The 144179-nt window shown below is 46.0% G+C and overlaps 2 long non-coding RNA genes across 2 annotated transcripts; one reads left to right on the top strand and one right to left on the bottom strand.

Annotated features, from left to right (window-relative positions):
* Nucleotides 1-30013: 30013 nt before the first annotated feature.
* Nucleotides 30014-121991, top strand: LOC135904837 (uncharacterized). Its single transcript, XR_010565226.1, has 3 exons — nucleotides 30014-30616; nucleotides 66707-66767; nucleotides 121789-121991. It is a non-coding gene; the product is annotated as an uncharacterized lncRNA (long non-coding RNA).
* Nucleotides 74872-81832, bottom strand: LOC135904836 (uncharacterized). The gene is made up of 4 exons (XR_010565225.2): nucleotides 81599-81832; nucleotides 79188-79273; nucleotides 78353-78572; nucleotides 74872-74965 (listed from the first exon to the last, which is right to left on the bottom strand). It is a non-coding gene; the product is annotated as an uncharacterized lncRNA (long non-coding RNA).
* Nucleotides 121992-144179: the final 22188 nt, after the last annotated feature.

Genomic DNA, 144179 nt, shown 5'->3' with positions numbered 1-144179 from the left:
CGGAGATGGCAGGGTGCCGCGGAGATGGCTGGGAATTCCTTGAAGTCGCCTCCCGTGTCGAGTTCTTGATTCGTCGCGAAGTGGGAGCTCTCGTAGGCTTGTGGTAGCCAGGTGGTGCATGTAGTATGGCAACTCTCGTCGCCTCGTGGTCGCCACGTGGTGCTCGTTTTATGGTACAACAGTACCTGTTCGAGACTGGGCAGGATATTGCTGCAGAACCACTACAAGACACTTAGAAACAATGGGGTGCAGCTCATACATGAATAACTTTATGTGAAATAAAAGCAAAGCTAGCTAGACCTGCGGCCTCACATGAGAATATAAACACATTTCTAAATGCACTGTGCTCTCAGTCAGCAACGCTGTACAAGACGTTATCAAATGAGCTGCTGTCTTACAATATGGCGTACAAAAAGAAGCTCCTTGCTGAATTTATCTACATTACCAGCCCCATGCTTAGCTGCTCGTTTGGTAACGTCTGCCATATAACTGCACGCGTTTTGTGCCAGAAATGCATTTGCTGGCCAGTAATGTGATGCATATTTCTCTTCGATCATGGTGTCAATGCTTTGTGAGTTTGCACACGTTTGTTCTATGTTGAAGTTTCCATTGTATACTTTATTTGTGAAAAGAAAGAGCCAATTGAAATTAAAGGATATTTCTACACTGTAATACTGATGAAACTTTAAAGAATATACTTATGTTTTGTTACACGATGTGTTCTAAAGTTCATGGGTATCATTGTATACTAATTTTATGTGTTTGTCAATATGTTTCTCAAATTATTATACAGTTTGTCTTTTGACTGATCAATAAAGATTTTGACCGTTTAAGAGAAAATGTTTCGAATCACTCGGCGACTACACAATACATCTCGTTCACCAAGCATATGTGCAAGAGTTGCTTTTGAAGAAATCAAATATTCCCCTCAAGTAAGTATTGCGAATCCCTTCAAACGTGACCATGGATCTACGTCGTGCTTTCACACTATTGAGACGCGTACTGGCGCTCTGTTCTGAAGGAGGACAAGCACTCTGCTTGGGGGAGTAGAAACACTCGGCTTGGAGGAGTAGAAGTACTCGATTTAGAGAAGTAGAAGCACTCGGTCTGGGGCAGTACCATTACCTCTGTGGGGAGAGTATTAACACTCTGCGGAAGAGTACTATCACGCCCTGTGGGGAGAGTATTAGCACTCTGCAGAAGAATACTAGCACTCCATTGCGGTGGAGTAACAAAACTCTGTCAGATGGAGTTGAGCTACTCTCTCTTAAAGAGAGTCGATCTACTTTCGAAAAGAGAGTGAAATATGGGAGAAGCACATAGTCTCTCAAAGAGAGTGCCCGGAACTCTTTGTTTTTAGAATGTGCCAACGCCTTGTATATGTTGACGTACGGACTTCTATCTCTCACCCTCGGCTTCGGCATTCGCAGCACTTTTCGATGAGTCTTCGTCATCGCAGACGTGGTTCACCCTATCATCGGCTTGGACTTTCTCTCATACTTTGACTTGCACGCCAGCGTGCAGCATCGTTGCATCAAAGACAATCTGAATCGTCTCCTCTGGAGTCTTGTCTGACCTTGCTCCTATGGACATCCGCATGCTGATACCTTCCACTCCATTCGAAAAAATCTTGGAGGATTTTCCAGAGCGAACAAAGGCAACCACCATCACTCAGCCGCCTAAACATGAAGTGACACGCTAAATCGTCGCCTGTGGTCTACCAGCAGCCGCTCGACCACGCTGCTTGTTTGGGAACCGTCTACTAGAGCTGTAGCCAAACGGGTGTTCAACCACATGCTGTAGCTCAGCATTATATGCCCGTCGTCCAGTGCGTGGGCTTCTCCGCTGCATTTAGTGCCCAAGCGTGATCGCAGTGACTGGCATCCTTGTGGAGACTATCGAGCATTGAAAACTAAGACTGTCCATGACAGCTATCCGCTCCCTTGCATCAAAGACTTTACATCGCGCCTCGACGGCTGCGCCATTTTTAGCAAAGTGGACCTGGTTAAGGCGTACCACCGATTTCCCAGTGAACCCGCTGACATACTGAAGGTCACCATCACGATGCCCTTTGATTTGTTTGAGTACGTGCAGATGCCGTTTGGACTCCGCAACCTCCAGCAGTTCATCGCAGAGGCCATGCGAGGCCTTCCTACTCTGTTGGCGTACCTTGATTATGTCATCATCGCCAGCGCTACGCCTGAAGATCATGAGCACCATGTATGTGATTCGTTTCAACGTCTACAGCAGTACGGCCTGGTTGTGAACGCCTCCAAGTGTGTTTTCGGTGCATCTGAGCTCGAGTTTTTGGGCCATCACATGTCATCCGAGCGTATGCACCCACTCCCGACCCACGTCAAGACCAATCAGGATTCCCCCCAGCCTACAACACTGCGCCAGTTACGCCAATTCGCGGGGCTTGTGAATTTTAAGAGTGGAGCTGTTTAAGCTTTCGGTCTGCCGTGGAGTGTTACCAGAAAACTCAGCCCAAGTGCACGGCGCTTCGCGTTGCCTAGCAACCACCTGCGAGAACACGGAGTCGCGTAACCTCCTCGCACCCCACGCGCGTAAGGCGGAGTCATGACGTCACAGGCTTGGGGCGTCGCGGCGGCACGCCTCTCAACTTCCAGCGTCAATCCCGCCGAGACACGGGGGGTGCGAACAGCCGATTCCAGCGCGAATTTCTGTACATAGAGTTTGGGCACAGCTGTCGTGTCTGTGACGTACAAGGAAGCTCGGCGCGCGGCTCAGCGGGACTGCGTTCGACGAAGGAGAGTCGATCCTGCCCATAGCGCCGATGCCGCCACCGACAAACGCCGTCGCCGCGCCGGGGATTCATAGTTTCGGGCCAGAGACAACGAATGCTGGCGACTGATTGCTCGGCGCAGCCGGGAATGGGTTCCGGGACTGCGCGTCACCGAGAGCTGCTGACGCCAAGGCCGCAACTGCATGGGAGGTGCGAACGGCTGCTTCCAGCGCAAATTCGGCATAGAGTTTGGACACAACTGCCGCGTCTGTGACCGTGTCTGGTTCGACGTGAATGTCTCTACGGTGAGCTTGGTGCGGATCTTTGAACCGAAGAACTATGCTTTGCAAGTGCTTCGCGAAGCCTGCCCCGACGCCACCGACCATGACAATGACCACGACGACGGTCAGACGACGAGGAAGAGGACAGGATCGACGAGGAAGATGACTGGTACTGAAGAACTGTACATAAAGAAGTGTGACGCACCTACTGTGGCTTGTAGGCATGTGACTTGCTGGGGCTTGTGTGGCTTACCGGCCTGGTCGTGCATGACCTCGCAAAAACTTGGCGCAACTTGGGAAATTTTGGCGACACTTGGTATGAGCATAGTTAAGCGATGTATAACCTCGTAAGACTTCTTAAAACCTAGCAACGATTGGTATCAGCCTAGCCAAGCTATGCATAACATCGCAAAACTTAGCAAAACGAAGCAATACTTAGCACTAGCTCCGCTGTGACCCAGCCTTGCAGCACTAGTGCGAAATGCCCACATTTTTTTCCAAGAGCTTTATACCGCACTGTGCAGAGCTGCTTCGCCGGCTCACCGACCTCCTTCGGTCAACAGCCGGCCGTTCTCTGTCATTTCTTGGTCATTAGAAGCCCAGGCCATCTTTACTGCTGCCAAGCAAACAGTCGCGATCGCCGTGCTTCTTATTCATCCGCGCAGCAACGCCCCTACTCGGTTGATTGTGGATGCCTCCAGCGTGGCCGTCGGTGCCGTCTTACAGTAGTGCATTAACTCCTAGTGGAGACCTTTGTGTTTTTACTCTCCGAAGCTACTTCCTGCTGAGACCCGCTACAGTGTCTTCGGCTGAGAGCTACTAGCCATCTACAGTATGATACAGCACTTTCGGCGTAATGCGGAAGGATCCCAGTTTTACGTGCTGACAGATCATAAACTACTGGCGTATGTTTTCGGCACCAACTTATTGAAGTACGTGTCCCGCGAACTCCGCCATCTCGCTTATATTTCGGAATTTACAACCGACATCCGTCACGTAAAAGGTGCCGACAACACCGCATCTCACGCCCTTTCTCGGATAGCTGGGGTTGACTCTCCATCTCCAATCGTCGACTGGGCCGCATTCTTTTCCGCACAGCAGAATAAGAGAAAGCTCGCTGCTTTTCGGGAGAACCCCCTTCTCTCCGACTACGGCTTGTGCCCCATCCATGCTCACCTGAGTACTTCCGCTCCCTTTTTTTCGAGCTTCACTATGTCGCACTGTTTTCCACTCTCTACACGACATATGTCATCCAGGTATTCGGGCTACTCAGAGCCTTCTCACCCAGCACACTGTATCGCCAGGAATTAAAGGTGACGTGCACGCTTGGACGCACCCTTGTCTGCCCTACCAGACGGCGAAGGTATCCCGTCATACCAAGTTGCCTCCCCAAGCCTTCCTTCCACCCGGTCTTCGTTTCGACCATGTTCATTTAGACATCGTGGGCCTTCTAGCCGTGTCTCAAGGTTATCGTTATATAATACTCACCATGGCCGACCGTTTCACAGGATGGCCGGAGCCTGTTCCCATTCATGACACCACCGCTGAGACTGTTTCCCGCGCTTTCATTTCTGCGTGGGCATCTCGCTTTGGTTGTCCTGGCACCGTGACCACAGACCGTGCATGCCAGTTTGAGCCCTCCATGTTTGCGTTCCTTAATCGCATTCTCGGCGCCATTGTCGGCGCAATTGTCGTACCACTGCGTATCACCCTTGTGCCAACGGCACGTTGTAACATCTTCCCTCACAACTGAAGGCCGCCCTGGCTACCCGCATCAGTTGCGCGCCTTGGATTGACGCCTTACCCCTTGTGCTCCTGGGTTTACGGGCCGTCCTACTGCGCTCAGCAGCATAGCTGATGTATGGTAGTTCTCTGTGTCTCCCCGGAGACTTCTTCATATCAACACAGCTACCAGCCCAGACACAAGAATTCCTACAGCGCTTCTTGGACTGTGTTAAAGACCTCCGGCCCACTGCACCCCATCCTTCCCTCCACAATACAATCTTCGTGCACCACTACTAGGCCGCTTCAACAGACGTTTTAGTGCGCCGCGACGCTGTCCACCCGCCGCTAACCCCGGTCTACGAAGGACCATCCCGCGTCCTCCACCGCACCCTTAAAACCGCCACCCTACTACAGAACGGCCGTAAAGAGGCAGTCAGCTTACACCACCTTAAGGCGGCTTACGTGGACACCGTGATGAAAAGCTTCGCATCGCCGCATGACCTCGTGCTAGAGTGTCATAGCCGGCCCTCACTCGGGTTTCGACTTCCAGTATAAGCGGGGTGGCCCTGTAGCGCCCTCCCTTGGGCAGCTCCTGGAACTCGAATAGCGCACGTTCCGCGCGGCAAACTATACCTCCATCGCCACGTATGGTCTACGGTCCTCATTCTCGACTTTGGCCTGAGACGCATGTTCCGGTGCCTCTTCAGCGTTGCCAACGTCCATCAGCTTATCTGGCTTATCTTAGGCTCTGACTTACTGACACATTTCGACCTCGACGTCAGCATGCGCCGCCATCTCCTGACTGACAGCAATACGCTAATCTCTATACCTGGAGTTCTGTCAGCTTTCGCTCCCATGTCACTCTCACGGGCGTAGCGGCGTCGGGGGGCGCTACGGGGCCCCCCGCCCAGACAGAATGGGGTAATGCACTCGTCGACGAAGTGGAGACGGTGCTGTCTTGGATGCAGATCGGTGGATACGCTGGCGTCATCCGCGCGTAGCGGCGTCGGTGGACGCTACTATCTGTTACAACCGCTTCGCAGCATTTCAGTTTTTCGTATGCCCTCAAAGCTGCAGGCATGCGGGGAGTAAAATTTACTTGCACAATGGAGTGAATCGGTTAAAAATTTTTTTCTGTAAGATAGCGATGAGAGCCAACAACACATTATGCTAGTGAAACCGCACCGCAGTAAAAATAAAAAGAGAGACATAAAACCGAAGACAGAATGTGTATATATATATATATATATATATATATATATATATATATATATATATATATATATATATACATATATATATATATATATATATATATATATATATATATATATATATATATATATATACATATATATATATATATATATGTATATATATATATACATATATATATGTATATATATATGTATATATATACACACACACATATATGTATATATATACACACACACACGAACACACACACACACACATATATATATATATATATATATATATATATATATATATATATATATATATGATTTGCTTTCCGCATATGCAATGGCACAATTACCATATAAAGTAGGTCGCACTCCGCCTCAATGGGTTGCGGTTTCTTGCGTTGACGACGTCGGTGTGATTAGAGAAACGATGGCAACCACTCTTTCCTGTGCGATGCGATGTAGAACTCCGTTTTATTCAGTTGGACTTTACAGGGAAGCACGTTGAAAGTGTAGGATCTAACGCGGGCCCGCAGGCATAGGATTCATGGGCGCCACCATCTTGGGCTCTGACACAAAAAGTTTCTAGGTTTTATCAGACGTAAAATGCCCTAACATGGTCGTGAAACACAGAGCGGCGCATTTATACAACTATTTCTTCGCTTTGGAATGACTGTATAGTAACGCACACTTCGTCGTTAACGGCAGAAAACAGCAGCGTTAACAGCCCAAGATGGCGGCACCTAAATGCTTCCTTAAAATAGTCTTATACAGGTGAAGCAAAGTTCATACCCAGCTTTTCTGGACACGTACCAACTAGCGCCCCAAGCGGGCCCGGCACGAAGTTAGCGCGTTTTCAATGGAACGAGCGGGTTTTTCGGGAATAACAAAAGCTGCAGGTCGAATATTGAAGAAGGCACGTGACAGACGTGTTCTGGAAGACAATCCACATGAGCCAAATGTAGTGATCACGCTATGGCAATTTTGTTCCCACAGCGGTTAAAAATTTAGCAGTGGAAGCCTATGGAAACGACGAAAATTTGTACTCGATTTTCGAGGCAAGAACGATGCCTGTGATAAAACTACGGCGTCTATCGTAATACCCAGTGCAGAGTATGTAGCCCGGAGACTCAGCTTTCCATTGATGCCTATCTCGCCTCTCGAAACATGGCATAACACTGTTCCCAAAAGCAATTTTCGTAACATTGTCATGAAAATTCCCGTGGTATCTATAACAACATAAGCGTACCGCTTGGCGAAGGCTCGGAAGCCGGGGCCGGGTTAGAATCGCGCGCACCTACACTCACACGTCACGGTGGCCGGGGTTCGATTCCCGCTTCGCAGTTTTTTTAAGCCGCATAGGACCTAGTTTTGTAGTCTCTCACTAGATGGCAGAAACACAAAACTAAAGATTTGCTTTCGGTTCTGGTTTTCCAGTGGTGGTCTTGAAATATTATCTTTTCTATATTTCCTTCCTAAAACGTAGCAGTGTCGTGTTCATTTGTTAAGTCATCGCTTTCATGAAGATTTTATTCATTGGACATCATAACTAGAAGCTTGCGCATAGCTTTGTGTTATGCGAAATAATAACTTTCGTGCTTTGTAGCGTGGAACCTGGGAGAACAAAATGGCTATTCTTATTGAGCTCTTCTGGAAGGTCCGTTTTCTTCGGCTTTCGACTGTCCTTAATGGCACACACTCCGAGCGAATCAGGTCCACCTGCACCGCAGTGCCACCCGGTGGCCAGTGCAATTCCTATGCAGCATTCGTGTGAAACAAAAGGTCTGCTAGGCTGAGCCGCTGCCCGAACGTTAATTATTTCTAAAGATTAAGCCAAATAAGAAATGCACCAACTAGGAGAACATGTGCAGCGTCCGGATTAATAGCTACTGTTAATGTGTTCCCTACAGCCAAGTGGTATGAATCCATAGGTGTGGCCGTAAAAAAACCATTTGAATAAATGTCCCGTGCTGTGTCTGCCCTGGTCGCTCTACAGAGTAGCTAGCTTGGCTAGCCCTCAGTACTTAGGATCAACATATGGCGTCCCCCGTTTGGTGCATTTGCTTTTAATGCGCAACCATCTTTGGCGAGTACGCCAGCAATTTGTTAGCAAAATCATGTCTGTAACACCAAAAAACTTGACATAGTTCCCATATAAATACATAGGTCTTCATAAAAAGGGTTGGGGTGGCCAACTTGAAATTGTAAATGGCATCAGCATAAATTTGGGCGTGATACAGGGATGGGGCAAGCTGAATTTGGTAGTAATATGGGAATGGCCCAACCTAAATTTGGGGTGCAATGGTAGTGAGCCAAGCTGAATTTGAGGCTGATATGGGGGTGGCCCAACCTATATTTGAGGTGATATAGGGGTGCATAAACCTAAGTTTGGGGGAATATGGGGGGTGGGCCAGCCTGGATATGGGGATAATATGGGGGTGAGAGAACCTAAATTTGGGGGTGACATGGGGGGTGGGCCACCCTAACCATGGGGGTGATATGGGGCTGGGCCAAGCTGAATCGGGGGTGATATAAGGGTGGGCTAACCTAAATTTGGGAGTGATTTGGGGTGGGCCATCCTAAATTTGAGGTGATAGAGGAGTGGGCGAGGCTAAGTTTGGGGCTGATATGGGTGTGCGCCAACCTGAATTTGAGGATGATATGGGGTTGGGCCAACCTAAATTTGGGGGTGACATGGGGACGGGCTAACCTAACCATGGGGGTGATGTTCGGCTGGGCCAAGCTGAATTGGGGGTGATATATGGGTGGACTAACCTTAATTGGGGGTGATTTGCGGTGGGCCATCCTAAATTTGAGGTGATAGAGAGGTGGGCCAGCGTTAGTTTTGGGCATATATGGAGGTGGGCCAACCTAGATTTGCAGGTGGTATTGGAGTGGGCCAATCTAAATTTGGTGGTTTGTGTGGGCAGGCCACTCTGTATTTGGGGGTGATATGGGGTTGGTCCTACCTAAATGTTGGGTCAATCTCAGGGTCGGCCAATCTGAATTTGAGGGCGATATGGGGGTGGGCCAACCTAAATTGTGGGGTGCGTCGACTCGAAATTTGGGGGCGATTTATTGAAATTCGTGGGTGGACCAACTCCAAAATGAGGGGTGGCCCAATTAAAATTTGGGATTCTGCCAACTTGAAGTTTAAGGCTGAGAGAAATGAAAATCGGGCGTGGCCGACTTTAAAGTTGGGGGTGGGTTAATTGAAACTTCAGGGTGTGCCTACTTGAAATTGGGGGGTGGGCCTAATTAGTGTTTGGGGGTGGGCTAATTGAAGTTTGGGGGCCTGCTTACGAATAGTTAGACAACACCAGTGGTGTTTCTGCATCTTTTTCATCATCGCAAAGTACGTATATTAATAACTGTTAGCCAATACACCACAAGGTGAGCTACCACTCGAGCCTTTCCAACCCACTGGGCTAACGTCACAGGAGTGCTCTCATCGTGACGACTGCGACGTTCAATGTGGAGATCCACGAGAACTTATCGCAGACCGAGCGGACCATTTTCACACCAATGTCATCGCTAACACTACTCGCTCGTGCTAGGCGCAACACAAGCTTACAACGATCATAATTCAGCTTTCAATCGCCCGCTAGTCGACACGCTCTCAGTGCACAATTTCGACAATCATCTGGATAGGAACCTTGCTGGATGTTACGTCGTTTTTCACGAAGGCCTTCTCCCGCAAAGAGAATACATTTTTGAGATTGACGAGGCAAGCTACTATATAACTCATACGAAGCAAATGTATACACGGTTATAGTGATCTTTCAAAAAATATATAAGTAAATAAGATTTCAGATGGTATTGTTTCGACCGGGCATGATAACGATTTCATCCCGCTTGTCACAGTGCTTTGACCAAAAACGTAATAATGTTGTGCAAACGTGTTGCCCTAATACTACATGGGCTAAATGTACAAAAGTGCGGTGCGCGGTCCCAGCTTCAAAGCCAGTCTATTTTGTGCACTCTTGTTGATATTGTAGTAATGTGGAGTTTTCCTCTTTATAAGAGCGCAGAAAGAAAAATATTACAGTTGGTAGCTAAGCGCAAAGTACATTGGAAGATCTGAAACAAGCGATTGTTTTAATTTGCGAGTTGGTCTTCTCGGCTGGTAGATCGCTGTCCGATCACTTCAACGAATTTTCTTTGTGTGCAACTCCAGCAAAAACATTGATACTACCATTTCGTTGCCAGGACCTTTGTGCCCTCCCCACACACAAGAAGGACACCAGATAATTGGCACACGCACTTTTATAAACTGATATTGTTTTGCTAATTTCAGTGTAGCGAGGTGTCTGCGAACGGAGCAATTTCGTAGTATCAATCCATTGTTAGCAGTGAGAAGCAGTTCGTTCGAACGTACCCATAAGGGCATAATGTCAATTGTAGCACTTTACTGTAGGACAAGTGAAGTGCTAAAAACTTGGCGTGCCTTGCCCTTTCCGCAGGTAGTTCATCCATTATGTTATGGTGACGATCAACGTTATGTCCGTCAGGCCTCCTCCCCATTTTTAGCTTCACCATCGCGAGAGCGGACAGAGAAAGGAAGCTTTCTTCACAATCAGCCCGAGCGGGATTCCACCACTCGTAACTGCTGCAATTTGCATTCAGTGGCTGGGCATGCTAACCGCATCCTTAGCTTCACAATCGCTGGAGCACGCAGAAAAAGACGAGCCTTTGTCGCTATCACTACCACGAACCCATGTCAATGCAGATATAATTAGGTGCAGGGGCTGCGCATGCTAACTTCTGTGCTACCACCTGCCGCCGCCTCCTTACATTTTCCATGCATACCTGCTTCTTGTTTTCAGCGTTTACGCATGCAGGACAAACGCGGATAAGAAAAAAATCTCAGTGCCCTTCCACTATGTGAAGAAGGATGACCAGGAAAGCTGTGTATGTGGGCCCCTTAGGGCCGATTTACGCTCGATACGCCCATGGCCGCACGCCGCACCGCAAGCGAGCGGTCCGCCAGTAATGGGCGTAGTGACGTCACGAGAGGCGGTCGTGAACTTTTGCCTCCGTGTGGCGACCGCACAAACATGGCACTGGTTCGAAGCGAAGTGGAGCGCGAGGCTCCACTTCGCTTCGAACTCCGCTGCAGCCTAGACCCCTAAGCTGCAGCGGCAGTTTGTTTTTGTGTGGTTTAATGTGATCATTGCAAGAGCTTTTCAGCACCTGCGAGGCTATTTGTCTTACGCAGCAAGCAGCTGCCGCTGCTTGCTGCGAAGAGGTCGTAGAAGAGTACATGTACTCGTACTGAAGAGGTCAGGAAGAGTACATGCACTCTTCCTGACCTCTTCAGTACGTGCTATCGCCAGAGGAAACAGACGGATGCGTGTTGTGTTTACGCGAGGGTCGGAAGGAATGAAGCCGTCGATTTCGTGTGTTTTAGGCGGTTTTTTGCATGTGCATTACAAACGGAAGGCCGTCGCATACACCTGCATTCTAAGCATGACAGTACGGTTCGGTACGCGCCAAAATGAAGATTGCGATCGCCCACCTCAGCATATGGTGTCGTAGGTGTTGTGTGTGCGCGCTTCATCGATACGACGATTGTAAATTTGTGTAGTGTTCAGAAGTGATGACACGATGTGTAGCGATGAGCTTCATTGTCGTGTCATCGTAGTCATTCGTAATGTGCTGTTTGTGTCTTGCTTCGTGTGAGCTGTTTTGCGGGCTGCGATGCGCATTGATGACCGCGAACACGTACAGAACGTTCGAGCGCTAGGGTTCTTACTTTTACGAAGCGTAAGTGTACTGTGAGGTGTACGTGCAATATGTCACAGTGGTGCTAGGCGTATAAGTGTTCGTTTTATGCAATATGCATTTGTTCTGAAGTGAACCGTGCATAAGCGTTTCGGGCGAGTTTTGGTTCCGGCCCTTTCTGCCTCGTTCACGTATCTTGTGTGTTTTTCAGAAGTTGTTTCTGAGCTATGAAGGTGTTTATAATCGATGAGGGCAATATAAGGAACAGCTTAAAAGTTACATGAGTACATGCGCACTGTCGTGAAATGTGGACGCGCTTATGCACTGTTCTCATGAACGCAAATTTCGGGCTCTCTTCATTTTTGTCATGTGGACATCGGTGTGAACAGTAGAAATCCTGAGGCGTATTTCTAGATTAAGCAAAGTATACAGTCTTATACTGAGGGATGTGAGCGCCTTGCATGTGCAAGAAATTCAGCTGTCTTGTTATTAGTGTCCGAGTACACACTGTTTGTGCAAACACCAGTGGCACGGCATAATGAGCATATAATGTGTGAAAACTAGATACGTCCTTTTGATTCTTGACAAACTTGCATTTTTTTGATAAAAAGCCATATTCACGTCACAAAGTATGAAGAAGACAAAACAAGTGGTACGGTCAATACATGATTCGAGGATTGTAGCAGCAGAGCTTAAGGAACACGGACACAGAATGGATTACTAGATGAGGACGCAGCTGCACTGTCAACTGATTTCTTAATTGAAATTCCCACTCTTATTTATTTCATCGCCATATCTCTTCTCTTATCTATCTGAGGCTGTCTCAAAAAGGTGACTTCCTTGTCAAGGTGACTGATGGTGTGCTTACACATTGCGCTCCTGTTTCACTTATCTCAAATGCCTCAAGAATCTCCCGAGTTAGCCTATTGTTGTTCCTTTTCAAGACTTGCACTGCAAGACTTGCACTTGATGAAATTTGGAGGTGCATGTGCTTACTTAGCTATCTTGCCATTTCTTGTTCATTTCGCAACGTTCGCAGTGCAACCCAAGATTGCTGCCAGGAGTCCGTGAAAGTGATGATGCGTGCTCTCTTGTTCGATCATTAACGTGTCAACCTGTTTGCCCTATGTATTGTTTTCTACAGGACAGGGGGATGGTGTACACTACTCCTTTGACGCAATCGCAGTATCTGCTCTGGTGCGTGATCTGACATTGTGGTTCCTTTTTTTCCTGGTTCACTCGTGCGCACATACTTTTTCCCTTGTTTGGTGCTGAGCACACTACTCGGACACTGTGACTTTTACCAATCTTGATGAGGTTGTGGGTCAATCCAGGCACATATGGAATATTTACAGAATTATTTTTGGCATCTGCAACTTCAGGTCCGCTTTTGCTTTCTTATTTTCTTTTAACCTTCTCTATAATGCCTTCAGCTATGCTGCATAGCATTGACGCGGGGTACCCTGCATTTTTCCGCCTACTTAACTGCCGTTAAAAACTTTGTTCAGTTTGACGCTGGCATGATTTCTTTAGTGCTGAACTAAACCCTGCACTCGCTGTTGCCTTTTTGATAGTCTTGGACTGGCTTGACGTGAAGGGAAGAAATTGTTTCCGTGCTCTGGGCTCGTACCCCCAGCATAAATGTCCCGGTTGGAATTCTAGTAAAATTTCGAGGAACTGCAGGGAACTGTGGTTTGGACGCTCATAAGTAAAGTTTAGCTCTGGGCACGTTGATCGAAAGGACTCCAGTACGGTGTACTTAAGTTGTTGGTAATCTGTTGCATTCTCTGTTTGGCACAGTGTCGAGAAGTTGTCCACATATCGATAGATCCGTGTGACGTGCCTTTCCTTGATGAATCCTTCAATTTGCTTGTCGCATGCGGCCAAGTACAAGTCACTCAGGATTGGTGCTATTTTTGATCCAATGCAGACCCCTCTTTTTTGGACAAACAAGGTACCATCATGTACAGCTATTGTGACAGCGAGATAGGCGCTCAACAGCTCCAAGAAGGTTTCCACAGACATTCCTACCGAGTTTTGAAATGGAATGGCTCCTTCCTCCTCGATGGCCATTCTCAGTACATTTCGCGTACGGTGTTGAATAATACCTGTCTTCGATGTCAATCGAGAACCCGTACCAATCATTGATTTCATACATTATTATCTCGGAGGTTAGTTCTTCAGAGTTCCTAATCATGAATGGATCTTCTACCCTAACTTACGAAAGTTGCCTGAAAAGGTGTGCTGAAAGCAGCGATTGCCACGTGTCTGCTTCCGATAAAATGGCGTGGAAGGGGGTACAAATTTTCTGGCTTTTTCCACTGAAGAACACCGACAGCGTGGTAGTTTTTGCTGCTTTAACCTTGTTGCACAGCTAGCTACCATTATTTCTTTCTCCTAGAAGCATCTTCACCTTTCTTTTCGCTTCCTTTAGGTCTTTATTTTCTACCTTGCGAAAGTTCTTGTTGTTGGCTTCTAATGCTTTTGTATTGTAGCTGCCGGTATCGAATGCTACAAATCCCCCTTCTTTGTGTGAAAGGCACAATATCAAGTTTTCTTTTTTCAATTCCTTTGCAGTTTTAACGAAACTGTGCACATGACGTTTGCATTCTTTTGAACGAGCCAGTGTATTTACTCCTTCAGCAACAAGTCTGCTAGCATCCTCTTTATTGGCTTTTGCTGCGGCTCGTCTGATAATGGCAAGCTTCCCTGCTGCATCTAGTCTCAGGGGAAGCGCAAATTTTGGACCAAGTTCCAATACTTCCATAGAAGGTTGTGAGAGCTGCACCTGTCCTACTGTGACCACTGGGTTCTTGCTTATGTTGTGACTTCGAGGTGGAGGACAAAAGACGGACTCCTTCCGTAGACGAAGAAGAAACGAAAAACTTTGTACAATATTTACAGATAGTGGATGATAGCGCGCAGGTAGCAGTAGGAGCGCATCAGACCGACTGGGAGGCTGCAAGCGGCTCTAGCTCTCTTCTCACAATAGGCAGGTTCTCCCTTAAATCCCTTCGGTGACCCCTCATGGGCAGGAACCGGTTCAGGCGAGTTCTCGTTAGCAGGAACCAGGTGGGGCAGGGTGATGACCTCACCCGCTTCGCATTTTCGATTCGTCGCGGAGATGGCTGCGCGCCGCGGAAATGGCTCGGCGCTTCTTGAAGTCGCCTCCCATGTCGAATTCTTGATTCATCGCGGAGAAGCTGGGGCTCTCGTCGCCTCGTGGTAGCCATGTTGTGCGTGTAGTATGGCAGGTTCCGTCGCCACGTGGTCGCCACGTGGTGCTCGTACTATGGCAGCTCCCGTGGTATCGTGGTCGCCACGTGGTGCTCGTAGTACGGCGCAACACTTATCTTCTCGTACACTTTTTGACCTTGTTGACTTCAAAATTGGCAGGAACCACTTATTCCACATGTGTTCAGCGCTAAAGCTGCCGCTAGCCAAGTGAAGACGATAGGACTTTTTGCCAGAGGATCTCACGTTAAGGAAGTCGGTCAGTAGGCGAATCTGTTTCCACATTTCAGCCCGCAGTATATTCATAATTCTTCTATCATGTCTTTGGGAAGGCGACAACATCCCGAGTAGCAACCTAAAGTCTTCCACCAAAACATTCTTTTTGATGCAACATGAGAATAAGCAGGCCCGGCAAGTGAAGAAGGCAATATGAAGACATATTTGTCGTGAGTCAAGCAGATGCAGGAAACAAGTAGGAACGCTCAGAGTGCTGAAAATGAATGTCAAAAGCGTGTTTAACTGGGCTAGTTTCATTCTTCGAGGATAGTAGCAGCAGAACTTGAGGAACATAGACACAGAAAGAACGACTGGATGAGGACGCAGCTGTACTGTCAACTGATTTCTTTATTGAAATTCCCTCTTTTATATGTTTCATCGCCATATCTCTTCTCATATATCTGAGGCTGTCTCAAAAAGGCTATTTCCTTTCTTGTCAAGGCCACTGATGGTGTGTTTACACATTACGCTCCTGTTTCATTATCTCAAATGCCTGAAGAATTTCCCGAGCTAGCCTTTCGTCATTCATTTTCAGGACTTGAATTTCACGAAATTAGGGTGTGCACATGCTTACTTGGCTATCTTGTGTTCATTTCGATCTGACTGCGATTGCGTCAAAGGAGTAGTATACGCCATCCCCCTGTCCTGTGGAAAACAATACTTAGGGCGAACAGGAAGATGCCTTAATTCTCGAACAAGAAAGCACGAATCTTCACTTTCAGGGACTCCTGGCAGCAATCTGGCCTTGCACTGCAAACGTTACGAAATGAACAAGAAGGGACAAGATAGCTAAGTAAGCACGTGGGCCCCCTAATTTCATGAAGTGCAAGTCCTGAAAAGGAACAACGATAGGCTAACTCGGGAGCTTCTTGAGACATTTGAGATAAGTAAAACAGGAGTGCAATGTGTAAGCACACCGTCAGTCGCCTTGACAAGAAAGGAAGTCACCTTTTTCAGACAGCCTCAGATAAGAGGAGGGATATGGCGACGAAATAAATAACAGAGGGAAATTCAATTAAGAAATCAGTTGACAGTGCAGCGGCGTACTTGCCTAGTCATTCCTTCTGTGTCCGTGTTCCTTAAGTTCTGCTGCTACAATCCTCGAAGAATGAACCAACTAGCACAATTAAACACCCTTTTGTCAATATATGATATTCTGTTGGGTGCTGGAGCATGTAGTGTGTATGTAAGTGTCGAAATCATTATTTGTAGTTCTTGATATTGCATAGGGAGGTGCGAATGTTTGCAACCTTGTAGTTATGCACCGAATAGTGCCCTATGCGATTCGGTGGTCACTTTTTGTAAGTGTGAATATTATTTTCGTACCTTTAAGGTATTTCAAAATGCCAACCGCACCCACATAAACGTTAAATTAGTAAAAAGTATGGTAAATTTTTACCACGACAGGCAACTATAGCCATAAAACATGAGAACTTGCGTCGTGGAGCAGGCTAGGTGACTGACGTAGCCACACTATACAGGCTTTACAGTGATGATTTGCATCCTCTGAAGAGCCCTGTGCATGCGAATAAAGTACTTGTTTGCTTGTAATGCTGAGTTTGTGTTTTTCAAATACAATACTTAATAAGGTATTATACGATCACAGAAACTTGCTAACTTCAAAAATACTGGGATGTAAACGTAAGTTTGTATTAAATATGATAATGGCTATTAATTTTTGGAAACATATTCCATTCAATTTGTTTCTGGAACTATTCTATTCGGTTCCAAAAATCCCTATTTGCTCACCTCTAATATTGCATCTTTTTTTCTGCTGTCTTTCACATGTGCATTGCAAACAAGACACATAAATGTTCACTCAGAGCATATTACATATAATTAAAGAAAATTTTCCAGTGGGCTAGTTGGTTCGACATAACACTGTTGCGCAAAGTGATGAAGGGACAGAACTTAAGAGAGAAAAACAATGCAAGACACCCGAGTGCAAATTAACAACTGTTTTATTTTTTGGAAAATGAGACCTTCATATATCCTACTCGCATGTGCAGCGATGCTCTTCCCAGTCGACCCATGCCATCTATTGTCAGTCATTAAGCTAACCTCTTTGCTAAGTGATATAGATGGCATATGGGGTCATTTTGATGTTGTAGGCTCCCACAATTTCTTTTTCTTTAGTTACTACTTTTCAGCAAGAACAGATCCCAATCCTGTGGAAGATACGGCATGAAGCGCAATATACGGCAAGGTCTCTAGGAGGTTGTATCAGACTGCAGTTGTATCGATGTTGGCACAGTCAATCATTTACGCACCTGTCTGTTTGACCCTCGTAATCAGACCCATGCGTCAAAAGATATCTTGTAGACCACACCTATCGTGCATTCAATCAATCCTTTAACGTGGTTTATAGTGCATGTATTCAGGGTATCCTCTTGCTGGTCATTCCGTTTACTTTTGAGCACATTCCCTTTAGCTTTTGTCGTTCTGCGAGGGCCACTCTTTCGCTCATTTAACCGAGCTAGCGAGTTCAGCAAAAGATGAGAGCGAACGCAGCATGCAGTGGGAGATAAAAAAAGCGGCAATTGAGAAGAGGCACGAGGAGGAGCGAGGAGAGGAAAGTGTAGCAGAACCACGAGGCAGTAAGCAGAGGAGTGTATGTCGAAAGCGTGCGAATAAAAGCGAAGTGCAGTGACGGTAGCTACGAGATGGTGCCAGAGTAGCACGCAATGTCTGATGTCTGGGAGGTTTATTGGTGGTGGCTTTTGTGAATCACGCCCACGCGTCACCCATGCGCTGGCTCACGCGATCTGCAGATTAGCAAGGCAGTGGCGCCACACTTTGCTCCGTTTGCAACATGCCACACGAGACCGATTGTCCACACCAGCGCAATGACAACACGTGTAGAGCTGCACTCAAATTTCGTATTAGTGAGTATCGTAATCATCTGTGATTTTTTTCTGTCAGTTGCTTGTGCTCTGAAGTAATAAACATTGCAGAAGCATCGCTGGCCGCTCATACTCTTGTGCATCTCAATATAGGTATTGTATCAAAGCAGATTCCTTGCTTTGTACACGTTTTTTTCCAGAGCTGTCTCTGCACATTTTACACTTTATGAAGAGGGGAGGCTAGGGAACAGCTTAGAAGTTGTATCACTGCAGACACCGAGTGGACAGCGCAGCGCGATGAACACATCTTGCGGGGCATTCAGCCTTCCTATTAGCTAAGGAGCCCAGCAGCTTCTCCAGTGCTGCAAGGAACTACTGAGATGGAGTACAGCTCACAGAACACATTGTATTGCAATGATTTATTTTGTGTTTGGTGGTATCTACTGTAATGTAAGCTATGCAAATGCTCCTTTGTAATGTTTTGCACGTGTGACGACACAGCAAAGCATGTTCTCAGCCACTGTCCATCTGTCGCATATCTGTACACGTGTACAACTGTGATAGCGTTTCCCTTTCTGTTATGCGGGCCATATTACAATCACATCACCCTCGCCCACTATGTGTATATAATCGCTGGCCGCCAAGCTGTGGTGTGCTTTTTGCCCTTATATTTCTTGGCTGTCATCCTGCCACGTTAAGTTGCTGCCATGCAATAAAACATGTTACAAGTACAGTCTGCCTCTTGGTCCATGGAAGCCCTGGAACACGACGCCAACCTTTCACGCTAACAATGTGTTCTGTTAGCTGTACTCCATCTCAGTAGTTCCTTGCAGCACTGGAGAAGCTGCTGCGCTCCTTAGCTAATAGGAAGGCTGAATGCCCCTCAAGATGTGTCCATCGTGCTGTTCCGTCTTCTCGGTATCTGCTTTCCATCCTGTCAGTACCTGCTCCATGGTTGGAGGATTGACGCAAAAAATGTTTTGACGCCATAACCGTAAGCTTTGTTCACGTGCATGCGGCAGTGGAGCTTCGCGTCACCTGTACAGTCGCCCAAATTTTAGCTGGTGTGCGGGAGCGACGACTTTTCCGTGCGTCAGCGCCGTTTGACGGGGCGAGGCTGGAAACAGTCTGAAGCTAAGCGCATGCGGACAAAGCGCGCTCAGCTGGCCCATCGTCTACTAGGCTGTTTCCAGCCTCGCCGCGTCATACGGCGCTGACGCCCGGAAAAGTCGCCGCTCCCGCACACCAGTTAAAGATTTGGGCGCCTGTACACTTTCCCTCCATTTGCGTTGCAGCCACCTTAATGAACAGCAAGGATGTATGCCCTCATAAATGTTCACTTGTGGCCAGTGGCGTAGCCAGAAATTTTGTTCGGGAGGGGGGGGGGGAGGGGGTGGCTCACATTGCAGCTCGGCCTCCTCCTAAGAGGAAAAATTAGGTCGGATGCTCCTATCTATATACACGTAGAAGGAAAATTCCCTTTTCTCGGCAACCACTGCACCAAATTTGATTATATTTGTTGCATTTAAAAGCAAAACTTAAATTCTAGTGCCTGTATGTTTCGAATTTTCGATTTATGTCGTCAATATTTTATTGAAAAGTGGCACAAATCGAAAAGTTTCAGAAAACTAAACAATTAAGTTTATAAATCTGTAAATCAGCAATGAAAATTGATATCACAATTCCGTGAGTTGCACATAATAGTACGTCTACAGCGGACAAAATTGATATGTTACACATGAGTCTCAAAAAATTAAGTATTATGGAAATATGGCTCTAGGTTATGTTATGTACCCTTGTACATAACATAACCAATTCATGTAAGATACAAATAGACATATCATATTTGTCCGCTTTGAATGGTGTAGTGGGTGCCGTGTACAGAACCGCGATATCTGTTCTTGATGCAGAGCTCTTAATTCGTAAACTTCGCCCTATTTTTTTCGCAGTTTCGAATTTTTCAAAATATTTTAAACAAAGTTCCGGCCCTAAATCGAAATTCCGCTTCCAACAGACACTAGAATTTAACTTACTCTCTCAAATGCAACAAATTTCATTAAAAGCGATTCAGGAGTTATCTCAGAAAAGCGTTTCTGCGTTTTACATGTATCTGAATAGGCGGCGTCGGAATTGCGCCCAAGCTAAGCTTCCTCTTAAATAATTTGCCTAGGGATCAAACACATGAATAATAACCTCATTGCCATTGCCAAAGATGTTGCAAACGAATTCTTGAACGCTACGAACTGTCAATACAAGTAAAATTTTTCATAAAATATTATATTCGTATGTGCCAAAAATCCTGCCCAACGTAACTGATGTCAATGCTTCCATGTTTTTGTCTATTTAATAATAAAGAAAATATCACATGAACTTTAGAACTACATCAGTTCGAAATAAGCAAAGCAGTACATGTCGCTGATATAAAAAAATGTAAAGGCCATGAAACGAACAAGTTGAGGACAAATATGTTAATGAAACTTTGTCATTCAAGGTCCTTGTTTACATTCTTGTACATATGCAGCGGCCAGTAAAAAATCTCAATGACGCTGTCATTTGTTCCAATGTATTACGCAGAAACATCTATCACCGGTCGTGTATCGTGAGTAATTGCACCGAAATTATACTGGCAGCAGAGAGCACGTATCAGAAGCAGGAGTTCTGCAGAGTATACGAGGGCGAGTCAAATGAAAGTGAGCCAATGCAAATATATGACAAATGGGGTACTTTATTTAAAGTAGCCTCCATGAGCATTTAGACATTTAGACATTTATCTCATTGACTAACGAGTCGCGTAATTCCCGTCTCATAAAGCTCCTTGGGTTGCTGCTTCAAAACGTCTGCAACTGACTTTCACGTCATCGTCCGAGACGAATCTGGTTCCCATGAGCTGTTTTTTCGGTTGCCCCAAAATGTGGAAGTCGCAAGGCGACAGATCTGAGTTGTATGGCGGATCTTGCAGCATTTCCCACTTGAACTTCGCCAGTTTTATATTAACCACATCAGCGACTTGGAGATGGGCGTTGTCGTGGAACAAGATGAACCCATTCGTCAATTTTTCACGTAGTTTGTTCTTGACAGCGACACGCAGGCGATGCGGCGTTTAACAATATCGTAAACAAGTGATAGTCTCTCAAGATTCTGTAGATTCTATCAGTAATGGCCCCTGACGATCGAAAAATAAAAGTCAACAACACCTTTCTGGCGGAAATGGTGGCCTTTGCTTTCTTTGGGGGGGGGGTGGTGAATTCAAGTGCTTCCATTGTAAGCTTTGCCGTCGCGTTTCAGGCTCGTAGTAGTGGCACCATGGTTCGTCCTCGATCACACTTGCAGACAAGAAATCGTCACCCTTATTGTAATACCAGATCAGATGAGTAAAGGCAGCGCCGAACTTCTCCGCATTCTGGCGGAGATTCAAAATCTTGGGCATCCATTGCGCACACAAGAGCCGATTACCGAGATGTTCATGAATTATGGCGTCAACGGTGACGGTGAACCGAACCGTGACTGATGTTCACACGCTCTGCCAGTTCATCGATGCTTATCCTCCGTTCTTGTGTCATCAGCTCATTAACCTTTGAAATTTTGTTAGGGGTGATTGCACGATGGCTTTGTCCCAGTCTGGGATCGTCTTTGCAACTTTCACGTCCTTCATTGAACCGTTTGTTCTAACGCTCCACAGTGGCCAATGAAAGGCAATGTTCAATCTACACGGCAGCCATACGATGAGTAATTTCTTTTCGGGAAACACTTCCAGCTGTCAAAAAGCTCACGGCATCACGCTGCTCAACTTCTGGAGCGTCCATTACGTCACGCAACCATGTTCAACCAAGTTTATGAGCGCATTAAAGAACATTTACGCTCACACCTGCGTGCCACTTTTGTAAATGAGAGATGCCTGCGTGCTACGCGCAGGCTTTGCAGATAACGAACAGAACCATCATTGCGAGGGGTGGGTAGGCTCACTTTCATTTGACTCGCCCTCGTACATTAGAAATGCGAAGATACAATGGAACATACAAATGCTAAGATACAGCTTGATAAAGGGCAAAAAACTGCCACTGGAAACAAAGTTCACTGCACCTATACACAAAACCTCGCAACAAGATATCTAAACATACGTATAAGTTTCCAATAAATCCACGTATCTAAGAAAAAGTCATGGTATATGATGGGTCACACAAGGCAAATAAACATGTTGCGCAATCACAGATTCACAGAATCCTAGATTCCGCCCCAATTCCATCCACTCCCCCCGATGTATCACGCGCGACGGAAGGGGCGGCGCGCTTGCTCCCCGCTTTTCTTCTTTGCGCACACAAGACTGAGCCACCATCATCGGCTCACCCATCCCCCCCCCCCCCTCCCACACACACACGCTTTCACTCGCACATACAGCATGCGGCGCGCGGTCACGATGTTATCGCCCTTAAAGGGCCGTTTATAGTCCGACGTAACGCACGCGCGCACGCGCGCGCGCGCACGCTACGTCACGTCGCCGAAAACGAGACCTCTATAGTCGGGCGCACCGACGCAGCTAACGTAACCGGCGGCTTCCAACGCGCCCCGACGGGCCCGGCGCCGATTTGGCTCCGGAGCCATTCGCGCGTCGAAGTCGGCGGAATTCTCGCACCACAATGCATTGCGCGCGAAGAAAAAGGCGCCAACACAACTCCGCAGACGGCTTTTGCGGACGGCGCGCGACTTGGGGAGCCTTCTGCGCATGCTCTGAAGATAGCAGCCTACGGCGCGCGCGTTGAAGTATAGAGGGGATGGCATCTCGGCTGGCGCAGCGCAACGAACGCAGCGTGACTGACCGCGAACGACACTCGCCCGCGCGCCGATAACGTTGGACTATAAACGAGCCTTAAGGGCCGTTTATAGTCCGACGTAACGCACGCGCGCGCGCGCGCGCGCGCACGCTACGTCACGTCGGCGAAAACGACACCTCTATAGTCGGGCGCACCGGCGCAGCTAACGTAACCGGCGGCTTCCAACGCGCCCCGACGGGCCCGGCGCCGATTTGGCTCCGGAGCCATTCGCGCGTCGAAGTCGGCGGAACTCTCGCACCACAATGCATTGCGCGCGAAGAAAAAGGCGCCAACACAACTCCGCAGACGGCTTTTGCGGACGGCGCGCGACTTGGCGAACCTTCTGCGCATGCTCCGAAGATAGCAGCCTACGGCGCGCGCGTTGAAGTATAGAGGGGATGGCATCTCGGCTGGCGCAGCGCAACTGACGTAGCGTGACTGACCGCGAACGACGCTCGCCCGCGCGCCGATAACGTCGGACTATAAACGGCCCTTTAGACTTTATGCGGAATATGAGGGCGACGGCAGGAATGCGCCTAGAGTCTCCATATAATTGCTATCGCAATAATATAATGAGCATCCGGCAGCTGAAGCGTCCCATGGTCCATTACTTTCCGCAAAAGAAGTAACAAAATATAACTTTCACCATGTGACAAGTCGCTGCGCCGCAACATTTTTTTTCCTTTTGTGGGGCGGGGGAACCATAACGAAAAAAATACGAAAAGGAAAGTATGTTGGTGACAATCGAATGCCTACTTTGGGCAACTAATGTGGCTGTTAATGGAATATCGAAGAAAACATGAGGCGCTTGGTTCACCAAGAACCATGTGAATACTGCTCGGTATCCTACACTGGCGAGACAAGACTTTCTGGAGAGGTTGCGCTTAAGCGAACGCGGTGCAATCCGTGATGGCGGCGAGCGACCATTGTGTCTTTTTCTCGTCTGCTGGCTAGAAAGCGTCCAAAACTCTGCCAGGCGAAAATGCACTCGGCCAGAGAAAACCGAACGCGCAACGAAGTGCGCCGCGCGGTGTTCGGGGCAACACGAGAAAAAGGCATGCGCTTTGGCTGGCTCTGGCAGCCCGCGGGTAGGAGAGCGAGAACAACAAAATTGAAGAGGCTCAACGTGGTCTTCGCGATTAAAAGTCAAAGTAGAAAAAATATATAGGAACGTAGTTACCATGTCTGGCTTTAGTGTCTTCACTGGATGCTTTGTCGCAGGTGAAAAAAAAATTGATATTTTTTATGTGACATGACGGCACGAATGAACCACCACAACGCTTCGTCTCATCGGGCCTCGCTGCGGGCTTTGTCAAATTGTCTGATAGTGCGTTGATTTGGCTAGCCTCGTTGTATGGCCCGATGTGCGACTTTGGAAAAGTTAATGCACCTTTGGCGTCAAATATTTATGGGAACATTAAACTTACAAAGTTACGCAATTGAAAATCTAAAGCACACGTTTGGAAATGTCAATGCACCTTTCAGATCAAAAGTTTATGAGAACTTTATAACCATAAAGTTTCCGAATTGACATCCACGCGCTCCGTAGATTCCATGATAGAGTGTAGATTCCGCAGCCTCCGCAAGATGCCGCGGCGAGCCCGTTCGCCATGAAAACGTCCTTGAAACTTAGTGCTCGGATGGGGCTGCTGGCGTTATGTGACTCCCGGTGCATGGGCGTTGCCGCGAAATCCAGCCCGAGTTCGCAATTTTTGCGGTGAGATGGCTTTTCGAGCATGAAAAATACGTTCTAGACAAAATCCAGAATGATTTTCTGCGCCGGGGGTTGCTTTGGTCGGCGGTGCATGGACAGCGCGACAAAATTTCGGGGCGGGGGGGGGGGCGGAAGCCTCATGAGCCCCCCCCCCCCCCCTGGCTACGCCCCTGCTTGTGGCACAGCGTCTGCTCGGCGTCTACTTGCTGGAATGAAAGCAGTTTAGGAAATAAGCTAAAGCTCTATTTTACGGACTGCAGCATTTATCATGGGCGCGAAGAGGGCGTTGCCACAGAAAGCCTGTGTGCAAATACAAGGAAATGTACTACGATGCTGATCAAAAGATTCATAGGTGTATTGTGTAAAACCACAATTACATACAGGAATGACATGACATTGGTGATAACTTAAAGCAATAGTTCATGGAGTACACATACATGGGCACATATACATGATGCTCAACGCAAGTTTGCCAGTTGCAAGTTTGACTTGAAATGATAGCCGCTTTTCAGATAGAAGCGACATGATGACATACTGGCAATCAATGCCTGTTATTTCTTTATTCCCACAGTGATCAGTTGTATAATACTTGTACCCCGATACAATAATTCATCTCCGGATCGCAGATGTCACATCCCATCTGCCCTATGCAGCTTTGCCACATGAAATGGGAAACTCACTGACACAATCAGTTACAGATTATGCCAAATTGTTATGCTGTTTCTTGCAGTTTTGTCTTTCATGAGTGTAATGTGAAAAATAGTACCTTGCTGTTCTAAATGTTATGTATAATGCATGACTGTTTTATTATTTTTCCGTGATCAGAGGAGGCTTATGCGTCAATATATATATTGGAAGCTTTTTAACAACAAATATGTGACAAGTACTTGCATGTGAACAAGCGTATGTGGCCTCCCAAAGGCTAGCACAGTGATGAAAGTATCTTTTGGTCATATATGCACAAAACCTGCCCTTAGGCTTTTTTCGCGTAAAAGCCAACCACGCATCTTTTGATCTAGCAGATTTATCTTTTATGCGACAAGACTGTGCTGTTTTTCTTGCAACAAGTCCTTTTACGTGTGTCCGCAAAACATTGGTCCTTCATTAGGTTTATTTTTTCTACAACTTTCATTTTTTTTCGTAACAATTTATTGTGCATTTTTGGAAGCTCTTCATACAGTAGCCATTATTTCTTAGAAAGCTTCTTTGCAACGACGCTCTAAAGTTGTTGATTGACTATTCAAGTAGTTCTTTTTAATAGAACAATTAGTAGCCTCGCATTTAATACTTATCCTTTGTCCCCAATAGTTAGTTCTCTTTTGCACTACTTCGTTAAGATGTACCTAAATATATGGAATTAAATATTGCTACTACAATACCTTACGTCGTCGTGTCAGTATTCAATATTTGATACTTGGTATTTTTGTTCCATTTGTGTTTGAAAAAATTAACATTTGCCCACCTCTACTTCTTATACAATGCACAAAGATGCACCCAAACCATATTTGTGCTTTCTGAAGTCTTACTTTACTGCATATAATAGTGGCAAAAAGCAGCTTTCAAACAGAACTTGATTTTGTTGATTTGTGTATTCTGTTCTTCTGCCATAAGTATAGTGAATTGATAACTATATCGCACACAAATACACAGCCGCTCCATGGAACAGACATTTATTTGATACACATGAATTCGCACCGTGTTCATCTAGATTTCAAAATTATGCTGATTGTGGCCAGCCTCTAGTATCTATAGAAGCATGTCTATGATGCGGTCTGAGGGTACATGTGCAGTGCTAGTGTGAAGCTAGTTGTAGTTCTCACAGCAATGCACCAAGTAAGGGTGTTGCTTAATTGTTATAAAGAAAGGCAGCATCAGATAGGCTGTACGGGCGACAAAAATTATTTTTGCAATTCACCAAACATACAAACAAAATATAATGACTACATGCCATGTATTTCAAGTGATTAAGAGAATGATATAAGGGCTGTTAGGTTAATCTGGTTTATTTTTCATGTTGAAAAACAGGCTGTGAAGTTAACTTCAACATGTCTACGTTGTCAACACCTCTAAGTATTTACGAAATTGGGGAAGTGGCAGTGAGACTCCCTGGGGAAGCAATACCTCAGTTGTACAAATGGTATGGCTTGACTATATAATTTCATCATTGCTTGTTTAGAAACATGACAGTAGGTTAGAACCTATGAAATGCCACAACAGGTAGGCTAAAAATCCATCCTTACTTCTCAGAGGCTTAAAGAATGATAAAGAGTTATGCTTTAGAGCATATTTTGGTAACAAATATATGCCATCGTCATTTAAGTGGAATGGAAAGAGGTGATTGAGCACAGCCCTGCTATTGTAGCATGCGTGAAGGGATACAGGAGAGCCTGGGGGCTAATATATGCTAATAGAGTGAACAAGTAGCTGTGACTTGCTATATTATATTGCTCCACAGGATGCTGCAGTAAAGTTCGTGCAACTGTAAGCAATACTAGAATGGGTGAAAGAATACTTGTAATATATGAATTTGTACGACAGGTGAGAATGTGCACTGTAATTACCACTATGCATTTTTTCTATATTATGTTCAGCACAGAGTGTGAGTCACTATGGCTTCCTAACTGCAAATTTCTGTGTTCCGTTTCACAGTGCTTATGGGTCTATATGCATTCATTTGACTACTTATTAAGTGATTGGATAAAGGTCATGCCCGCATTGGAGATTTACACAGAACATATTATGGATATGTCACAAAGCTCCACCCAAGAAACTGTCTGTTGGTTATGAAAATAAAAAATGGCAACAAACATTCCCTTACTTTATTGTGCTGCCCCGCACACGGTGCTAATGAACTAATGTCTACAATGCAGGCATTTCCGTTCTTTCATTAGAGGTAGGTGCAAGTTGCACTGACACAATGAACATGCATTCATTGTCTACAAGCTACTGCATGTTGGAATTGGTGTTACAGCAGGCATGGCAAATGTTCTCCCTTACTTGTGTCTTGTGCACCATATGAGCTAGCATTTCATTTCGTTATCGTGTACCTATTTAAGCAGGTACTGATTAAGAAGGGCAAATTGAAAACGACTTACTACGTCAACCATTTCGCATGCAAGATAACTGTACTCTTTGCAAAGCTTATTAGAGAGTTTTATATCAAGGGGATGCAATCGTCGCGGCCCCAAGTACTAGGGAGCCTCAACACTTGCGTCCCCTTAATCTAGACCTCTATTGTTGCTTGATAATCTTGGTTTGCCTTGAGATGAAATACAGGTACTGTGCACCTGTTTGTTAGCCTATGAACTTATCTTTCTTTTTAATGTGGCTGTGCATTAGCTAGCTAGGTTGTCACTACATGAATGACATTTGGGCAATGCCCAACGCAATCAAATAACATTACTTTGCTATAGCTCACTAACTTCATGCATCCTGTGCAAGCTTCTTCTTTATCTAGGCAAAAGAATAAAAAGAGAATGCATGCATAAATGATGTTGACAGCAGCAAACGGTCTCAAGGCAATGATCCTTGATCGTCGCCATTGCTGAGAGAGTAAGCATGCCTGCATTCACTTTGACCACAGGCTGTACATTGTTTAAATGCTTATAGAGGTATGGATCAATAGTGAAGGGGCAGCACATTGGCCACCCAGGTCTTTATGCACGGGCATTGCTGCCTTGTGTGCCCCCGTAAATCTCTGCCATCTCTTAAGTCATGAATGACATAACACTACTTCTATTTGCAGGGACATTTTTAGCACCAACAAGAAATGGAAACATTACGTGAATTCACGCATATATGGGGTGTCTTTTCAGCAATATGAATTATATTTCTTTTCATGCAAACATTCTTCTCTTGAATACATATCTGACAAGCATCTCTTCCTGAAGAAGTAACTATGATATGTACTTATCACTTTTATGCTTTTCATAATTGTAATCATTTGCTTAAGACGTACTGGTGGGCTAGTTGGTTAGACATGACGTAATATGGCAGTACACTTTTAAACAATTACGTAACATAGCATGAACAAATACTAGCTCTGTGTATGTGTGTCGCACAGCGCTCCTCTATGTTCTTTGTTCCGAAGTGCGATGCCATATTACATCATATAATCAATTGTAGGCTCACTATTAACTTGACAGCTACTAAAGAGACCTCAGCAGCAAAGTGCAACTAAATCAACAAGCCATTGTTGAAGATTCACACGCGTGCTCGGTGATGAAGTGACTTGTGAATTAACAAAGCTGTATTCCGTGATAATAGAACCATCTGTATAGGAGTATGTTAATAGACAACGCTGCGGCGCTTCAGCGTGCTACGCTGTTGCTGCGACAGATCCCTTGCTCATTAGCTTAGATACACCTGTATGTTCGTATATGCGTGTTCCTGCAAGCTGTTACATACAGGGTCTGGTCCCATCCGTGAAAGGAATGCACATCGGTTGGTGGCAGAAAATAGACCGAGTTTATTTCTACAAAAGACGCAGACGAGGGCCGCTAGTGTTCGACGGGGCAAACTCTCAGTCCCTGTCCGGTGGTCGAGACGCTGGGGGTGATGGAGAATTCTTGGAACTCGACTCGGGGTGGGATCACTTCCTGTTTCGTCCGCACTGGTGCTTTGTCTAGCCGAGGAGCGGTGGTGCGTCGCTTGTACACAACACTTTCCTCTCTTCTCAGATGGACTCGCCGTAGTGATCCGGAGGGCGTCGTCCCCGCTGCGGACAGGACTCTGCAGTCATGTTTGGCATGGTCTCAGGGGCAGTGCCAATCTCTGTTTTGGTCACCAATGATTGCGTAGGCTCTAGCGTTCCTGAGAGAGTGGTCTCTGAGGACGCGGAGTTATCTGCTTTTATCCCAAGCATAAATGGGAGCGGAACACTGCTTGCGGTTAGCGTACAGCCCTTATCCTGTGTCGCCGAATCTTCTGTGGGTGTCTTAAAGCGTCGGGCTTGATGTGGTCACATTTTCATCGCACTAACCTGTTAGGGCCTTTAATGAGCCACGATCTGTGGCCAAGCTTTTCCAAAATCATTCCCTCCGTCCAGATTGGGTTCCCTCCGAAGTTTAGAAAGAAAACTGCTTGTCTGACAGCGAGTACTATCGACTTTGTGTCCCTGTTGCAGTTGGTATGGATTTTGTTCGCTTTTGCTTGGGGCTGAATGCATGTTAGAGCTGTATCTAGCTCACGCCCAAACACAAGTTCAGCTGGCTTTTCGCCCGTTGATGTGCAGATAGTGGCGTGTTGCTTTAGCAAAAACAGGGCCAGCCTACACGCGAATGTTCTCTCCTTGTTTTCGGCTAATGCTCGTTTTGTTTCAAAAACCATCCTTTCTGCTTGGTCATTCATTGTAGGATGATATATTGCGCTTGTTCCCTATTCCTATTCCGCTTGTTCTCTATTGTACCCTATTCTTCTTTAGGAAGCGCTCAACATCTACTGAGTGGGCTTGGCAGCACCGTGCTCGGACGGATGCTCATGCATTTCTGCTTTTTCGTCCAGATTGCCCTTTTGCGGGCGGATGCCATGGCGGGACCGACGGAGGTTCTTTCACTGCAACACAGATTTGTTGCGCCTGCGCCGGAATGTCCCCTCGATGGAGCACCGTCATGGAAAGCCGCGCCTCAAGTGCTGTTCCGACACGATCTCGTCAGTAGTGTGACGTCAACGGACACTTCCCAGCTTGAGCATAAAAGCCGCAGCCATCTCCAACAGCCTTTCAGTGGGCTTGGCAGCACCGTGCTCGGACGGATGCTCATGCATTTCTGCTTTTTCGTCCAGATTGCCCTTTTGCGGGCGGATGCCATGGCGGGACCGACGGAGGTTCTTTCACTGCAACACAGATTTGTTGCGCCTGCGCCGGAATGTCCCCTCGATGGAGCACCGTCATGGAAAGCCGCGCCTCAAGTGCTGTTCCGACACGATCTCGTCAGTAGTGTGACGTCAACGGACACTTCCCAGCTCGAGCATAAAAGCCGCAGCCATCTCCAACAGCCTTTCAGTGGGCTTGGCAGCACCGTGCTCGGACGGATGCTCATGCATTTCTGCCTTTTCGTCCAGGTTGGTGACAAGTATTTTGTCTATTCTATTCGGGACGATTCACTTACATTGACAGTGCTGCCAAGCCCACAGTGCCTGCTTGTTTCTCTGTGCGATTGTTTGCATGTTATTAGACTGCTCTTGTTGACATCAGGGGATGTGGAGCCTAACCCTGGACCGTCCTCAGAGTCAGAATCCGAGGCGACTCTAAATAGCCAGCTTCTCAGGCAAATCCTAAAAGAGCAAACAAAGACTAATAAGACGCTCAACATACTCTCCGCCAACATGAAGCAACTGGAATTAACGGTAGGCAACGTTCAAGAAAGGCTATCTTCAATGGAGAAAGAGCTTGGGCGATTAGAAAAATGTGAAAAGAAGCTGGCTGAGTACGAAGTAAACTACAAAGAGACGAGGGAGCTAGTGAATGAGTTATCGAATAAGGTTGATGATCTTGAAAACCGTAGTCGAAGAAATAATGTGATAATTTATGGATTAAGTGAAGAAACAAAAGAGGATAATAAATCCTTGCAAGATAGAGTCAAACAAGATATATTTAAGGAGTTGCTTGACACCGAAGTGAATTCAATTGAGCGCATTCACAGGGTTGGTTATAAACATGCTGGGAAATGCCGACCAGTTATGCTGAGGCTCTTTGATTTTTCTGAGAAAGCTAGAATAATGTCATCATGCTATAAGCTAAAAGGAACGCAGATTTCAATATCAGAGGACTTTTCTAAAAGAATTCGAGACTTGCGCGGTAGACTGTGGCGTTCTGCAACTGTGGAAAAGGCCAATGGAGCAAAGGTTTCACTTGTTTTTGATAAATTGAAAATAGATGATAAAGTTTATATCTGGGATCAGCTTCGAAACCGCCGAGTGGAAATCACACGATCTGATGCGCAGACGCAGAGTGATTCCGATCACCCTGCTTCTGCCCGTGTGACCACACGAAGTCGCGATAAAAAATGACAATCTTCAAGCAAAGTTCTCCGAGTTGTGTCGCTTAATGCGCGCAGCGTCGTAAATAAATCCGGTTCCCTCGAAGATGTAATCTCCTGTTATCATCCGCATGTCTTGGTAATTACTGAAACGTGGTTACATGCTCATGTACAGGATTCGGAAGTCGTACCTTCTACTTATAGGCTTATCCGTAAAGACAGAGAGTCACGAGGTGGTGGAGTAGCTATCGCGATTAAAAATAATATTGCATTCACACTAATGGATGGGATTGATAACCATGAAAGCATATGGTGCAAACTTAAATTCCGGGGCAAAAGTATACTCCTAGGTGGTGTGTACCGACCCCCAAATGCTTCACCGGAATATGTGGAAGCCATGCACGACTACCTTGCGGATAACACGAATTCCCGGTCGAACATTATAATAACGGGAGACTTTAATCTGCCGGGAATAGACTGGTCTAATTTTTCTCACGACGGCAAAGATTCTAAAAGTGCTCATGCATTGCTCACGACTACATTCAACTTTTGTTTGCACCAACTAGTTTCCGACAATACCAGCGTCAATAATTCATCATCTTCACTCCTTGACTTAGCACTTGTTAGCAGCTCACTTCAAGGCTGTACGGTTAGTGTTGAAGACGGCATATCTGACCATAAGTTGCTTGCTCTGTCATGTCCGGTTGTGGGAGGGCGTTCTTCTACTAAGCCTTCAGATACTTTCGTCAGAGATTACACACACGCCGACGATATCGCGGTTTTAAACTATTTGGAATCACGCTTTGCTGACTTCAAGAATATCAGTGACGTTAACAAAATGTGGTCATACTTTAGAGAAACTCTTCTTTTCTGCGAGCAAGAATATGTCCCGTTAAAAAAGAAACGCACTAATAGGGAATACCCATGGTTCACGCGAGAAATGATTCATTTAAAACGTAAAATTAAGCGACGACGTAAACGCGGTAATACAAAAGACCTTTCAAGCCTTATTTTTAATCTGCGGGAGCAAACAAGGTTGGCGAAAGAACGTTTTTTTTCAGTCACTTTGCAATCATTTATGAACAAAGAACCCCAGAAGTTCTGGCGCTATCTATCAAAGGATAAACGGGGTATATCAGAGATAAAAGTTTCAGGTGAAAGTATTGTTGACGCGACTGTCATTTCTAACAAATTTAATGCATTTTTCCAATCCGTGTTCACGCGTACAGTTTCGCATGCACCGTTACCATCATATGGCTATGATTGTCCTATGCCCGAGGTAGAGATAACAGAGGACGGTGTTCTGGGCCTCTTGCATAGGCTAGATGTGAAGAAGTCACCTGGTCTTGACCAACTCTCCAATACCTTTTTGAGCAGATATGCTGTATGGGTGGCCAAATATTTACATCCTATTTTCGTTATATCTTTAAGCACTGCAGTAATTCCTGATGATTGGCGCTCGGCAAAAATCATTCCGGTGCATAAATCTGGCTCTACTCTTGAAATTAACAACTACAGGCCCGTCTCTTTAACTAGCACCTGTTGTAAAATGTTCGAACACATTATCTTTAAGGCCATTGTTAATTACTTAGAAAATAACAATCTGCTTTATCCGCAACAGCATGGCTTTAGATCTGGTTTATCTACTGTAACCCAACTTGCTGAAATAACTGATGAATTAATTAGTACACTCAATATAAAAGGCCAAACGGACGCTATTTTCTTGGATTTTTCAAAGGCGTTTGATGTTGTTCCTCATAAAGATTTATTAACAAAACTTAAGGCAATTGGCATTGAACAGAAAGTAGTGGCATGGATTGAATCCTACCTAAGAGATAGAAAGCAGTGTGTTGCCATAAATGGTAGTGTCTCCGAAGATTTGGATGTGTACTCTGGTGTTCCGGAGGGCTCGGTCCTCGGGCCTCTCCTTTTCTTGGTATACATTAACGATATTCATCATTGCGTCGAACCACCAATCCAGATTAAACTATTTGCAGACGACTGTGTTGTATACACAGCCATAAATAACAGAGATGACCAAATTAAAATGAACAATTCTTTACACTCCATTGATGCATGGTGCGCAAGGTGGGGATTGAGAATAAACACTTCCAAAACAGCTTACATTACGTTTAGCAACAAAAAGAAGCCCCTTGACTTTACTTACTCTTTAGGTAACGTTACCATCACAAGAACTGACAAAGTTAAATATTTAGGCATCACACTTACCAGTAACTTCAATTGGGAGCCGCATGTTGAAAATGTCTGTCGGGGTGCACTACAGAAATTGTCGTTTTTGAAAAGGAAACTGCGAAATACCCCTCCTGCAGTAAAACTAAACGCATACAAAGCGCTAATACGACCAAAACTGGAGTATGCATCGGTTATTTGGAGCCCTTGCCAACAATACTTGATTGATAAAATTGAAAGAGTACAAAATTTAGCTTTGCGGTTTATTTATTCTGTTTACTCCCGTCACTCGAGTGTCAGCAACTTACGTAATAGAGCCAACTTAGAAAAACTTGAGCAGCGCAGGATAATATCTAGATTAACATTTATTTACCAACTTTATCATGAGAACTTTAAGCTATCACGGGAACGATATCTTCAGGATCCTTTCAAACGATCAGAGCGAACGCACCACAGTAAAACTATTAGACAGCCAGTCAGCCACATCAATGTTCACAAGTTCTCTTTATTTCCTCGCGCAATTTATTATTGGAATACGTTATCTGAGGAAGCAGTGAACTCCGCTTCGCTGGAATCATTTGTTGAATCTATTAGTAATGTCAACTTTTGTTGAAATTCGAGTCCAAGTGGTGTAAACACTGAGTTGATAATATTGCCTTGTCCGCGTATTCATTTGTCATCTATGTCCAGTGTATAGCCATGTTTTTTGTTTTTTGTTTTTCACTTCTGTATGTATTATATCTTTGCAATTATGTCAAGTAATTAGTTTAAATTTACTTCTCTTGTTTGTATTCTCAGTATCCACTCCTGCATGGGCCCGAGAAGGGCCTGCAGTATCTGTAAATAAATAAATAGAATAAAAATAAACGAAGGATGGTCCGTTATCAGTCACAAGCTTTTTGGAGAGCCCGAAAGCTGTGAAAAGGTTCCAGAGTTCCTCAATCAATGTGGCAGACTATGTATTGCGCATGGAGCACACTTCGAACCATTTGCTGCATGCGTCCACAACAATTAGCAGCATTCTACCTTCTACAGGACCAACAAAGTCTGCGAGAACTGTGTCCCAAGGCGTACTTGTGTGTTCCCATTTGGGCACTGGTGCCCTGGCTGGGACCATTTGTTGTTGACAACAAGTGGCACAGTTTCTAGGGAGCAGTTCGATGTCTGCGTCAATGCCTGGCCACCAAAAGTACCTTCATGGGCATGCCTTCATGTTCACAATTACGCGGGGGTTTGCAGGTGCGAATTGAAGAAGGTAATTTCTCTCCTTTGAGTTACCATCCGGGAGCCTCTAACAAGGCACCCTTGCTGCGCTGAAGTCTCCGTCTCCAGTTTCCGGCACCATGAAAACTGTTCTTTTGGCAGTTTATGAGCTTCGCCGTTTGAGAGAGCTTCCAGCACTTGGCACAAAACGGAGTCCTTTCTAATCATTCGTGCTAGTTGACATGGCGAAAGCTCGAAGCTGGGCATGGCAGCCAACATGAGCACGTCTCCCGGGGATAAGGCTCATCAACTTGTGCCGGTAGTGGAATTCCGCTTATAGTGTCCGCATTTTGGTGCAGTAGGCCTGGCCTATACATCAACTTCTAGTCATACGTGGCTAGTTTAAGGCACCATCTCATCCCCCTTGATGAATGAATCCGGGGTACTTGCTTTGTTTCACCCACGATTCCAATCCATGGCTGGTGATCTGTTATTAAGGTCCCATGCCAGCCAGCTATGTACTTAAGAAATAAGCCCCAGAAAAGCCCTTAGGGATGTCTTGTCAGATGGTTTGGGTGCTGTTGCGAACACAACTTGGCTGCTGTTGCGAACACAACTGGCATCAATTCGATGTCCCAGAAACTCAACTGACGTAATCCCGAACCTGCACTTTTCTTTCTTGAGCCGTAGGCCTTCCTAAGTTAGCCTCGACAGAACCTGATTCAGATGCTGTGCATGGGTCATTTGCACCAGTCTTGTTGACAATGATGTAGTAAGCGTGAACACTCAACCCTGGAATTCCAGGTAATATTCTCTCCATCATGCACTGTAATATAGCTGATGCAGCAGAAATTCAGAACGGGAGGCATTCCGCCCTGAATAGTCGTTTTGTGGTGTTGACTATGAGCAGTGCTGCTGTTTCTTCGTGAACTTTCAATTGATGATATGCTTGATAAAGATCCGACATCGAGAAGAGGGTTCCACCACGTTGGTTTGCGAACACTTCATTTGTAGTTGGTAGCGGGTACAATGCCTTCTTCGCTGCTGCATTTAGACTACTCCTGTAGTCACCACAGACACAGAGTGTACTGTCGGTCTTCTGAACAAGTACCAATGGGGTTGCCCATTTGGTATGCCGCGTTCGTTTTAGGATGCCTTGCCGCTGTAGACAATCGAGTTCATTTCCATAAGCGCTTGCAGTGCCACTGAAGTCGGACGAGCCTTAAAAAAACTTCGCTGTCACACCATCTTCGAGTTCCAGGTGAACTAAAGGACCCGTATAGCTGCCTATGTCTTCCTTGAAGACATCTGGGTGTCATCCCAGGACCTCTGTAATTTCTGGTGCTGATTCTCCAACCTGCTTGATCCGGTTCACCTGAATGGGAAGTGACAAAAACCAATATCTTCCCAGGACGTCGCACCCGGTACCCTTCATAACCAACAACGGCAGCAGATGGTCCTTTGATCTCAACCTCACACGAACGTGTGCGGAGCCCAGGACGTGTAATTCTTTACCTGACCATGTGCGCAAATCGAGCAGCTAGCTTGAAAGCAACGAAGTATTTTTCTTCCACATTCTGTAGTCTGTGTCCTCGGTTATCAGGGAGCATGCCGTACCTGTGTTCACCTCAAACTGGACTGCCTTTCCCTGCACTCTCAAGTCCACGAGGAACTTGGGGCAGTGTCTAAGCCCACTCACAGTGCGCAGCTTGCAGCAGGACTCACTGACAGGTAGTGGGCCGACACTGTGTGCCCGTTGCTGCTTGTTGTCGGAACATGGTTCAGAAACGGCACTCGGCTGTCTGGAATTTGCATGTCTCAGGGTCATGCAAGCCGTCGCATCGATAGCAATGTCGTGCTGACGTATGCTTGCCTCCTGGCTTGATTTGCAACATCCTGTTAATTTCCCCTGAGTTTGCCACTCCCTTTATTCTTCGCTGATGCCTTGACGCACTTTCCGCTGACAAGGCTAAGTCCACAGCCCGTTGAAATGTCAGGCTTTTTCTGCGAACAGTCTCCGCGGAAGATGTTTGTCCCAGACGCCACGGACGAACCTGTCCCGGAGCATAACATCTTGGGACGGCATAGTCGGGTTCGCTGCTGAAGCGGTTGTTTGGGTGTCAGGTGAATGTCGTCGTTATTGTAACGAAAGGCAGCGCTCCGAAGTTGCAGTCGGCTGTCAAGGTTTCGAGGGCTGCAGCGTAGCTGCTGATCGACTCGTCTGGCCGTTGGTCGGGTCTTTGAAACACGTACCGGCTGTAAAGCTCGGATGTCCTGGTGTCGAAGTGCTGCCTGAGGACTGTCACTAAATCATTGAAGTTGACTTCTCTCGGGATCTTCGGCGCTATCAGCGCGCACACAGTGTTCGAAAGTGTCGGCTCCACAAAGCGTGAGAAGTGCCCGCTTTTTCGCTTCGTCGCTGACGTCGCTCGCCACGAAGTAAAAGTCGAGGCGCTGATCCACGATTCCCAAGATTTGCCCGAGAAAGGCTCGACAGCGCAGTGCATTCGTCGTGTAGCCATTGCCTTCGAAAACTTATCCGCTTCGCAACTCCTGCATGCCTTGTCGCCAGTGTTACGTACGGGGTCTGGCCTTGTCCGTGAACGAAGTGCGCATTGGTTGGTGGCAGAAAACAGACTGCGTTTATTTTTTACAAAAGACGCAGGCGAGAGCTGCATGTGTTCGAGGTGGCAAACTATCGGACCCTGTCCGTTAGCCGAGACGCTGAGGGCTCCGGGGGATTCTCGGAACTCGACTCGGGATGGGGTCGCTTCCCGTTTCTTCCGCGCTGGTGCTTCGTCCAGCCGAGGAGCAGTGGTGCGTCGCTTGTCTACAGCACAATCTTTCGCTAGCATAGCCACAAAAAGTGTGCCATCGCGCCATACACAACCGAGCACATAGTGACGTATGTTGTCGCAGCATTATGCGGTAGCAATAAACAAAAAAAGCAGAACAGGTAAAACTGCACAGTGCTCCAAAAGAGGGTCACCGCGTCAACGCCACACATGCAGCAGAGAATGTGACGGTACAAGAGTCGCGTTTTCACCAGGACGCGGAAGCTTCAACTTACATCGATAAGAATATGCCAGTGTCGTCTGCTATTGGCGATTGTTGCCGACATCGAACAGCGTTGCTCTGCGCTCTGCCGAATGTCTTCCAGCTTTCAGGAGACGTCGCGTCCCCAAACCGAAGTGCGGATGCCGGCGCATGCGAACCACTCGAGCTATATAATAAAAAATAACTAATAATAGAGCCAACGTAATAACAAAATCCTGGCACGGCGCTAAATTTAGCTGGTCGCTAGCCCAGGAGGCTGCCAACTCGCTTGATGCATGTAGCCAGTTGCTGGTTATCTATTTGGACAACCAGAGGGCGCATGCGTACTGCACCACACCATGCGGTTTCAGCGTCAATGCAATTTTGTCACCGATCACGACGACCACCCGGTTTTCGCAAACCGCCTGCGTGCGGTGCGGCGTACGGCGATGGGTGGTTCGAACATAAATCGGCCGCGGGTCGGCCCGCCATTGCTCTATCTTCGGGATCGGCCCACGTATGGGGAGTGCTTAACGCCTGCTTCACCGCCGCCGCGGGTCGGGTTGGTTTTGCACTATCTTTGGGATCGGCACACGTACGGGGAGCGCTTAACGCCTGCTTCACCACCGCCACCGCGAGTCGGGTCGGTATTGCACTATCTTCGGGATTTTGTTCTACACGCGGACGCGATAGTGGAGAAACTAGCCGTTAAGAGGAAGCTTTAGCTCGGGTGATTTTATCTAAATATGTGTAAAAGGAGAATTCGTTTTTCTCGGCAACCACTGCACCAAATTTGACAAGGTTTGTTGCACTTTAAAGAAAAACGTAAAATCTAGTGACTGTTGGTTTCAAATTTTTGAATTAGGGCATGATTTGTTTATTGAAAATTGGCAAAAATCGCAAATTTTCGGAAAACGAAACCATCATGTATACAACTCTGTCTTTCGGCAATGAAAAATTATTTCACAATTCTGTGCATTGCATACTACAGCATAACTGCGAGTCGGCCTAGTTGGAACATATTCATATTGATACTTTTTGTGCGCAAACAAACAGGGACGAAGAATAGGGGCAACACAAGGACGAGCGCTTTCTAACAACTGGTACATCTACAGCACTACAGCACTACTGCAGCACTACAGCACTACTGGACTACTGGTAATACAGCACTACAGCACTACTGGTACATCTACAGCACTACAGCACATCTAAAGCGGACAAAATTAATATATTACACATGAATCTCAAAAGAAAATTAGTAATATGGAAAGAAAGCTTTTGCAGAAGCCTTGTACACAACACAACGAATTTACATAAGATATAAACCGACATATCGAATTTGTCCGCTTTGAACGATCTAATGGATGCCATTTAGAGAACCGTGATATCTATTCTTGATGCGGAGCTATTCATTTGTAAACTTTGCGCTTCTATCTTTTTCGCACTTTCGGATATCTAAAATTCTTCTAACAACATTCAAGCCTTAATTAAATGGAAAGTCCGCTTCCAAAAGTCACTGGAATTTACCTTTCTCTCTCGAATCCAACAAATTTCAATAAAATCGGTCCGGGGGTTATCTGAGAAAAGCGTTTCGGCGTTTTACATCTATCTGAATAGGCTTTGGCGGAGTTGTGTCCAAGTTAGAACTTCCTCTTAATGGCTTCGCTATATATAAAAAAAAGAAATAAAGAAAATAAATGCCTCAGCAATCAATACCGCCGCCCCAGATTTTGTCACGATGGCACCGTCACCATCGGCAAAGCTCCGTGAGCAGCTACCAAGCTGTTCACTTTTGTTATCTTCCTTTCCTCGGCGGCAGCGCATTGTCTTGATGCCAGCGACGCGCTATATCTGCACGATCATTGCGTCATGCATCGCTTCTGCGATCAAGCAAGCTTTCGGCGGCGCACATTCGCTGCTATATTGACAATAAGAATTTAAACTGCTTACCTTCGAAACAACAGCGCGAATAAAAATCGAAAGCGGACTCGCCGGCCACAAAGAACATGCTCACGGGGCCATACTATTGGTGACAGCATCACAAAAGGCTAGGTGCGGTCAGGTTGACTTTACAGGTTTGCAAGTAATGACTGACCTGCTAGTTGCTTCATTATCACAGAAAGAACAGCACTTCAAGTTATTAGCGTAGTTTGTGTGTGGTTCCTCCTTTGTGTCCCGTCTTGAAGAGCTGTTCTGTGACTTCACTTATGTTCTTTTTTCTGCGTCAGTTACGCCTTCCAAGAGCGTTCACTTAGAATTTTTTTTTCGCATGCCTTTTACAAAGCGTGTTTAATGGAAATTTCTTCGCTTGGCTGCATAATCTCGAGGACGGGCTCCAAGCTGCTCATTTCATTTAGCCATGTGAGGTCAAATACTGAAAAGTTAATTAACTTAGCGTTATTAATTATGCACACAATTTCTCAACTTACTACGCATCCAAAGGTTACAAATCTCAACACTCGCATGATAAAATGATGTCACTATTGCTTGTATTGGTTAAATAGTTTTGTTTGGGGCAGTCAGAAGCAGCCGGCATATTGGTGGTGCGGTAGGCTTCTTATAAAGGAAGTATGGAAGTATGAACAGGTTATCTTGGCGCGAATAAACCATATGAGCTTAAAAGGAAGCTTTAGCTCGGGCCCAACTTTGACGTGGCCTATTCATATACATGTAAAACGCAAAAACATTTTGCTATTACCACTGGACCTATTATAATGAAATTTGTTGTATTTGAGATAGTGAATTCAATTCTAGGGACTGTTGGAAGCGGAAGTTTGATTTAGGGTCTGAATTTCGTGAAAAGAATTTAAAAAATTGGAAATTTCGGTAATAATAGGCACACGAAGTTTATAAATTCATAGCTATGCATCAAGAACAGATATCGCGGTTCCGTAAACAGCATCCATTAGATCATTAAAAGCGCACAAGTTCTCTATGTGAATTTGTTCTTGCGCGAATTTGTTATGTTGCGTATGAGGGCTCTGCAAGATCTGTATTTCCACATTACTGAATTTTTTTGAGATTCATGTGTAACACATCAATTTTCTCCGCTTTAGGTCTACTATTAGATTCAGTCCACAGAATTGTGATATCGTGTTTCATTACTGAGTTACGGAGTTGTAAATTGATAGCCTCGTTTTCTGAAAATTCTCGATTTTAGCCAATTTTTAATAAATAATGGGCGACCTCAACAAAAAGTTTGAAACCACCAGTCACTAGATATTAAGTCTTTCTTTTAAATGCATTAGATCTTGTCAAATTTGGCGCACTGGTTGCTGATAAAAACGAATTCTGCTTTTACATGTATTTAGATAGGAGCATCCGAGCTAAAGCTTCCTCTTAAGCACATGTGCCCAACCATGCACTGCTGCCTTTACAATGGACTATTCTAAGCGCTACGGTACATCACACAGGGTGTGCGAGAACATTGTCCATGCTCCTGTTTAGATTTCTGAGTGCTGGTGGCATCAGGCTCGGTTTCGTGCCATCATCAGGAGTAAAAACAGCTGCCTGGGAGAAAGCATTGGAAACATTGTCAGTACTTTGTAACATGCGGACATGTACGTTAGAACGAAAAGTACTGAAGCGTTAGGATGACGGTTTCGCTGCATGTATTTTGGCTGTCTAATGTTACAACCTCAAGAAAAAATACTGTGATTTTGTGAGAATTAATGCTGACATGAAATATTAGCTGCGACACAGTACCTGTGGTGGAACTAGCCCCCGGACCACAGGGCTACATTGAACCCCGAAATGCTGGTTTGATAAATACCAGTAATTGGAAAATGTTTAGCGCTTGAATTTTCTGCATGTCGGCGCCGCTGTGCAGTCCTTGGGGGCCGTTTTTACCACGAACACTATGTTTCAGCTAATATTAAATGCAACTCTATTCTCTTCTTTTTTGGGGGGGGGGGGGCGGGGGGGGCGGAGAGCACTTTTTAGCGTCTAATCACTGTTCCAAAGTTATAGGTTAGCTCAAGACGCACCTGCATGTGTTTGTAATATCTAGTATGTTGTCACGGATTCAATAGCGAAAGAGCGTTATCTTATCAGATTGCGCACGTGAAGCGAATACTGGCGCACATTCTCCATCACATTTGAGGACCCGAGATTGCACTGCAATGTACGGACATTCCAATCTGATGAACCGATGTCTCGATCCGTAGATCAGGTCCAGAGGTTCACTATGCGCACAGGTCCACTATCAGGTCCACTATGCGCACAGCCATCGTTGTGCTTTGAGTGTTTTTCAGCGTAAGCTTACCTTTTATAATATGTTATATTCGTGGCTCACTCTTTTGGAAGTGCTTGTTCTTCGCATCACTATAACGGGTGAGAGTATAGACGTTCCCCATCTTCACTGAGTGAATACTGGGAAACGGACTAGGACTCTTCTTGGCGTCTGCGTTTAAACATTTACCGTAACAATTCGTTATTCATAACTCACTTTTTAATTTAGGAGGCTGTAAAAGACAGCTACCTTATATTAAGGTGAGGTCTTCATAACACAGAAAATTTAAATTATTATTAGTCGGCTTTCACCTCATGTTAAGGAATTTCAATAAAGATATCCTTACGATAATTAAAAGCCTATCCGCTTGACAACGTTTCATCTGAGTTCCCCTTTGCAAGCTGATAACCGACTTGCAGGTGGTTCATATCGGGGGCCCTTGACATATGTCCAACCGTCCAACAAAGAGTTATTCCGAATGTTTCATTTCAGGAAGCCGTGTTACCCTCCTGACTTTCATTCCCGTTCGACAACAGGCGTAAGACGAAAGAGCTGCATTAAGAGCGTCGTTAGTCCAAACCAACGAGCTACCGTAACTCACATCGCCTATGTTGCTGTCTTTTAGGCTTAGAGAAGAAATATATATTTTAAACCGACGCATCATGAATCCGAAATGAGCTGCCCCCGACCAGCCCAGTTAGGTTTCTTTCATTTCGTACGGTGTGCTAGCAGCTAATAGTAGCTCACGGAGTAGAGCGCTAAGTGTGGATGTGGCAGAGAAGGCGCTTTATATACTGTCTTGACACCCACCGAAAATTGCACGCCGCGCTGCTGGCCATTTCTAGAAAATTATATATGTGACGCCCAGCCATTTGCAACACAGCAACATTGCTTTGCGATGGGAGAGTCCAGGTGAGAGACAGGGTAGTTATGGAGATGGAGACACGCTATTTTCTGCAGCAACTTAAGAATGAATTAATGAATGCCTTCATTTATTGAGAAAAAGGAGTAGCAAGCATCAGTGAAAGCACGTCTCGTCACATTGGGAAGGAAGCGAGGCACAAAGAGTGGAAAAGCTGGAGCCCGTGTGGCAGGCGAAGTCGCAGCTTAGGGTCGAGAGAATATAAACGAGAGTTGGTGAAACCAGTTGAATTCCAGTGTAGATGTGTGATGTGGCGAGTAAATGATTGGAGTCACCGCCCAGCATCCGTCCTTCGCGGTAGTATGAGCACCTGCTGTTCTTGGTAACAAACGTTTACTGAAAACCAATCTTAGCAATTACTCATTCATCAGCCATGCTTCACCGCTGATTCCTTACTGGCAGGGTCTGTTGATTACAACTACGCTGTCGCTTGAAGTTACGACTATAACTTGACGCTTGCGGTTACGCTTGCTATACTCGGGACTCTTGCTATTGCGGGAACACTATAAACACGGGTTTGCTGCACAAGTTAGAGAACAACCATTTTAGAACAGCGTTTGTCACCTTACATACGCTCAACATAAGCATCATTGCAGCATGTTACGGCGCGCGTCCCTTCAAGACAGAGACCGGAACGCAAACATAAGAACGCGTTAGAAGACAGGGTGCCGTCTTGGGCCTCGTGCCAAAGATATCCAAGCCAATAATATATTAGCAATCACGCTGTCGTTTCTATGCAAAAAGGTTATATATTTAAACTTCTGGAGTGACAGTCCGATTCGCCGCCTACGGGAGCGTGTGAAGCCGCTGGCGGCCATATTGTAAGAGGAAAAGGAGGGCGGCTAGAGTACGTAGCCGCGGTAGACGGCGCGGCGCTCCCCGCGCTTGCGGTTCTGCGAGGAAAAATAAAATTAGACCCCTTCAAGAAGTATATCAGTCGCCGTTGTGTGTCGCTGTTGTAAAAAAAATGTCATGGTGGTGGGCGCCTGGTGTTCTGTGTCTAATAAGTTGTATTAACTGAAAAGCAGTCGTGTTTCCTGTTTTCACCATTCAGTAGCCTGCCGCATGCATCGGCAGCGTGATACCCTTTCGTCGATACGTGGTGCTGGCCCGTATTGGCAGCGACATGGCCTCGAAATATATAATCCTTATGCCATTTCTTAAAAAAAATCTGTTTGTGCGAATGAATGTTTTTATTTTAAACTGAGAAAACAAGAACAAAAAATGTAACGGTAGGTCTCATTTTTGTCCGGCGTTTCAGTTTCATCCGAAAAGAGTCGGTGAAAGCAAAGTTACAATACAGCTAAGGCGACCCACGACCTGCACTTAGCCGCAAGCACATGGGCTACAATGAGAGTAACCTGCCAAGGTTAAGGTCATGTGTCAGCTGGCGGCTCAAGCAATCTGTACTTTTTTTTTCGTTTGTGCCTCCGTTCTGCCTGCGCCTGCGGCGAAAACGAGAAGTGGAAAGGCAGATAAACAAAACATTGTGGAGGGAGGTAGTAGCGTAATGGTTAGCGCGCCCAGCTCCAAAATGGAGGATGCTGCGAATACATGGGCTCGAATCCCGGTGGTTTGTTTGTGAAAACAACTTTCTGTGCTCTCTGGTGAGGGCGAAGCTCAGAATGAGGCAGCAGCCTGACGAGAATGGTCACCGTCAACGTAATAGAACAAGCGGGTGTGCAAGGTCACACCTAAAGCCGAAAGTATATTCAGAGGAAATACAGAATGCTGCTGTCGACAAAAAAAGGGATGAGTAACGAGCAGTGTTGTTGAGCGAGGCTGAAGATCAATAATGTCCCCATAGACAGGACCACGCTCCAATCCCGGTGCTCAGTGGAAAGGTTCATCGACAGCATGTCAGCTAGCGTGTAATTGATACTTCATTACGGTCGTTGCGTGTTTGTGCTGGCTCTAGCAGGAGCGAGTAGTGTAAGAGATGACACTGGACAGACGGCGGTGATCGAAATCCGCGAAAAGTGCCTGAGGCTAGCCATATTGAACGTCGACGCCGGTAGCCTGGGACTTCAGTTGCTTGGGTCGCCAGAAACGCTTGAGTAATAGCATACCATTGGGCATATTTGGTAACCACAGTGATAGATGCACACTTTGCGGAAGTAAACAGAGGAAAGGGCCCTAGTGAGATGGTCGGTCTTTTCGATCTCTGGCATAGTTTGAAAAATGAATGTGGTGAAGTAAAACGCATAAAATAGTATATGAACCCAAATGAAGAAGCGTGGTCATATTTGCGCGACACGCCATGGTGGCCTGCCACCAGGACATCTTGAGTTGCAGTTGTGACTGTTTTCATTGGGTGCTTGAGAAATAAAACGAGCACATTAGAGACGTCCGAGGGACGTTTCTATGGTACAAGAGCACATAGCCCCCCCCCCCCCCCCCAAAAAAAGAACACACACGAAAATAACCTTACCAATAGGGGCATCATAAGATCTAGCCCTACGGCGCTTGATGATCTTGTTCGGGATCACGTCTTGTTTCATTCACCGTTTATTCCCGTTTCATTCACCGTTTATGGCTGCTATTCACGAGGTCTCGGGATCGAATCCCTGCCACGGCAGCCGTATTTCGTATAGTGTGAAATGCGAAAACACCTGTGTACTTAGGCTTAGGCGCATGTTAAAGAACCCCAAGTGGTCTAAATTATTCCCGAATTCCCCACTACGGCGTGCCTCATAATGAGATCGTAATTTTGGCACGTAAAATCCCATAATGTGTTATGTAACATTCGTCAAGGTTGCCCTTGGCAGTCGCACAACTCTTGAATACAAGTAATTGTCAGGAGCTGTACGCGAGGTCTTTGACTATGTCGGTAGCCTTTATGGCGTTCGATAAATGCTAGTCTACATTGTGGCTGTATTATAAAGGCGGAACGGCAACATCCTAGACAATACGGATGGCATACAAATCCCGCATATATTACTGCACAATAATTTTAAATAGCGGTCTTCCTTCACGCACGCGGATAACCGTCATAGAAGACTACCTTGGAAACTGACTGCAAGTACTGTATATGTTATACCAAAGGGTGTAGCTGGCCTGATGGCCAGTAAATGTGACGTAATATGGCGAGCAGCTTCGGACATTGCATGCATACAGACGACGATACAGAGACAGTTTGCTCAATTCTTGTGTCGTGACTTTTGCGTCAAGGTGCAAAACCAACATATCCATGTATATGTCCTAATACTTAAGCACATCTCGATTTGCAGCTGTGCCGGTAGCCTGTGAGTGCGGATAGCAAAGTCGCTAGCGAAATAATTGGGGGCACCTTAACAAAATCGATAGGTCTAAATCAAAAGCCATCCACGACGGCGTCTCTCGTAGACGCTGTGTGATGTTCGGACATTAACAATGTGTGCCTACTGAAGAAAGGCTGCCAGGGAATGCTTCTGACGGTTAGCTTAGCTTGTTTACTCCGTAGTGTCAAAAAGAAAAAAAGAACCGTATCAAAAACCGAGAATCCATCATCGCTCGTCGCGACTAAACGCTCTTAGGATGATAAATAATTGCCAGATGACGAGCGGCTACGCTTTATCAAGAACACTGATAACACCGGCGGGACAAGCATTGTGGCAAAGTTCAATGCACAGGGATAGCTTTTAATTATTTTATTTTCCTTGTTGACGTCATCACGCGTCTCCGCGGGAAGTTTGAAATGTTTAAGGTCAGTACGCCATGTGGTGGCACTCACGCGAACTATCCCCTCGTGTCCAGAAAAGCTGGATATGTTACGAAGTAACAGTTTTGTTCTTACGCACATATTCTAGCATAGAAAAAACTTGACTATACTTCTGGACAACTTTCTGTGGCAATGAAGGAAAGCTACGGGAGCGTGGCTGCTGCACATATGTTACGGCGCCAAGTAGTCCGCCAGTGTTTGACAGTGCTTTGGTTGCTCGGAGCAGACGCTGAATCGACACAGCTTCACGTGCGACGGTTTCGCGTTTGCCCCGACACGAAAGGAAAAAGCCACAAAATAAGTAAACGTTTACATTCAGTTGTGTGTTTTACCTTATTTAACTGTTGTTAATGAGGTGTTTATGGTTCCTCTTCTCCAGCTTAAACTAATGTGGATGAAAACATGGGACTCTTTTCAGAAGAGCTCTCATTTGTGCGCGCTTTGCCTCTGTAGCTTTCCCTTCATTGCCACAGAAAGTTGTCCGCGATTATAGGCAAGTTACGCGCTTCCCTGGTAAGATATGGGGTAGCAGTTATGCCCTTACGGCGCCATATTTAAGCAAGGCAAATTTAGATTTTAATATACCAGTTGTGCGTTTAGCAGGTGTTTTAAGGCAAGTTCGCGCCCTTTTGAAATGACAAAGGGGATTGATTCGAATGACAAAAATTTGTGCAGAGTAGTAGCTTGTATGTTCGGCTCATTAACAATGCAGCGTTGTAGGTGGAGGTCGTGAAGCATTTCCGAGATCGGCTGCGCAACGTGCGAGCAAATTGGTCTGAAAGGAAGGCCGCTGCATTCCGCACCACGATAATGCTTCCGCGCACACTGCATTGATAGTGCATGAGTTTCCCGCACGGGAGTTCTATCACTGGGCTGAAACACACTCCTGCGACATTTTTTTGGTCCCCCAAGTCCAAACTCGTGCTTTTGGGGGCTGCATTTCAGTGACGTGACGACAATGCTAAAGGAAACGACCCCGCTGCTGAAGCGCTTAACAGCAGAGGACTATTAAGAGTGCCTCCCACAATGTAGGAAGAAGTTGAACCAGTGTATTGTGCCTAATAGGCAGTACTTTCAAGGTGACCCCATTGATGTATCGGAAAGTTAGTAACATGAATTTTTTTAAACGCAGTGCATGAACTTTTGGGAGAGATCTCGTATATAGCCATTATTTTACAGACTTAGCTCATATTCCTGAGACATAGAATGACGGAAGCGACTGCGGCACCTTACTTCTGCTTTTTTACACACTTTCATTAATTGTTTCATCCCATATGAAGTAAAACTATCCCTGTTCTTCTCATTTCCATGGGCGTAGCCCTTTAACGGATGATTTATTCCTTTTTGCACGCGGCCAGTATTTCGAGCTCACTTGACCAGTCCTCGTTTACGAACTATATCCAGCTTTTCTGGACACAAGGGTTCAGTTCGCGTGAGTGCCACCACGTGGTGTACTGACCTTAAGCTTTTCAAACTTCCCGCGGTGACGCGTTGATGACGTCAACAAAAGGAAAATAAAATAATTAAAAGCTATCCCTGCGCATTGAACTTCGCCACAACGCTTGTTCTGCTGGCGTTATCAGTATTCTTGATAAAGCGTAGCCGCTCGTCGCCTGGAAATGACTTATCATCCTAAGTGCGTTTAGTCGCGACGAGCGATGATTGATTCTGGACTTCTGATACGTTTTTTTTTCTTTTTTGTCTTTTCCTCTTCTTTCTTCTTTTTGATGCTACGGAGTAAAAAAGTTAGGGTAACCATCAGAAGCACTCCATGAGCACTCCGTGGCAGCCTTTCTTGAGTTGCAAAATTCTTAACGTCCGAACATCGCCCAACGTCTACGAGAGACGCCGTCGTGGACGGCTTTTGCTTTTGACCTATCAATTTCGTTAAGGTGCCCCCAATTATTTCCCTACCGACTTTGCTATCCACACTCACGGGCTACCACAGCAGCTGCAAATCGAGATGTTCTTAAATATTCAGATATATAGTGGATATGTTGGTTTTGCATCTTGAGGCAGAAGTCACGACACAAGTATTGAGAAAACTGTCTCTGTGTCATCGTCTGTTCGCATGCTATGGACGAAGCGTCTCGCAATGTTACGTCACATTTACTGGCCACTGGGCCAGGTACACCTTTGGGTATGACATATACAGGGTGGCCCACGTTACTTCAGCGAAGAATTTAAAGAATGTAAAGAGCGTCGGAAGCGAATTGAATCGAACGCATACTATTCGCAATAGCCTATAGTAACTCAGACAATTTTCGCTTTCCCCATAACTCACTAATTAACTTTAATTACCCAACTTTTTAATTATTGGCTGAGCACTCCAAGCACTCCGGACAGGCCGCCATTGGAATCTGAACCTGGCAACGTTTACCGCTAGAACGTTATCTAGTGAGGCGAGTCTAGCAGTGTTATTGAAAGAATTAGAGGGTACTAAATGGGATATAATAGGGCTCAGTGAGGTTAGGAGGACAAAAGAAGCATATACAGTGCTAAAAAACGGGCACGTACTGTGCTACCGGGCCTTCGCAGAGAGACGAGAACTAGGAGTCGGATTCCTGATTAATAAGGAAATAGCTGGTAACATACAGGAATTCTATAGCATTAACGAGAGGGTGGCAGGTCTTGTTGTGAAACTTAATAAGAGGTACAAATTGAGGGTGGTACAAGTCTATGCCCCTACATGCAGTAATGATGACCAGGAAGTCGAAAGCTTTTATGAAGACGTGGAATCGGCGATGGGTAAAGTCAAAACAAAGTACACTATACTGATGGGCGACTTCAATGCCAAGGTAGGCAAGAAGCAGGCTGGCGACAAGTCAGTGGGGGAATATTGCATAGGCTCTAGGAATAGCAGAGGAGAGTTATTAGTAGAGTTTGCCGAACAGAATAATATGCGGATAATAATTACCTTTTTCCGCAAGCGGGTTAGCCGAAAGTGGACGTGGAGGAGCCCGAATGGTGAGACTAGAAATGACATAGACTTCATACTCTGGCATCATACAAGATGTAGACGTGCTCGGCAAGGTACGCTGCAGTGACCATAGGATGGTAAGAACTCGAATTACCCTAGACTTGAGGAGGGAACGGAAGAAACTGGTACACAAGAAGCCAATCAACGAGTTAGCGGTAAGAGGGAAACTAGAGGAATTCCGGATCAAGCTACAGAACATGTATTCGGCTTTAACTCAGGAAGAGGACCTTAGTATTGAAGCAATGAACGACAATCTCATGGGCATCATTAAGGAGTGCGCAATAGAAGTCGGTGGTAACGCCGTTAGACAGGAAACCAGTAAGCTATCGCAGGAGACGAAAGATCTGATCAAGAAACGCCAATGTATGAAAGTCTCTAACCCTACAGCTAGAATAGAACTGGTAGAAATTTCTAAGTTAATCAACTAGCGTAAGGCAGCGGACATCAGGAACTATAATATGGATAGAATTGAACAGGCTCTCAGGAACGGAGGAAGCCTAAAAACAGTGAAGAAGAAACTAGGAATAGGCAAGAATTAGATGTGTGCGTTAAGAGACAAAGCCGGCAATATCGTTACTAATATGGATGAGGTAGTTCAAGTGGCTGAGGAGTTCTATAGAGATTTATACAGTACCAGTGGCACCCACGACGATAGTGGAAGAGAGAATAGCCTAGAGGAATTCGAAATCCCACAGGTAACACCAGAAGAAGTAAAGAAAACCTTAGGAGCTATGCAAAGGGGGAAGGCAGCTGGGGAGGATCAGGTAACAACAGATTTGTTGAAGGATGGTGGTCAGATTGTTCTAGAGAAACTGGCCACCCTGTATACGCAATGCCTCATAACCTCGAGCGTACCGGAATCTTGGAAGAACGCTAACATAATCCTAATCCATAAGAAAGGGGACGCCAAAGACTTGAAAAATTATAGACCGATCAGCTTACTGTCCGTTGCCTACAAAGTATTTACTAAGGTAATCGCAAATAGAATCAGGAACACCTTAGACTTCTGTGAACCAAGGGGCCAGGCAGGATTCCGTAAAGGCTACTCAACAATAGACCATATTCACACTATCAATCAAGTGATAGAGAAATGTGCAGAATATAACCAACCCTTATATATAGCTTTCATTGATTACGAGAAACCATTTGATGCAGTCGAAACCTCAGCAGTCATGGAGCCATTGCGGAATCAGGGTGTAGATGAGCCATATGTAAAAATACTGGAAGATATCTATAGCGGCTCCACAGCCACCGTAGTCCTCCACAAAGAAAGCAGCAAAATCCCAATAAAGAAAGGCGTCAGACAGGGAGATACGATCTCTCCAATGCTATTCACAGCATGTTTACAGGAGGTATTCAGGGACCTGGAGTGGGAAGAATTGGGGATAAAAGTTGATGGAGAATACCTTAGCAAGTTGCGATTCGCTGATGATATTGCCTTGCTTAGTAACTCAGGAGACCAATTGCAATGCATGCTCACTGACCTGGAGAGGCAAAGCAGAAGGGTGGGTCTGAAAATTAATCTGCAGATTACTAAATTACTGTTTAGCAGTCTCGGAAGAGAACAGCCGTTTACGATAGGTAGCGAGGCACTGGAAGTGGTAAGGGAATACATCTACTTAGGGCAGGTAGTGACCATGGATCCGGATCATGGGACTGAAATAACCAGAAGAATAAGAATGGGCTGGGGTGCGTTTGGCAGGTATTCTCAAATCATGAACAGCAGGTTGTCACTGCCCCTCAAAAGGAAAGTGTATAACAGCTGTGTGTTACCGGTACTCACATATGGGGCAGAAACCTGGAGGCTTACGAAAAGGGTTCTGCTGAAATTGAGGACGATGCAACGAGCTATGGAAAGAAGAATAATGGGTGTAACGTTAAGGGATAAGAAAAGAGGAGATTGGGTGAGGGAACAAACGTGAGTTAATGACATCTTAGTTGAAATCAAGACAAAGAAATGGGCATGGGCAGGACATGTAATGAGGAGGGAAGATAACCGATGGTCATTAAGGGTTACGGACTGGATTCCAAGGGAAGGGAAGCGTAGCAGGGGGCGGCAGAAAGTTAGGTGGGCGGATGACATTAAGACGTTTGCAGGGACAACATGGCCACAATTAGTACATGACCGGGGTAGTTGGAGAAGTATGGGAGAGGCCTTTGCCCTGCAGTGGGCGTAACTAGGCTGATGATGATGATGGCTCCAAGTATGATGCGCAGATTTGTAGCGCACCTTCAGAAACTACCGATCGAGTAGTTTCCTTTACGATACATCTCACGTAGTCCTTTTTTCCGGTCTGCAAAGAAAGGCCGCGAAATATTTAAAAAGTCCACGTGACGGAGTATTTGCACAGTGGTATTGTGCTGTTCTCAAGCGTGCGTTCGGTGAACAAGGTCGGCTGCATCGTGAGTTGCGACGAGGAAGCGGCAGGGCATTCTTGATCTTATCGGCAGCGCTGGGCAGCATCATGCATTTTCGCCATCATCCGACAGGAGCCGACCCTGTTCAGCGAACGCACGCTTGAGAGCAACCTGATACAACTGAGCAAGCGCACCGTCACGCGACGTTCTTCATATTTCGTGGGCTTTCTTTTGCAACCCGGAAAAAAGGACTACATGAGACGTATCGTAAAGGAAACAACTTGATCGGTGGTTTCTTAAGGTGCTCTACAAATCTGCACATCATACTTGGGGTCCTCAGCCAATAATTAAAAAGTTGGTTAATTAAACTTAATCAATCAGTAAGTTATGGGGAAATAATTGTCTGAGTTGCTGTAGGCTATTGCGACTAGTATGCGTTCGCATCAATTCGCTGTCGACGCTCCTTTCATTTTTAAATACTTGGCTCAAGTTATGTGGGACACCCTGTATAGTACTTGCAGTTAGTTCCCGAAGTAGTTTCCTGTCGCGGTTATCCACGTGCGTGAAGGAAGACCGCTATTTTAAACTATTGTGCAGTAATATATGCGGGATTTGCCTTTTCTCCACATTGTCTACCATTGTGCGTTCAGCCTTTATAATATAGCCGCTATCTAGACCAGCAGGTATCGAACGCGATAAAGGCTACCCACATACTTAAAGACTTCGCTCACAACTCCTGAAACTTACTTGTATTCAAGAGTTTTGCGACTGCCAAGCGCATCATTAACGAATGCTACATATTATATTATGGAATTTTACTTGCCAATAACCACGATATCATTGTGAGGTATACCGTAGTGGGGGACTCCGGAGTAATTTCGACTATTTCGGGTTCTTTAACGTGCGCCTAACCCTAAGTACACGGATGTTTTCGCATTTCACACCCATCGAAATACGGCTGCCGCGGCTAGAATTCGATCCCGCAACCTCATTATTAGCAGCCGAATCCCATAAAAACTAAGCACCGACGGCGTGTATAAGGAATGTTGGCAGTTCGAGGAAGGTGGCAGTCGGCACGTGAGACAGTTTGTTCCCATCCTCAGTGCCCAACAGACGGTACCAGCGGTCGAAGAATGACGCCGTAGAGTGCACTGTGTTTAATGTGATGGAGACCACGTTCAATATTTCAGGACCGAATTACCCTATAATGAGTGACGACCAGCCATCTCGCTTATACGTGCTGTCGCCTGACAGCTGCTAGGCGCTGGCGTCGGCCACAGGACCTATGTACTTGACCTCATTTCAACACTTGCCTACATTCTCGCCTTATTTCGCACCATCTGGTCTTGGCTGAACTGCTTCAACGGAAGAAGAAGCTTTATTAACGAATGGTCCGGCAGTTTTGCTGTGGGGGCCTCAGGCGATGGCTAGAAGTCCGTGGACTCGGGCTGCATCTTCGGCTTGCCGGACGGCCTTGAGCTCGTCTGCCAACTCTGAACTTTTGAGAGCCGCCTCACAGCGGCGGCGACGCCGATGGGACAATTTATTTATGCCAAAATTTGACCACCCTGTTAACGCTATGGTTTTTTATTTTCAGGTCATCTTTTATATTTAAGGTAATGCTGTGTTGAGATTCCCAGTGGTTTCACTTTTCCTAAAGTGCCCGCATTTCTGTCGGCCTCTGTTAATGCATTGCGGGATTTTTATTAGACGTTGAAACCATGGCATGGCCCCCTGACCACGCTGCTCAAAAAGACGTTTTATTTTCCTGAGGTTTGTGCAAGCTTCAGCCTTCTGGCCGTTCATCAATCTCCTGATTTCCCTGTCACTTGTATCCCATTTCGATGACTACGATCCTACGGAAGTTGGCAATGATGTAATGGCCATGGAATCGAAGCCGTTTAACTTAATTCTACCGTGCACACGACCGCCGCTTTTGTTCACTGCGAATGAAAATATCGCATCAAGAGGAAGCTTTAGCTCTGATGCTCCGATCTAAATATATGTAAAAGGAGAATTCGTTTTTCTCGGCAACCACTGCACCAAATGGGGCAAGGATTGTTGCATTTTAAGGAAAAGCTTAAAATCTAGTGACAGTTGGTTTAGAATTTTTGATTTAAATTGTAATTTTTTTCTTAAAAATAGGTAAAAATAGAAAAGTTTTCAGAACACGAACCTATGAAGTTTTCGCCTCTATAACTAAGCAAGGAAAAGTAATATCTTCTCACGTCGCCTTTTCCCTGTCCTGTCCTTCCCCCCTGTATGAGAACTGCGAGCGAAAAATGGCAAGGTTGTTATTCACTCGTTTCGCGAGTACCCCGTTTCTACCCCTTCTCCGCCTCTTCTCCCTGCTCCCTGTCTACAATTCTACCTACCTTTCTTCAGGACTTGCATGCTAGGATAAGGGTAAGCGCTGCACTTTCTGTAATGCCTTTTGCGGGGGGTCACGGATAATTACAGCTTTCAAGAAGCTAATGTGACAACGTACAGGAAGCTCCACAGGGCACTATGCACATGTGACACGATGGAAAGTTGGAAACGAGTTTCCTGCGCCGCCTTTCCTCTTTTTCACACTACTTCCATGTATGTGCACGCTCTGAGCCCCCCTCCGACACGGCGTGCAAGAGAACAACAGCACCAGTGGAAAAGTCGAAGGAAGGAGCAAAGCCAGCTTCACTTTCAAACACTTGCCTTTATTTTTGGCGTACAGTGGCGTGTCGTCGCGTCGTCAACGCGTCCTCGGTGGGATTTTCAAGCAGCGAGAGCCAACTGGCCGACTTAATTGCCTACTAGACTTTCTGCCTTCAGGAGCAAACTTATCCTGTTGCCAAGGCGGGAACGTTCTATCCAGTTTACTACAGACCTAAATGACAGTTTCTTTTAGCCTGTTCATTATTTACGCCCTCTGCAGCTATACTGTGGAGGTACTTCCTTCTTACTACTGTGCATTAATAAGTGAACTTGTTTTAGAATTATATTCTTTAATAATGTTGTATTCTTGCTATCATTGTCGTACGTAATTTACACAGAGTACTCAGGCACCTTCTAATGAAATGCTCACAATTTTTGCCTGATTACGCCAGCCATTGTGATGCAAATAAACGCAACTTGAACTCATTTTTTTTTCAGAAATAAACGCTGAATGAAACGCTGACGTCATTCTGAATAAGATCAACAAGCGCCGTAGTACTCGATCTTATGATGGCGCTATTCGCAAGCTTATTTTTGTAAGCAGGTCATGTAAACTATCATCACCGCAACTCCATGATGTCCTGGTGGCAGGCCACCATGGCGTGTCGCGCAAGTATAACCACACTGATTCATTTGGGTTGGCATATACTATTTTGTGCGTCATACTTCGCCTAATTCATTTTTCAAACTGTGCCACAGCTTGAAAAGGCAGTCCAACTCGCTGGCCCCCTTTCCTCTGTTTATATCCGCAAAGTGTGTGTCTATCGCTGCGGTTACCAAATACGCCCAGTGGTATGCCTCCACTCAAGCCTTTCTGGCGATCTGAGCAACTGAAGTCCCAGGCTTTCTTTAACAAGGCGTTGACGTTCCATTTGGCTATCCTGAAGTACTTTTCGCGGTCTTCGCTCACCGCTTTTTCTCCAATGTCATCTCTTACACTACTCGCTTCTGCTAGACACAACACAAACACGAAACGACCTTAATGAAGTGTCAATTACACGCTAGTTCGCTTGCTGTCTATGTAGATTTCCGCTTATCACTGCGATAGGAGCGTGGTCCTGTCTTTATGATGTTATCGGTCTACAGCCATCCTCAATAACACTGCTCGTTACTCATCATATTTTTTGTCGACAGGAGCATACTGTATTTCTTCTGAATATACTTTCGGCTTAAGGTGTGACCTTGCACGCATGCTTATTCTGTTACGCTGACGGCGACCGTTGTCGTCAGGCTGCCACCTCATTCTGAGCTTCGCCGTCACCAGAGAGCACAGAAAGCTGTCTTCACAAACAAACCACTGGGATTCGAGGCCATGCATTCGCAGCATTCTGCATTTTCGAGCTCGATGTGCTAACCATTACGCTACTACCGCGACACCCAACGGCGGACTGATATATTTCTTAAAGGGGTTTAATTTTATATTTCATCTCAGAACCGCAAGCGCATGGAGCGCCGCGCGGATACCGCGGCCACCTACTGTAGCCGCTGTTATGGAATTCCAAGCGGTGCCACCAGTGTTACGACATCCAACCGGTGCCGCCAGTGTTACGAACTTGCACCGCTGCACCACGAATACGGCTTTGTGGTCCCGTAGCGCTCGTCACCCGTTTCGTGACAGAGCTTTGGTAGCGAAGACTCCGAGCCTGGCGTCGATGAGAATAACAAAAGGGACTTTATACATTATATACAGGTTATCATACAGGACATGAACGGATCGGCACTGGGGCCGAGAGCTCACACAAACGCGACTGTTCTCGCACGACGGCGTCCGGCGAAAACGCGTGACACATCTCACCCCAGTCGGGAGCGACCCTCTCTCCAGGTGGGGTCGGCAGATCCTGTTTTCGAGCGGCGTGTTGCTGCTTTTATAATCCCCGAGGCCCATTGTCACTCAAACGGCCCAATACAAAGTCAGCACACGACGGTCGTCCGAGGGGTCCAACCAGCGACCGCGCTGGCCACCCGGTTCAAAGTTCGCGCGCGCGGTGACCTCCAGGCAAGGGAGGTGCGGCGCCGGGCTGTCGGGCACACGCGGGCACGTCTAAACACGCTGCTTCGCCGAGGCTTCTCCCGCACGAAGGCGCAGCCTCTTGACTGGTGAAGGGAGAATTATGGCGCTCGCAGGATAGATTCTGCATCTTGCAGATTCGGGATCCGGGCTTGTGGTAATGGCACAACAGCATCCCCGCCCTCAGATAAGGCGCCGGGAAGACGAGCTGCCTCCACGTGGCTCGGATGCCAGGCGCGCACGTTCGTCAGGCTCGTCCAAGTTCACATCCAGTGTCGGGACGCCAGGTAACCTCACGTGCCCAGGTCCGACTCGCCAGGACAGGAGCTCTGCTCACCACGTCGTCGCCAAGGCACCTTGACCAGCTCCGCTCGGGTCGTTCCTAAGACCTTGCTTCTCGCCACTGGTCCCGCTTGGTCGTTCTGCAGCTTGCAAAACCGACCGGCAAAAGGCAACACCCAACACGAACAAGTGCCCTCTGTCTCCCGTCAAACACCAGACAAGGCCATAATTCAAATCAACCTAACTAAATTGTTTTCCCCTTTTTTCTCCCGCTGCAACAGGAGGCAGGTGTACGATCCAGTACACAAGGCTCAAACAACCAGTTTTCAAATTATCAACGCAACAAAATAGAAACAATTATTAATCATCAATAATAATGACAAATAGAATGGTCCCCTTGAAATCGCTTGGACCGAAAACATACTTCTGAGGAAGCAAATGAGGCCATTCATTTTTCCCGGCGATATTTTCGCGGAATCCGAAGCTGCTTATATTTGCGACCCTGCTTATCCGTGTAGCGGCGGTACAATAAGCCAGATTCCTTGCCAAATGAAACCTCCTTTTTTTTCACTCCCCGTTTGACGCTCTTCCTCAGATCGGCTAGTGAACAATCTTCCTGTTGTTCGCGAATCCGAGTTTCCCTTTCAACTGCAGCCTGCTCCTGCCAGCTGGCGGAAACCGGAGCGAGTGTGGAGCCCGCGTCGCCTAATTGCGGCGTCGCGTCTCTATCGCGGCTAGCACTGCACGCGTCACTCCCACTCACCTCCAGGACCCGCTCGTCTAGGCCAGCCTCCGAGCTCTGCCTCTCCCGTGACCGCTCGCCACTCAAGTTACCGTGATCGGTCCGTGTGCCGCACCGCCTTTCGCTCACCGACGCTAAGTCAAGTTCCCTCGACAGCGGGCGCGCTTTGGATCGCGTGGGGGCCATGTACGCCACGTCGGCAAAGAATGATTTGCCCTGATCCCTCAGCAGCTGCTCCGAGCTATTTGAGAAGAGGTAGGAAAATTGCTCCGGGAGGGCGGCTGACACAGCGGCTTCGGTGTTAAGTTTCCCAAACTCTCCTTCAATGATAACCGTTGCGATCGGTAAACAGACACTCTCCTTCTCGGCCACTTGCCGTATCCTAACGCACTCTCCCGTAAAATCACTCGAGGAGACGAAAGACGGGTGAACAACGTCCATAGTTGCTGCAGAGTCCCGCAGTGCTCGGCACTTCTTGCCGTTTACCTTAATTTCCTGCACATAGGGCTCCAATAGACGTATGTTCTTGTGAGTTTCCTGTATCGTTGCAAAAGCAATTCTCTCTGGGCAGCTTGCAGCGATGTGCCCTTGCTTTTTGCAATTGTAGCAGGTTAACGGTTTCCGTTTTTCAAAAGAACGCGTCATTTCGTTTCGCTGTTTCGGACCATCGTCATCATTCTGAGATGTATTCTGCCCTTCCCTTACAGTTTCTTTGGTAAGGGATTCGTCGTCCCGAAACTCGCGACGCGTGATTTGCTTCCGTTCGTCGGGCTTCCCGGAAAACCAATCTCTCCTATCAGCTTTTTCTACGCGCACTGCCTTGCTGTGCAAGCTGCGGCGTGTGTAATACTCTTCCGCTAACTCTGCTGCCTTGTTTAGCTTAACCTCCTTTAGCCTATCTTGCAGCCAGAGCCGGACATCCTCATCAATGCAACGGTAGAACTGCTCCAACGCGATGCATTCGACGATTTTGTCGCGGTCGTCGTAAACCTCTTCGCCCTTCAGCCATTCCACCAAGTCGGCTTTTAGACGAAACGCGAAGTCAACATTCGACTCCTTACCCTTTTTTGCGTACCGGAACCTCTGCCGGAAAGCTTCGGGCGACAATTTGTACTTCCGCAGTAGCGCTTCCTTCACATCACTGTAGCTCTCAAACGCCTCTTTCGATAAGCAAGTTATTACGTCTGATGCCTCCCCAGGAAGCAACGCTAACAGATTCTGTGCCCAGAGGGATCGCTCAATGCTATTCCGTTCGCACACGTGCTCAAATTTCACGAGGTATTTGGCCATATCCTCTCCGACGACAAAGGGTGGAAGTTGATCGCGTATTCTTGGAACGTTAGAAGTGAGACTAGGCGCTGGCGAGCTATTTCGAGTCTCCAACTCTTTCATTTTAAGCTCGTGCTCACGAATCTCTCTCCTTTCCTCCATGCAACGTTCCTTCTCCCTCTTTTCCTCCTGTTGCTGTTCTCTCCTTTCCTCCTCTTCGCGACGTTCCTGTTCTCTCCTTTCCTCCCTTTCCCGTCGTTCATTGATATCCGCCCAGGCCTCAGCGGCCTCCTCAGCCGTTACGTCCCCAGTCCTCATGACCTCAAGGATCGCATTCTTTCTTTTGGTTGAGCCCAACTCAATGCCCAACTCCTCACAAATTTCGAGAAGTTCCTTCACCTTGTACTTCTCCATCGTTCACACTGTCCTCCTGCTGTTTACCCTTTTTGAATATACCTGCCGTACGCTACTATAACACTACTAGTAAGACATATGCAAGTATATCACACACTGCCCTGTTTACCCCCTCAGCATCCCCTGGTTTTCAAAACACTCTTACTAGGCTTGAAACACACAAGGTTATCACAATGCAACACCAAATCCTTCCCTAAGCTACTATAACCTGTGTCAGAGAAAGTCTGGTGTTTGAGGTAAACTTCAGGCACTCACCGCGCCGAGGTAGCTGATGCCGGTCAATCCCGTAGCTGCCATCCAGTGTTATGGAATTCCAAGCGGTGCCACCAGTGTTACGACATCCAACCGGTGCCGCCAGTGTTACGAACTTGCACCGCTGCACCACGAATACGGCTTTGTGGTCCCGTAGCGCTCGTCACCCGTTTCGTGACAGAGCTTTGGTAGCGAAGACTCCGAGCCTGGCGTCGATGAGAATAACAAAAGGGACTTTATACATTATATACAGGTTATCATACAGGACATGAACGGATCGGCACTGGGGCCGAGAGCTCACACAAACGCGACTGTTCTCGCACGACGGCGTCCGGCGAAAACGCGTGACACATCTCACCCCAGTCGGGAGCGACCCTCTCTCCAGGTGGGGTCGGCAGATCCTGTTTTCGAGCGGCGTGTTGCTGCTTTTATAATCCCCGAGGCCCATTGTCACTCAAACGGCCCAATACAAAGTCAGCACACGACGGTCGTCCGAGGGGTCCAACCAGCGACCGCGCTGGCCACCCGGTTCAAAGTTCGCGCGCGCGGTGACCTCCAGGCAAGGGAGGTGCGGCGCCGGGCTGTCGGGCACACGCGGGCACGTCTAAACACGCTGCTTCGCCGAGGCTTCTCCCGCACGAAGGCGCAGCCTCTTGACTGGTGAAGGGAGAATTATGGCGCTCGCAGGATAGATTCTGCATCTTGCAGATTCGGGATCCGGGCTTGTGGTAATGGCACAACACCGCGCTCCTTTTTCTCTAGCAACATGGCTGCCGGCGGCTTCACGCGCTCCCGTTGGCGGCGGCTGGGGCTGGCACTCGAGAAGCTTTTACATAGAAATGACAGCATGATTGGTAATATATTATTGGCTTGGATATGCTTGGCACGAGGCCCAGGGCGACAGAGTGTTTTCTAACGCGTTCTTATGTTTGCGTTCGCGAATCTGTCTTAAAGGGACGCGCACCGTAACATGCTGCAATAGTGTTTGTGTTGAGCGTCTGCAAGGCGAGGAACGCTGTTCTAAACTGTCTGTTCCCTAACTCGTGTAGTAAACGCATAAATCGCAAGTCAAGAGTATGGGTACTGTAACCGCAAGCGTCATGGTATGGTCGTAACTTGTCGCGACAACACAGTTGTAATCCACAGGCCCTGCCACTAAAGAATACGCGACAAGGTATGGCGTATGAATAAGTAATTGCGAAGATTGCTTTTCAGTAAACGTTTATTACCAAGAACGGCGGGTGCTTATACTACCACAAAGGACGGATGCTGGGTGGTGACTCCAATCATTTACTCGCCACACCCCACATCTACACTAGAATTCAACCGGTTTCACCAACCCTCGCTTATATTATCTGGACCCTAATGGTGACTTCGCCTGCCACTCGGACTCCAGCTTTTCCTCTTGTTGTCCCCCGCTCCTTTCCCAATGTGCTGAGTGGTGCTTCCACTGATGTTTGCTACTCCTTTTTCTCAATAAATGAAGGCATTCATTCATTCATACCCAAATCGCTGAAGAAAATTGCGTGTCTTCATTTCCATAACCACTGTGTCTCTCACCTGGACTCTCCCACCACAAAACAACGTTGCTGTGTTGCAAATTGCTGGGCGTTGCATATACAATTTTCTAGGAATGGCCAGCAGTGCAGTCCACAATTTTCGGTCGGTGACGAGACAGTGTAGAGCAATTTTTCCGCCACTTCCACACTCGGTGCTCTGATCCGTGAGCTGCTATTTAGCCGCTCGGACGAAGGACAATCTAGGACAATCTTCCCAAATACAATGAACCAACTTGCCCAACAACGCATTCTGCTAAATAAAGCCGTGACCATGTGCCGCCGAAAGCTTGCTTGGTCGCAGAAGCGATGCATGACGCAATGATGCTGCAGATTTAGCGCGTAGTTGGCATCGTAAAAATGCGCTGCCGCCGAGACAGGGACGGTAATAAGGTCAACAGCGAGGTAACTGTTCACGGAGCCGTGCCGATGGTGACGGTGGCACCGTGACGAAATCTGGGGCGGCGATATTGACGGCTAAGCCGTTCTTTGTTCTTCTTTTAGCTTCTGCTTAAGCTTTAATAATAATAATATATGGGGTTTTACGTGCCAAAACCACTTTCTGATTATGAGGCACGCCGTAGTGGGGGACTCCGGAAATTTTGACCACCTGGGGTTTGTTTGTTTGTTTGTTTGTTTATTGGTTTCTTTCCAATACAAGGAAAAAGCGAAGGGAGAGCTAAAGGCTACTAGCCTGACGAGGCCCTCCCTCCGCATACAGTTTCGACAACATTACAAAAGAGATTTGAGAAAAACAGCACACACATTTGTAGTTACACTCTACACAGTTCTATGTCATAGAGGATCTAGTTCATATCACTGCACACAAATATATAAAACAGATTTCTTGTCATAGATGTGACAGAACGGGAAAAAAAACATATGAACGCAAATGCAAAATGTCAATCATCGTAGCGAACATATGAAAAAAGAGAAAAAAGGCGACATCCAACACACAGTAAAAGAGCACTGTTTTACAGACAAACGCTACATATGGTTTTAAATGAGATGTCACTGGTAGCGAATTTCTTTCTCGATAACCATAGTTTTGAATGTTTTTTTCTTAATCGATTTGTTGAGGTCATCTGGAAGTTTATTTAGAAGCACCGGAATTTGGTAATTTAAATGTTGTTTTCCATAATTCGTGCGTGTTCGAGGCTTTCTGCGCTCTTGCCTTCGAAGGGCGAGCGTGTGTGTTTCAGCGGGATTGCTAAATGCGTGTAGTTTATGTTTTTGTACATACTGCAATAACTTGAAGCAATAACTTGAAGGTGGGTTCTTTAACGTGCACCTAAATCTAAGTACACGGGTGTTTTCGCATTTCGCCCCCATCGAAATGCGGCCGCCGTGGCCGGGATTCGATCCCATGACCTCGTGCTCAGCAGCCTAACACCATAGCCACTGAGCAACCACGGCGGGTCCGCTTAAGCTTTAGCTCGGGTCCAACTCCGACGTGGCCTATTCAAACACACGTACAACACAGAAACGCTTTTCTGAGGTAATCCATGAATCGATTTTAATGAAATTTGTTGCATTTGAGAGAGAAGGGTAAGTTATAGTGACTATTGGATGCGGAAGTTTTATTTAGGGCCTGAATTTTCTTACATAAGTTTTCAAACATCCGAATATCCGAAAAAAGTAGAAGCACGAAGTTTACAAATTAATAGCTCTGCATCAAGAACAGATACCGCGGTGGTGTAAATAGCATACATAAGATCATTCAAAGCGTAATAATTCAATTTGTCAATTCGTTACGTTATGTGCAAGGGTTCTGAAAAAGCGGTATTTCCATATTACTAATTTTTGTTGAGATTCATGTGTACTATATCAATTTTGTCTGCTCTAGATGCACTGTTAGATGCAATGCACAGAATTGTGGTGCCATTTTTCATTGCCGAAAGACAGACATATACACTTGATAGTTTGGTTTTCTGAAGATTCGCAAATTTCGCCGATTTTTAATAAAGAACTACGACTTAAATCAGAAATTCGATACAAACAGTCACTAAATTTGAAGTTTTTTTTTTTAAATGCAACAAACCTCGGCGAATTTGGTGCAGTGGTTGCCGAGAAAAAGCAATTGTCCTTTTAGATGTATTTATATAGGAGCACCCGAGCTTAAGGGCTACTTTCCCCACTATCGTGTCCGGGTGTAGAACGAAATCCCGAAGATAGTGCAACGCCGGGCCGACCCGCGGTGGAGGTGACGCGGGCGTCAATACGTGGGCCGATGCCCAAGGTAGTGCAATAGCGGTCCGACCCGCAGTGGAGGCGCAGTTCGCCATTAAGAGGCCCACATACACAGCTTCGCTGGTCATCTTGACAGAGTGGAAGGGAACTGCGTTTTCTTTTTTTGGATGGATTTCGCTTTTAGAAAGAGATAATACTATATATGGAATGTCATTCGGTCTTGTCTCGTAGATTTAAATATCGGTTTAAATAACCAAGAGTAGGTGCTCCCATACACAAACACACAGACACACACACACACACACACACACACGCGCGCACACAGAGATACGAGACATGCTCGCCCGCATTCACATTTACACTCGCCCACGCATGCACGCACGCAGTAACACACGCACTTGTGCGCACGCATATTGAAATAATGACACAAACACGCGCGCTCACGCGACTACACGTACACAGGCACGCGCGCTGAAGGTGTGCTCACCCATATACACTCGCTCCCCTTCCCTGTTGCGTCACAAAAACATGCACGTGCTGACTGAATGAAACTCGCTCTGCAATTACCGTTGAAAAGTCCAGCTGTAATTAATCGCCTTACGGTTTAAATTTCGCGCTTATTCAAGTCAGTGTGCTCTCTGCTGAGAGGGTGCAAAACCATTTGCTCCTGTCGATCGACATAGCCGCCCATCCCCGACCAAAACGCTTCTTTAAAGGTCCACCAATGTTCCGACTAAGTGCCACAAATGCATAAATACATATGTTGCTACAAAGGACTACCCTCTTAGTGCAGACAGTTGAATCTTGTTGATACTAGGCTACTATATAGAAGTAACATTGTTTAAAATTTTGCCCATTCATTTACGCACGTGCATCGCCATGAAGTTCCGCAGGATGTTGAAGGTGCAAAGTCCAGAATACCTGAGTATGTCCATGCTACAAGGCACGATAACATTTTTTTTAACCTAACACAAAGACATGCGCATGTTTGTTATTATGTTGTCCAAGAAATACAATCTAATATTAAAAGCCATGACATAACGAATACAATATTTGAAAAGCACTCCTGAAAAAAAACTGAAAACAAATCTTCAGTTTTGTGTTTCGGCCACCTGGTGGGAGACTGTCGAACTCAGTCCTACGTGGCGTTAAAAAGAGGTATCATGCCGCACGGTCTCAAAGCGCTGCCAGCGTGACGCCGAACGATAGGCGCGGGTGATTAAATGGCTCGTCCAGGGCTTCTAACGTTTCCGCAAGTGATACGCTCGGGTTTTTATAGATAACACGAGAACTGTCATGACTGTTTCAAAAATCGCTTTTGTGAACAGTGTTACCCCATGTGTAGAGAGGCCAGATAGACATCAATCGAAAGCAGAGCCTCCCCACTACATATGCTGCAGCGGCTTTTACGATATACGCCGTAGTTTTATCACATCTACCGTTTTTGTCTCCAAAATTCAGCACAAATTTTCGTCGTTTCCATAGGCTTCCATTGCTGAATATTTGCTGAATAGGCTTCCATTGCTGAATCTGGAAACAAAGTTCTTGCTTGCCACAGCGTGATCACTGCATTTGGCTCGTGTGGATTGTTTTCGAGAACATGTCTGTCATCTGACTTTTTCAATAATCGACCTGCAACTTTTGTTATTCGCGCAAAACCCGCTTGTTCCATTGAGAACGTGCTAGCTTCGTGCCTGGGTCGCTGGGGTGCTAGTTGGTACGTGTCCAGAAAAACTGGATATGCGTGGAAACAATAGTTTTCCAATATGGGCCTCTGCCTTTGCGACCCGAAAGAGCTTTGCGCGCGCGGCCTTTGCTCCACGCGAGAGCAACAATGTTATAGAATAGGGTTTAGCGCTCGCTCTTTTTGTTGTGCGCTTGAAGCACTTCGACGAGCGAAAACGGAACCTCCATAAAAAATAAGCTAATGCATAGCAAAATAATCGCTCTTTCAATACGTCATCATCATCAGCATCATCATCAGCCTGGTTACGCCCACTGCAGGGCAAAGGCCTCTCCCATAATTCTCCAACTACCCCGGTCATGTACTAATTGTGGCCATGTTGTCCCTCCAAACTTCCTAATCTCATCTGCCCACCTAACTTTCTGTCGCTCCCTGCTACGCTTCCCTTCCCTTGGAATCCAGTCCGTAACCCTTAATGACCATCGGTTATCTTCCCTCCTCATTACATGTCCTGCCCATGCCCATTTATTTTTCTTGATTTCAACTAAGATGTCTTTAACGCACGTTTGTTCCCTCACCCAATCTGCTCTTTTCTTATCCCTCAATGTTACACCTATCATTCTTCTTTCCATAGCTCGTTGCGTCGTCCTCAATTTAAGTACAACCCTTTTCGTAAGCCTCCAGGTTTCTGCCCCGTACGTGAGTACTGGTAAGACACAGCTGTTGTACACTTTTCTCTTGAGGGATAATGGCAACCTGCTGTTCATGATCTGAGAATGCCTGCCAAACGCACCCCAGCCCATTCTTATTCTGATTATTTCACTCTCATGATCCTGTCAGCAGTCACTATCTGTCCTAAGTAGATGTATTCCCTTACCACTTCCAGTGCCACGCTACCTATCATAAACTGCTGTTCCCTTCCGAGACTGTTAAACATTACTTTAGTTTTCTGCAGATTGATTTTTAGTCCCACCCTTCTGCTTTGCCTCTCCAGGTCAGTGAGCATGCATTGCAGTTGGTCCCCTGAGTTACTAAGCAAGGCAATATCATCAGCGAAGCGCAAGTTACTAAGGTATTCTCCATTTACTCTTATCCCCAATTCTTCCCAATCCAGGTCTCTGAATACCTCCTGTAAACACGCTGTGAATAGCATTGGAGAGATCGTATCTCCCTGCCTGACGCCGTTTGATAATGAACATGATAATAAAACGTGACGTGTTTGATAATAAAAACTTGTCTGAGTTCTACTGTACATTGTGTACACTAAGTTGTGTCATGTTAGGTTCTGAATTGAATACCGGCCTGTTGCTATAGCAATGGGATGCGTTTGTGTTGTGCCGGGTGGCCATCAAGTTTGGCTACCGATCTAATCAAAAACAATGATTTCTCGCTTGGCCGATGTTTTTTACATGAAATGAGTGCAGCGACAGCTCACGATATCGTTCATTTCTTTTGATGGTTGCAGGTTATCGAAGGCTGGGGTCGAATATGGTACAAGGCGAGACCAGTCGCTTCGATGGATGCCGGTATTTTCGTTGAAGCAAAACTTTTACGTCGAGTTGGAGTCGGAGTGCTATTTCCGTGAAATAGAGTCGCCGATGCAAACACTAAACTCTCCCTGCGTCTCGTGCAGGCGCAGTGGCGCTGACAGGGGTCGCAAAACCTTTGGGGCCCCTATTCTAAATCTCTCTAATTATTTTAGTGAGCCATCGTTCCTCAGCAGTCAGCTTGCTCGTAATTCCTTGGAAAGAGAAGCTCTGGAAAACGAGACGTAAGGGCAGCTCTGCGAGCAGCTCCTCCGATGTGCCCTATGAAAGTATCCTCGTTTGCAGGCCAAAAGCATTCGCTGACCTCCGTCCGTGTTGTTGTGCCTCATGAAGTATAAACAGCATTCGGAAGTAGGCGTCGTCGACTCAGGACGCGTGTGGGGGCGTAAGACAGCTAGCTCGCTTCTAGCCATTGCTGCCCGCGCCCAAATCGAGAACCAATTAATTTCTTCTTACCGCCATTCGCCAGATCTGTTTTTCTTAATGGGACCCACGGCGTACAACCAGAGCGTTTTCCACTGCGTAAACACGGTGCGACGTTAGTGACCCCAAGTACAAGCGCTGGTGAGACTAGCTGTCTTGTCTGTTGCACGCTTTTTCTAAGAGTTTGGAAGCAGTGACAGACGTTCAATTGAACAACCACGCAGGGGTGTTTTTTTCTTTAATTTTGTATTTATCTAACGTGCTGTGAGCAGCCCGTATGAGTGTGAGCTCGCCTAAAAACGCATTGCGTTTCCTTGTTCAACACTTACAGAAGTCATGACTGCTAGTTTGCGCTGCCAAAACTAGGTCGACCTTTTGAAGATAATTTCCTGTGAATGCGAGAGCTGACATTCACAAATGAATTTTTCTTTGGTTGCTTGATTCATTTGTCACAACGAGCACCTGTAAATTATATTTTACATATTAGACAACAATAGCTATTCTGCGGAAATGCACTTTGGCAACTAATCCATCATCGGTGAACTACCCAGCAGCGCTGCCCACGACTCCCCGCAAGTTGCCGCTCCTGCTATTCCCAAAGTTCCTGACACATGGAGAGCACCTCCTGGCGCGCCGCTACTCCGGTGGGATATATTTCGCCGGAGCCATCGCGGAGAAAGACATTCCACCAAAAGCGCGACGAGTTTTACACCGAAGCCTCACCTCATGCATTACGCTACTACCCGCGCAACCGGCCACGGCGGCCGCATTTCGATGGGGGCGAAATGCGAAAACACCCGTGTGCTTAGATTTAGGTGCACGTTAAAGAACCCCAGGTGGTCTAAATTTCCGGAGTCCTCCACTACGGCGTGCCTCATAATCAGAAAGTGGTTTTGGCACGTAAAACCCCAAATATTATTACCCGCGCAACCCTATTTTCCGACATGATGTAAGGCAAGGCCCCCCTCTCCAACTGCTACTAGGCACTGCGCTACACTCCACTGGTGGCGGCCAGCTACGGCGCTCTTGAAAGCCTACATTTTCGATAAAAATGTTATCTTTGGCGTCACATGCAAAGAAAAGGTTGTTTATTAGAAAACTCGGTCGCTCTTTCTAGCTTACGAGGCTCTTTATTCTAGAGCACCTTTATTCGCGCTCGCGATACGCCCTCCCTAGCAAATATTTGCGTTTTCGGTCGCAGTAGGTTCAATAACAAAGTACTGAAAGAAGTGCACATGGCATAAAACATGACAACGTTCACCCGAGCTCTGTATACGATGGTTTCTTACTGAATATATCAGATAAAAATGATTACTTGCATTGTCGAATGGCGTTGCCTTGTGTTTCTGTAAAATGCATGCGGTGTGCATGATTCTGTGGAAGAATGCCAAGCAGATGTGCCTGTAGAAAGCGCAATTCCAGATAAATTTTATGCTATCTTCGGCTGGTCGCTTCCATCCCCCGAAGCAGAGTCGGGCTGATCCGGCGTTCCCCGAGCTCAGAGGTAGAGGACGAGCGCGCAAGCCAAACGTGCGAGTCGCTCTCGGAGGAGGCAATGGCAGATGCTAAACCACGTGACTACTACCAACGTCCGATGTTTCGCTTATCGAAAGCTCCCGGCGCTGCCGGGAAAACCGGCGGACGCGCCGGCGGGACGAGCGTTCGTCGCTGTGGCCTAGGTTGCCTAGGTTACGGTGGGCCGTCGCCAACAGCAGCGACGCGGCTCTGCGATGACGTTTCAATTTCGACGACTGCTCCGATGACAGGGCTCGGAGCGCCTCAGAGCGCTCGAAGGTGGAGGAGAGCAATCGAGAAGAACCAGCCGAACGCAGGGCGGGCACCCTCTTTCAACCAGCCGAAGACAACGCCGCTCGTGAGAGCGCTCCAGAGCGCTCAGAAACGACCAGTCGAAGATGGCATTAGTATCATTCAGCCTTTCGTGCGCGTCAAGTGATTTGTCAGCAGAATCATTCTTCCGCTTCACCAAGTGGGCCGCTATCCTCCCGATTTTATCTCCGCCGCTTCTTTTGTGTTGAACCCGATGATAATACGCCAAGTGATAGCACACCTTTCGCAATGGCAGTATACTAACCCAGTACACTTATTTTGTGACGTAGCAGTACTGGCAACATGTGCGCATGAGCGATCGCTACACCGATGGAAACAAACTCGACGGAACAGCTTTCGCCGTCCTCCTCACTTTGACACGCTTGGCTGCGCTTCTGTGCTTCTGCTAGAGATCTCGAGCCCGTATCGTTTCCCAGTTCTTCTGCAGCCAGCAATGGGTAGGAACCTGGTTGCGAGGAGCTCGCACTGTGTGAGTCAGTTGTTTAATTATATGCTGACAGCGCCATATCATTTATTGATAGCTTGGTCCTACATTTACGTTCACTCGCATGATGCCACACAAAGTTAACTTTAGATCAGGCTTTACAATGTCCGCTCGTGGTGTACAGAAAAAAACTCTGCCTTAATCCATTGAAGACAGCCCTCGTGCTATTTGACAATACACGCACACTAATTATGTGTTCTATCATTCTTTTGCTAAACAAATACGGAGTTTTAGAATAGGGGCCCCGAAAATTTGCCGCCCTAGAGAGCTTCGTGGGCGTTAGTGTTGGGGCACATAGAAATGAAGAGTTTTAGAATAGGACTTTGCGCTTGGAGCGCCACTACGGTGTCAAAGAAAGCCTATTATAAATAATAAAATAAAATATACCATTTTATCATAAGAAGAGTAATTTTTACATTCGGGTTTCCGCACTTATTACAATTTTCAGGTGATTATACTACCAGCAAGCGCTTAGTTTCGAGTAACCAACTTTGCGTACCTTCACCAGCCAAGTTAAGCCGTGTGAGGCCTACGAGCCATGCAATCAACAGTCGAATTCCGAATCATCAGCGTCTAATGAATCAATCTTCATAACACATGCTAGTAGAGAGAAAATGATAACGGCAGTCACTTCTCCTAGCTTGCAAACTTCACGCGTTACCACGAATCGAGCTCAGTTTGGTGTTACGTTAGAGCCGTCGCTTCGATAGATACCGCCATGTTTGTTGGTTCAAAGCCTTTGGGGCGGCTTTTGGGGTTTCCGCTAAATCAGTGAAATAGCGTGCCCGACGCATGCAAAGCCCAAAAGCAGTTTGTGTCTCGCGCATGCGCAGAGGCTTCGACGCTATTTCTTTGGGGCTCCAGACGTTTGGGGCCCCTATTCTAAATCTCTCTAATATGTATACCGATATCCGATAATGTGAAATTTCCAGCCCTTATTTTTGATAAGCATTTAAAGTGTCGCTGTCCTGGCAATTCATTTACGCGATAGCTGCCATTTAGTATCCGTGTCATCAACAAGGCGGGTGCATTTCCTCTTTCCACTTCACCTTATTCGGTCGTTGACTCACGCGTACTTCGATAGTGGGGCGTCCGAATAGTGATTTTCGAGACCGAATTGAATATGAATTCAATACGAATCGAATAGTGCCAGAAACGAGTCAAATCTAACCAAATATTGAATACTTTCAAACAGTTTTCGAACAGTGAACAGCCGTTATCGTAGTTTATATAGAACGATGTTCAAATCCCCGTATTCTGAATGTTAGCAAGTTTCTGTCATTATATGGTACGTTCTGAAGCGTTCTTTATTAAAAGCACAAAGTGAGCATTAGAAGCAAAGTAGTAGTTTCTTCACATGCGCTAGGCTCTTCAAAGGGTCGCTGTACAGCCTGTAAAGCATGGCTACCCAAGTGACGTAGCCTGCTCCACTACCCAAGTTCTCATGTTTTATGTCTATGCCTACGGGAGGGAGAAGTTACCCCACTTTTTCTACAATTATATGGTTTTTGGGTGCAGCTGACGTTCTCAAATATTGACAAAGTATTCGAAAAATATTCTCATTTACGAATAGTGAATATCCTATTCGTTATTCCAAAGTTTAGTATATTCTCAGAGTCCAATTTGAGAACAGCTTAGTACACTTTAATCTTCATGAGTCAACACATATTTTACGCATTTAGAGCATCTTGAACACCTTCAAGCTCAAGAGAATGAAATCCAGGACCTTCAGTTCATGCCACTGCAATCACTAACGCCTCTAAGTCCCATTTCTTCTTAAGTTATTTCGTGAAAAAGTTTTGAATCATCGCATTTCTATGGGCTTGCTTTGTTTAGATAGCATCATCAATACAAACAATTCTAGGGGCGGAATTCGTAAAGTTTTTCGTTCGTAAGGTCTGTTTGCCACCGGCCAGGTGCCTTCGCTAATAGTATTTGCGGCATCACATTTGGCTGGCATGTATTCTTACGAACAGTTTTGCGTAAGAATTTCTTTGTGAATCGGGTCCCAGGTTACCTAGGCATCATAGGCTCATTTTATTCAAAAGCAGAAAAAGCGTACGGAAATTTACAGACAGTTTCGGTGGCATAGAGCTATATGAACCACTTTACTAAGAATTACTAAGTCATGTACGTTTTCTTGCTTTCAATTAAGCACAAGTTGAAAACCTATTTATTACGAAAGTTACTCTTCATAACTGCAAAACTGACGTTTTTTCACTTAATTTCTTTACGGCTGTTTTGACCTGTAGCAGAGATTACTGTGTACTTTCTGCATCGGCCACGTTTTCAGTTTGCGCAGGTAATTACTCAGCTATTGTTTAGAGACTGCAACCCACGCACGAAGAAAGGACATATTTGCTATGTATTCATGCCTTGTGTGATTGTTCTAAATTTGTGGATAAAATGTGACTCTCTTTGTTCCCGCTCACGAGCAGACTGGAAGCCTGACTGGCGATGATTGACACATATTTTGTCATATGAATGCTCTGGCAGACTGAGGTGCTTTGAAAATGTAGAATTTGTTAGCGCGCGGGCGTGAGCTCTGTTTTTATTGGGACGGAGTCTGAACCCGATCCCAGTCTGGCCTATATACTGTTGGTCGCAGACATTACAATTGCACATATAGCCCACATTAAGACTGTCACAATTTAGAGGTTACTTAATTTTCAACATAAAATCAGAGAAAGTAGCCTTAGTAATGCAGGTTCAAGCAGGCCGCAGGCGGTCACGCTCAGATTCTTGCAAACGAACTCCTACCCAAATCCGGCGTCCCTTAGCCGCATATATCCCAAGATTTATCCGAATTGTTCCTGCGTGGCCGGTGGTGAGGTTACTACTTTGCCTCACATGCTCTGGGAGTGTGGGTCGCTGGACCCGAAGTTCACCAAGGAAGAGTGGGACGCGCTCCTGCGAAGTCCCGTCTTTGAGGACCAAATCCTCGCCGCCCAGCGCGCCCGCGATCGGGCTGGCAAACTAGACCTGTCAGTCCCGCCGTGGAATTAGGCGGGTGCGCGTTTTATGGCGTTTTGCTGGATACAATAAAAGCTTATTCACTCACACTCACTCACACTCAAGTCATGTGCTTACAGACTTTGCAATGTTCTTTACCACACGCTGTGCAACCCGTTTCCGTGATTTGCTATGACGAGGATATCTCTCAGGTTCGTTTCCCGTCGATAGGCGACTTGGGGTGGTTCTGTGAAAATTGAAGACAATGTGTACTCTGCTGAGTAATATTAGAGTGCTTGGTTAGGATGTTGACGTGCGGTAGTGTAGACGAGCAAGTGAGGAGAAGGTTGATTTAATTTTTAGAACGGCTCCACTTTGAGCCTGACAAAACGTAATTTCCACCCGCCGTGGTTGCTCAGTGGCTATGGTGTTGGGCTGCTGAGCCCGAGGTCGTGGGATCAAATCCCGGCCATGGCGGCCGCAGTTCGATGGGGGCGAAATGCGAAAACATCCGTGTGCTTAGATTTAGGTGCACGTTAAAGAACCCCAGGTGGTCGAAATTTCCGGAGTCCTCCACTAAGGCGTGCCTCATAATCAGAAAGTTGTTTTGGCATGTAAAACCCCATAAATGAAAATTTAATTTGTGTCTAATGCTTGTGCTCGGCTTATAGCATCATCAACAATACTTTCTGGCCAGTCCTTCGCACACAAAGGCCGTTTTCAATTACATTGCGTGACTTTCGAAATCTATCGTGTCAGAAAAGATTCTGGGGTACCTGTGGGATTGTGAATGCGGGATAGCTGCCTTGGAATATATATAAGTATGCTGGATTACTAAATACACCGCCTTACAGTATATATATATATATATATATATATATATATATATATATATATATATATATATATATATACTGTAAGGAGGTGTATTTAGTAATCCAGCAGATAGCGTGAAGCGTAACCGATAAATTAGGTGACGCAGAGAAGGAACCGCTGGATGGCCAAGTGGCTCTTTCTCTTGCGAAGCACTGGCGATCCGGCTGGCTCAGTGGTTGCACTGCAGGCAATCAAATAGACGATCTGGCTGGCCTTGTCCGAATGCTCTTCTTTCTTGCAATCAGCCCCGGTGGGGTCATAGTGTCGCATTGTAAGCGGAGACGTGAGGAGATGACGTAAGGTCACGAACGTGGTGTCCCATTCAGGAAACCAGGAAGATAGGTCGTGGGCGCCACTTAAGAGTTGTGTCAGGGGTGATATAATCGAGGCAAAGTTGCGAACAAAGTGACTGAAGTAAGAAGAGAGACCGATGAAGGCGCGGAGTTCTTGGAGTGTCTTAGATTTTGGATACTCCGCGGCAGCCAGTAGTTTTGAGGGGTCGGGAGAGATTCGGTCTTGGGATACGACGTGACCTAGAATCATGAGCTAGCGCGCGGCGAACTGGCACTTCTTGAGGTTCAATTGCAGGCCTACGTTGGTCAAGGACGTCAACGCTTGCCTAAGGTGGAGAAGAGGCGTGTTGAAATCGGGACCGAACACAATGATATCGACGAGGTAGCATTAACACGTGCTCCATTTTAGACCGCACAAGATATTGTCCATCAGTCGTTCAAACGTTGCAGGCGCGTTGCGTAGTCCAAATGGCATCGTCTTAAATTTGTATAAACTGTCTGGAATAATGAATGCGGTTTTAGGGCGATCAACTGCTGACATTGGGAGCTGCCAGTAGCCTGAGCGTAAATCCAACGAATAGAATTCAGCGCCTAGCAAGCTGTCCAGTGCGCCGTCAATGCGTGGTAGAGGGTTCACGCCTTTTCGTATTATCTTATTAAGACGGCGATAGTCAACGCAGAACCGAATAGAACCATTTCTTTGTGACGAGAACCACCGGCGATGCCACGGACTATTGGAAGGTCGAATGGCGCCGCGCTGAAGCACGTCATCGATGTGCTCATTGATGATCTGACGCCCCTTGGCTGGGTACCCTTACAAAAAATGTTGGAAATCCACTGATTTTCCATCGATATATTATTGTACCATCAACAGAAAAATCGTGGAAATTCCATTGGCATTTCATGGAGGATTTGTTGAGAGATCATGGAAAAGTGGCCACCGTGAATCCATTGTATTTCCATGGGAGTATTATGGTGTGGTATTTCCATGGGGTTTCCATGGTATTTTTATTGTGTTGTTTTTTCATGGGATCTTCATTGGATTTTCATTGTACTGTTCTTCCACTGGGTTGTCATTGTATTGTGCAGTATCTTCATGAAGTTGTCATTGCATTTAGTCCTCAATGCAATGACTTCATGTAAGATGCTTACTGAGGCTGAATATGAGGTGCACCCAGCAGTAACAAACAAGAAGGCATATAAAAAGGCATGGTCTTACTTCATTTTATTTATCACGAAAGCAAGGATAGGCTCTTCTTGATGTATGGAACACTGGCTCCCGGAAACTGAGCAGGTGTATCCTGGAAACATATGAGTAAATGAAACAATGTGCAGCTCTGGCAAATTAAATTAGCAGGCTATAGTGATTATTTAAGCAACAAAACTAAGAAATAAATATCTGCTAGAAGCTTTCATGTTTAATCCATGTACTACTGATGTTCTGTATAAGGAGCTATAATAACAGTATAAGGAGTCATGGTAAATGTGGCAAGAGCTTTGTAGGAGCTGCTAGACAAAAAGTATACAAGTGAGCTTCTATGCAGTTTAAACTAGCTTTATGCTTGAATTATCTGCCTGAAAAATCCTGCAATATTTTTGTTTTATCGTTGATTAAATGTTATTACAAATAGCATTATGCTTTAAATTATCTGATGGTCACTATGGCAATGAAAAGCTTGAACATAGCATATGAAAACATTGCAACTGGAATTCACTACTTTCTGTCACACTTTAATTGGTTTAAGAGAAAACATTCAGCATTCTTAAAGTAGGTGCAGCCTGCTGGTTACACATCACAGCAGTGGTGGTCAGACATGCGGCAAATGAACTAAATTAGCTCCATGCTCAACGTGACTGTCACACGAATGTGTGGGGCTCTTCCTCTCTGCATTCACTAAGTTCCTGCTAGAGTGAACCTTTCATGCAACATATATATTTGACACTTTATAATAACAATAAGCGCTAAGTTAACCCAAGAAGTCCTGAAAAATAGTGCAGGCTTTCCTTAGTAAAGAAACAAAGCTACAAGATAGCTAGCACATAGCAAATCGCCGAGCATATATTAAAATGTGCCATCACAAATAGCTGGTGCAGAAGTCAACCTAGGAATATATGTGTGCTATCTGGCCAGCTATGATCTTGAAGCAGCACACTTACATCTGACACGTACACTTAGAAAGGGCGTACACAGGCGCCGGAGTGCAACTACTGCTTTATTGCTCAAAGACCCATCTTCTGTAGTGCCTCTTGTGAAGCGTACATGCCCTGATGGCAGTGTGGTATGGCGAGAGCCAGAATAAAATGCATAAAAAACACAAATAAAGATGAAATTTTTGGATTTCCACTCTATGAATAACCAAAGTCCAAGATAACAGCGTGCTTCTTCAGAGAATGATACCGAGGGGCAACTGATACACCTATCTTTCCACTTGTCAATTTCTATTGCTTCAAGAATTTCCCGTTTGTTTTTTGTGTTCTCTGCGCACAACTTCCATATCTTTCAATATGGTTTGCAGCCACAATCCTTGCAATGAAACGCTAAATGATCTGAATCTTTAGCCATGTAGTGATAATTGTGCTCAGTTAGCCTCATATTCAAGGACCTGCCCGTCTGCCCAATGTATACCTTGTTACAGGACAGAGGGATCTTATAAACCACTCTCTCTGAACAATTCACATGGGGCTTTCAGTGATTGATTGCACAGGCACTTGTTCCTTTTTTTTGCGCCATTCACCTTTTTGCATACGCTCGACAATCACAGAGGCGCGCAAAGCACCACATCAATGCAAGCCCTGCGACCTATCTTTAGCAGATTTGGGAAATTGTGTGTACATAAGGCATGACCAGCTTGTAATGCCTTGTGTCTGTGCGTGGATCTGCTCACTATTTCTGTCTTCTTTAGTAAGCATTCTGCAACTGATATCAAGAGCTTCGATGAATACCCAGAGCTCTTGAGGCAGGTTACCTGGTTTGTTAAGCTTGTTTCACATTTGTGATGACATGTTTTTTGCAGTGTGTTAAGAAAGCAAGAGCGGACAGTCACCCTTTTCACAAGCTTTGAATCGGCCGAGTGGTAGGGAAAGACAGTTTTGTTGCTCTTTGGCTCATAAGACCAACAGATTTGATCGGAGGATACATATGCACCAAGGTCTAAAAACCTAATAAAACCGCTGATAGGTAGCTTATGTGTTAGTAACAATGACCTGAGGCGTTTATAAAACACTGCATTGGTGTGTATGTTGGTCTTATGAACCAAGGAGCAACAAATCTGTCCTTCCCTACCAATCGGCACATTCAAAGCTTGTGAAGAGGGCAATTGCCACCAACACCCCCAATCCCCAACCCCTTGAGCGATGGGAGACCTTGTTATCCAGCCCCGCCCTACCGATTCAGCTCGCACTGACGGACAGGGGCCAGGAGCTGCTGGAAACATATGGGTCCCGTAACTAGGGAACCACCCCGTCTGGTGCCTGCGTGCACCACCGATTTATTTCGGGCCCAGCAAATGTTGCTTCATCATCACATCATCCACTCTTGCTTTCTTAACGCATTGCAAAAATCATGACATCACAAATGTGAAACCTGCTTCACAAACAAGGTAACCTGCCTCAGGAGCTCTAGGTATCCATCGAAGCTCTTGATATGTTTCAGGTTACTAAACACAAAAAAGTGACCGGATCCACTCGCAGTCACAAGGACTGTCAAGGCAACGCAGTCATACCTTATGTACACACAATTTCCCACAATCTGCAAAAGATAGGTCAAAGGGCCGGCGTTTATGTAGTGTTTTCCGCACCTGTGCGGTTGTCCAGCCTGTGCAAAAAGGTGAATGGCACAAAAAAAAGAACAAGTCCCTGTGTAATCAACCATCGAAAGCCCTACGTCAATTGTGCAGACGGAGTGTTTTATAGTCCTGTAACAAGGCATACACTTGGCAGACATGCAGGTGCTTGAATATACAAGGCTAAATGAACACATTTATCACTGCACAGCTAAAGATACATGTCATTTAGCCTTTCATTGCAAGGATTGGGGCTGCAAACCCGTCCTGAAAGATACGGAAGTTTTGCGCAGGAAACACAACAAACATAGCTACAGAAACTGACAAATGGAAAGATAGGTCTATCAGTTGCCCCTTTGTATCATTCTCTGAAAAGGCGTGCCGCTATTTAGACTTTGATTATTCAGAGTGGGAATCCGAAAATGTCACCTATATTTGTGTTTTACTCTCGCTCTTGTCACACCTCACTGCCATCAGAGCATGTGTGCTTCTCAAGTGGCACTACAAAAGACCAGTCGTTCTTAAACAATAATGCAGAATGTGCAGTCCAGCGCCTGCGTATGTCCTTTCTATGTGATGCGTATGTGTCAGATGCAAGTGTGCTGCTTCAATATGATGGCTCACCAACTAGCCCATCAGTATCTTTTAAGCAGCTGTGATCAATCCATAGCTCAACCAATCATTTCTTTTATCGGGCCTCTAAAATTTGTGCATAACTTCGTGGCCATAATGCAAATAATGAAAGAAGGGAACTATTTGTTTTTTTTACATGAAATATTAGGAACACTTACTATACTTCATCCAGTTGCTAACAGTACAGTTTGTATAAATAGCCTTTCTTCAACTTATATGCATGTTCTGATTTCATTATTTAAGACTAAATGACTACTAAAATAGCGTACACACCTATCGGTCTCCACGCATACGGTGTCGAGGGCCTCCTCCTGAACCGTCTGGCCACGTAGGCAGCTCTTGCCTACAAACAGTGGCTTGCCGTGGAGCCCACCATCAGTAAAGACGTGGTGCAAAAGTGCCCTGACGAATTTTCCACGGCCACTGATAATGTCACAGGCCTGGCTCAGCTGATCGAGGATGTTCTTATCGGCGTCCCGCCACCAATGTCAACCTGTACACAGAAAATTAAGCGACACTTTAAAAGCTCACTTTTGATCACACAGAGCATAAAGGTGAACAATTTATCATCAAATGGACAAGCCATAAATGACAGCAGAAGAAAAACAAGTGTCTTGCAGCATCGTTGCATGGTTTGCATTGCAGGGGCATTTCTTTGACAGTTACTTGCAGTTACTGACACTGCAGCACATGTGCACGTGTGCGAACAAATATAAGTTGTTCAGAGGTGGACTTAGTAGCTGCCGGCTGGTTGCCCACAGATACACAAGCTGTCGTCAGTGAGTGTGATCTCGTACGCGATCAGTGTTAATGATTTCTAAATAGCATACAGCACCAGTAACTTTCCTGCAACGGCTTGCTACCTGCCACCATGCTGGCCAGATATAAATTTTAGTCATATATAGTCACACATTGCAAGATCAACTGCAAATCTTTAAATGATCCATACAGATCCCTTTCGCTATCTGAAGTGATTCCAGGGGCCAGAAGTTGGGAAACACTGATTTAATCTTGCTTTGTTCACGGAATCACTTCAAATGCACTATACTGCCAAAAAAGAAAGTAAAAGAAAGAAGGGAGAACAACTGGCAGCACACAATAAGCGTACCTCTGTGCAAGCAATTACTGGTTCTTCTGGCTTGTTCTCGATGTTGTTGAGGATTTTTCGTAGCCTCTTCACTCTCTTGCCAGCTTCTGCATAATGAGAAAGCAATACAACCACTGAATAAAAGTAATATGTACTTTAACCATTTCAGCGATAAAGCACCAAATGCTACTTCTTTATGCAGCGAAATATCTCACACTTAATAATGAATTTTGCGACACTTTGGTTCTTTTTGTGCATCAGTCACTGATGCGTGATTTGGCGAGCCTGGCATTTAACATGAGTCGGATGCATGACACTTCGTGATAGTCGAGTGAAGCCGAGAAGCCTTCCGTTAAAGTGTTGCAGGTCTTCACACATGCTGCACAGATAGTTTTGAATTCAAGAATAGGCATGTTTATCCACAAAATTATTTAAAAAAATTAATGGGTATTTCTTTCAAGCAGCAAAAGGGAACAAATCAGTATGATCAATACATCTAAGTTTTTTTAAATATGCTTCAGTATTCAATATTCCTCATAAATTCTAGTACGGACTGAATACTACCAGACCCATACACTGCTGCAGTGTGCTTTTTTGTCCCGAGTCATGGAGTTCCATACATAAACTGGCTAGAGGGCCTCGACACCTGTACTTCCATAAATATTACAGGGCGTGTACACAGGAACGTTTGATGTGGAAGGGCATGTTCAACTGGTTCTTGTTATGTTAGCACTGTTTATTCGGTGTGGCAAAGTACATTTGCACATGCAGGGAAGGGCCTTAAAGATCCTTTTTTATATTCACAGAAACCATTAAACAGATGGTGTAAGATTGTTGCCTGCTGTTGATGTGTCACGCAAGTTTGCACTAGTATCAGACACAATGTGCCCTGCACTCTTCTCCTGATGCTGTGGATGCCACTATTTAAAGTATTTTATAAATGCAGTATTACATATCAGCTACACAGTGAAATGCCATCAATAACAAAAAATGTATATAAGTGCTTGATGCTTATGTAACCAAGTGTTTCTTGCTACCAGCTACTGTGTTAGCAATGTATTTTATTTATGTGACTGAATGAATTAGTTGAATATTTTTATTGTTCACTGCATATGTTTTAGGTATACTGAAATAGCAAGAACCGAACTCTTTTACCAACAGTTTTTCACAGGGCGGTCAAGAGAAAAACATTTCAAAAGAAAGTGTCTGATATTACATCTTTATGACAAGGCACTTTTCTGTGCGAACATAAAAGTAGGAATTTGGGTCAGTCCTCTGAAGGGAAAAATAACCCAGATTTGGTCTAAAGGTTGCATCTTTTCTCTCGTATTCAGACGCTTGCATGCTTTCATAACTTTTTTTCTTTCTTTTTTGCAAGAAGGCATATATTTATAGTAACGCCGGATTAACAAGTCTTAATACACTACAGGTTTGAGTAAAATCTTGTTCTTTAAGATATCCAGAGCACACAAATAATTTCACAGAAATAATTTTGCAACATGAAAAAGATACCCAGGGCTGAGAGAGAAACTGGTGGCGTCAATCACATGCGCTTTAGGCATTTTCTTTTTCTACTTTTTTACAACACGGTAGCATTCGATTCGCTAACGATCAACCAGCCTGTTTTATAGGACGATCCTCGTTTATTAGACATGACACGATATCGGCCACGACATTTCTGCATGATTATTTGATGACAATACAAGGAAAAGACGGTCCGCCAATTCGATTTTCATATAAACGGCTGTGCATGGGTCCTGCTGCAACGGTAATACTTAAAACAGGGTCAAGCAAGTTAAACATTCAAATTCTGTGATTTTACTATCCAAAGCCACGATCTCACTACAAGGTACGCCGCAGTGTATAACTGAATTAAATTTGACCACGACCCCGATCTTTAACAAGCACCCATATCCAAGCACGAGCGTTTTTTGCATTTCGCCCCATCGAAATCCGGCTGCCGCAGCCGGAGTTGCACCTGCGGCCTCAAGGCCAGTGGTGCAACACTAAGCTACCGCAAAGGGTGGGGACGAGCATGACAACACAGGAACAGGCGCCCTTGTTTTAAGTGGTTTCGTGCATTTCAGTTCGCGATAAACTTGGCTACCGTGTAGTACAGACGAATAGGCCAGGCTGCTAAATACACAGCTTAAACAGACATGACCCCACCTCGGCGCTTGATGGACCGAATGAGCATGCAACACGCTACACATGCACCCGGGACCGGCCCGGCACGAAATGTTTTGAAACACCGACGCCGTGCACCACGCGTGAATCAGACATACAGCTCGGAGTGGTTGACTCACACAGCACGAGCGCCACAGGCGCAAGTCTGCCCGACGTACACCTAGAGACAAAAAAAGCGCCCCGCGACTTCTACGACACCAGTCAGAACGTTGCCGATCAGTTATACAGACAAGAAACGTGCTTACCGTCGGGTCAGCCGGCGCTCCATTCTTCATGCACGCTTCCACGCAGGCCAGTCGGTGGCATACCTCCGCGTCAGCCAGTGGACGGACGGGCACATTCAGCTTTTCGTCTCCCAACGCTCTTGGCAAAAATGTCTCTTGTCGCGCAACAGCAGATCACAACGCACACGCATGCTTACAGCTCACGACGCACACAACGCGCACACGGAGACCACGCAAAAAAGCAAAATGGCGACGAAAACAAATGCCAAACAGCCAAACACGCAAAAAAAGAAACAAATTTCAATGTTGCTTGTTAACTTTTGTACATTTCGCTAAGTTTGGTAAAAAACTTTCAAAAATATTTCGTTCGGGAAGAACTCCTATATTTTTTTTGCAAAGCTGTCAGTTATACACAAAGTGTAATAAAATAAATTATGTTGCTGCGCAAATCGCAATTATCTGCGTTGAAACAATGATTCAGTATCGATGGCAATGTTGAAGCATAGCCTCCGAGATTTCCTCCGTGACGACACATCGTCTCGATCTCGAAGGCAACAAATCCATCAAGTTGTCACGAAGCGAGTAGTCGCAAATGGTGGCGATTCACCACTGGTTTGGCTCATTCCCTAAGTGCTCGTTGTTGCAGCCGCGCGAATGCAGTGGCAAAGCTGTGCTGCTTAACCAATGCGCTGAAGGTTACCTTACGCGGCAACGATGGCGCGAGAAGTGAACGGCATCAATCGACAAATGTTTTCTGCTGACGACGGGCAGGTCGCGCTTGCTGATGCGAACATGAGTCTGTATGAGTCGCGTCTCGGTCGCTATATATAGATCTAAAACCTGAATAAATCAAGCAGACTAAGAGACTATTTGTCTCCGCCCTGTTTCAAAGGTTTTTGGTGCCGATCATCATCATCATCATCATCATCATCATCATCATCAATGCAGTTGGTCGCGTGACCTCTGCCAATCGGCGTGTGGGCGCGCTTACACTGAACTTTGTTGCATATTTTGCCGTAATGTAATAGTGTAAATTTACGCGAGGTCGCCTTTCCGCAGGCTCTGTATTGTTGTGGTAGCTTGTGATGCCACGTAATATAAATTTTGGTAAGGTCCAGTAGGATCCGTACATCGACGTACCGATAGGCTCGAAACAAAAGTTCAAGAACCGGTTACCTCTCAGTATTCTGGATGCTTCTGCATGCATTGAGGAAGACATGAAGCTACGCCGACGACAAAGGCGCTCTTTGTCCAGCCAGTTTCGATTTCAAGGAGCCTGCCAAGGGGAACTAATTGTTCGCGAAGCTCCCACATGAAATCCACTATTCAAAATTTGATCATTGGGATAGGTAGTGTCGAGCACGGGCACCAAAGTACTCATTTGCTGTAGCCACCTATTGCTGATAATTAGAAAGTTAATTAGCGTAACTTTGCTAATTACGTACGTAAGTGCGGTAATTGCTCTGTATCTAGGGGCCGCCAATCTGTGCAGTCGTATGGTAAACATAACATTACCGTGATTTATATTTTGCAAGTTTAAAAATTTGGTGCAATGAAAAAGAAAAAGTACCCTGTATATTGCCCAGTGGGATGAACCTCTTCTTTCCTTGGTAGTACAATGTTCAAGCTTTACACTGAATCACCTACACTCAATCTTTTTCATGTCTTCCATTGCAGTTATAGCGCACATTGCAATATCCACAATGATTAAAATAAGTTGAACCTATCTGGAGATTGTGCATTTGGCGCTGCAGCGGCTCAATACAGCATTATTTTGCATTAATAACGCAGTGCATTATTTTGCAGTGGCCTTTATTCTGCACTTGAACGTACAACTGCCTGTGCAACAAATTTTTTAATAATGATTGGTTGAAGCTCTGGCCAGCTTAATAACGCCATTTCATGTTGTAGCCTAAACTAAGGAACCTAAACTAATGTTTATTGTTTCGTGTAAATTGTATGTCGCCTGTTTAACTCGGTCCAGTTGTTGGCATTACACAATAGAAATTGAACAATATTTCATCAATAAAAAAATTATTGTGTAGTTGTCAATAAAAATTTTCTTGAACTATCATGGTGCTGGCTCAATGAATGTTGTAATTTTGTGGAGTTTCTATGGAATCAATGATAGTACAGCAGATCAACAATGGAAATTCAACAACCATTTTTGTAAGGGTACGGTACGGGCACTGCCGCAATGGCGTGTTGAAGCCAGTGTCGATGTGATGACTGGCGGTTGATGTGCGGCCCAGAGTAGGCTGAGCGACGTCAAAAGAAGAACGAAACTGGGCAAGCAGGTGAAGAAGCTGGGAGCGTTGCTCGGAAGTAAGATCATCGGCAAGGAAAGAGCGAACACGTCAGATGATGGTGGAGCAGGAGTGAAAAGTTCACAAAAGTCAGTGAGCTCTGCGTCCGAAGCATCCGGCACGTCGATAATAATCATGTCATCAAGCGGCTGAGCACAGCAAAGTGCTTGGCCGCAGGGAGCCATCAGTGATGGAGGAAGCTAATTGCAGACAACTGTGGAGCTGAGACCAGCGGAGATGTCAAGCGTGGCGCAAGGGAGGGGAATATCTTTGCGGGTTATGAAGAGTTCCGAAGGAGTGAAGAGGACAGAGCCTTCAGAGACAGCGGCGCCGAAAACGGTAACAAGGGCAGACGAGTACGGCGGTATTGCGATGTTTTCCCGAAGGACTAGCTTAGCGGGAAGAGAAGTGGCGCCGGCGAGGGGCACATCACACAGAGGCGATAGTTTGACTTCTGCAAGTGCGCAGTTGACCACGGTGTTATTTTGCGATAGAAAGTCCCATCCAAGTATAACGTCGTGAGAACAGGACGGCAGAACCATAAACTCGACAATGTAGAGAACGCTCTGAATAACAACTCTTGCTGTACATGCTTCTGAAGGCTGAACTGGCTGAGCGCTTGCTGTGCGGAGGGAAAACCCAGTAAGGGGTGTCATAACTTTTCGTAGAGCGCGAGAGAGGTGTTCGTTTACCTCAGACACGGCTCCTCCAGTATCAATTAGTGCAACGGTAGGTACGCAATCAGCAGTAAGGTTGACAACGTTCGAAGGTGACAACGGAGGACTTGTTAAGATCGAAGGCGACGTAGTTCCTGCCTGCTGAACTGCGGCGCTTAGTTTTCCTCTTGCGTGGGTAAAGGACGCCGACGCATGGGAGACAACGAGCGGCGATGCGGGGAAGATGAACGGCGTGCAAGCAACGGGCGCTCGGCTGGTGGCCTGCTCGACTGCTGACTAAAATAAGCGTCGTGGAAAGGTTGCGCGTCGGCGTAGGAACAAAGCTATTAGAGTGCAGCATGCGGCGGCAGCACCATCTTGCAACACATTCGGATATACCTCAGGCATAATGTATGTGCCTGAGGTATCTGTGCGCCAAGGATTTACAGAGGCGGGATCAGGCCGGTTAACAGGATCTGAATAGGTGGCAGCGGCCGTGGATGTATCGCAACGAGTGGTTGGCCAGGAGGTTGCGCGGCGACGGAGGCGTAAGTGAGAGAAGCGGCGACAGGATACTGCTGATGGAGCATTGATAGAACCTCAGCAACTTGCTCTTCAAAAATCAGTGCCTTTCTACTTTGTGAATGTGGGCCCCTGAATGGCGAACTGCGCCTCCAATGAGGGCCGATCCGGCATTGCACTATCTTCGGGATCGCCCCATGCATGGGGAGTACTTAATGCCGGCTTCACCTCCACTGCAGGTCGGCCCGGTATTGCACTGTCATCGGGATCGGCCCACGTATGAAAAAATGTTAGTCTATTTCCACGGAGACGAGATCCGCCAGAACCTAGCCGTTAACAGCATTTTTTTAAATTATGGGATTTAACGTGCCAAAACCACTTTCTCATTAGGAGGCACGCCGTAGTGGAGGACTCCGGAAATTTCGACCACGTGGGGTTCTTTAACGTGCACCTAAATCTAAGTACACGGGCGTTTTCGCATTTCGCCCCCATCGAAATGCGGCCGCCGTGGCCGCGATTCGATCCCGCGACCTCGTGCCAGGCAGCCCAACACCATAGCCACTGAGCAACCATGGCGGGTTCGCTAACAGCTTCGCTAAATAACCTGTGTAGGTGACGGTTGCGGCCTGCGGCTGTTGGGGCAACTCAGCGAAGGGTAATAGAGAAAGCTGACGTACAACTTCCTCCCACACGAATGCTTGCTTTTGTGGGAGCAGGGTTTAGTTATTAGAGCGGACGGCCACAGCAGAAAGGGCTTCGTCAGCCACGGAGTTTCGCCTGGTCAAATCTCGCGGCCTCCTCAAATCGTCGTAGTTTTTGCACAAGTTTATGAGCTCAGCTATATATATATATGGTAAGCGGACTCTTTGCGATGAACATATAAAAAATGTAATTGGCGATGTCGTTAAATATGTGTTTCACCTTGTAGTTTTCTGGCATAGAAGCATCCACACGTTTGCGCAGGTCTAGAACCTCTTCAGCATAACTGATGAAAGTTCATCCGGTTGTTGCGCTCGCTCTCGTAAGCGCTCTTCGGCGCGCAACTTGCGGACGGCGGGGTGACCGAAAACTTCAGCGAAACTGGTCTTGAATGCTGACCAGGACTGAAAGTTGCTTTCGTGGTTATTATATAGCTCAGAGGAGCCACACCAGCAAGGTAGAAGATGACGTAATTTAACTTGGAGGTATTATCCCATCGATTTGCAGACAGCTTGACATCCGGACACGGCGAGTATTCGTCAGCAGGAATAAATTGTGCTACGCGAAAAATTGAAGATGACGAAACAAGGTGGTTTGTTACATATTTCCTGCATAATGAGCTCGCTAAAATCTGGAAGTCACTCATTTAGTAACGCACGTACGAACGTACGCACAGACACACACACAGACACACACACAGACACACACACAGACACACACACACACACAAACACACACACACAGACACACACACACACACACACACACACGCACACACACACACACCTGTCATCGGAGTAAACCTTTAAAACTATGGCCCCTTCTTTCTAGCGAACTTTAGAATCAAAGTCAGACAGCCACGTATTTCCAAAACAAACATTTACGAGTCCGTTACCAGTTATTTGCAATCACCGAGTATGGTGTACAGTAAAATCTTCATGATAAGCGTTAAACAACATATGCGTACCAGACGTTGCACAACAAACATGACAAAATGACGCTGTCCATCACCACACACTGAAATGTCCGTGAACGTTTCTGTAAAGTGTGTTGCATGAGCGTGTGCCTTTGCTTTTCGAGTGTTCGACTTTACACCTCGGGGCATTGCGCAGGGACCGAATTGATTTTTTTACAAGATATAAGGCTGGTAGCTGGGAAAAATGCAGCGTTTCGATATTCAAAAATGAGAAAGTGACAATTCACATTACTACTCGTTAATTACCCATGTAAAAACGCATTTGAAAAATTATTTGAGCTCGACATGCCCGTTGACTTTAGCACTCTACCCTCTGTAGTCGAAAAGACAAATAAAACATGAGCAATCAAAGCCAGACAGCCACGTACCGGGACACCGGGTTCATCGGAGTTGCTCTACACCGCTCATTTCGCTGACATTCCTTCACTGCAGCTGCTAGTCAGAACCTAGAGGAATTATGATGCTGTCGAGTCTGACGTCGACTGCACCATCCCGCTCCCAGGCCTATTTCTCAAGACACTCCACATGAGCGGAGTCCCGCACGCAGTTGTCTGCAGTCACGAGGGTGATGGCTAGATTCAGCAGTTCTTCAACTCCAGCAAGAGTGAATGAAGCGTTGTTGGCAGCAATATACCGCTTGACCTGACACCATACCATTTCGATAGGGGGGAACTCACAGTGGTAAGGAGGATGCTGAACAATGTCATGACCAGCAACCTTGGCCAGGGCTTCCATCTGGTTACAATCAGGGTACAAATGATTATGTACAAAGTGTAACTGGTGGTTAATTTTTTTTGCCAGATGGCTGAAACAGTTAGAAATGATGAGACCGCAATGCATTTCTGGAAGTTACTAAACTCTCGTAGTTCTCGACTCCTAATTTTTCCAGTCTTGTCATTGCATCCACCGGTAACAGCTGTTTGCAAAGCTGTTTACAGTCTCTCGAATTGTAATCAAATTTCCCCTTTCACATTTCTTCTGGGTGAAACAGGATATGTGATGTACCACTCAACACTGCTCGCTCCAAGCTTTTTTCTTGAGGTTCCGTTTTATGAATGACAAAGGCACAGCAAGTGTCTCTTAAGCTGTCACCGACAGCCGACAATCAAAAGACTAATTCGCATGCTGACAACAAACACACCTAATGATTGCCTGGTGCTGCACGCAACCTGAACGCCATGAGCTTGCAGAGCTAACTCCCAAGCTGCTGCGCAGCAGAAAGGTAAACAAAGTGTCCTGTCAGTTGCCGCACACAACCAGTACAACATAAGCTGACAGAGCATGCTTCCAAGCTACTGGGAATCCGAAAGGTAAACAAAGCATCTCGTCACTCGCCGAACACAATCACGATCACATGAGCCAGCGGACACCGGGTTCATCATAGTTCCTCTACACCGCTGATTTCGTTGACATTACTGTCACTGCAGCTGCTGGAGTCAGAACCAAGAAGAATTATGATGCTGTCGAGTCTGATGTCAACTGCACCATGCCGCTCCCAGGCCTATTTCTCAAGACACTCCACACTAGGATGATGGCTAGGTTCAGCAGTTCTTCAGCTCCAGCGAGAGTGAGTAAAGTGTTGCTGGCAAAAATATACCTCTTGACCTGGTGCCATACCATTTCGATAGGGCTGAACTCACAGTGTTAAAAAGGAAGCTGAACAATGTCATGACCAGCAACATTAGCCAGGGCTTCAATCCGGTATCGAAAAAGACTTGTGCTTGTTCTGGTTAACCAGCAGTAGGAACTCTGGCTTCAACTGGTCATTAGAACACGGGATGTCTTTTTCAGTCAACCAAGACTGAATTTCGGCCTTCCGCGACGATGTCGTGGGCAACTTTTCGAGCTGAACGCTATGGTACGGAGCAGTGTCTATGACAAGCACACTGCGTGGTTCAATGTTTGAGAGAAGTTGTTCTGTCAACCACCTCTCAAAGCGTGGGCCATCCATTTCACTGTGTTAGTCAGTCGTAACATTTTTTTTCGGCCAGAAAACGAAACATGGCACTGTCCACGAAGCCCTTTTCACTTCCAGCATGAAGTACGATAAGCCGACCACCTTTGCCGCTCGGTGAGCGAAGCCCAGTTGTGAGACTCTTGCGAAAGGCGTCCTCTCGTGATGACACAGTGGTGTCCTTCCACACCTTCTTGGGGTGCCCAACATTCACCCAAGTCTCGCTGAGGTAGTATATAGTTCTATGAAAGCAAGAGAAGTATGTGTACACTTTTTTGCGAGGGAAATCAATTAAGACAGAGAAGGAATTTTTGGCGTGCATCTAACATCATTCTACATTGCAGGCAGGTATTTGTAGTTTTTAGTGGTCCCGGAAAATACCAAAATAAAAAAAAATTTCGCAAAACGTACACTACCCACATGACTAACGAAACGCCGTCATTGAGAGCTATCCATAATTCATTAGAAAACGTCGATACGTACTTGTCCCTTCACTTGCTGAACCAGAACAACAGACAAAATACAAATAAGAGGCACGGATGCAGTACCAGGTCAGAAAAAAATACAAATCAAAATGAACGCCAGCATGTATGAAGAGCGGTGTTACTCTTAAAAATTAAATATTTAGCTTTACGCGAACTTCCATCGTTATTTCCTCTTCCTACATTTTGAACTCGGAATTCTTACATGTGGCAGTTGTGTTTTAATTGCCAGCATTGATATCTATCTCTCTGTCCAACGAATCGAAGCTGTAACTGTACGTACCGTTTCTGCTTTCGCATTTCTCGAATGGTCCGGACATATTTCCGCCGCCACACGACGATATTCTCCCTTTACAGAAGCGCACAGTTACGTTTTCGCTTCCGAAAAGCAAATATTATGCCATTGAGAAGCCTGCGCATCGTTCTGACACTCAGCTTCGGCAGCCCCCTGTAGGGGTCGTTTGTTACATCGCTGAGGATTTTTTCTGCAGTTGGCGCCTCGTTGCGAATGCAGTACGGATGTACTTTTTGTCGAAGAGCAGAAAACTGTCGTACCGCTGCACTCTTGTCTTTCTGGTACCTTTAGGTAGTGTTCCAGTCGCGAAACGAAGACTTTTATACTCTTTGGCGATTTCAGGGTACCGATCAAAACCTCCGCCGTGAATTACCGCCGCAGTGGCGGCTTTCATGCTACTACCGTATTTTCGCGATTCTAAGCACCCCCCGATTCTAAGCACCCCCCGCCCCTCTATTTTTGCGGAAAAATTTGGAAAAAAGTTTGCATGCGAATCTAAGCACCCCCCTATTTGTTAGGAAGCGGGCGTAGCCAAGGCAGCCAAGCGCGCTTGCTCACTCTGTCATCGAGCCGGAGCCGTCGGAGTCCCGAGGTGGCACGGCGTCCGCGGCACGAGTACGCCGTACAGCCGGACTACACGGATCTAGGGCGAAAGCTATAGGAAGCGTACCCATCATCCATCGCAAAGTGGATTTCGGACGCTTGGAAGCGGGTCCAAGTGAACGTTGTGTTCAAATCATTTAAGAACTGCTCGATCACAAACCACTTCGACGGAACGGAAGATGACCTGCTGTGGGATACCGAGAGTGGCGGTTGAAGCGGTGCGACGAACTCGAGTGGCAGTGATAGTAACTGAGTATCCGACACAAGCGGTGGGTTCACTGTTTGCATCGATTTTTCTTTTGAATGTCTGCAAAATAAAATGTTATTTCTCGCACCCGTCTCGTCGTGATGTCGCAGCGAAAAGAGGGAGGGGGGTCATTCTAGATTTTTCAAATCTAAGCACCCCCCCCCCCCCCCTAACTTTGGGCATCGCGATCATGAAAAAAAGGGGGTGCTTAGAATCGAGTAAACACGGTATGTTATTCTACGGTTCCCTTTGGAGAACAAATATTTTTCTTTTTCTTCAAGCAGTTCCCTTTGGAGAACAAATATTTTTTTTTTTCGTTCAAGCAGTATGTATCTCCCGTGTGTATCTTTGCGCATGTAGTTATTCATCAGTACGTTTAGCGAAACGCAGACGAAAAAAAAAACATATGTAAACATCCTGCTCCAGAAGGGCCGTCTGTTGCGCTAGTTGGTCTAACAATGTAAATTCCAAAAACACCCCCAAAAATACACATAAACATAAAGAAGACACGAAAAACGCGGACAAGTGCTTGTCCGCGTCTTTCGTGTTTCGCGTTGTGTACGTGTATTTTTTTTTTTGCTGTTTTTGAAACTTCCTGCTTGCCGCTTCAAACAGATAAAACATATCGGCCCCATCCGGTGCCTTCTACTCAAATTTACGTGAAGTATTATTATAGAAAAGGAAAGAAACTGCAGTGCAACATTCCGTTCATGTTTCCGTCTTCCTCGCGTAAGAGAACGCGGAGTAGTTGGCACGGCTTCTCTTATTGCGGTCGGAACTGGGGCGCCCAAAACAGTTTTAGGTTTTATATGCTAATCTTTGGCCCGTAAGCCGTGTGAAATTTTTTGTCCAGTCCATGCTTAACAACAACAACAAAAGAAAACTCCACTCTCCAGTGAAAAGAAAACTCCAGTGCCCTTCCACTCTGGCAACAAGGATGACCAGCGCAGCTGGGTATGTGGGCCCCGAACGAACTGCACCTCCGCCGCGGGTCGGCCCGGCATTGCACTATCTTCGGGATTTTTTTCTACACGTGGACACGATAGTGGGGAAAGTAGCTGTTAACAGCTTCCCTGTCAAAAAATAATAGTAATAAATAAATAAAAATAAAGTGGCACGTAGCTTAATTAGTGGCTACGTAGTGGATAGGGTGTTGCGCTGCTAAACTCAAGCTCACGGTTCCAAACCAGGTCGCGGAATTCGACAGGAATGAAATGTAAAAGCACTCGTGTACTCCTATTTAGGTGCACGTTTAAGAACCCTACGTGGTGAGAACTGAACAGGATGCCTCATAAGCATATCGTCAGATTTAAACACTAGAATTTGTTTAATTAAAAAATCTAGAAAGAAAGTAGGTAGCTGCGTCCTTCTGCTTTGTTCTAGGGGTGTAAACGAAAGAGATTATTGTGGAGTCTGATTTCTGCGAAAAACATGTTACGCTTATCTTATATTTCATACCGAAGTGTAGAGCCATTCCCGACTGTACGTCCGCTCAACTAAGTACCTTCTGTATTATAAAACGCTGCCTTTCAGTTATCCGGTGCACTATCATAAGGACAATGATGAAGCAATTAAAGGAACGGCATGCCTCATATACGCGTAGATATATTTGTATATATATGATGTGTCCGTTGAAGAAGTGTGGTGCAACATTAGTTTTAATGGGTTGCAGTCTTGCAGACATCGTGAGACTGTGAAAAAAATGTTATCTTTGCCTGATGCAAGTTTGTAGCTTTACAGGCTGTCCCAAAACGGGGCCGTTATATTGAATGACAGCTAGGAACTTGTTCAGCTGAACCGATTAGCACCCATGCGTTAATTTGCTCAGGAATCGGTGCGCCACTGCGCAACAGCTACGATTGTCCAGCAGCACAATCATCCGGAGTAAGAGTCCTCACTTGCATCAGCCCCTCCCCCTTCGAGACTTCGAAAGTGCTGTTATTCGTGGCATTCGAATGCAGACAGCTATTCAATAATTTTTAATAGCGAATTCTGATGTCGAATACGATGCGAACACCAAATACCATTCGATTAGATATGTTTCTACTTTATTTCGCCTGCTGGAACGTTGAAGGAGATCGCCAGAAAAGCCATGGAATTGCTTTGGTAAAGACTTCGCGGTCTCTGCCATTCAAAGTACATAGAAAATATATTTTCGCCTAACATTGTTGTTTATATTAACGTCCAATAATAGTCTTGATTCCTTTTCTCGGAAAGTCGATTGGTTCACCTGCGGCTGGTGCAGCTTTAAAAAGAAACACGCTTATTATGGTTGGGAGTTCTCACTTTTTCAATCACCGCATTTAGAATATTTGATAAACTTTCTCTTGCATATACGTCATGGATCGCATGTCGAGAGTCCTATATTCAAGGAGCAAAAGTCCCCAGATATATCACGCCCGCTCATACTCGCGCCTGCGCACAAACGGCTGGTTTTCCCTCACATATGCCTCAAATGAACGTCTCGTCCCATAGAGTTATTATACTGACTCTAGAGGACAAGCTACCCATAGGGCCCATGCATCAAAATCAGGAACCGCAAGAGCGCCGCCATGTTGATACGCGCTGAGGTTGCCAGCTCCTGAGACGCTTGTTAGACTTGGCGACAGTACTCACTTTTAATCTGGTCACCGATAGCTTCTAGCAGTTAGCAGCGTAGCCCACGTAACACCGCCTCACTTGTAGTGGTGTGATGTGGCGTGCGGGCAGCCATGTTTGTGGGCTTTATACGTTGGTTCTATGGTGTGGCATGGTGTGGGTGTGGTCGATATTGGCCGTACAGGCGGCCGTTATGCAACCGAAGATACTGTTATAGTTTCTGGCTGTATGCGGTTTTCAGCGGTCACGCACTGTTTGCTGTTCCAAGAGTGTTACTTCAGGGAGTGTTCGCATGGACAGCTCCCCTGGCACGCGCAGCGGTGTCTCGCAAGGTCACTTTAAAGGCACCTGCGCCCATGATCTTTCTTTTGCCTCGGCGCAGTGAGCAGGATTAGCTAGAATAATATAGAGGGCATCCGGTGCAGTCGCGAATGCGAGTCATGGCATATGTAGCTCGCGTCTCCGGGAGTATGTAGTAATACCAGAGTTGTACCGTATGCATACTACGCTTTGTTACGGTACAGCGTTTAATCCTATACCGACCCATCCCCCCACAAACACACACACATACCCATTTTTTTCTATATGTATACATATAATCCCTTCCCATTACGAATTGACCACTTGAAGTTGTCAACTTGCCAATAACTGACACAGGCATTACCGTAATAAACACAATTCCACGATGAGATTGTGTACTTTTTTCATTGTAACGCTAAGAAATAAATGAACCTTATTTTGTATATGTGAGAGAAGCATAGGTATTTTGCAGATGTGGAAGTATAGGTCTTTTGGACGTGTGGATATCACAACCTTAATCCAGTGTGCAATACACAGACAAAGCAGCTGCTACAAGATGAACTGCAGGATTGAGGGCCACAGAACACGTACGTAATTAAAGGTGAAAAATATAGAGGGAAGCTTTAAAATACGCTCTGTAGCACTGCAAAGTATACCATATATTTTATGTGTACACTAAATGTTCAAAAACCAATGCATCAATGTCCCCTTTTTTCTGCAAGTGTATAATCAAGTTTATTATCAAGTTGAAGTATATTGAATATGTACAACAGGAATCTGCTGACACATTCGCAGTCAAGGTGGCTGCTCTGAGGTGTGCAGGCTGCTTCAACGTAAGAAAAATAAATTGCGTGAATGTCAAAACCAGTGCCACTGCTTCTTGCCTCGGACCTGCATGTGCATCCGCGGCATCTTTGTTGGTGGAGTCTGCACAGGCGAGCTGGAGTGGCGAGGCGTAGGAGTCATCCGAGAGAAAGAGTATCGCTTATAAGGAGAAGTGGCTGTTCACATTGCCTGTCGCTTACCCTCATATGCTTCCTTGGCCACTAGGGGGACACACCTGCAGTCAAGGTGGCTGTTCCAAGTGAGCTGCCTAAACGTACGAAAAAGAAAGAAATTAGATCAATGTCAATACTGGTGCTATTGCTTCTTGCCTCTTACCTGCATTTGCCTCCATGGCCTCTTGGCTTGCGGAGTCTGCATGAGGGAGCTGCTGTGGCTAGGCGTAGGCACTTCTAAGCGAGAAGGCCATTCAAATGGGGAATTATGAAAATAAATGTAGTTCTTATGTCTGCTTCTTGCACTGTTCTTGCCTAAAAGTTTTCAAAAATAGTGTCCAGAGTGCACCAGCACTTTGACTGCTCTTGCTTTTTACCTGCAGGTGTTGCTGTGAGATCCTTAATATGGCTGCGTGCAGCATTGTAAAGCTTCGTGGATGCATTTGAAGTGGTAGCCACAATTATAAAGAATCATCCTTGTCTGCATGAATGTTTTTAATCTTTAAATGCCGTGGTAACTATCAATATTGGTGCAAGCCCCCCCCCCCCCCCTCCCACACACACACACACACACACACATCTATGCGGCAAGTGCCATAGCTCGCAACTGTGGTATAAACTTTTTTAAAACAGGGTTGAAGTACCTCAGACAGGCTGGCCAACGTTTCGATAGGTGGACCTATCTTCGTCAAAGGCGGCCTCGTCATCCTCGGCGTGTTAGTTTTAAAGGGTTAGTGCAGTGACGTCACGTGCGGGTGTTGTCGCTGGCGGCTGGTTTTAAAGAGAGAGATTACAAGAGGGAACAGGCGCTGCCGTCCGACGTCTGTGAGCCTCATTCTCAAGACGAAGGGACAAGAGCGTGAGAGTGGGCACGCGGGGAGGAAAGAAAAGAAATAGAAGCAGAAAAAAGGGGAAAAGAAGGAAAAAAAAAGCAGGGGGGTGCCAGGGCCGTACCAAGACACAACAAAGGGGGGGGTGAAAGAAAAAGAAAGAGAAAAATGAAATCTTTAAGAAATACGGGGGCTTGGGAGCGTGTTGGGGATGCGAAGGGTTAGGAGGTAATCCGGGGGAGTCGTTGGCGGCATGTTTTTGAGGCATTAGAACGGCCGGTCAAGCAATAGGTCGAGTAATTTTGAAATAGTTAAGGTGGCGACGGGGAGTCTGCGGTGCAATGGTGGGGTGACTGAAAGGCAGCGGCATGGTCTTTCAAGGGGCACTGCCCCACGCGCTTAACGTAGGTGTCGTTACGGCGGCATCCAGAAGGCGATGGTTGAGGCGCCGAAAAAGGCATATTGACTTCGGAATGTGTTGTCGAGGGGGTTTCAAAAAAAAAGACTAAAAAAGGGGTAAGGGGGAAGGGGGGGGGCGAAATCGGTATAGCAAACAGGAGGGCGACGCGTGCAGAAGCGGGCGCGGGCAAGTGTACATGGAAGAAGGGGATCGTAGTACACTTGGTATAGACGTAAAATCCTGAAAGAGTACATTAAATTGAGTAGTAGGCAGGAAATTTTTTTTCCCTTCCTCCTCTCTCCCCCTCTCCCCCTTTTTCCTCCGAAATGAAAGAGTAGGTGAGGTTAAGAATTAAAGTTGGCTGGTGGCCTAATGTGTTTTGTGTATTGGTTGATGATATGAGAGTTTCAGATTTAAGTTACAGCTTTTAAAGATTCTAAGTTGCCGCGTGCCAAATTAATTCCTGTCGGGTGTAGGCAATTAAACTTGTGTATGAGGTATGATTCCGTGTACTTCCTTTCGCGAGGGGAACGGAAATTTGTTTGTAGTATATAGAGCCTTGCTTTGTCAAACATATGTCCATGTTCATTAAAGTGGCTGGCTACTGCTTTGGGTAAATTGTGTTTTGTGTCCGCGCGGTGACCATTGAGTCTTGTATTGATTTGTTGTCCGGTCTCACCTATGTATTGTTTGCTACAAGCGGCGCATTCTAGACAGTAGACTACATTGCTTGATGTGCAGGTGAAAGCCGAAGTTACTTTGTGTGTGTAATTCGACGCTGTACTTTTTACTGTAGTAGTGGATTGAATGTGTTTGCATGTAGAGCACCTGGGGCGACCACAGGGATTGGTTCCCAACTTCTTCTTTTTCTGTAGTTTGGCGTGCACAAGAACATCTTTAAAATTAGTGTTGCGTCTGTAGGCTACTCTGGGAGGGTCGGGAAAAATCTTCTTAAGTTTCTGGTTGCTGGTGAGAATCGGGTAGTATTTACTTAGGATGTTATTCACGTTTGGGAGTGCGTTTGAGAATTTAGTAGTAAGAAGAGGCGTTGTTGTTCTTGTGATCTTCGGGCGGGGCTTGAGGACCTCGGCTCGATCAAGTTTGGTTGCAGCGATGTAAGCTGTTTGAAGGTCACTGTTTGGGTGGTTCCTGTTTGATAGCGTTTCTTTAAGGTGATCGAGTCTATCTATGTAGTCTTGGTTTTCAACGCAAATGCGACGTAGTCGTGTGGCTTGGCCTTTAAAGATGCCTTGTTTGCAATGTCTGGGATGGTGGCTGGTATATTCTAGGTACTGTTGTTTGTCGAAAGGTTTCCTATACAGCGTTGTCTTTAGTTCACCATTGTCAATGTATATTGTTGTGTCCAGAAAGTTTATGCGCTCAGTTGAGGATTCTGATGTGAATTTTATTGTTGGGTGAACAGAATTTAGAAAGGATACATATTTATCTAGACTGTCTTGGCCCTGTCCCCAGATTATGAGTATGTCGTCTATGTATCGTAGGTATGTGTGGGGCTTGGTAGTGCAGCGCGATAGGAGATCTGTTTCTAGAATCCCCATAAATATGTTCGCGTAGGTTGGTGCAAAAGGCGTACCCATGCTTGTACCATGTATCTGTAGGTAGTAACTCTCTTCAAATTCGAAGTAGTTATGTGTGAGAACTAATTCAAGGAGAGACAGGTAAACTTCAGTAGAGTGTTGTGCACTGTGTTTAGACAGCGTTTGTTTTATCGAAGATAAACCATCAGGGATTGGAATGTTGGTGTACAGCGCCGTGACGTCTAGTGTTGCGAGAATTGTGTTGTGGGGTAGTGTGCCTTTAGTATTAATGTCTTCTATAATTCTCAGCAGGTGGGGCGTATCTTGTACAAATGACGGAAGTGTTTTCGGCAAGTTACCAAGGTAGTGGTTAAGGAATGTGGAGATGTTCTCTGTCGGGGTGTTGTTGTTTGATACTATCGGACGGCCTGGGATAATAGCAGTGTATAGTTCAGCGGATGGAATTTTATGAATTTTCGGAAGGAGGTAAAAACGTCCGGCAGTTTTGTTGCTTGGTTTAAGAAATTTGTATTCTGATGGTGTTATCAATTCATCAGCCAAAAGTGATTTCAGCCTGTTGGTAATTGTCACTGTATAGGACAATGTCGGATCGTTATCTAGTTTGCGGTAATGTTCTGGGTTGTTTAGTTGTCTGTAAGCCTCGTGCTTGTATTTTTCTATTGGCCAAATAACTATACTTCCACCCTTATCTGCTTCCTTAATAACAATGTCATTCCGGCAGCTCAGATTTGAAATGATATGACTCTCCGACGCAGTTATGTTTTTAGGTCGCTTAGATGTCTTGGATTGGCTTATGATTTCTTTAGTGATAGTTTTAAGGTATATGTCAAGTTCTATGGCTTGTTATGGTTCGGGAGTCCAAGTGGATTGGGCTCTAAGTGGTGTCGTCCCGGTGTCTGGTGTGTCTGCAAAAAAGTGTCGGATACGCATTCGTCGGGAGAATTCTGAGAGGTCCTTGTGAAGCTCGAATTCATTTATTGTGTTGTTCGTGGGGCAAAAGTTTAAGCCCTTGCTGAGTACGGCTATTTCTTTTTGACTTAATGTTTTAGAAATGTCTATAACATTGGAGCGGTTTAGTTCTGTGGAAATTTCCTTTCTGTCTGGTCCTTCTAAGCTCGAGGTCCCTCTTGTCTGGGTGTGGTGGCTGTTTGGCTGGAAGGTTGTTTTTTGATTAAAAATTGCTTTTTTCCTTTGTTTTTGAACCAATTTTCTAGATTGTTTTTCGCCGTAATGTTCTAAATCTCTCTTCTCATCTGGTGTCAGGGTTATGTTCCTAAGTCTGTGGATAAAAGTTTCGATTTGCTCTTCGCAGTGTTCTTTGAGGATATTCAAAAGTGAAAGTGAGGCATTATGTAATGTTGTTTGCCAGTTTGCGCGATGGTGTGGTGGGAGTGTTCCTAGAGCTGGTACAGCCTTGAGTGTTAGGCCTTTAGGAATTATATTTTTCTCGGTGCAGCTTGTGTAGGTTTTCAGATGGGAGGTGTAGCTCACATGTTTTTTGGTAAGTTTTCTAGCCTGTAGGAATTCGGTGCTTCGTGGCATTGAGGAATTATTGATTTGCGATGTCTGTCATTTACTTGTCTTCTTGCGGGCAGATTTGCGTGGGGTGTTTTTCCGTTCGGCCGGTTTATTATCGTATGCCTGGCTTAATACGATCTCGGTCTCTGTTTGAGTTTGTGTGTGTGCAGGCAGGCGTGTGGGGGTCTGTGTGTAGACTTCGGTGGTGGGTTTTCTGTTGTCTGTTGCCATTGTGTCTGTTTGCATGGTGGTTGATGTCATTTTTGGTGGTGTGTGTGCCTTCTGGTTCTTTTCACATTCCACTGTCTGTGTTCCAACTGTTCGTGTGTTGACTGTTTCACTTGTGCAGTGGCTTGCTTCACATTCCACTGTCTGTATTCCCTGTGTCCTCGAAGTGACTGTCACAGTCGTGTTGTTCGCGGTTGCACGTTCCGCAGAGTTGGTGGAGGTGGTATTTGAGGTGGAATTTAAAAGAGTTTTTCTGTACTTGTCCTTAATAAAGGACTTGATGTATTGGGAAACTAGCTCTATTCCACTGCGGTTCAAGTGGAAGCCATCCCAAGCTAGGTGTTCGTGTGGTGCTTCGTGTATGTATTTTTCCTTCATTGTTTCACAAGGTATCTGATATGTACACATTAGATATGATTCGTTTGTTTATTTACTCCAGTGCGGAGTACCCCTTTCTTCTCGTTTTTACATAGCTAAGGTCACGAATCCTGCAACATTGATGCCTTCAGGCAGCATGTGTGGATTTATTGACCGGTTGCCTTCACCCAAAAAGTTCACGTTCTCGTGATGTCTGTGGCAGAAAGGATGTTCCACACCCGCCGCCAAGGTCTGCGAGTGGTGGCGCTGCCTAACACTCCCAGGGTCTACGAGGAAACATAAATATCCAAGAAAGTGGATGGAGAAACGGCGCCGCGGTAGCTCAATTGGTAGAGCATCGCACGGGAAATGCGAAGGTTGTGGGATCGTTCCCCACTTGCGGGTAGTTGTTTTTTCCACCACTTTGGTTTCCATTATTTATCGTTTCTTTATTTCGCTTATTAAACACACGTAATTTCCCCTATGTTGTACTTGGTGTCACTGTTTGTTGGCTTCTTATGATATGACCAATAAAAATTGGGCCCCTCGGTTAACCCTATTTCTTCGCGTTTATTACATAACGAAGGTCTGGAATCCGGCATCATTGTTGCTTTCAGGCAGCATGTGTCAGTTTATTGACCGGTTGCCTTCACCCAAAAAGATCACGCTGTCATGATGTCTGCGGCAGAAAGGATGTTCCACATCCGCCGCCAAGGTATGCGAGTGGTGGCGCTGCCTAACACTCCCAGGGTTCTACTAGGAAACATGAATACCCAAGAAATTGGATGGAGAAACGGCGCCGCGGTAGCTCAATTGGTAGAGCATCGCACGGGAAATGCGAAGGTTGTGGGATCGTTCCCCACTTGCGGGTAGTTGTTTTTTCATCCACTTTCATTTCCAATAATTTATCGTTTCTTTATTTTGCATATTAAACACAAGCAATTTCCCATATGTTATCCTTGGTGTCAGTGTTAGTTGGCTTCTTATGAAAGGAGCAGTTTGGAGAGAGCATCATTAAATTGTTTCTTTTTTTTCGTGGCTTGTTTTTTGGTTTGCTTCTGAATTTATCAAGCAGTAGTCTCATGGCGCTAAAGTGACTCATGTTATGACAATCATCAGCTTGTTTTTACAGAAAAACAACATTTCCTGACCCATTGTTTGCTATCCCAATACTCGCATAATTTTGCAGAGTGGTCTACCTCTATTGAGTTGCTTGACCTCCACTAAAAAGTCTTGTATTTACAAATACCATTCTTCCTTTAAAATTATTTGACACTTCGCATAATTTCTGTACCTTGGGCTTCTGATAGTATCTATTCATCATTCTTGCTTGTTGTTTGTGACTAGAAATGTCTTCTTTAATTTGTAGCTTAAATGTTATCTTTGCAACACACACAAGGGCTTGCCATTTCATATCTGCATAAGAGGGAAACGTGTTTCAGTGAATACTTGCAAAATCCATCAGAAGATTGGTGACTGCAGCTTGCAGTGTGATTTGACTGAATGAGCCACCAAAATAATTCATCTCACTTGGTCAATTAAAGCACGTATTAGTATGATGAACAACATAAGTTATACTAATGTGGCGGGTTCTCTTGCTTATACAACAAAACAATCGGTGCGCGAGAAAATAATTATTTTTTATACCCCTTGTAGACACTGATTTAAGGAAAAGGAGCTGGAGCTCTTCACATGGTCTACTTATTTTACCTGCGAGTATACTCAACAAAAATTTGTGTCCCAGCTGCTTAGTGGTATTTGTGATTATATCAGTATTGGGTATGTGCGTGTTTTCTAAAATAATTGAATTTTGAAAATGCTCGTAGGGCTCTGATATGCATATCTGCAGTTTATGGATACATATAAAAGATTCAGCATCAAGTGAAAGTCAACGGTCCCGCAGGCCCGCAGTCAATCATGCAAATAGATTCGCTGTACACATTTGCGACCAGAAAAGCTATGTCATATAAAATGGCATGCAAGGAAGTGTTGAAAATATTGCACAGTTAATATAACGACTACGCTATTATTATGTGTGTTCATGCACTCAATTTTGTCCGTATTAGGCATTCACCTGTTGATTGCTTGCTGGCAGAGAAATACTCGGCCCAACATCAGGCTTCAACGTCTCTCTGCTGTGGCCTTTGTAAAAGCATGATTGTTCAAAGCGCAATAATTAAACAGATTCCATGACTTGCTTGCAAATTCGCCAGTGCGATTCCGGTTGCGCTGATCCACCTGTCCAGCAATTCTCTATTACTGAAGGGAAACCTGCGAATAAAAACACCGCTCCGCATGTTCACTGTCTTCTTTCTTTATTGCTTTGCAGACCAAGCGATAGGTAAAAATGCTATACTGTGACGTTTCTCAAATGATTGTGATGCATCACGAGAGCTGCCTACTCGAATTGTGTTCTGAAGAAGAAGATACATTCGTTTACTCACATGCGAAGGTAAATGCCAGAGCCCTTCGGGGCTTGTGTGTGGCACAAAAGGCACGAAGGTGCCAAAGCGTCCGATGTCGTCGCGCGATCGCATGTCAAACCTAAACTGTACGAAACTACTACTCATCCTAAAAACACAGAGCTTCGAAGCCGAAATTTGCCCCGTGCTTTATTGAATGAATGCGTACATCCTAATTTACATAAATTACGCACTAAGCAAGCGCTTTCTGTAAACATAACATTAACATATTACCTCCATAAAGCCATCATGTATGCGTTCTTTAATGACAAAGCATAAGGTGGATGGCCTGCAGTGTACTTGTTTTCAGCTCTTTCAATAGTAATTGCGCTGGCCACATCGACAAGTAGCAACAGGGCGGCACCCTAGCGGTTCCTCCTTTTGCTGGCCAGCTTTTCATCTGGAGTTGGTTATGTTAAATCCATGTCTCGTGCCGTCGACAAGGATGCCGTGTTTTTTTTCTGAAGGGAACCTATGCGACGCCAATGGAGAACGCCGCAACCAAAAAACCCCGAAAATCTAAAGAATAATGCTGTTTCACATATTCTGGCTAATTATTTAGTGGCATTATCAATTCCACGCTAAAAAATAAGAACTATACGTATTTTAATTGCTTAGGTTACACCCAGCAAATCATTTTTCATTGAACTACTTCCGGCTACGCAGTCAAACTATCGAAATAGCGTGGTTCGGCTCTGTAGCCTTGATTGCACTGCCACAGAAAGTCCTCCCCGAGCATAGAGGGTAACAGCTTCGCTGCAAACTTCAGCGCGCGCACTTTTAACTGAAGGCGACGATACAAGTTACGGCGCGCGTTCGCTCTCGCTACGCGCTTGCATCCGTGTTCAGCGATGGCCCATCGCTTACCATGGAAGGCCATGGCGGACTTCGATCTTCGCAACAACAACAGTACGCTGGATGGCTTGTCCGATTGCTTTCCTTCCATTGGAATCGGCACACGGGCTTCGCTCTTTCGAAACATGATTGAGAGCGCTGTTATCCAGACGTGCATTCAGGCAATGACGTAATTTTTGCTTTCATATTGCATGGCCTTTCTTCAAAGCCCGTAAAAGGGAACCACGTAAAATATACCTTCATTAAAACAACTTTACTACGTGTTTCAGAGCCCGGTCTACAACTTTTCAAATACGACTTACATGCCCTAAAACTAATTGAAAATTTTGCATAAGTAACCATAAGTAATGAGCTAACTAATTGCACTTAAAGAAACAGGCCTGAAAAACTCAAGACGACTGCAAACAATATAACGTTGGTCTCATGCGTGTAATGAGTGCCGCTGTATGGTTAAAGTTGGATTCTGGTTTCGTTGAACACAGTATATGATACTGGCAAGTCTTACAAACTAGAAGTAAGACACATCTCAGCTGTGTAAAAACAGTTATTATGTAAGATTACTATTGAAAGCCGCTTACCTCATGTTCATATCGCGGTTTCGCACGTGGTATCCCAGAATTCGTAATTTTTCGGGTTTAAATTTAATAATAAATGAAGAGATGCCATATTTTCTAGTGTTGTATCCTTAATGTGACCTCTTAAAACTATTTTACAAATTAGGTGAATAAGCTTACAACGTAATTTCGTAAATAGGAGAATGATTTATACTTTATTTCTCTTTCAGTTGCGTTCCATCGTTACGTTACAGAGACAGCTTGATTCCTAGCCTGATTCTTAACGTAATAAAACAGAACAAAGTACACTTTGCCGATCCTAAGCAGCGACAGTGATATTGCTGTATATAAAGTTAAATATTTTACGAAGGAGTCTAATTCCAACTTCGAAATAATCATGCCCGCCGTATATTGCTCATGCACATTTATTTCTGGGCCATGCAGGATTTTTTCTTCGGCATTCCTTGATGTTCTAATCATTTATTTATTTATTTAGTTATTTTGTTATTTATTTATTTATTTAGTTAGTTATTTACAGCCTACAGCAGACCCTAAATGGGTCCTATCAGGAGGGGCAAAACAAAAACAGAATGAAAATAACAACAGCAAAAAGCAGTAAATAATATATAAACAATGACACATAGCAGGAACAGAAAACAATAACTCTGCGACTGTCAATAAATAATTTTGTCAAAGGCATCAATACTGGTCACTAGATCAGTCGGGAGTAAATTCCATTGAGTTATTGTGCGCGGAAAGAAAGAGTATTTAAAAACATCGACTGGGCAGGAGGACATTTCCACCCCCTGGCCCTAAATTGAACAAACCTCAGGCTAGCACACTCACACTTCTGCAAACCCGTTCGTATCCCACTCCTCGGTCTCTTAACAGGATAGATCCTGCCCACTCACAGTCGCGCCCCAAATGTGGTCATGACTCACGCTCTTTTGAACACAGGCTCTGGCTGTGCTCAGCCCTTAACGCCTCTCCACCCATAACGAAAGAACAATGGCTGGAATCTCCACGTTCAACTCCAGGCTGTTCAGAGGGCCCACGATATTGTCACGTGGTAGTGACGGTGAAGAAAGAAGCAAAACCCAGTAGCAATACTGTGAACGAGAAAACTAACTTTTATTGGGCGAACCTGTGCCCACAAAAACAGGCTACACTTATAGTACAACGATAGCGGCGAACACGGTCGGCGATCGTCGGAAAAACTGATCAGCGGGTCAAGCGCATCGGCTTTTATAGATCAGTCGTCGAATGTTCCAGATTACCTGATGGGACCCGCGTGTCTTCCACAAAGTTCTACACCATTCGTGTCACGCGATGAAATCTGATAACACAAGGTTCGGCGACAACAGACACGCGGATAGAAGCATCGATAACTTTCCAGAAACTTCGGATACATGCAAGCGCGTCCCGCGCTGCGCGATAAGATTTGTTAGGCGGTGAAACCTGGTCGCCCGATAAATATAAATACACGTGTCAATACCCCCCTCTTAAAAAGCATCGTCCCGATGCTACAAAGAGAGCGAAACACAAAGGGACACTTATTAAACATAAGTAACAAAACAACGAAAAGAAATAAAGTCCAAAGGTGAGTTACGCGAAGTCCCAAAGTTCGTCAACGCTGGTGGTACGGCTTGAGCCGCACAACGTGGACAATTTCAGGTCGTGAGCGGCGCCGCTGTGACAGCGAAATGCCGTCTGGCACGACCTCGTAGTCCAGTGCACCAATACGTCGGATGATCTTATACGGTCCAAAATAGCGACGCAAAAGCTTCTCGCTCAGTCCTCGTCGGCGTATAGGGGTCCATACCCAAACACGGTCGCCGGGCTGGTATTCGACGAAGCGTCGTCGGAGATTGTAGTGTCGGCTGTCGGTCCTCTGCTGGTTCTTGATTCGCAGGCGGGCGAGCTGTCGGGCTTCTTCGGCGCGCTGGAGATAGGTAGCGACGTCAAGATTCTCTTCGTCCGTTACGTGCGGCAGCATGGCGTCGAGCGTCGTCGTCGGGTTCCTGCCGTAAACCAACTTGAACGGCGTGATCTGTGTTGTTTCTTGCACCGCCGTGTTATAAGCGAATGTTACGTATGGCAGGACGGCATCCCAGGTCTTGTGTTCGACGTCGACGTACATCGCTAGCATGTCGGCGAGGGTCTTATTCAGCCGCTCCGTGAGACCATTCGTCTGCGGGTGGTAAGCCGTTGTCCTCCTGTGCCTTGTCTGACTGTATTTCAGAATGGCTTGGGTGAGCTCCGCTGTAAAGGCCGTTCCTCGGTCGGTGATGAGGACTTCTGGGGCGCCATGTCGCAGCAGGATGTTTTCGATAAAGAATTTCGCCACTTCGGCTGCGCTACCTTTCGGCAGTGCTTTTGTTTCAGCGAAGCGGGTGAGGTAGTCCGTCGCCACGACGATCCACTTATTTCCGGTTATTGACGTCGGAAAGGGTCCCAGCAAGTCCATCCCGATCTGCTGGAATGGTCGGCAAGGAGGCTCGATTGGCTGTAGTAATCCGGCTGGCCTTGTCGGCGGTGTCTTGCGTCGCTGACAGTCTCGGCATGTTCTGACATAACGGGCGACGTCGGCAGTCAGGCGCGGCCAATAATACTTTTCTTGTATCCTTGATAGTGTCCGGGAAAATCCGAGGTGTCCAGCGGTCGGATCGTCATGTAGGGCATGCAATACTTCTGGACGAAGTCCTGACGGGACAACAAGAAGGTAATTGGCGCGGACTGGCGAGAAGTTCTTCTTCACTAGTAGACTGTCTTGAAGCGTGAAGGAAGATAATCCGCGCTTAAATGCCCTGGGGACAACGTCGGTGTGCCCTTCCAAATAATCGACGAGGCCTTTAAGTTCCGGGTCCGCTCGTTGTTGTTCGGTGAAGTCTTCCGCGCTTATTATTCCAAGGAAGGCGTCGTCATCCTCGTCATCTTGCGGCGGCGGGTCAATGGGGGCGCGGGATAGGCAATCGGCGTCTGAGTGTTTTCGTCCGGACTTGTATGTTACGGTGATGTCGTATTCTTGTAGTCTGAGGCTCCACCGTGCCAGCCGTCCTGAGGGATCCTTTAAATTCGCTAGCCAACACAAGGCGTGATGGTCGCTGACGACTTTGAATGGCCTGCCATATAGGTAAGGGCGAAATTTCGCTGTAGCCCAAACGATGGCGAGGCATTCCTTTTCGGTTGTAGAATAATTGCCTTCCGCTTTTGACAACGACCGGCTAGCGTAAGCTATCACGTGTTCATGTCCATCTTTTCTCTGGACCAGGACGGCGCCGAGGCCTAGGCTACTGGCGTCAGTGTGGATTTCGGTATCGGCGTGATCGTCGAAGTGCGCTAGTACGGGCGGCGACTGCATGCGTCGTTTGAGTTCTTGAAATGCCTCGGCCTGTGGCGTTTCCCACTTGAACTCGACGTCGCATTTAGTTAGCTGCGTCAGCGGCTCAGCGATGCGTGAAAAGTCCTTGACAAAGCGCCTATAGTAGGCACACATGCCAAGGAATCTGCGCACTGCCTTCTTGTCGATTGGCTGCGGGAACTTTGCGATGGCAGCTGTCTTCTGCGGGTCGGGGCGTACTCCAGATTTGCTGATGACATGGCCTAGGAATAGAAGCTCATCGTAAGCGAAGTGACACTTTTCCGGCTTCAGGGTGAGCCCTGATGACTTGATGGCCTCTAATACTGTCGCAAGCCGCTTAAGGTGATCGTCGAAATTTCCGGCGAAGACGACGACGTCATCCAAGTAAACAAGACAGGTCTGCCACTTCAATCCTGCTAAAACCGTGTCCATCACGCGCTGGAACGTTGCAGGCGCCGAGCACAGTCCAAACGGCATAACCTTGAATTCATAGAGGCCGTCTGGCGTGATGAAGGCGGTCTTTTCGCGATCCCTTTCGTCGACTTCTATTTGCCAGTAGCCAGACTTGAGGTCCATCGATGAGAAGTATTTAGCATTGCAGAGCCGATCTAATGCGTCGTCTATCCGTGGGAGGGGGTATACGTCTTTCTTCGTGATTTTGTTCAGTCGACGATAATCGACGCAGAAACGTAGGGTTCCGTCCTTTTTCTTCACTAAAACAACTGGAGACGCCCACGGGCTCTTCGACGGCTGGATGATGTCGTCGCGCAGCATTTCGTCGACTTGCTGTCTTATAGCTTCGCGTTCTCGCGTCGAAACTCGGTAAGGGCTCTGGCGTAGTGGTCGAGCGCTCTCTTCGGTGATTATGCGATGCTTTGCGACTGGTGTTTGTCGAATCCTTGATGACGTCGAAAAGCAGTCTTTGTATCGTCGAAGCAGACTTCTGAGCTGTTGCTTCTTAATCACGGGGAGACTTGGATTTATGTTGAAGTCTGGCTCGGGAACTACGGTCGTCGGGGTAGATGCAACAGAATCCGAGAGGACGAAGGCATCGCTGGTTTCCTGTATTTCCTCGATGAATGCGATCGTCGTGCCCTTGTTGATGTGCTTGAACTCCTGGCTGAAGTTTGTCAGCAACACTCTCGTGTTTCCTCCGTGCAGTCGAGCGATCCCTCTTGCGACGCAAATTTCACGGTCGAGTAGTAGACGTTGGTCGCCTTCGATGACGCCTTCTACGTCAGCGGGTGTTTCGGTGCCGACCGAAATAACGATGCTGGAGCGAGGCGGGATGCTCACTTGGTCTTCGAGCACACTCAAGGCGTGGTGGCTACAAGGGCGCTCCGATGGTATCGCTTGATCTTCCGACAGCGTTATTGACTGCGACTTCAGGTCGATGATGGCGCCGTGTTGGTTCAGGAAGTCCATGCCGAGAATGACGTCTCGTGAACACTGTTGCAGGATAACGAAGGTGGCAGGGTAAGTCCGGTCATGAATGGTAATTCTTGCCGTGCAGATTCCAGTCGGCGTAATGAGGTGCCCTCCAGCGGTCCGAATTTGGGGGCCCTCCCATGCAGTCTTAACCTTCTTCAACTGGGCGGCGATGCGTCCACTCATTACGGAGTAATCGGCCCCTGTGTCGACTAAGGCAGTGACTGCGTGGCCGTCGAGAAGCACGTCAAGGTCGGTGGTTCTTTGTCTGGCGTTGCAGTTAGGTCGTGGCGTCGGATCACGGCTGCGTCGTGTTGAACTGAAGCTGGAACGTCGCGTCGTAAAGTCGTCTTTCGTCGGTGTAGTCTTGGCTTCCTGACTTCGTCGGGACGGCGGTGTGTCGTCATTAGGTCGTCGAGACGGTTTCTTCGTCGTCTTCGTCGGCGGCGGAGGATCTTCGTCAATTCGACGAACAGCAACCGCACCTCCATCGGTTGCTGCTTTTAGTTTTCCGGATATGGGCTGGCAGAACGGCCCCGGGCTGGGCCGGTGTATGGTCGGTGCTGCGGCGACAGGTAGCGGCCTGGTGACGGCGAACGGGACGGTCGTCGAGGGCTCCACTGAGTAGCGGCGAGGTAATCGGCGATGTCACGAGGGCGTTCACCTTCCCTCGGGCGCTGTGCGTTCACGGCGAAGCCTCGCAATCCCAGGTCGCGGTATGGGCATCGGCGGTACACGTGCCCGGCTTCGCCGCAGTGGTAGCAGAGCGGGCGGTGGTCGGGGGCGCGCCAAATGTCCGTCTTCCTCGCGTAGGTGCGCTGGGCGACGGGTGGGCGTGCTGGCGGCGGCGGCGGTGGACGACGGAATTGCGGCGTTACAGGGACCTGGCGTTGTCGCGGAGGGGGAGCTTGACGGCGTGCGATGGCGGCGTAAGTCATCGCTTCTGGCTGGGGCTGCGGTAATTGTGGTTGCACCTCAGGAACTCCTAGCGATCGGTGCACCTCTTCTTTCACGACGTCGGCGATCGAGGCCACTTGAGGCTGCGACGATGGCAAGACCTTGCGCAGTTCTTCGCGCACGATGGCCCTGATGGTCTCGCATAAATCGTCCGTGGCCAGTGATTGAATTCCGGAGTAGCTTGTTGGCTTGGTGCGTCGGTCAAATTGCCGGTTCCGCAATTCCAGTGTCTTCTCGATGCTCGTCGCCTCACGAAGAAACTCGTCGACGGTCTTCGGTGGACTTCTTAACATACCGGCGAAAAGTTCCTCCTTTACGCCACGCATCAGTAGACGTACTTTCTTCTCCTCGGACATTTCTGGGTCGGCGTGGCGGAACAGACGGCTCATTTCCTCAGTGAAAATCGCGATCGTCTCATTCGGCAGCTGCGCTCTTGTCTCCAGTAGAGCTTGGGCTCGCTCTTTTCGCACGACGCTTTGAAATGTTTTCAGGAAGCCGCTTCGGAAGAGGTCCCACGTCGTCAAGGTGGCTTCGCGATTCTCGAACCACGTCTTGGCGGCGTCCTCCAATGCGAAATAGACATGTCGTAGCTTCTCGTCGCTTGCCCAGTTGTTAAACGTAGCGACCCTCTCATACGTTTCCAGCCAGGTTTCCGGGTCCTCAAATGTGGAACCGCGGAACGTCGGTGGTTCCCTGGGTTGCTGCAGGACGATGGGGGACGCTGGGGCTGCCATTGCGGTTGCCTTGGCCACAATCTTCTTGGTCTTCTCAGGTAGAAGTCCGTGCTCCGGGGGCAGCTGTTGAAGACGGCGGCTTGCTCGGTGGTCCGGGATTGCGTTGGTGTTCTGTTCGCGGTCTGGGCTGGGATCACGGCTTGTCGGGGGCGTCCTGTACATGGACGAAAAGCACCTCCACCAGATGTCACGTGGTAGTGACGGTGAAGAAAGAAGCAAAACCCAGTAGCAATACTGTGAACGAGAAAACTAACTTTTATTGGGCGAACCTGTGCCCACAAAAACAGGCTACACTTATAGTACAACGATAGCGGCGAACACGGTCGGCGATCGTCGGAAAAACTGATCAGCGGGTCAAGCGCATCGGCTTTTATAGATCAGTCGTCGAATGTTCCAGATTACCTGATGGGACCCGCGTGTCTTCCACAAAGTTCTACACCATTCGTGTCACGCGATGAAATCTGATAACACAAGGTTCGGCGACAACAGACACGCGGATAGAAGCATCGATAACTTTCCAGAAACTTCGGATACATGCAAGCGCGTCCCGCGCTGCGCGATAAGATTTGTTAGGCGGTGAAACCTGGTCGCCCGATAAATATAAATACACGTGTCAATATTGCGGCGGAACTTCATCTCCCTGTCCCGTCGTGGGTGGCGCCACCGACTTGATCTTCGGGAGCCTTCGGTTTTAGCTCCCCAAGATCACAGTCCCTCAGGACTCAAATGAAGTTCTTGTCATGTCATGTCATGTCTAGCATTGTACGGGGTTAGGGATTCCGCCTGATGATGTCTTGTTAGGCGTGTTGTGGTGCACTTAATAAATGGACTAGGACTCATGGAGAGTTTGTTATTTTTGATTAAGAAAAGTAACTTCAATCTTTGAATTTTTCTTCGTATTTCCAGTGTCTGTATGTTGTGTTGTGCCATGAGACTGGTGAGGGAGTCAGTAGAGCGGTATTTGTTAAAAATAAATCGAACGGATTTTTTCTGGATCATTTCCAACGCCTCAATGTTATGTTTTGTGTAAGGGTCCCAGACGGTGCATGCGTACTCGAGTTTAGGTCTGATGATTGAGGTGTAGGCTAAGAGCTTTGCGCTAGTAGGGGCAGCTTTTAATTTGTGCGTGAGGAGGCAAAATTTCTTAAAAGCTGACGTGCATATGTTTGATATATGTTTATTCCAACTAAAATTATTGATTATAGTAACACCTAGGTAAGTCTATTCATTAACTTCCTCGAGCGGGTGAGATGGAAGGTTATCTGAAAATGATAGGCGACTCTTTTTACTGGTAACTTTCATGAAGACGGTTTTGTCATTGTTAAGCTTCATGTCCCATTGATTGCACCAAGAATGAATGTTCCGAAGGTTAGAATTAAGGATGACGTGATCTTCAAAAGACCTAATATCATTGAACAATACACAGTCGCCGGCAAAAAGCCTAATCTGCACTGGTTCATTATTCATATCAAAAATGTCATTTCTGTATATTAGGAAGAGTAATGGTCTCAGCACACTTCCCTGCGGTACGCCGGAAGTTACTGGCAGGTGGCTGGAAAAATGAGAATCAATACTGACGAACTGTGTGCGCTTAGAAAGGTAAGCAGACATTCAGTTAATTATTAAAGAAAGAAGCCCAGTAGATTCAAGCTTATATATAAGTTTGTCATGTGGAAAAAGGTCAAACGCTTTCTTAAAATCTAGTAAAATAACGTCAATCTGCCCTGAACCGTTTAGTGTATCAGCAAAGCTATGAACTACAGATGTTAGTTGGGTGACTTTTGAAAGCCTCTTTCTAAATCCGTGTTGAAATGGAGATAGAATGCCTCTGTCACTTAGAAAGGTAGTTATATAAGTGGCTACAATGTGCGCAAGAAGTTTACAAGAAGATGCAAGCGATATTGGACGAAAATTTGTAACAGATGATGCGGTACCTTTCTTAAGTATTGGCACAATCCACACAACTCTCCAATCCGAAGGAACGCTGCTAGTTGATAGGCTTGCACGGAAAATTCTGACAAGAAATTTGGATATCATTTCACTATAACGCTGCAACAACATATTTGGAATCCCGTCAGGACCCGGAGACACTTTTGTTTTCGAATTTGAAAACACGGATAACACGCCTGCAGAAGATACAATGCTTGGTTCGGGAGGACATGATGGAGCTGTTTGTCGCATTTCGGATTTGGATTTCGAAAAAAAAACACTGTAAAAATATGTATTAAAATGTTCAGCAATGCTTGCTTTATCGGTGACAAGAACGTCATTCTGCATAATTTGGTTGATAGGCGTGGTTTTCTTGGACAAGTGTCTCCGAAACTTCTGCGGAGCGTTTAGAATAAAGCTCGGCAGCGCGTGTTCAAAGTAATGACGGTTTGATTGGCTCACAACTTGACGCAGTGCAAGTCGTGCAGTTTCTATAGCGTTTCGGCAGACACGTGTACGCTTTAATCGCTTTAGTTTTCGTTTTAGATGCAAAACCCTACGCATGATCCAGGGATTTCTTTTGTGCGTTTTCTTTATTCTATTGGGAATGAAATATTTTATGCAGTACGTGCAGATTTCTTTAAACTTACCATATAGTATATGCACATCATGTCCTTTAACATCGCTCACGCATAGATCAAGGTAATCAAGCCCGCTTTCGTCCCTGGCACGCGAAAAGTCTCTTACACAGACAGGCTTTGTAGGTGGAGTTGTTGGGATTTTGGATGCTGCATGAAAAATACACCATATTGTGATCGGACAGGCCGTTTTCCACTGAGACACGAAAATTTTCAATCGATAAGCTGATAAACACTGGGTCAAATATGGAAGCACAAGTACCCTGGACACGCGTGGGTTGTGTAACTACCTGTTGAAGGTTATGTTGTAACATAATATAAAAAATGTAATGCGTGCCAGTGGCAGAACCAGAAACAGGACAATTCCAATCAAATCCAGGCAGGTTGAAGCCGCCGTGGTCGGTAAACCGCAAATAAAAGCAAAGACCGGCCCCAACAGGACTGTTTTAAAGAGACGCTCTCGTGATTAATAAGATGCGGCAAAACAAAAGCTTGGATATCCAGCTTCACCAACGCAGCTACACCACCATCCCTTGATTGCCTGTCGCAACGAAACGTGTTAGACAATGGAGGAAAAACGTCTTCGTCAATTATTTCATCTTTAGGCCAAGTTTCGGTGATTACCACAATGTGCGGATTATAATCTAAGATTAGAGCTTCAAGTTGGTCGCTTTTATTAGCTATACTACGGGCATTAAAGTTCAGTAGGCATAGCTCCTGGAAGCCTGACGTCACTGACTGCCTGAACTGGACTGACATCGGGGCAGTTTGACCCAGGCATACGTGGCGTCGTCCCCAAGCGTAAATTTCACTGTCCACTTTCAGCTTGTCGTTTATCAGCATTATTTTCCTTCCGTCTTTTTTCTCCCGTTTGGCACTAGCCCAAAGAAGCTTTCTTTTGCGAAGGGTCTCGCGTGAGTAATCGTGTTGAACCGATAAGTCCGTTCCTTTAAGTTTGTAAGCGTTTTTCATGATTTCCTGTTTTGCATTGCACTTTTGGAAGAATAATATAACTGGTCTTTGCTTTCCAGGTTTTCCAACTCGGTGAATTCTTCCAATTGATTTGCAGGTGATGCTAAGCTTTTCAGTAAATGTACCGATAATTTTTTGTTTTATTTCCAAAGCAGTTTCGCCCGCGTCTTTGCACAAACCGAAAACCATCAAGTTCGAGCGCCTGCTTCTGTTCTCTAAACTGACGACTTTCGCCTGAAGTGTATTGAATGTTTCTGAAATGCCCTCTATTCTTGCTACACGGCTCTCCAAGTCGGCAAGCTTCGAGGTGAAATCAGGCATCAGTTTTTCCATGTTTGCCTGTTGTACCCGAAGAGCCGCAACCTCGTCTGTATGTTTATTCTGGCCAGCCAGCAACTGCCTCAGCAGATCTTTTGTACTGGGGTCTCCCGTATTCGGACCGGGATTTAACTCTACGTCTCCGCAGAGCATGAGCTTGCATACGCTAAACACTTCACAAACAATAGAATATGCACTGTCGTGAAAACGGCAGAACCAAGAGACAGCGGGAATCGCTCACAATTGTGGAGTAATAATCCCTGACCTGCGTGAAGCAGAGGAAACGCGTGTTAGGCCACATGCTTATGCTCGGTCGGCCGTGCCCACTGAACTAGGATGCTTGTGGATAGTCTTTTATAGGAGCGTTTGATGACGTAACACCACTGGTAGACGGCGCTAGGCTGGTATTGACACAAATCACAGAAGGGCAGCAACACGGTGTCACTGATACGGATGAGGCCACCAGGCATGCGTCGTTCGTTGAGTAATTTTGCTGAGATGGCGTTCCGGCAAGGCTAACCAAAAAAACCTGCGTGAAGCAGAGGAAACGCGTGTTAGGCCACATGCCAATGCTCGGTCCGCCGTGCCCAATCATGAAGCAATTCAATATCTTCTTCGTTGTTTATGAATAGCAGTAAACATTTTACAGGATGATATACATACATTTCCACATCTGAGGTCGCTCTAGGTGACTAACCACTGGTTCTTTTTCAGTGAGTGGCGGCACACGTGAAATATATTGATATTTTATATGAGGTACATAAGTTTGCCATTTATACGTATGAAACCACACAGCAACTTCCTTGGCACAGACACTGTTAAAAATCTGTTGCCAACTTCACAACTTACACATGCTTTTAGAAATCTTCCCGAATATGACCTCAAGGCGACAAGCAGTGTATCCGTATCGCAATATGACCTAGCTTTGCTGATTCGGCATACAGCTTTAACCTATGCTACCCTAGGCAGTTCGTGCACGTTTAACAGACATATTCGAATATTATGGCTATAGAATACAGCCTTTGACGCGTGCTGACGTTTCCGAAAGAAACTCTGCAGGACATCACGTAACACGGATGTAAGCTTTTTCAAAAGCGCGTTTAGTTTACTTGGCTGATTTTAAAGAATATATAGACATGCATAATTAGTGTGGTTCGATAAAAGGCTTTAATAAATTGCAATTTTAATGGTTACCCACTGGTTGTCATGTTGATTACGGGGCACCAGTGGTATGCACTATGATCGCAGCGAAGCTTGAAGGTATATATATATATATATATATATATATATATATATATATATATATATATATATATATTTTAAATATATTTAGGTGAAAAATGAAATTGTGAAGCTCATACGTTTCAAACACTTAAACCTATCACCATAGCTGTGCTTTGCAGTAGACACAGTGCCATTTTGATATAGGTGTCCAGAAAGATAGAGACTATTCTGATCCGGAGCACTGGAGCAGCGGCACCAAGCGATACAGCAGAGTGGGCGCATCAGGCAGCGTATGTCGAGCTTGAGCAATTCGTTCGAATTTAACCGCGGCACTTCAGACTGACACTACGGGCAGATGAAAAGAATTCGAGCACACGCTGAGCTAAAGAAAAAAAGATGTAAAGGGTCCTGCGTCAGGCTCGATAAATACCCGGGTCTCATCCCATGGCGCTGCGCGCTTGCTATTACTGTTTTTTTGCAAGCAGGCACTTTCCCGATGCTACGGCGACAGCCCCCTGCTACTGAAGAGGCAGCGTGAACAAGCAAACAGAAAGCGGTCGCCTTCACGCTAGGCGAGACAGAGCCCGCAGACATCCCTAATGGACTTCCGCAATCAAGCTCCTTGTAATGGCACGCTTCAGGGACCGTGCAAAGGGCGAAGTTTGTAGCGCAACGCTTCCACTGCAGCACCGGACAACATGTGGCCACGTTTGCCGGCTATGTGCATTTCACTCCCCCCCCCCCTTTTCTCCTCCTTCTCCCTCCATGGCATCAACAATTTCGGTTATTACTTTCTTAAAGTCCCTCTGTAAGAGCGAAGCTAAACGCGCCTCGATATACACTCAATATCACGAGAGTGAGATAACAAAGTGAGCGCGCCAAACGAAGAGTACGATGACTTAGAAGAATTGTGTGAAGAAAGAAGAAAACAAAAAGAGAGAAAACAAGACACAGGAAAATATTGGAAAGACAGAACAACCCCACAAAGACCGTAATACGAAAGGTACATACGAGTCATGATGAAGTGTGACGATTAAAATATGGATGAGGGTTGGCAGAGTACATCACTCCCTCTGCACCATATTAGCACCATATATTCTTTTGAAGCACTTAGCCACCGCAACAAGTCTCGCATTATCTTCGCAAAAGAGTGGAAGCACAAATTCCTTTATGCGGTTCCTAGAGCTATTGAGATTCCGACTTAATGCCTTTGTAACACTGAAATAGGTGCTCTTTCATCACGTCCTCACCAGTCAACTTGGCCGCAGGGCTCGGTGTTAAGCATGCGTTTAAAAGCAAGACTGGTTGCCGCTCAACACTCTTATATCGCTTAGATCGGTGCTGTTTCAACGGGTGCCGACAATTCAGCGCCGCAGCAAGGAAATCTTGCTTCAGGCCTGACTGTTGAGCAGAAATATGACGGCAACATGCGTGCGTTAGCGGCACATAGGGGCAGATATCACTGAAGTGATGAGAAAAAAAAAAAGACAAGAGATCGTACCGTAAAATTCCTGACATCTGAATTGAATTCGTTCTCACTCCAAAGGTAACAAAATTCGAAGCTCCCTCAGTGACGCCAACACTGAAATGTTCGCTAACCGCGAAGTGAGGAACGCAGACTCAGACATCTGGCAGAGCGCTGTATTTTGATAGGCCCCGCATATATAATGCACCTAACCTACACCCTGCCTGGTCTCTCCCCCTACCATCTTGAATTTTAGCAGCTTTGCAAGACTTTCCCGTCCTCTCAGGCTTATCACAACAATTGAAAAGTCAGTGGAGCGTTGCCTATCGGTACTGATGCAAATGGCTTGCTCATCAATGGCGACATAGCGCATACACACACGTGAGTGTGTGCCTGTCTGTCTGCCACAGACAGACACACAGACAAATAAATACGGAGTGAATATATATATATATATATATATATATATATATATATATAGAGAGAGAGAGAGAGAGAGAGAGAGAGAGAGAGAGAGAGAGAGAGAAAGAGAGAGAGAGAGAGCAGCGGTCGCGCTAGAGGTAGCGCATCCGCCTCGCGTGCAAGAGGACCGTGGTTCGACTACCGGTACCGCGCAATTTTCCACCGCAATAAAAAATGCGTGTTGATAAAATTTCGTAAACAGGCCTAGAGTGCGGGCTGATCCCGGTGACCAGAACTGGCAACGCACTCCATCACAAGAGCAGGATTGGCCACGCTGGTGCAGTACTTGAATACAACAATCAAACCCCGGCCCTCACTCCCCAGCAGCTGCGAAACAACTGACCACGGCGGTGGTTGGACCAGTGACGCAGCAGAGGGTGCTCAGAATCTATGGATCCGGACAGGCCGCCATTGAAATCTGAAACTGGCTTAACCTAGGTTTAACGCTAGAACGTTATCTAGTGAGGGCAGTCTAGCAGTGCTATTTTAGGCATAAGCGGGCAGTACCCGGTATATAATAGGGCTCAGTGAGGTTAGGAGGACAAAAGAAGCATATTCAGTGCTAAAAAGCGGGCACGTCCTGTACTACCGGGGCTTAGCGGAGAGGCGAGAGCTAGGAGTCGTATTCCTGATTAATAAGGATATAGCTGGTAACATACAAGAATTCTATAGCATTAGCGAGAGGGTGGCAGGTCTTGTTGTGAAACCTAATATGAGGTAGAAATTAAAGGTCATACAGGTCTATGCCCCTACATCCAGTCATGATGACCAGGAAGTGGAAAGCTTCTATAAAAACGTGGAATCGGCGATGGGTAAAGTCAAAACAATATACACTATACTGATGGGCGACTTCAATGCAAGGGTAGGCAAGAAGCAGGCTGGAGACAAGTCAGTGGGGGAATATGGCATAGATTCTAGGAATAGCAGGGGGGAGTTATTAGTAGAGCTTGCAGAACGGAATAATAGGCGGACAATGAATACGTTTTTCTGCAAGCGGGATAGCCGAAAGTGGACGTGGAGGAGCCCGAATGGCGAGACTATAAATGAAATAGACGTCATACTCTGAGCTAACCCTGGCATCATACAAGATGTGGAAGTGCTCGGCAAGGTGCGCTGCAGTGACCATAGGATGGTAAGAACACGAATTAGCCGAGACTTGAGGCGGGAACGGAAGAAACTGGCACATAAGAAGCCGATCAATGAGTTAGCGGTAAGAGGGGAAATAGAGGAATGCCGGTCAAGCTACAGAACAGGTATTCGGCTTTAACTCAGGAAGAGGACCGTCGTGTTGAAGCAATGAAGGACCGTCGTGTTGAAGCAATGTTGAAGCAATCTTATGGGCATCATTAAGGAGTGTGTAATAGAAGTCGGTGGTAACTTCGATTGACAGGATACCAGTAAGCTATCGCAGGAGGCGAAAGATCTGATTAAAGAACGCAGATGTATGAAAGCCTCTAACAATACAGCTAGAATAGAACTGGCTGAACTTTCAAAGTTAATCAACAAGTGTAACATAGCTGACGTAAGGAAGTATAATATGGATACAATTTAACTCGCTCTCAGGAACGGAGGAAGCCTAACAGCAGTGCAGAAGAAACTAGGAATAGGCAAATCAGATGTATGCATTAGGAGATAAAGCCGGCATTATCATTACCAATATGGATGAGATAGTTCAAGTGGCTGAGCAGTTCTATAGAGCTTTATACAGTACCAGTGGCACCCACGACGATAATGGAAGAGAAAATAGTCTAGAGGAATTTGAAATCCCACAAGTAACCCCGGAAGAAGTAAAGAAAGCCTTGGCAGCTATGCAAAGGGTGAAGGGAGCTGGGGAGGATCAGGTAACAGCAGATTTGTTGAAGGATGGTGGGCAGATTGTTCTAGAAAAGCTGGCAACCCTGTATACGCAGTGTCTCATGACCTCGAGCATACCGGAATATTGGAAGAACGCCAGCTTAATCTTAATCCATAAGAAAAGGGACGCTAAAGACCTGAAAAATTATAAACTGATCAGCTTACGGTATGTTGCCTACAAACTATTTACTAAGGTAATCGCAAATAGAATCAAGAACACCTTAGACTTCTGTCAAGCAAAGCATCAGGCAGGATTCCGTAAAGGTTACTCAACAATAGACCATATTCACACTATCAATCAGGTGATAGAAAAATTTGTGGAATATAACCAACGCTTATATATAGATTTCATTGATTACGAGAAAGCGTTTGATTCAGTCGAAACCTCAGCAGTCGTGCAGGTATTACGGCATCAGGGTGTAGACGAGCCGTATGTAAAAATACTGAAAGATATCTATAGCAGCTCCACAGCCACCGTAGTCCTCCATAAAGAAAGCAACGATATCCCAATAAAGAAGGGCGTCAGGCAGGGAGGTACAATCTCTCCAATGCTATTCACAGCGTGTTTACAGGAAGTATTCAGAGACCTGGATTGGGAGGAATTGGGGATAAGAGGTAATGGAGAATACCTTGGTAACTTGCGATTAGCTGATGATATTGCCTGGCTTAGTAACTCAGGGGACCAACTGCAATGCATGTTCACTCACCTGGAGAGGCAAAGCAGAAGAGTGGGTCTAAAAATTAATCTGCAGAAAACTAAAGTAACGTTTAACAGTCTCGTAAGAGAACAGCAGTTTACGATAGGTAGCGAGGCACTGGAAGTGGTAAGGGAGTATGTCTACTTAGGGCAGGTAGTGACCGCGGATCGGGTCATGAGACTGGAATAATCAGAAGAATAAGAATGGGCTGGGGTGCATTTGGCTGGCATTCTCAGATCATGAACCGCAGGTTGCCATTATGCCTCAAACGAAAAGTGTATAACAGCTGTGTCTTACCAGTACTCACCTACGTGGGAGAAACCTGGAGGCTTACGAAAAGGCCTCTACTTACATTGAGGACGAGGCAACGAGCTATGGAAAGAGGAATGATGAGTGTAACGTCAAGGGATAAGGAAAAAGCAGATTGGGTGAGGGAACAAACGCGTGTGCATGACATCTTAGTTGAAATAAAGAAAAAGAAATGTGCATGGCCAGGACATGTAATGAGGAGGGAAGATAACCTATGGGCATTAAGGGTTACGGACTGGATTCCAAGAGAAGGGAAGCGTAGCAGGGGGTGGCAGAAAGTTAGGTGGGCTGACGAGATTAAGACGTTTGCAGGGACAACATGGCCACAATTAGCACATGTCCTGGATAGTTAGAGAAGTATGGGAGAGGTCTTTGCCCTGCAGTGGGCGTAGCCAGGCTGATGATATATATATATATATATATATATATATATATATATATATATATATATATATATATATATACATATATATATACGGGGTGGTCATTGTTATGTTTTCCGCCAATTTGTAAAACTCGGCTGTGGCAGCTTGCGTTATTCTTGTCCTTGCGCTCGATTTTGCAATCTACAAAGTGTGGCCGGAAAGTTTGCCAGATGAAAACACTTTTTTCTCGCCCTCCACTTGCAATGAATCTCCAGGATGACACCACTTTCACAATATCATTTCCAAAAGATTCGGACGAAATGCACGGTTGCTCCAGTTACTTTTGTTTAAAAAAATTAAATTATGGGGTTTTACGTGCCAAAACCACTTTCTGATTATTAGGCACGCCGTAATGGAGGACTCCGGAAATTTCGACCACCCGGGGTTCTTTAACGTGCACCTAAATTTAAGTACGCAGGTGTTTTCACATTTCGCCCCCATCCAAATGGGGCCGCCGCGGCCGAGATTGGATACCGTGACCTCGTGCTCTGCAGCTCAACAGCATAGCCACTGAGCAACCACGGCGGGTAGTTACTTTTGTGTTTGAACGTATAGAAGCGCGTTTTGTTAAGAAACTAAGTGAAACAACCGGGCATTTTTACAGGAAGTTAAACAAATTATGGGGTTTTACATGCCAAAATCCCTTTCTGATCATGAGGCACACTGTAGTGGAGCACTCCGGAAATTTTGACCACCTGGGGTTCTTTAACGTGCACCTAAATCAAAGCACCGCGGGTGTTTTTGCATTTCGCCCTCACCGAAATGCGGCCGCTGCGGCGTGCACTCGCTCCCGCGACCACCTGCTCAGCAGCCCAACACCATAGCCACTGAGCAACCCGGCGGGTAACGGCAAGTTTGATGGCGGATGACTCCAAACTACTAACAAGTGTATTTTGATTTCTCTCTGAAGGGTGAACGTTTTCATTGGGCCATCATTGTTACTTCGAAGAACTCACCCAATGATCTCCTACCCCCCCTCTCTCTCTCTCTCTCTCTCTCTCTCTATATATATATATATATATATATATATATATATATATATATATATATATATATATATATATATATATATATATATATATATATAGTCATATCATAAGAAGCCAATATCGGGACCCTCGGTTAACCCCCTTCCTTCTCGTTTATATGTTTATATATATATATATATATATGAAACAATACCGATAGCTTTCCAATTGCAGGTGGTTGTCGAGTCAGGCAATGAGCGGCGTCACTTTCGTCAAATCCCTTTTGGTGCCTTTAGGGTCATGGCGCGCAGGCACGCAGTCAGTCACGTCGTATTTTACATATTGCACGCGCTATGAGTAAAGGCCGGAAAAAAGTAATTACTCAGGGCATAGCACCCTGAAAACGACTGAATGATATGTTTCAGAAAATTCATGCCTGCATTTTAATATCAAAACCCTGTTTATATATATTCAGTAATAAGTCAAGTAGTTAGTAGGAAAAAAAAGTCCCAGTTTTCCCGAAAGGCGAAGCATCGATTGCGATAGCTAATTATTAGGCAGTTATACAGGCTGAGGATAGTAGTTCAGTAGTTGTGAAGAACTCGAAGCAAAGGCAAGAGTTCGACGTAATAGTTCTGCGGAAACTCGCAAGGTGGAGAGAAGTAATTAATAAAGGAAAGATCAGACACCCACCCATTCGTAGCAATCACTACAAAGGAAACCCATACGGGTTCCTAGAAATAAAAGCCTCGCAGTTCCTTTGCAGAAATAGCTACAAACGGGTGGATGTTTCATTTTTCCTTTATTAATTACTTATCTCCACCTTGCGGGTTTACACAGAACTATTATGTCATATAGCATAGGCTCCGTACAGTCGAGTACAGTCGAGTCGAGTACAGTCGAGTCGAGTACAGTCGAGGCACTATCTGCCGCAGCCGTGCGACAGTACCGGGAAGGTGGTGCTGCGGCTCGGCCGGCTCGACGCATATTATTTCACGCGCACTGCATTTGGTTTGGCCAGGGTTGGGATCGTTTTGCTCTGTTAATTAGCGCTACGCTTTTTTTTTCAGATGCGTCTTGCGACAGTGCAATGACACGCGTTTCATGGACAAGCGTCAAAATTACGGAGGTGGGAAAAAGAACAAGTGGAACCGGCGCGACCGTGGCGTAAGACTCACAGCCGCGAAGGCCCGCACGGTATTAATTGGTACATGTTTCCTGGCAAGCCTTAGGATCTAGAACGGCGCAAAAGATGGATTGCAGCTGTGAGGGGAGTTAAGTACGTCAGCTTCTGTCATCATATTTGTAAGAAGGGTCTGCTTTGTAAATCGTGCTACACGTGCGCGTTTCGCAGCTTGTGCGACGCCAGCGGTCATGGCCGGGTCAGCTGATAAACATTTGAAAGACATTTGTCACGACTGTGCTGATTAGACGACTGCTTAGTGTATAGCTTTAGCATTTAGTATGATCGGGATAGCACTAACAGGTGCTATGAGCAATATTTTAGAACGAAGAAGCTTATTTTATGCTGGCGAGTGCTAGTCCATAGACGATCGATACTTGCTTAGACTGCTAGCGTCAGAGGCGCAGTTTCACATGGTGCGATTTCTCTTGCGGCATTACAGTTGCGAAATTGCCTTGCAAAAGCACAGCGCGTATGCAAGCTGACGAATTCGCAAGCGAAATCAGATCTTGTAAAGAGGGCATAATGAGCCTCGATCATTGTACAAAATGAAAAAAGAACATTCGCGTCATATAAATTCTCATCTGATGGTTAATAAAGATCATTTTTCAGTTGCAGATGGCTTCGAATGGGTCACAAACGGATCAACCATGGTATGCTCTAATCATTTCGTCAATTTAGAAAAAAGCACAATCGAAAGTCATCCTGACAACAACCCGACGCTTTTTCCGGGTGTTTACAAAGTGCGGCAAGCTGACCAGAATAATTTGACGAATAAAAAGACCTGATAAATAAGGGCTCGGTTGTCTCACTAGCCGCGCAAAGCAACCTGTAGTTGCGCTGATTACGTCGGCAAGTAGGTCTCGGTTCTGTGTGCAGCATTGAACCATGACAGACCGGTTACAACTGCTTCAAAACCACAAAAGCTTCCGTTTGGCGCCGTGCCAGACGACGAAGCGCAGATAACGTTAGAGTACCGTGGTGTCACACAGTATCTTTCAATCAAGATTTTGCCCGACTAGATCCAATTTCTCAATTTCGATCAAGCATCGTCACTGCTACACGGTCCAACAATTCAAATCGAGTTAGTTTAGATCACTCGGCATGGCGGTGCTGACTACAACCTACGATCGCAATCGTGAAGCTCGAATTCGATGCGTGGATCGCGATTGACTGAACGCGTATCGAACAAAATCGCGATCAAATCTGACCGTGCAGCTGTACCCGGTCTAGATGGAGCTGCACGGCGGCCTAAAATAACAATGTGACATGGGCATCAAATGATAGGCCGCGGGTTACAACGCCCCGAAGCGCGATGAGGCATGCATCGTCAAGAGTGAGGCGTCGATTAAAAATCGGTCCACCTATTAGAAGCAGAACGTTTTCATGGTGCAAGTTTAGTGATTTCAATGTTAGTGTCACAGTAAGCTTTACTGATGTGCAGGATGAGCTCGTACAGTTGTTTTCCCTGCTGCGAATGGCCCTTCGTGTGAACGTCCAGGCCAGCCACTTCTTTCGCAGAGAGAACATGCGAAGTAGCGTACACCTTGTCTCCGCTGTTTAACGCAGAAGCATGAAAGTATTCTCATGTTCCCTTACTATGCCTAGACCCACAAAAGTATTTGTGATATCACCGTGGTCCACGCTTGCACCATCATGTACACATAAAGAGAACAGCGAATCACGGATGTATACGCGCGGGTTTCGGCGACATGTGCACGAAGTTTAAATTTCGCTGTTTTCCCCAGCTGCCGAGTATCGCGCCGCTCGCCACAGGTGGCGCTGAGCAGCACGGCACGGCTGCTGCTCGGTGGCGCCGCCTGTTCACTTCATAGAGCCTATATGGCTCGCGGCCATATGATGCTATCGCGCTTGGACTTTATACGGTACATCATGGCGACGCTGACGACGACGACGACGGAAATGCGGCTGGGGTGTCCATATAATGTACGCTGTAATAGTAATTCTTGTGCTGGAAGAGGACTGATGGCCGAATGATGCATGCGTCTCATACTTGAATATTGAAGCAGTTTTTTTTTTACAACTTGGCTAGTGTTAGCCGGGGCACGCTCAAAAATTTAGAAGTTCTGCTTTGATTCAAACCACTCCTCTCGAAATTAGGTCATTGCGGATTCTGAATAGCAATCTTTAAAACACTGTCACAAATCGAGCAGTATAGTGAGAATACGAAAATTTCGGTGGGAAATGAAAGGCCCCTGCGCCAGTTATGGGGTTCTATTCCAGCATGCAGAGGCCACATATACCATCTGTGCCAATTAACTTGTGCCATAACTTAAAAATATTTAAGTGCCACGTAGCTGTGCAGATTCAAGGTAACGTTGCTTGCCGTCGCTTGGAGCAAATCAGCCAACCTTTACTATTTCGCCCAGTTATATAATTAGTTAATATTAGTTATTCAACTTCGTTAAGTATTATATTCAAAACAAAAGTGTCAATGAGAAAATTGTAGACTATATACTAAAAAATTCGCGATCCAGCTTTCTGGATCGGCAACTTTCTAAGTGCTACATAAAAGTTTTTTTCCTAGCATGAAAGAAGCTCGAGAAAGGCCGAAAAAACTTTTTTTTCAGGAATATAGTGACGTAATTGCAGCGTCGCCGTATCAACTTGACAGCGCCAATAGGCTCTCCCGCAATCTTCAGGAGCGTACAGCTGCTTCCACACAGCAGCAGACCCGCGCTCTCCACAGCTCTGTCCATTGGCGAGCAGGATATTCAAGATACACCGTGGTTAACAAAAACTTCGCGAAATAGCCTTTATCGACTTGGTCTAACTCTTAGCTCATTATTTTTTTCTCGGTGTATCGTTAACACATGAATAGCTCACAAAGCGCGTACAGTATACACCTCCAAATCCACCTGCGCCACACTATGGGCGCAGGTGGAGCGAGGAAAGAGCACGCTGTACGTGTACCTGCGCAAATATTGCAGGCACGGTGTCACGGGGAATAAGATGAGCATAACGAAAACCCATAGACAAGTACCCCCTGCCCCCCCCCCCCCCCTGCTGTCAAAAGTGCGGGGGTAAAGTGTGCCATTTGCCCCCCCTCCCCCTGCCCCGCTCACACACACACTTTTGAACGTGGGCACCGTCGGCAGCCCACTGGCAGATACCGCAACAGCTGAAGCCAACTTTCTTTCAGCATAGCGGTCACGTAAGTAACGAATCTTTATTACATATCCCGTGCTTCTTCAGCGAGGATTGTCTGTCGTGCCTTGCGGCAAAGCGTGGCCTGGCGCGCTTTGTTTTAAAGCGAAGCTTTCTTTGCCTCTTCCTTCGACTTTCCCACTGCTGCTGCTGCTGTGGCTGCTGCTGTCGAGCACACCGCGTCGGGGGGATGGTTCAAAGCGTTGATATAGATGACAGGCACGAGTAAGAGAGCAAAGGCGACGGGAGAAACTCGTTTTCACCCCGCCGCGTTGAATGTCCACAATGCCCTCTGGAGCTCCCTGGCCGTCGACACATTAGCCGCCTGACAGCTGTAATTATCCGTGACTGCCCTCAAAAGCATTGCAGAAACTTCGGCGCTTCCCTTTCTACTAAAGTTCGAGGCCAGAGGCGACGCAGATAGAACTGTAAAGAGGAGAAGCGGAGAACAAGGAGAGGGAGGATAAGAGGCAGTTCCCATATAAGAGAGGGTAGGGAGGTGACATGAGGAGGCAAGCAAACCCCACTAATATACGACAACGGTTGCAGGGAAACCGGATAAGCTTAAGTTCAAAGTACGGTACAGTACGTTGCTGCTAGTTCTGAAAGATAAACGCCATGGAAATATGTCAAGCGGGCAACTTGCGCAGGGCGTGAAGAAGCAGGGCCGCAATAATTAAAGCGCACCGCAGGGTCGAGGATACACTGCAGAAGCGGTCGCTCGTGAAATAAGTACTTCTATGCCCGCCACGTTAGCTTTGCGGCTATGGCATTGCTAGAAGTTGTGAATTTGATCCCAATTGTGGCAGCCGAATTTTGACGGGGACGAAATAGAAAACGCACGTGCACTTAATTTGGGACACGTTAAAGAACATGACGGTCTCAAAATTAATTCGGAGTCCACCATTACGGCATGCCTCATAATCGGAATGTGGTTTTGGAATACACAGCCCTATAATACAATTCAACTTTAATACTTCTGCCACAATTCGATGTGCCATCTAGGCAATGACAACGCTCAACCCCGTCAGAGGTTATAAAATATGGTGCACAACAATGCCTCAAGCAAACACCTCTCCCTGTGTGTCTGTTCTCTGTACTACGCAGTCAAACAGCAGTGGTACACGCAAGGTAACGTTCCACATCAACTCACCACTGTCGTGTTAACCTAAACGTTGAAGAAATTAAGCTTTATCCGTCAACATTACCCCTAATTACCGTCAATCGAAGCATCTAGCGCGGAAAGCTTCGCTTACATCGGTTCCCACAGTTCGTGAGATCTGCATACTTTTTCCGCCATGACACTCGCCTGAGGGATGCTTTCTCGCTTGCACTTCCCGTTGCGGGGGACGCTACCGCCAAGGAGTTCTCGCTAAAGCAAGCACCACCAGGCGACTTAGTGGCGCAGACGGCGGCGCAGACTCCCACCTGCTGTAGGTGAGATTTCCTTCCTATGCGCGCCCTCTGCACGGTGCTCTCCTTTCCGCACAGCTGGTCGGCAGCGTTTGAATGGACAACGCTGGTTCGTGGCTATGTTTCCTGGTAAGCGCTATACTTATTCGACATATAACGGTTTCCAGCAAGTACGGACGCGTGCACAAGAAGTAGAAACGGACAGGGCAACGCTGGACCTACAACTGAAGTTTATTGTGAATACATTCCACAAATCTCCGCCACGCATGCGTATACACCCATGAACAATAACAAGGTTTGTAGTCAAAAGATGTACACATACACAAAAGCCAATTCACACCCCTTCCCGACATAGGCAACAACACTTCGATTAACATGATAAATTTAGAAACTGAAGTTCTTTATCATTGATATGAACCTAAGGTTCACTCACGCATGTATGCGCACCCAACTTTTTCATGTGGGACGCTTCGCTAATTTCTCTTTCCAGTTTACTGCGCTCTCTTCTCACTATCGATACACTATCGAAAACTGGTCTGCAATTGTGCTTTTTGCAATGCAATGGCAAGTTCCCTACTGTACTGGTAGGTAGCAAATAGTGATGCTCCCGCATGCGCTCATTAATGCAACGACCTGTCTGGCCAATATAGGACAATCGGCATGACAGAGGTATGCGACACACAACCGAAGATGCACACTTCTTGTGAAAAAAAAAGTGCTGTGCTTTTTTTCACAGCCACTAGTCGCATCTTTCTTCTCTCCTGTGATGCTTTTGCACAACCTAACCAGTTTGCTCGGCGCCGAAAACACTAGTGTGACGCCATTCCATGCGGCGACCCTCTTAAAATTACGTGACAAGCCATGCAACTGCATCACTACGACCTTTTTTTTCTTTTTGAAGATTCATTGTCGTCCGCGGTTTCCATGGTTTTCTTTTTTGTCAACTTTCTAAACAAGGATTCTGACACCGCCGTCAAAAGTGAGACCGGGTACCCTGCCGACATTATTCTCGCCTTCTGGGCTTCAAAACTCTCCTGCAATTAATGTGTGCAACTCTTCTTAAGAGCATTCGTCAAGCACAAGGAAACTATGCCACGTTTTACTATTTTGGAGTAAGACGATTCGTTTGGGAGGAGCGATTATTTCGATCTAGGGCAATACCGCTAACACACATGACTCTCATTTTTAAATTTAATTTCCAAATCAAGAAATCTGATCAAGTATACTTTGCAAAGTTCGAATGTGAACCTGAGTTCCCGGGAGGACTCCTTGAAACACGTTAAAATCCTTCTCGCGTTTGATTCAAGGCTATCATGGGAATTTAACTTTAAAATCACTAAAAAATCATCCACAATACCTAAAAATTCGCACAATACGTTTGTCCTGCAGCCTGTGAACTACATTACTGTCAAACTTTGATACAAAATGTGACACGATAGAGGAGCAACCTTAGATACGATGAAAATGCCCTTTCTCTGAGCGAAGACATCCTTGTTAAAGGACACTACAGTGGTTGAGAGGTAAAACGTAAGAGGTTCCATAAAAGACTCAAGTGACAGAGCGCAGGAATTCATAAAAGCTACTTCCCCACTTTCTTCAATCAGATCACGTACAGCTGTACACGGGTCATCGTTTGGGATATAATAAAACAGGTCCTCAATATCTACAGACATCGCAGCATTGGCACAAAACTCACTTGAATTTAACCAGTCCACAACTTCCAAGGAGCTCTGGACGCCAAAAGGATCGGAAGTATCCAGGGTTTGCAATGTACGCTGAAGGAAAACCACTAAACACTAACTGCCATGAGCCTCCTCCTGTGACGATAGCGCGAAACGGATTATCTGGCTTGTGCGTCTTAGCTGCAAAAAACACATGTACCACATCTTGCTTACTTAGTTTTACGGCCTTTTCTAAGGCCTCAAGCTTCAGTTTCTCGCGAAGTTTTATTGTTAGAGCCTTCGACTTTTTGGGCGACACATCCACTAACCGAAAATTCTTCTCAATGGCAAGGACTGCTTTTTCTTGGAAGAGAACCTTTGGAAGCACGACAACCCACCTTCTTTGTCGGACTGTACCAGGTTCAGCTCCCGGCTCTTGAAGTGCTGGACGACACGTCAGAGAATTTTGTCTTCATGTCCACTCTGTTTTCCGTGCCACTTCAGCAGGCAGTCCATTCCTTGAGAAAGGGCCCTGTCCTTTTCCTCCATTGGGGCCTTTTCCGCTATTTTATGAACGGTAACCAGAAGCTGAGGTGTGGTGACCTGCGGCATCAAACTGAACTTCGGGCCCTTACTGAAGAGCCTGTCAACATCATCCGGTACTTCCGCCCCTTGCAAGCACACGACATCCACATGGTCATGTCTTTTCTGAGGTTTCTTCGCGAAATTCTTCCGAATGTCGATCCAGTACACCTCTGAAACTGCGTCAGCTAAGCGTCTCCTTTGCCGCAATTTGGCAGCTCCCGCGAAGTTGTTGCTTTTTTTGAAGGCAAACGACAGGCGACATACGACAGGCGTTCGCGCCGTTAGCGACCCCGCCGCCGTTTATGTGCTTTCATGGCATTGGTAGTGCATCCGGGGCCCGCGTGCTAGTAATGTCCGCCACTTCGAATATTACAGCTCAAGAAAAAAAAATTATGCTATTTACCAATGACGATCTTTAAAAATCCCTAAACTTTGAAAAATGATCACCCCGTATAACCGACTGTCTTTGAGAACTGCAACTTTGCTTAAGACAAACATTTAGTGAAACTTACCTATGTGTGTAGCAACTATTGCTTTTGTAAAAAGGTTAGTTCAACGAGTGTTCGAAAGTGTTATATGCGATCAAGGTTTTTGCAAGCGCGAGTCATTAGCGTACAGTTTTAAAGTGTGTTGTTTATTTACAGACACCAACAATTATTGATATCAACATAAAAAAAAGAAAAGTTTCGCTGGAAATTGGTATGCGATTGTAAAAGGTAGCACAGGTGGACTCTGTTCTTTTATTTTTTAAGGTCGGAGAACTTTCTCGCAATGGATAAATTTGTGGTGAAAAGACCGCAGTTATCTGCAACTCATAGCACGTGCAACGCGGTTGCTTGTGCACCATCGCCTCGCGCTGCAACACCTGCCTCCTAGTCAGGTACGTATACCGTGTTTTAGTGATACGTGGTGTCTCGGTTAATGTTATCCAAGCTGTCAGACGAAAAAAGAATTATTTAAAGACATGGTAAAATATATGATTTTTAGACCTTAGGGTGTTCGGTCGTCAGTATTTTGTCGACCGAGCACCGTAGGTCTTTTAAATGCGTATTGCACCGCGTTTTTAGATATTTTTTCGTTCAACAACTTCACTAACGTTAGCTGGGACATACGGTATAATTATGTTCATTGGCATGTTGTACTACATAGTATAGACCAAGACTTATAAGTAGGCTAACCGACGTTGGAATCAGTAAAATTGGATCGGCTTATGCAGGGTCCTGCTTCTGTTGAAGAAGTTTGGGTGGGAATCGATACATAAATTTCGACCTTCTGATAGTACACAGAAGAAAATTGCAGCGAAATTTCATTCTAGAATCATATATTGTTATATGGTTTTACCTGTTTCATTTGGTGTAGTATAATCTTTTTCAGCCCTAAAGCCTATAAATTTGTAAGATTTTGTGAACTACCTATTTTTACTGCACCGAATCACTGTCATTTTAAGAGCTAATTAATTGTTATACAACCAGCGACCGTGTGCACATGCGGTATGATATGTGTTCTATATTTATTATTATGCATCTAACTGCACTGGCACAACGACGTTGCTGGAAGCGGTTTCTGCAAAACTGCGAAATATAGTCAACGGCCTCCATAGCTTCAGGCACTGAATTTCAGCCATCACTGTTGCGCACTCAAAAGTAAATATAAGATTTTAAAGCGTTCCTTTAATTGCAAAATACGTATATGCCCTTATTACAGGTCAAGGACATCATAACGTGTAGGTTTTCGCATCACGCTTTAACATTGATTCGGCGTCTTCCCAAACGTGATGCCAGGAACTAACCGTCGACATCGAACCAGTGGGGTCGCACACATCTAACAAGTGCTCTTCGAAATTTGCAATGTGACATGGATGACTGCGCCGGTTATTTTTGGTTTCAATTTTTTTTTGCGTTTCATTCGCATCAATTGAAAGGCGCTACACTCGACGAATTTCACGAGTTCGCCACCACACGTCTACAGGGATAGAAACCGCTTCGGGGCACATCTGTGTTTTTGCGGTGGTTTGAGCGACGCACGCCGCAAAAAATTGCTCGCTGCAGTAGCTCTATACTCGCTCTCGACGCTCAAGTATGAAAGGGTCCTCAATGAGTTTATACTGACGTACGTGTGCTGACTGCATTAACTTTACTTAATCTACAATTAAAAGAATAAGTTAACTATTCTTTTGACTGTGTTTGTCCAGGCAATGTGAATATTCACGCAAGCACTGCTTCAACTTGGTCATCATATCCCAGAGAACGTCCAGATATCCCTGTCGTTGACCAGCATCGACCGCATAAGACAACTAAGTTCCCGCAGACCAGTGGGCGAAGTTACGAATTATTCACAACTTTCAACTGGCTACACTACGACCAGGAACGCGACTGCGTACTATGCTTTCACTGTATAAGTGCATTTCACATCGCAAAACGTCGATCCCTCGATAGCCAGGAAATGATATTTTTGACCACGGGGTTTCGTAGTTGGAAGAAAGCAACCGAGAAGTTCAGATCTCACGAGTGTAGCGTTTCTCGACAGACATCTACAGATACAGTAATCGGACGGTGTAGGGGTTGGGGGACGGACGTCGGGATTAAAACCCAAACTTGGGAGTGTTTATTTTACATTATTTACAAGGAGGTGAGCGTCAAGTAACAGTCGTACAGTCATTACGGGCCGGCAGCAACTCGGACGCTGCGGCCCGCGGCAAGAAGTTCGAGAGAGGTGAATCCGGGAATCAGGGCATATCCTGGTCTCTCTGGAAGGCTTCTTATAAACCCTTCGAGCACTGGAAGTCGCGTCATGTTCGACCAATCGGAGAGTCCGCTCAGATGACGCCACTTTCAGCCCATGGTTGACGCCCGTATCGCGTTGTCACACCCCGAGGCTCTCTGCGGTCTTGCCTCGCAGTGGTGCAATGCGCTTCTTCAAAGGAGGAGAAGGGAAGGGGCGCTCATGCTCCATTGTCCGAGGGTTCACCTGCTCCCGGTGCTACGGCCCCTCAGCGGTAGCAATTGTCTTCTTCAAAGGCGATGAAGAGGTACGCCTGGACCTTCCCGGCACGTCTGGCTGTCACGGCGCACCACCGCCGTCCTGGTTTGGCACCCACTTCACTTCCAACAATGCCGTGCTCTCCCCTCGCTTTCTGGAAAACTCAAGCATACAATAGCTACCGGCGGCTTACAAACTTGTTGGCTCGTGCGCTCCTCTGGAATGTGCTTTCCTGCTTCTGCATTCCTCAATTAGCTGTGCTGCGATTCGAAGTGGTTTGGGGAACTCGAAGTAGCCTCAGGAAACGGCTCCATATCTAACAGCTCGTCCTCGCCCCGGTTGTTCTGAATGGCCGGTGAACTCAATTCGCTGGCCATGAGGAACGCTGAAAGAAGCTGCAGGGTACTGGGGTCGAGCCTCGTTTGACAACCCTCGGGATCCTGGGCCCTGGAGAACATACGTCAAACAAACCAAACAACACAGCGCTGCACCACGCGTAAGCGCAGGCTCTTCACCCCTGAGTCGCCAGGCTATTACTGAGTCAAAATCAACCCTGATCTTTTAGTTCCCCAATTTTGACAAAACAGTTGTAACCACCCTTCCAAACAGCCATCCATTTCTCCTCGAATGCCGACAAGACCAGAGTACTATTGTTGTTGCAAAACAAAAGGGTCGTTGATGATGCAAACAACAAATGAAAACAGCCGAACATAACTTAAGTGGCCTAACTACACGAACAGCATGTTTCCAATCTATCGCAGTGGCGTACTTATCGCACGTAATGGTGCCACTGAACAATCTGGTCAACCTCACAAGTACGTAATCACAAGCGCGCTAGCCTTGTGGTCACTAAACAGAACGCGTACTTGCGTTGTAGGCAAACTTTTCATTTACGCTTACTCACGTTTCTTGCTTTAGTCCCTCTAGGACACGTGACTTAAACGAACAATTAAACTCGCGGGACTTACACACTCCGCAGAACCCTTAAAATGATGCGTCTTCTACTAACTCTTTCCACGCACGCTCACTAAAGAAGTCAGAATACGGCTGCCTTCCACACACACTAGCAACCCAGTCATAAAGTCTGCTTCCTTCCGTCCACACAGGACACGCGCTAATGGAACTAAAAACGCTTCTCCGTGCAAATCACGCACTTACTGAAAACCTACGCGCTTAACCTTAGAAAATTCAAAAACACTTAAAAAGAAAGAAGGTTAAATAACTCACACGCGCGTTACGATAGGCCTCTCAACAATAACCTTGACGCTCAGGTTACTCACACACACACAAAAAAGCCCATCTACTTATTAATGAGCATCTCGCGAGACTACAGGTTTACTTAAAACGCAACTTTCAAATCTCGAGCTTCTCGAACGAAAACACAAACAAAGCTCATACCTTTACATATTGAAGCAAATCCTTGTCTCAAATCGCGAAAACTTTGCGATGCTCAAAAATAAAACAAAATAACACCTTTTTCTTCTACAGAAGCTTTCTTGGCCTCCCTTTCCAAACGCGTACGTCTGACTCATACTCTCAGCCGTACTCGAGGTGGGCGTGGTCTGAAAGCTACTCTGGCTGCCGAGAGACAACAAAAGGGCTGATTCACTATCAGCTCCCCCAAGACGTTACGGTCTCCTGCCAATTTGCGTCCTGGCGCCCCGCTTTCAACACGAACTCGATTGACCGCGTCGCTACTCCCCACCTGGTCTCGTCCTGCCACCTTGCGTTTCTTCGAACTGCACGCTGAGCTGTGAAAAGAACTACGGAACGACGAGGAGTTTAACTGCCTCGTGCCCTTTGTCCGCGTCCGTGCAGAACATGCTTCGCGGTCCCCTTTTGACCTGTGGCTCGAACGTTCTAGAAGCGTCAACATCGTCCTAGACGACCGCACCTTCTTCCTCGCGCCCTGCCCTTTTGGGTTTCTCGCCATCTTTGGCGGCGCTACATTAATTACCGACTTTCGGTCTTTACCGCGCTTCTTTTTACGGCGCTTTCTCTTTGCACTCGCCTTCATGTCGCCTTCTCGTGCCTCGTGCTGGCCGGTACACATTTCGTCGGCCCGGATCGGTCTCTTACCCGCACAGTCTGAGTGATTCTCACTTAACTCAACACTCTCTCTGCCTCGACTGGCGGACAGCTCAACCGACTCTGGCACAATGCAGCAGGCTTTGCTCGAGTTAGACAAGTCGCACTCTTGCGAACTGCCCTCTACTACATTGCCCAGCGCACGCTGTGCATCGACACACAGTCCGTCGGTATGGATCGCTGTCTCACGCGCACAGTCCGAATGATTAACAACGGAATCATCCCTATCTAGGCTATCTAGACTGGCGGAGAGCCGCACCGATCCCTGAACAATGCAGTTGTTCTCTCTTGAGCTACGGAGCTCGCCACCCCGAGAACTATTCTCAACTGCATCGTCCAGCTCGCACTTCACTTCTGCACGCACCTCTGGCCTGACATGGGTGCTCGTGTGTGTCTGGTCAGCAGTACCCTTTTCTTCGCTAGCAACTTCGCTCACATTACCAGCGACGCACACACGCGGTAACTGTGCCAATTTGTTCGCAGCTGGCCTAGCTGTCTCTACAGTCATCTGTTGGCACAGCACCTCGTCGCTCTCACTACGGCCTTTAATGGCCTCTGTTGCCACTAAGGCATCGTTAGCAGCTAGCCTTTTCCCATTTCCTATGAATCTGCAGCCAATCTCACAGGCACTACTTTTTTCGTCGGCTTCTGGCGAAAATCTGCTCGATGCTGCCTCATTTTTTCTCTCTGTACTATCTACAGAACTCTCAGACAGCCGTTGTCTCTGTGCCAATAACTGATCACAATACTGTATCTCTTTGATCAGTGCTGCCTTCTCTCTCTCATACTTTTGCTCACGCTCAAGCCTACGTTTCTGATACTCACGTTCGCGTTCCTTCTCACGTTCGTGACGATGACACCTAAGAGTAAGTTCTTGAAGCTCATGCTTCCGTTCATTCTCGCGTTCTTCACGCCTACTCTCACTCTTAAGTTCACGACGCTCTCGCAAACGTACACGACGCTCCCGCTCCCGTGGCTCCTGTATCACCTCCCAAGCAAGCTCAATGCTTTTGCCATCATTGCCACTATCGTTAATCGCCTTTATGATAGCTGGCGTCCTCATCCGTTCGTCCGCTTCAACTCCCAAATCGTCGCACACCAACAACAAGTCTAACCTCGTCAACCTTCTAAGATCCATGGCAGCTGCCCCGACAGGTGGTTAAAACTGTTTTCCTTAATTAATTTGTGCAAACACACAATGCAACAAACTCCCGATTCCCAGAACTATCAAAATGAACACACAATATTTGAGTCTGGCGAATCAAAAGGAAAAAAACCACGCGCTCACTTACGGTTGCAGCACTCTGCCATCCGGTTCATTTGTCCGCTGTTCCCGGTTCCTCCGGACTCCCTGGGTCGAAGGCTCGCTCCTTCTTCGCTACTCCCAGTTTCTTCGGACCTCTTTCGACGAAGGCTCACTCTTCTTCGCTCTTCCCGGTTCCTTAGGGTCTCTCTCGACGAAGGTTGATCCGTAGCGCTGCCACCAGCTGATGCATTCGGAGGCGATCCTACCGCTGCCAACCAGATGTAGGGGTTGAAGGACGGACTTCGGGATGAAAAACCCAACTTGGGAGTATTTATTTTACATTATTTACAAGGAGGTGAGCGTCAAGTAACAGTCGTACAGTCATTACGGGCCGGCAGCTACTCGGACGCTGCGGCCCGCGGCAAGAAGTTCGAGAGAGGTGAATCCGGGAATCAGGGCATATCCTGGTCTCTCTGGAAGGCTTCTTTTAAACCCTTCGAGCACTGGAAGTCGCGTCATGTTCGACCAATCGGAGAGTCCGCTCAGATGACGCCACTTTCAGCCCATGGTTGGCGCCCGTATCGTGTTGTCACACCCGGCGGCTCTCTGCGGTCTTGCCTCGCAGTGGTGCAATGCGCTTCTTCAAAGGAGGAGAAGGGAAGGGGCGCTCATGCTCCATTGTCCGAGGGTTCACCTGCTCCCGGTGCTACGGCCCCTCAGCGGTAGCAATTGTCTTCTTCAAAGGCGATGAAGAGGTACGCCTGGACCTTCCCGGCACGTCTGGCTGTCACGGCGCACCACCGCCGTCCTGGTTTGGCACCCACTTCACTTCCAACAATGCCGTGCTCTTCCCTCGCCTTCTGGAAAATTCAAGCATACAATAGCTACCGGCGGCTTACAAACTTGTTGGCTCGTGCGCTCCTCTGGAATGTGCTTTCCTGCTTCTGCATTCCTCAATTAGCTGTGCTGCGATTCGAAGTGGTTTGGGGAACTCGAAGTAGCCTCAGGAAACGGCTCCATATCTAACAACGGCAACAACGCGCTCCAGTGATATTCCAACTCGTTGAGCACAATATGTCCGAGCAGAGAAACACCCGAAGAGTTCTATTTGTAATTACGAGTTCATTGAGGTATCTGACACGTACAGGCAATAGTATACGGGGTCATGGTGTGGACGTTGGGAACCTTATATCATTATTGGAAGAGAGAGAACACGACGTTTCGGAGTTAAAAGCTTGGCTAAAGCGTCGCGATAAGTGTTTAGAACCATCCATCCAAAATCAAATAATTGAGATACAATCTCATATTGTGCAACGAGACATCGTCGACGAGATCAAATTTTCTACGCAATTATTGCCGATTCAACTACTGAGATGACAGGCATGGAACAGTTCGCTCTTTGTGTACGTTGTGTGGATACAGAATTTCCTGTCAAGGAACACTTTATTGGCTTATACAACCGGTCAGGCCCCGCAACAGCAACGCTGCTATTAAAGACGTGCTCGTGAGGCTTACTCTCAGCATGCAGGACCTTCGCCGGCATTGTTTTGACGATGCCGCTAACATATCTGGCCACCTGCATGGGGTACATAAATCCTCTGAGACGAACAACCTAAATCATCTGCATTCACTGCCGCAACCATGCTTTCGATCTCGCACTCCAGGAGGTATAACGAAAATGTGACGAAATGTGCGGGGTGCTGACAATATTAAAGAGCGTCTCGAATGTCATCTTAGAATGGGCCAAGAGAAAGTGCATGTACACGGACATTGTACTTGAGCCATGTGATAACGCCGCAAGTCTAAAGGTTCAGCGCTTATTACCGCTCTGTCCGGCACGCTGGGCGGTGAACATGAAGTGGTTGTCACGCATCCGCGAAAACAACGAGCGAGTGCACCGCACTTTAGTAGAAATTCTAGCAACACCAGGTGCTGCCGCGGACGGCAAAAGAGAAGCTTTGATTCGGTTCTCGAAGCGCATGAAAAGGTTTCAAACAGTGTCCTTTCTAACTGCTGTGATCAAAGTGTTCGGACCATGTGAACAGCTGACAAGGCCGTTAAAAAGACCGCAGTACAACGTAGCAGGCACCAAGAAGGCTGTGGAAACGTTCGAGAAGACCCTCTAAGATCTCCTGACGCAGGATTCATTCGATAAAATTTTGAATGCGGCAGAATGCTGCATGAAGGGAATGCTCATAGTGATGTCGAACACACCGCAGATAATGAGGAAACCGCCTCACAGGATACAGGGAACTGATATTCCGACAGCTCCGGCACAGGTTAACCCTGACGAGAAGCTCAGACAAGGTTTTTACGCAATTGTAGACAGGCCGGTGAATGAAGTGAGATGGAGGTTTACACAAGGCGGTTTTGAGATGTTCATCATGCTGAAAGGGGTACTTAATCGCTCAGCGTCTGGAAGTCCACGTTCTTTCGAGAACTTCAAACAGCTTCTAGGGGTGTATTCTTCAGATTTTAAGCTCTAGCAGCTTCATGCGCAGCTTTTGATGCTGCCAACTATTTCAGCAGACCTACAACCGTGCAGTGCGCAGTCCATAGGCAGAAAAGTTTGTGAGGAATCCTCAGTTGTGCGGGACCTAATGAAGCAGATTGTGAGACTAATCGTCCTAATCCTGATGGTACCAACACCTGCAGCCAGCCTGGAGACGTTTTTCAGCAGTCTTCGGTGCCTAAAAACATACCTGCGATGCACAATGTCGCAATCTAGGCTTACCCGTCTTCTTCATGTGCACCAGGAGAGAACTGCTGCACTCAGTTTATACCGGGTTATGAAGGAGTTTGTTTCTGGGCGACGGCTGAACAAAAATCAACTTTCGGGAACGTTTGAAATTGGGAAGATACAGTAGGTACGAATTCCACATGAGCAAAGTGGTTTCGAAAGGCATATCAACGGCTGCGCCTTTGTTTTCTTTCTGGTCTATTGTCAGCGACGAATAAACAAATTTAAAACCTTAACTGTTTTGTCATGGTTGCTGACAGACCAGGAAAGAAAGTGCCGGCTTCTGGTTCCAGTCGCTGAGTCAGGGGGTGGCGAACCGTGCAATTGCGCCCCCCCCCTTCCCCGAAATTAATCTGTTAGTGTGGAGCCTGCGCATACCACCACTCCACCTCCTCTCTCTGCATCCCCGGTGAATGTTTCGCCTAATGATGCTTAGTGGTTGGCCATGTCTGATACATAACTCGGCCTGGCAATTAAGAAATAATTCAATGGCAGATTATTCGGCCGCGTTTAATGTACTTGTAATTTATATTCAGAGATACAATATAAGTTATATATGAAATGATGGCGCAATGGAGGCATCGTGGTAAACGAAAACTTATTTGATTTATACCGGTATTTGGGGGCAGTTTCAAAGTGAAACTGCCTTGGCGAAGAGAGATCCACCAGGCCCCGTACACTCTCAAGTTCAACAAATGGCCACAGAGGGCGAAAAATCAATCGAGGTGCGTTTCAGTGTAAGCGCGCAAGTGGAGCTACTGTAATTTGGTCGAATACTTTAATTTGTGCTTTCTCTGCTAGGGGCGCTGAACATGCTGAATTTTTTACTTTACACAAACCATTGACATAAACAATCGAGGCGTCTAAGAATGTTTTGTTACCTCAGGCAAATAGGCAGTTGATTTTTTTAAATTTGATTGTTGAAGCTGCTTTTTAGTCATAGCGTCAAGGTTTTTGTACTTGATTAACCACCGACAGCCGACAGCCTATTGGTATCGATGTGTTTCCTGGCCGTTCGCATTCGAATACTACGGCGGCAAAACCGGTAAAACATTTTCGAAAGCATGCTGGTTTCGTCTGCGAGTCATTACATAGACTTGCTGTAAAGAGGTCTACTCTTGGCAAAAAATAGTGCCTCATTTTGGTTAGGCGTTGATTATCATAATGAATGCGGCGGAGGTTGAGCGAGTACGTTTGAAGGTACGTTTTTATGCCGTTGATCTCCATAACACCGTAAGTACGCAAACCGATGTCACAGAACACCCGATGCATCATTGTGCGTTCTCCGTCATCGCTTGTTTGCTGTACGCCTACTAATTCTTCATTTCTTCAAGTGTTGTACCCTCCTTTTGTCCGTGTTCTCTTGTGCTTCACTTACAGTATGTCGTTCCGTCAGCTGTAATGCGCATTTGCAAAACCAATATGTTTGATAAAACGCAGTGGTTATCATAATTTCACTACACATGTATTAAGCTGGCACATATGGTTCAGATACAGATGCCTGTATGCGGACTTGCACGACGTTGATGCGGAGATTAGGATAATTATGACACCCGTAAGGAAGAAGCAGCTGACGGCCGTAAGCTGTTGCGTTCTTTCGGCTAAACTACCCGGCCTGGTAGTGCTGTAAAGACGCTGTATAAAAGTGACACGCGGTGACAGGGAAATTATTATACTTAGCAGCCGACCGTACGTTTTGTAGGTTAGGTCTTCTTTCTTGTGCGCTTGTGCTACCCTTATTAATGAGCCATTTCTTGACTATGTTCTTTACTATGTAACCGCGTTTGTGTGGATGCGTAGACGTGTGGTTCTTGTTGTACTTGTAAAATGCAAATCAAATATTTTCAGGCTTACTCAATCTTTGGTGTCGTGTGTGTTTATTCCAGTCGAGGCCATCGTGCCACCTGGAAACCGCACTCTGCCAGTAGCCCTACACGAAATGCAACAGCTGAAGCGCGGCGGCACAACTCGGGGTAACGGCGGCGTAATAAACGAAAAACGACTCGGGATGCCCTTAAAAGTCAGTTCAGAGTGTGCCTTAACTCGATATGACTCAGCGCTACATGTATTCTGCTGCGCCTCGATTGTGCTCCCGCCAGTTTGGTTGCTGTGTGGCAAACGTAGCGTCTACATATATATGTAGGCGCTACATTTGCCACACAGCAACCAAACTGGCGGGAGCACGATCGAGGCGCAGCAGCCAGAAACCCAGTAAAGCCACAGAAAACCTGGTAAAGCGTGTGCAAAACCCCGTTTCCGTTTCCTGTTGTACAGCGCCACCCGTGGTCACATACTTTAGTTCACGACGCCACCGCTACACTTATTTCCGTAGCACTGTGGAAGGTACAGTTTCCCTTCTCTAAGTTTGTATAGGTGTTCTGTGGATCCACTCTCGAGACTGTTGGCATAAAAAACTAAGTTTCCGTTTACCACAACGCTTTCATTGGGCCATCATTATTTCTTCGAACAACTCACCCACTGATCGCCTACCCCCCCCCTCTCTCTCCGCCTATATATATATGCATATATATATATATATATATATATATATATATATATATATATATATGTATATATATATATATATATATATATATATATATATATATATATATATATATAGTCGTGAAGTACTTTGGGCAGTAGGCGTTCGCGTAGATTGATAGAGCAGTGAGAGGTAATACAGCCGATCGAGCACCAGCACCGAAACAGGGTTTTTCTCTCTCGTCGCCGTTCTCTCTCAAAACCACAGCCCCACTGCTCCTTAGTTTACAGTATATATATATATATATATATATATATATATATATATATATATATATATATATATATATATATAGTTGAAGAAATGGAGCACACTTACGAAAATTGCATTTTTAATGGTTTAACGTTACGGCCGTGGCACGACATTCGTCAGAATAAATTCATTCTGACGAAGGCCGTGCCACGGCCGAAACGTTAAAGCATTAAGAATGCAATTTTCGTAAGTGTGCTCCATTTCTTCAACTACCCATGCACCGGACCTACAGTACTTTTCCTTTTATATATATATATATATATATATATATATATATATATATATATATATATATATATATATATATATATATATATATATATAGTGGAGGTAGGGTCAGATGGCTGTCGGCTTCAACCCCACTCGAGAAATGGTTGTTACGCCACTGTGAACACCAACGTTTGTCAGCGCACCATGCTGATGTCTGTTAGCTTGCGCAAAGCAGCTACGCGCTAGAATTTTGTGGGCTTGAAATCCCAGAACCACTGATTCGACCGAGTAAAATGTCCACTTTTACGTAATGTCGTGCCCTGCGTGAACGAAAGTGCGGTAAATGAGCAAACGAGACCATCCCACTTCCCAGCTCGTAATTGCTGTTCCCAGTAAAAGACTGCAACTGTCGTCGTTATACCTTACAAAGAGCAGAGACTGGACAATGTTTGTCTCGGCATCCAAGTGGTAAGCAAATTCTATCAATGAGGAAAATAAAAGATCAGTTCACTTTGTTGTTGTCTATGAGGATATTTCCTAGTGATAAACATATAATTAGTCTCTCAAAAGTAGCAACGATCTAAAGACTAAAAAGAAGGTATTGAGAAATTAGAATACACAATTTGAAAGAAACCACCGAAACGCAAGATCAATATCTGCTCGACATGGACTACACATGGTCATTTGCATCGTTGACGACGTCTTTAAATTTCATGCTGTAAGTTTTTCGGGGGGCAGGTCCGCTTACGCTGTGTGAACAAAACTTCAGTACCACTGCTGCTTCTGAGTTATCCCTGACAAAGATTGTTGAAATTTGATCATAAAAATTGAAGATTCAAACTAAAAATTAAAGTGATTTGGAACTGTGAATCGTGGCTTCTAAGCCAATCGGCAAACTGAGACTCTGAGCTGCTGACACTCAGAGTAACCACCCAGCTGAAGCACCGTTACTAATCGACAGCCGCTTGCCGACCGCCTTGACTGGGCAGCCAAGCCCGGGGGACAATGCGCGGCGCATCAATGGCGCACGACAGAGTTGGCATGGGTGTAGCTTGGGTTAAAAAAAAAGAATGAAGTCACAGAAATATTTCACCAGTCTTGTTTTTTTCTTTTACAGTCGCAGTCTGTCAAGTGCGTCAATAATAGACTCGCCAGTACACCGTGTCTCTCAGTGAGCGGCGTTCCCCGTTTTGATTGCGGTCGTCGATCTGAACCATTAGCCCTACCTGTTCACCGATTGTGTCTTCAACCTTTCAAGATTTGATGGTCCCCGTTTCATTGTTTAACACTTCAGTGTGCCGTCGAACGACTTAAAAAGTAATTTTAATCAAGTCCTACAGCTATGAATACTGTGCGTAGAGAGAGAAGGCTATCGTGAACAGCTACGGCAAAAGTTCTAGTGCGCAAGTTTGTTTTCATAGTACCAGCCACAGTTTCATGCCTTTATTATCAGACGTTGGGTTACATATTATGAATTGGATTATGCATACTTTCGTTTTAGTGATTGATTGATTGAATGAACGACTGTGTTTAACGCTTCACAGCAATACCTGGACTTTTAAATCAGTGAGCATGAACGAATGGATACGTTTTTTGGGTGAGTCGCTTCGTGATAAGGGGGCGACGAACAACTGGAAATGGCCGGGAAATTGAGAGCACTAGTTTGTGAATTTCAGCTGATTTCCATTTATTGGTCATTTAAATTTGGCTCCTGACCCACCCCTGAACCCCATCAAGGACATACTAAAGTTTTATTTCTCTCTGAGCCCGCTCAGCGCAGTGTCGTTCGCAGACGAAAGGTTGCTGTAAACGACGACACACTATAGACGCGAATATAAATGTAGTGACACATCTAAGACGCAAGCGAAACAATAAAATTACGGATGCCATGCTTCTTCAGCAGAAGCTGACAACATATACGCCGGTAGTCATACTTATGAGTTGCACGTTTCTTTCACGTTTCGGATCACTTGGTGTCATATACTATGTGTACAAGTGTATTAGTCTGCGCCTTTATAGATTTATGTTTGTGTAACGATAGGCGTCCGTGCCGTACCGTATTTGTACCGTATCCATGCTGTTGTTTGTCATGTACAGTGCGTGTTTGCACTCTATGTACACATTTGTGCGCATTGGCATCTAAGCGTGTTTCCGCAAACATTGACAAAATTCATAACTATGCTGCACGAAAGAGAGAGATAGAGAAATAAATAAATAAATAAATAAAGAACGCGCATCATGATTTTCTTAGGACTATGTCACTGGCCAGCCACTGTCGCTTTTTAGTAAAGGCAGGCCCAGATGAATAAACATGGCGGCTACATGTCGTGAAATAGATTACTTATTCGTGCTAACTGTCGTGCTAATAAAGTTTACCTGGGAATTAACTTAATACCGACCTCTCATACGTAACCACTTGTAATGTTATATATTAGTTATAATAATGTAATTATCAGTTACGTATTAAAATTATGGATGTCAATTTGTAAAAAAATCACTAATATTTGCCTTAAGCTGTTCAGTGTGAGAAAACCACTTGTATTTTTTCAACTTAAATTAAACTAGTACTCATTAGCCGCGCTGTTACCGCTTTGTCACGCTGTTAACCTTCGTTGTGAAGAAGGCATAGTCAGGCCGAAACAAGGAGGCATTGATTTTGGAATTAATTAGACATGAATGATGTGACATGAACATGACAATTAGACATGAACAATTGGCCACAGTGCAGCCAGCTTGTCTCTATTTTATTTAAACCAATATTCTCAGTGAGAGGAAAAACAATGGAGGGTGGAAGCAAAACATAGACCCAATAGAAAAAATGTTGGTTAAGGGGCGCTTACTAAGAGGATGTGAACTGGCAAATGCCTTTAATGACTACTTTGTGAACGAAGATGCCGCTACTTTCCCAAGTTGATTCGACAAACCCTCGTTTCACTCTAATCGTAAACAATGCTGGATAGCCAGATACCAAGAAAATTATTGGCATAACATCGATTCCCACAGTATATAGGATCTACATAATTTTTTTTTTTTGCATAAGGAGCTCCTCTTTGGTCTCATGTCACTTAAACATGGCTGGTGGTGCTCACTGAGATCGAGAAGTTCTTGCAGGAGGAAGTAGTTCGTTAGATATCCTTGTGCCATTACCTCTTCAACAGCTGCAGCATAACTCCACCTACATCCTGTCTGGCTAGTGATGCTGCAGCATGTGTTCGTAACATATTTCCACCCCTTAACCAGTCTATATATATAACCCTGTATATATAGTCGACCTCCGCCGGCATCTCTTCATGTGCACAGCGGTTAATAAGGCTTGAAAAACAAGAAATTCAGCAGATGGTGCTACTGCTTCGGTAGGCTTGAAGCTGTTTACTTTACTTTTACTGGAATT

Source organism: Dermacentor albipictus, chromosome 1, assembly GCF_038994185.2.
Source record: "Dermacentor albipictus isolate Rhodes 1998 colony chromosome 1, USDA_Dalb.pri_finalv2, whole genome shotgun sequence".
Classification (NCBI taxonomy): Eukaryota; Metazoa; Arthropoda; class Arachnida; order Ixodida; family Ixodidae; genus Dermacentor; species Dermacentor albipictus.
This window is presented reverse-complemented; position numbering and strand designations above follow the sequence as displayed.